This window comes from Eumetopias jubatus, unplaced genomic scaffold (assembly GCF_037043125.1).
Source record: "Eumetopias jubatus isolate StellerSeaLion01/CBP00866 unplaced genomic scaffold, mEumJub1_p1.0 scaffold_7, whole genome shotgun sequence".
Lineage (NCBI taxonomy): Eukaryota > Metazoa > Chordata > Mammalia > Carnivora > Otariidae > Eumetopias > Eumetopias jubatus.
In genome coordinates this window covers 31,917,064-32,026,653 of record NW_028274813.1, presented here as the reverse complement: position 1 = coordinate 32,026,653, position 109,590 = coordinate 31,917,064, and the positions used below count along the sequence as shown (strand labels likewise).

The following is a 109,590-nucleotide window of genomic DNA, read 5'->3' as shown; positions in this document are numbered from 1 at the left end:
AGGTCTCTCTGGTGTTACTTTCCACTTCCCCAGGGCTACTTTGGACCCCCACTTTCCACCCCTCCTGGGCCCCCATCTCTCCCTGACTCACTACTTCTGCTATTCTAAGGCGACTGGGCTCTGACTCAGCATGAGGGAAGGAGGTTTCTTGGCACCAGGAAGGGACACAGGGCTCAGGAGACAGTTTACAGATGGAATAAAGCTTGTTAGTTCCCTCTCTATTGGGACTGAGGAGAAGCAGCAGCTGGAGAGAAATGCCCAGACGTGGGCAGGAAGGGGCTAAGTGGGGGCCTGGTCATGAGAAAGCAGGGCCAACGCAGACGCCGCTTCTCAGTCTTGCCCTCTGACCCCACGTCCCCTGGAGCTCGCCCTTGAAGGAGGCAGACCGAACATCAGAAGCCGCCTGGGAAACCGGGCAACTGAGCCTGTCCTAGGCCTTGAAGTCACACTGGGGACCAAGAGGAAGAAAGTCGATGTGACTGTGGGGCTCAGCAGGTGTCACGGATTTGCGCTGGGCTCAAGTTTTCCCTCTGAATTCCCGCTTCCTCCCCACCGGCGATGCCATGACCTGGGCTCTCAGCCTGGCTGGCCATGGGGCTGGCTGGCCCCGTCAGGAAAGGGGAAAGGAAGGAAGACCGGGTAAGGGAATGGGCAGAGCTCTGGGGCAAGAGCCCACAGAGCACTTGGCATGGGAGCAGGGGGAGAATAAAGGAGCAGAACTGTGGGCCTCAAATGTCTCCCTTTCTGGACCTGGAGCTCCACCTGATGGAGCCTGCAGGACTGTGGTGTACAGCTGAGCAGGTAGCGCCCCCCAGAGCCCCGGGAGGGGCTATTCATACAGAGGGCAGCGAAGGGCAGCCCACAGGGATAGGCAGGAGCATAGGCAGGAGCATAGGCAGGAGCATAGGCAGGGTCTTGCCTTCCGGGTGCCTAGAAGATCGTCTTAAGAGGCTTCCCATCATTCCAGATCTTGAAGGTGGGCACCCTGGAGCTTGAGCACCACCCAGGAGTTAAAGAGGCTGTTACTTATCGTGGGGTCAGGTGTCCCCAGCAAGGACCTGGACAGAGATCCCTTTCCTTTTTTTTTTAAAGAATTTATTTTTAAGTAATCTCTCCACCCAGTGTGGGGCTTGAACGCACAAGCCCGAGATCAAGGGTTGCATGCTCTACCAACTGAGCCAGCCCGGTGCCCCCAGAGATCCCCTTCCTGACTGCCGAGGCCTTGTTCCTGGCCCCACGGGCACCCAAGGCTGATGTGGCAGAGTCTTTGATCTATTACTACATCAGCAATCACAAGAGCCAATCCCACTTAAAAACAAAATCTAAATGATCTTGCTGGACACAAACAAGCTGATTGTCTTGAAGGAAGACAGAGCTTGGCCTCCTGCGCCTGCTACCCCAACCACTCCAGTCTATCTCGTAAGTTTGACTTCTTTCTGAAGGAGACCCCAGAGGCACAGTCACCTCGGTCCTCTGCCTTTTCAGGCTCCCATCCATCCTCCTGATTCCCCCTTGCCCCTGTTGTCTAGTGCACCAACATCAGGATCAGCCCAGCCAACCCTTTTCCCTCCCTTCCAAGTGGAATCCAAGGACTTGCTTTTTCCTGAGTTCTTCATTTTACTCGTTAACATGAGGAATGAAGAGGTAAAAGCAGTGTAGGTGTTTAGCAGGCAGGGGGTCCAAAACCCACTCCTCACGGGTATCTCAAGCATACTTGCTGGTCTTAAGGGGAAGGATGGTTGCTGCCTGGACCCCGAATCAAGGGAGGAGAGGTAATTGAGTGAGGCTGATGTAGCTGCTGAGGGACTCAACTGGCCTCACAAGGAATACCCTAATTCAACAGGAGCCCACACCTGGGACATCCCCACGGGTCTCTCCACAGAAGCACAAGCTGGGGGAGCTGCAGGATTTGGGCACGACCTGAGCAGAAGGACAAGCTTGCGTTTATGCCATGCCTTGCCCCACAGTCAGACAGACTCGGAATGAGGCAGCGTCTCCACCAGCCCTTCCCAGGAAGGCAAAGCTTGGCAGCTCCTGCCCAGGGAGTTCCAATCTGATGCTTGGGGAACAAAATGCAGGAGTTTCCTTTGGGCAGGAAAGTTTAACACAGGAATAAAGATAAAGGGATCTGAGCTGTAAGCTGCTTCTCCCAGCTCCTTTCGGAAAAAGATCTCACCAGGATCTGACAGCTAAGAAGAGCACGGTGATTTGAACCAGTCTTCCTGGGCCTGCAACTGGGCAGATACCATTTAAAATTTGTTCCATCCTCTTCTGGTCCTGGAGTGCTTACAACTTGAAAGGGTCTGCTTCTATTCTTAAGTCCCTGCATACCTCAAACCTCACAACATCAGCTCCCACCCTCTGGTTCTTTTTATCTTTTCCTCCAGTCACCCAGCATGTTTATTGCTTCTCTCTGAAAGTCTTCCAAGGGATTTATTGACATCTCCAGAGGCTGAAATGTCAGGGCAGCATTCAGCAATCCGGGATGGGTCAGAGTTGCTGAATGGTGCAGGGATAGGTCGCGTCAGTCTGAGTTTAAGGGACCTTGTGTTCATTTTCTGGGGGTGAGGGTGGTCCGGGCTAAGCCGACCTGGCTTTTCCTTTGCACCAGGCCCTTCTCTCCTCACTGTGCCTCCTTGCCAGCCATTTTCAATGCCTGCTGTTGCTGCATATTGTAATCAGAGCCTGGAGTCACGCTGGGTGAGGGTGAGATCAAGGTAAGCTCCTCTGCCCAACCAAAAAAACCACTTTAGGAACAGCAAGATGTCAGGAGACTGCTAGCCTCAGAGGCCAGGCCAAGCCATTTTCTAATACGAGGAGACTGAAATGTATGATGCAGCTAACCACCCCCACCTCCTTCAGGACAAGGTCAAAAGGGCTAATTTAGGCCTGAACACTTCCATGCCCTCCCAGTCTCCCCCACCCTGGTTCTGGCTTCTCTTCTGGAGAATGTGTTCTATTTGAAAAGCTTTTTCCCCCAAGTATAATTCCATTGCCTCTTTCCACCAGCAATTCAAACCTCTCCCGTCTCATGTTTCTCTGCCTGTCCTCTCCAAGTGCCACGAGTATGCTCTTAGATCCCTATTCCAGATCTGTCCTGAGGGTTTAGTGGGCTGGGACCCAACTCTGACCCTTTCACCCCTTGGCCTAACCAGACCACTGTTGGCTTTGTTATGGCTTAGCTTCTTCTTGAATCAGATGTTACAGAATATTACACACACACACACACACACGCACGCACGAAACAATCCTGCATGGAAAACTCTGGTCAAAACTTTTCCTTGGCACACACACAGAGCATTTCCATGGCTTGCCACTTTCCTGATTCTCTAGGGCTGGTCCAATGCCAGATTGGGGAATTTCACCTCTGCAGTCTAGAGACAAGTTTGCTGTCCCAGCTCCTGAGGTCTGGGTCATCTCCAGTACCACCATACTAAGACTACAGTTTCATGAAACCTGCCACTACCCCCCTCCTCGCCTGCAGATTTATTGTCGTGAGCAAGGAGATGTGAGGCTCCAGTCAGCCAGGCCTGCCCTTTTTTTCAAGCTCCCAGCTCACAGGCATAGTCTTTAGATCACTGGCTTCCCAAATTGGAAGTGATGTCCAAGGCCCTAGATTCTGCTTTAGGCAGGTCCATTTTAATGGGGATAATGTACTCTTTTCCTACGGTTTCAGATTAAGGTTTGCTAATAAATAGTAAATTCCTTCTCTGAGAGAGAAACTTACTTTCTATATTCCTTGGCAGACCCCATTTTATTTTATTTATTTTTTAAAAAGATTTTATTTATTTATTTGAGAGAGAGAATGAGAGAGAGAGAGAGCACATGAGAGGAGGGAGGGTCAGAGGGAGAAGCAGACTCCCTGCTGAGCAGGGAGCCCGATGTGGGACTTGATCCTGGAACTCCAGGATCATGACCTGAGCCAAAAGCAGTCGCTTAACCAACTGAGCCACCCAGGTGCCCTGCAGACCCCATTTTAAAAAGTCTTCTACATGGTGTATACGTTGTTAGCAATAAGCAAGGCAAGCAAAAAAGAGAGGATGTATTCATGGTAGCAAACATTTTAGTGCTTTCTATGTATCTGGCACTGTTCTTTTTTTTTTTTTAAAGATTTATTTATTTATTTTGAGAGAGTGAGAATGAGAGAGAGAGCGAGCACATGAGGGGGGGGAGGGCCAGAGGGAGAAGCAGGTTCCTCGCTGAGCAGGGAGCCTGATGCGGGACTCGATCCCGGGACTCCAGGATCATGACCTGAGCCGAAAGGCAGTCGCTTAACCAACTGGGCCACCCAGGCACCCTATCTGGCACTGTTCTAAGCTATATTTATATTTGCTCATTTAATCCTCTAACGATATGCAGAGATAGGCACTCTCCCCTTTTTATAGGTGAGTGGCTTCAGGCCTGAGCAGTTGTACACCTGCTAAAGAACTCGGCTCACCGACTGGTTCTGGTAGACATGACAGGGATGTCTCAGGAATGGGAACGCCACAAGATGGGACCTAGAGAGGCCATGGAATTGAAGGAATCCAATTTTAGAGTTGTGAGGGGCCTCAAGAGTTTGAGTGACTTGCCCAAGGCTCATGTAGCTATTCCACTGAAGAATTAGTATAGAATCCACTTCTTTTGCTAGTTCAATGCCCTTTCCAGGCCAGGCACAGGTCACTCTTAGAAGGAAAAGAAGTTAGCCTTAACGATTTAAGGTAGGGTCTTGGAGAGGCTAGAAATGTTAGAAAACACTGACGTGAAAAGAAAGTAAGAGACGGTGGTAGGGATAGGTAGGCCCCAAATATCATCACTAACCAGTCTAGGCCTAGTCAAGATGTTTGTTGCCCTTTGAAAACCTATGCCATCTCCAACAGCCACACACTCACCTGTTTTTGGTACATGCGAGAGTATGCTGGTGTTCAGATCATTACTTCATGGAATTTATGCATTCTTGCAGAGAGAAGTTCTCTCAAACCAATCCTGCATGTTCACTGACTTCCATTATGTTTTTATTTTTTGAGATTTTTAAGTCATCTCTATGCCCAACAGGGGACTCGAACTGATGGTCCTGAGATCAAGAGTGGCACTCCACCGACTGAGCCAGCCAGGCGCCCCTTGACTTCCATTACAAATTAAGGATTTTACTTGGGGATTTTGGAGCATCTTGATGACCAAGTGTTTTACAGGCCAGTCCATGGCATGTTCGGTGCTAATTCTGTGGATCTGGAAAGCTGTTGAACTCACCTAGCATTTCATTTCTTCCATTGCAGCCTTCCCTCCCAGCTTCCCTAAGACCACAAAAACATCTCTCATGCCTAAGGATCCTAGGTTGGGATCCAGTTATCTCTCTGGTTTATTGCCTTTCTCCAGCCTTGGTGGGTGTACTAACAAAGCCAGAGAGAGGGAGACTTGCAAGCTAGCATTCTATACTTAAACTGGAATATTCCATTAGCTCATGGCTAATGAGCTCCAAAAAGGAGCTCATTTACCAACTTCAGTAATTTGAAATACTAGCTATCCCATTTCCCTACAGTGTGACTGTCTTGTCGACAAGCACTGCAGGACCCTTCTGCACAGCTCAGGTAAACCCTGTTGAGTGGAATAGAGCAACTCCTCCTGCTTGTCCCTGGCCACGTTAGCGCTGGCCCCAGGGAAGTTTCTCTTTGCCTCTGAGCCTCCGTTCTGAGATCCATCTTATCACCTTTGCACTAACAGTGAAATGCAATTAGTGTGTACATGGCTCAGATTTCTTTTCAGTTTTCTTCTGTTGCATGTGAAAAAATTCAAAATTACTTCCAAGCCACCTGAATTCATGTTCCTTCATTCCAGTATGAGCACTCACGCACAGGTGAGCACTTAGACTGAACTATCCCATCTGAGAGAACCGCACAGATTGTCCAAAGCCATCATCCTCTGTTGTAGGCAAGTCTGGACTCACTGAGCCTTACTTCACCTTAGTGCTTCAACCCTGGCCCACTGCCTTGCTTAGGTCATAAGGGGTGGATGGCCTTCCTCTGGAAGCATCTATTTTCCTCAAGAGTCTTGGTTGGCAAGAACTTTTCAGTTAATTGAAGGAGCTTTACAGGCAGGATATAAAAGATCTTTTCTTTCTTTTTTTTTTTTTTCTCAAAGGAACACGTCTGCAAAGCATGCTTGGTACAGGGCAGAAAACGCAACTTGATATTTGGAAACATCAAAAACTTTCTTTTGGGGCTGTTTGTAATGTCACTTCACTGTATCACTCCCTTAGCTCCAACTAATAAAAGGCTCAATTCCAGGATCTCACTATCCTGAGTCCACGTAAGCCTGGGAAAGGAGACCACGTAGATAACCCCCTCTGACCCTACGTTTCGTTGTCTAGATGTGACCTTTGTTCTATACCTAGAAGAGGCAATGACCACTGCCATGGATGTGGAATACCAGTTTTTCTTCTAGTCTTCAGAGTGGCTTTGAATCAAGTTTCAACTAGAAAGAATTAAAACAGGAAAGAAATTAAGGATCAGGTGTCTAAGCAACCAAGTCTTCCCTGGAAGAGAAGAGGAAGCCGTGAGAAGTGAGTAATAGGTTTATTTGCATATACACGAGAGAAGAGCTAGCATTGCTGGGAGTCACAAGAGGAGGGGCTTGGAGGAGATGAGGCTTCAGCAGAGGAAGGCACCTTGACAAACAAGGGACTCCTGGCTTAGTAAATCAAGCACAGTGGCAACCTTCTTTTGCCCCAAGCCAACCACTCTTTTAACTCATTTACTGCTGTCCTAGACACACAGGAATCACTTACAAAACCAGGCAGAAAATAAAGTGGAGAGAAACGGTTGTACCTTTCTGGACCAGCCACTTAAAAATTTATGTACAGGATGCAGGAAAAAAAAAAAAAAACAACCATAAGAGGCACTTTCGAATAGTTCTTAATCTAATCAGTGCCATCTGTCCTGCTAGTAAAAATACCAACATGGAAAAATTTGGGGATCAAATGTGCTTCCAAAGTTGGGGCCTCAATTCACAAGGATTTTGGCAAAGGGATTCTAGAAGTGGTTCCTGCCAGGTTTCCAGGCCCAGGATCACAAGACAGGGGATTTCTGGAAAGGAGAGCGGAGTGGCTAGAGAGACAAGCAGTTCTCAGCCTCCTCTAGTGAGTATCTTGTGGGCTTCTTTCCTGGCCAGTTGAACCTGGGGCGCTGGGAAGAGTCTCTCGTTGCTAAAAAACGATCCTTCTTGAACACTGAAATTGAACCAGAATGAACTTTGATTTCTCTTTGGAGTACCCAAATGGGATTAAGGCTTTTAACATGAAAAGAGCAAGTTCTGCATTTGGAAACTGTAACCACCAAGTGGCTAGTTCCCAAGGGAACTTCTTTTTCTCCAGGAAAAGTGGACTGTCCTTAGAGAAATCAGAAGAGGCTAGCTGATTAGATTAAATAAAATAGAACAAAAAGATTAGGTAGGCTGACTAGGAAGGGGAAGAGAAACACACACTGAGTGAATATATCTTTTTTCTGTATATAAAGGATTAAAAAATTCCAATTTAATAAATTTTGGAAAAGCAAATGTAAAATGACTTGGGCTTATAAAACCAGAATTTACAATTATCTGTGAATAGTCAAAGACAAATCATAGAACCATTTTGATTACAAATCCAAAGTAATTCTAATGGTTACAGAATCACTCTCCCACTCCCCCCGAGAGATTACAGTTGTTAAATCATAAGCATCCCCACTGCTACTCACACTCCCTCATCTCCTCCTAAGACAGTGTTTTCACACCCAAGTCACATCATGCATACCAGGCACGTCTTTCCTTTCACAAAGCTTAGCCAGATGATGCCTCCTTTTGGTTTAGATCAAGAACCTTCCTTTTACAGATGATCCCTCTCCCCCCAGCGCCTAAACCCATCCAAGTCTTCATCCTCCACACGGTCCCCGTCCCAGCAGGCCAAGTCCTCCTCTAAGGGAGCGCTGGACCGAGAGGCCGCACCAGTCCACGTTCGGTCCTCTCCAAGCCGAGGCTGGCTGCACCCCACGTGGCCTAGCACCTTTGCACCCAAGAAAGTTACAGTGTGCTTCTTTCTCTCTTCCTCGTTCTTGCCACTACTCTGCCTTTTCATGACATCTGTGACGACGAGGTATCTGGTCCTTCCTAGGTCTTCCTGTCTTGTGCAACCCTTCATGCATAACTAAGTGACCGGCAGGACCACTGTGATGCTGAAAGTCTCTTGGTCTTTCTCCCTCTCCGTGAAATGGAGTCTCTTCTAGCAGCCAGGAGTCTTAAACCAGAGACTCCTCTCTGCCTCCTAACCCACCAACTCAACAGTAATCTGTTTCTTTCGAGATGCCGACTGCTCTGCAAGATTTCTAGTCAGGACACCACAGCCTCTGCTACATGCAAGCCTGCGGGAAGATGCCAGTTCCTTCGATTCTGACCAATCATTTTGGGTTGAATTAAATGAATATAGTACCACACCCTGCTCTTCACAACACTTCTTCATTAACAGACCTAGAACATCTGCTTCAGTAGTCTGAGCACAAAGCTCTTGAGGCTGTCTTTCCCCCTCCTCTCATCACTTGGGGCCAGGGAAGCTCCCGTTGGCCTTTACAGTGCCTCTTAGGAACTAGCACCTCAGCAGTTCGAGCGTTCCCCACAACCAGTCATAGTTTACGGCCTCCATGCGGAGTGTGGTGCAGCACTGCTCAGTCGGCCATGGGTGAAATTTATCAGGGGTCTGTGTCCTCTGGAATCTGATCTTACAGGCTAACCTCTCATTTGCATTAAAACCGCTCCACTTTCAGTACGTCCACATTCAATGCTCAATGAAGAAGTGCTACTGAGAGAAAACATGGACGATTTCCCTAAGAAAGGACCCATACTTTTCATTCCAGCACAGCCAATGGGCTGAGGGCCTGTTCCCACTCTCCCCTTCATTCTTTCAGCATAGATCCATGACTCGGTGGCAGCACAGCTGGAGCCAGCAGGCCCTCACCGTTAAGACCAGAACACCTACAGCATGTATACAAGGTGAGATGGCAAAAGATACAGATCCACAGATCCTTTCTCAGGGAGAACGGAAAGCCTCTGAGACAATGAGCTCACACGTGCCGGTGAACACACACAAGAACAAGTCAAACGTCTCAACAAGGATTTACTTTAACAAAACGCACAGGTACGCGATGCTCGAGTCTTACTAGAAAGGAGTCACTTGGATTTTTTTTCCCTTTCCTTACACAGCACAAGCCAACGGCCAGCTAAACATTCAGACCCATTACTGACGAGAAGACAGCAGCATCAGACACAAAATTTCAGGCCCTGGTTTTATGTGCCTTTAATACTTTTTTCCTTTCCTCTGTGTTCACTAAACAGGATTAAAAAATTTTTTGTAAAGCTACATTTCATAGCTTTTTGTTTTCCCTTTGTATTTATCATGTTTTTAATTTCTTCTCTGAGGAGGAATTCTCTGAATCTGTATCTTCCAATTCGACTCGGTGCCTTTTCAGGCCGCTATGGCCATGAACAGCCCTGCTGCTGTCTGTGTCTGGGGGGCCAGTGGCGTCCTCTCTTGTTCCAGCACTGGGGGTCTCACAGGCCATTTCAGACCCACAACAATCTTTGTGTAGGAGTGTCCCTGTCAGGGACAAGCTATCATGGTCAGTGTCCGAATGTCCTGGAGAAGAGCACACCACTGCCTCCAGCTCTCCAAAGTTCTGCCCGTTGTTATGGGGGTGAGGGGGGCGGGGGTGTAAGCGTCCATTGTTGTGGTTGGCACAGATGGTTTCGAGGCTCCTCTCCTCACTGTCATCAGACTGGGTCCTGGGACAGCTGCCAGACCCGCTGCTCAGAGTGGAGCCAGATGCCTTGGGGACAGGAGGAGAGGGCGGCTCCTCAGGCCGGCTGCTTAGGGCCTTGCTCAGGGCCTTCCCATTGAGCTTCTTGGTTTCAAAAGAGTGTTCTACAGAGCCACCATTGTTAGTGTCCTGTGAGGGGTCCTCCGGGGCCTCTGCCCAAGGGTGGCTGCTGTGCTCCTGGCCTGGGCCATTGCTGGGATTTCTAGCAGAAGTCCCTTCTTTGGAAGCATCCTTGCTGCGACCTTCAGGGGTCAGGTCCTGGTTCCGCGGGCCTACGGTCGAGCCGAGACAGGCTTCCTTACTGGAAGAAGGGGCTGGGCTGTCCTTGTGGCTGGTGCCCGCTCGCCCTTCATCGGCCTCCCCAGACACGAGCGAGCTCTCTCCATCTTTGTTACTGGAGTAGGAGATATAGGAGTAGCGGAGCCACTTGTAAGCTTTATAAATCTTTCGCTCGACCGACTCGATGTCAGAAGTTGGCGAGGCCCGGCTGGGCTGAATCTCCAGCGTGGAAGTGCTCCGCTCAGGGGAGGAGGGGGGAGAGGAGGAGAGGTCGTCCACTTTGATCTGGGGGTAATCATAGTTGTCTTCTCCGATGTAGGTGCTGGCGGGCTTGCTGGGGGGGGCGGGCCTCTCCTCTCGGGGCGCCTTCTGCCGGCGCCGCAGGGTATTGCGCTGCCGCATGGCCGTCCGGCGCTCGTTCAGCTCCTCCTCATCCTCCGAGCTGCTGGAGCTGCTCGAGCTGCTGGACTCCTCTTCAGGGCTGGGAGACCGCGGCCGGGGGAAGAGGTCTGTGTCCAGCTCCACCTCACAGGCGTTCTCTTCGGAATCGGACTCGTTGGAAAGGGCCAGGAGGCGTTTGTCCTGGTAGCGCCGCAGAGCAGACAGGCGCTGCTGGCGAGACGCGGCCTCCTCGCACGTGGGCGGCGGCGGCGGCGACGCCCCTGAGTTGGCGGTGGTGACCCGGAGGGGCCCCAGGTGGAAGGCGCTGTCGGCATTCTCGTCCACTGTGGGCGGAGGGGAGCGGGGCAGCGAGGCCGAGGACTCGGAGTCGGTGTAGCCCGAGCGCTCGCTGACCCCTGCGTGCAGCTGGAGGATGGTGCTCTCGCTGAGGTCGCTGTCGGAGTCAGAGCTCCAGCCTTCGATCTCGCGGCGCACCAGGGAGTCAAAGAAGGCCATCATCCGGGGGTCTTCCTGCACGGACTGGTTGGCGTAGTCATGTGACAGGCCACTCCCACTGTTCAGCACCAGGCTGATATACTCTTCGTGGGTATAGAGGCAGCGGGAATCATCCTCAATCCGACCGTCTAGGTCTCCTGTACATCCTGGCTGCTTGTATGGGCTCCAGATCTGCACAGAAGGCAAAAACAAAACCAAGGAGGCCTGATTGGAAAGTACTCCAAAGCTGGTGGAGATAAAGAACACTAAGGCAGAGCTTCTCCAGGCCCTTTCTGTCATTCGGCCAGGACTTGCCAACCAGCTTTAAAAATACATTCTTTACCAGACTGGATTATGTGGGCCACATATGAAAACAGAGGCTTCGAGAGTCAGGTGTTGGAAAAAGCACCGTCTAGGCCATAGGATTAGCCTCGTGTCAGGAAACCTAAATCTTGTCTCTTGACCCAGGAGAGTCATACACCATCTCCCCTACGAGCCCCCTCCCCTTTAGCTACTCTGTGAGTAGCCTGGAAATTACAATGACCCCCTTCATAATCGTGAAGAATAGGGGATGACTTGAAGATTGGCCAATGTGTTCTAAACTCTCAGAAGACTGAAGCTGTGCACAGAGAGGTACCACTTTTCCAAAGTGAAAACAGACCCAGCAGTCAGTCCCCTGTGGTAGTTATCATTTCAGCCTATAACTCCACTTCTCCCCAACTGCAACATTTCTATTTTTAACTAATGGGAATTGCTTACTAGTGCTTGATAAGAATAGCCAACTGCCTACACTGCAGTTCCCTCTTGGACATGCAGGCAGTAGTTACCCAGGAAACTGGGTTCTCTTAACCAGGTTGCTGCTAACCTGCTCCCCAACTCTCCTGTTAGCTGCAGGGATAGGCAGGACACCTCCCCGCCCCCCCCAAGACCATGGCCCCATCCCTTAACGCTCCTCCACTCTATCATCAGAGACATGAGCTGAGAGCCAAAGGAACTAGGCAGAGCTAGGACTCAAACTCAGGTCGGCCTAACTGCTAAGGCCCAACTTTACAAGTGGAATAAGTTAGGCAAAAATCAAGTTCAAGGTAATTAAGCTGTCACTGCAGATGAGAACAATTAGCTTCACCTGACTACCAGACTGGTCCACAGAGCAGCACACAGATGCTCAGTTACATCAGCCGGTAGCCATGGCAACTCAGATGAAATTCCAGGCGATTTTCTTGCCTGACAGGCTGGTGTCTATCTTTAGATGGCACCCAACCCAGAAAACAGGGCTCCTCATTCTCTATCCTCTATCAAGACAATGGCTTTACTTCCCCAAAGCTATCCAAGGACAATTCACCTCCTTGTGAGCACTTATCTGAGGTCCCATCCTTCCCATGCTTTACTTGCAACTTCTGAGAGGTAGCACCTTTTTGGAGGATCTCCAGTTCAAAAGGGGCTGGAAAAACCTAGGTTAGCTCTCTTCATCAATTCCCAACTCAGATTCATTTCTCCTTCGACTTTCTTTGCCGCCCTCAACTCCTCAGGTGTTCTCCCCTCTCCATCCTCACTACCTGACCCAGTGGAGGTTTAAGGCAGTGGTTCTCACACTCAGGAGTGCACAGGGGTCACCTGGTGTTGACTCCTAAGCCCCACCCTTAGAGATTCTGATTCACTAAGTCACCAGCAGGTATTGGGGCTCTGCATTTTTAACAAGAGGGAGAGCAACTTTTTAAGAAACACTAGAATATAGTTAGAAAATAAGTAGCAGAAAATAAAGGATTTGTCTGAAGAGATTCTCAAATTCTATGTTTTGAGACATTTAGACATTGCCTTCAACAATAGGCTCAAGCTACAAATGACTATCTCTGCAAACAAATGTCCAAGGGAATAAAAGTTTGGTGGCTTAGAAAGGAAACTGAAGGGTCCCTCAGGAATTTTGGGGGGTCTTATCCTGTATTCCAGGCCAGATCTCTTACTCTCCCAGTTTAAAAATGGTAAAATTTTACTAACCATATCGTCTAATATGAAGATAAATCTATACGTGCTTCACAGAAACAAAGAATTTGCTAACAGAAGTACAAAATATTAATGGTGGGATGCTGGTCCAACTACGCAACAAGCCAGTTTCTAGGTTCTAATCTACCACCCAGCCCCTATGTCTTCACTTCAGGAATGAAAATCATTAACACTGAAGGTCAGCTTTTATTTGGGCTCTGGAATGTATTAAGCTGAAGGAGACATTCATTCCTGAAGCTTGGAGTAATGGAACAAAACGCTGGATCAGGAGGCAGGAGACTTGAGTGTGGGTTCCTACTCAGCTTGGGTTGACCTTGGATAAAGCTCAGCTCCCTGATCTAAACAGTGAATTAGATGGGTCTCATCCAATCCTAAGGTTCAGAGCAGAACAAAACCATCATCGCAGACAGCTGGTTTGCAGTCCTCCAGGGACTTGTGGCTCAGAGCTGCACGGGCAAGCAGAACAGGTAGGAACCCCAGCCCCACCGCTTCACAGGGCCCTGGGCAAATGACTTCACTCTTGAACACATCTTTTCTCATCTGTAGAAATGAGAATGATGAAAATACATAACCTATACCAAAGCACAGAAAAATGTGGTGCTTTCTCTTTCACTTGGCAGCTAAATACCTCAACCAGGAAGTTTTAGACCCATCCTCGAAGAGACTTTCGAACATCAGAAGTACTGACCGTCCCTATTATCTTAGTCCTCATCCTAAAAATAACAGTTTCGAAATATTTGTGAAAGTGTATTTCTTCGCACTGAAAGTCAACAACTCAGAAGTAAAGCACCAAAAACACAACCTCCTGTTGCTAACATGTTAAATGTGGCTAGGCAAGCCTCCTCTTGGGGCAACGTTCATGGGAAGAGGAGGAGGGATAAGCAGATTTCTCTCCAAGCCCAGTGAAAAGTTTAGCTCGGGGGGCGGGGGGGGGGGACGGGACGGGGGGGGGGGGGGACGGACTGCTGAGGGGAAAAGATGCGGTTCAATTCTTATTCAAACACTGTCAAAATGGAAAGCAATTAAGTAGCAAGTGTTCTGATCCACACAGGTGCCCATGACATGCCGGACATAGCAGCTCTAAGCCCCCTCCTCTTTGTGCTGTTGTACTAAATTAGGAAATCTGACTACCTACCAAGAAAATCTACACTGATAGGGACCTAAATATTTAGGCTATTTAAGGGTTCTCCGCCCTCTCTAATCTGGCTTCTGAGACCTTCTGGGCCGACCTCCTGCCCACCTTCCAGCCTTATATCTTAGTCCTCCCCCTTTATTTTTTTTAAGATTTTATTTATTTATTTGACAGAGAGAGACACAGTGAGAGAGGGAACACAAGCAGGGGCAGTGGGAGAGGGAGAAGCAGGCTTCCCGCTGAGCAGGGAGCCTGATGCGGGGCTCGATCCCAGGACCCTGGGATCATGACCTGAGCCGAAGGCAGACGCTTAATGACTGAGCCACCCAGGCGCCCCTTAGTCTTCCCTTCTTGTGCTCTTCCCTTTGGCCAAACATGATCATTTTCTGAACAGGTCCTACGCTTCACTGCTTCTGAGCAATTATTCGTTAAGTATAATGCCCGGAACACAGTAGGTGATCAATAAATATTTATTGATTCAACAAAATAACTATCCATTGCCTCCACTTAGAATATTCCTCAAATCTTACTCCTTCCTTTTGCAGTCCTTATTCTTCAAATTCTAGCTCAAATGTTACCTGCCCGAGATTATCCCAGATGGGAAAAGATCTCTCCCTCTCCCAGAGCATTCTGTTTCCATCTCTTGTGTAGCTATTGCGCTTTTCATTGTATTTATCTCTTGTCTCTCTTACTGGGTGACCTGCATTACCTTTTTTTGCCTTTATGTTCCCCAGAGGGCCTAGCACAAATGGCACACATTAAGTACATCACAAACATGTAAATAAATGAATACTGGTCTTTTGAGAAAAAAATGTCAGCATTTGCCCTATCGTGCCCCTCCAGGCTTAACTATAAGTAACAAACCCCCTCTTTTGCTAAGCATGGACATTCGGGGGCGAGAGACCTGTTATGGGTGAGAAGACGCTGGCCCCGACCCCTTGGGATTCTTCTCTGGACCAGGACGGCAGCAGTAAAGGACAAGGGAGAAGGTGGAGTGAAGTGGAGAGAAAAAAGGTCTCAGGCTGGGCTAGACCATTATGCTCTTTGAGTCATTGATCCTCCCAGAAATACAAGCAGGAAAGTGATGCTTATTACAATAGTCAGTTCAGGGGCACCTGGGTGGCTCAGTTGGTTAAGCGACTGCCTTCGGCTCAGGTCATGATCCTGGAGTCCCGGGATCGAGTCCCACATCGGGTTCCCTGCTCAGCGGGGAGTCTGCTTCTCCCTCTGACCCTCTTCCCTCTTGTGCTCTCTATCTCTCATTCTCTCTCTTTCTCAAATAAATAAATAAAATCTTTAAAAAAAAAAAAAAAAAACAATAGTCAGTTCAGGCACACGTAATTCACAAGGCACTCCAGGATGGCAAGTCCCTCTTAAGCATCCTCACTTGACAGCTGGGGCGCAGACTCAAAGAACTGTTTAAGGGTACCAGCTGTACTGACTTTAGGTTTCAAATGGCTAAATGAGCCTCCTGGTGGGGCAGGGTTGAGACACCACTAGAACCTGGAAGCAGTGAGCTCCATAGTTCAGTCTGGATAACCTCCCAGAGAAAATATTTTCTTCTCTTATTCCTCTGAGAACTTGGCTAGTTTCCACACTATGACCTTTAGGTTAAGGACTCCAGTTGACTAAACAATAATTGGGGAGACTAAGTACAGAAGCATCCCAGAGTACACGGCCAAGCAGGAATCTCTCTATTAAAGGAGATGCCCAAGCAGAGCTCTCTGAAAAATAGAATGACATCAACAGGCCTAGAGAGGACATGCTACTGTGCCAAGCCATTAGTCATAGGCCAAAGGAGAAGAGATGGCAATTCAAGGGATAGGGCCAATCCATGACTGTCCAGTGAAGGACAACTGAGATGACCACCTCCTGCAGAGACCTCTGGCTGCCTGCTGCCTTCTCACCAGCATGGGGAGGGTGAGAGGCCATTGGGAAGAACAAAGAACAGGGCTCTATCCTGACTTTACCACTAATTAGCTGTGTAATTAACCTCAGATGGGTAGTTTATAATTGAAATCTCACCATCTATTAAAAAAAAAAAAAAGTCAGTAAAAATGATCTAGAAGTCCTACTCCAGCTCTGTGGGAAAATGTGTGCAATCATGAAAGTCAGCCCTGATCCACAGGACCAATAAAACTTACATAAAGGAATTTGGAATGAGGACAAATAAAAATATTGACCCACCCTCCATCGTTACATTTCTGATAGCTTCCCTTGCCTCAGCTACAACTTGGTTTAACTCTAGACGGAGGGAGGGTGGGAGGGAGGGAGGAAATGAAAACCACCAAATCATCACAAACCAATTTTTACCTTTTTCCTGATACCTTCCCTCAGGTTTTCAGTATCATTTTAGGGAAAAAAAGAATAGGAGTTTTAACTTTTAGGGGTGATTATCATCTATCCTTACTTAAAAATCAAGTTATCAGAGAATCCTAAAGGATTCATCATTTGCCCCAAACCTTCATTTACACAGATGTGGAAAAGGGTCACTAGCAACTGCAATGTGAGTGACAGGCAGCGGGCTGTCCTCCTGTGGACACAGGCCAGGCGGGGTCTCTCGGTTGCAGGCTCCAGATACATTCCTTGACCGGGTGAAGTTCATTCAGTCGATGTGCAATTAATGCAAGCGTTTAGCCTCGACCACAGCCACATGCAATGGTTTTTGATATGTTCTGCAACAATTTAGCTATGGTTCTGGCAGTCACTTAGGGATGTCTGTGCCATATTAGTACAGCAATTAATGCAAAGTACACACCGAGTAACGGAGGGGATGGCGGCTTCCAGATGAGGTTTGGAAAGCAGAACGCATCAGACTCAAGATCAAAGGCCATTGGAAATGTAGTGGCATACAAGTGGTGTCTAGTTTCAAAGCCTAGTGACTATTTTAAAAGTGGTCCTGAAAGGAGGGTTTTAAACCACTCTTTTAATATCAATTTTTCAATATTTTATATGTTAAAATAACTGAAAAAAATTTTTAAGTAATCTCTATGTGCAACGTGGGACTTGAACTCACGACCCTAAGATCAAGAGTCACATGCTGTACTGACTGAACTAGCCAGGCGCCCCAAAATAATTGAGAATTTTGATAGACCTTTAGTATGTTTTGGTATGAGGTCCTATATATATGGATCTAGTTTCTTCCAAATGAATTGTAATAATTTGTCTAAAGAACAGAAGGGGAAGGTGCCTCACCTTGATAATCTTTTCTACACCAGAAGAGCAGATCATGTAGGTGTGAGGGTTAAATCGGACCTGGTTAACAATAGACCGATGCCCTTTCAGCACCATGAAGGCTCCGTTGACCACCCTACCAATGCCACCTGGGAAGACAGAAGGAAACAAAAATCAAATGATGAAATGGATAAAAGTAAATAGGTTCCAGTAATGGCAGACAAACAGCTCTGAAGCAGAGCCAAGATTTTTATTAACTATGCCACCAGGAGAATGCTTAATCTTACAGATAAAGTTGCTATGGAAAGAGGGAAGATGAAATATTCTCTCAGCATATGTGCTCTTACCAAGAGCCTTTATTTAGCCTTTAAGCATTGCCCACGCCCACCCACTGCAATTCCATTGTCAATGAAGCCCCAGCCACTTAAAACATTTCGCAAGTTTTTGATCCCCAAGATAGAACCCAAGTGTTACCTTAGAAAAGGCCAGTCATGAGCAAAATAAGACTGAACTACTTGGGAACAGTTAGGCATCTGAGCCAGGGACATGCAGAACCAGAAGCATACAATTACTTACACGCACAAAAAAACCTCTGATCCATTTGCCCTTAATTTCTATGATGAAGGTTGCAAACAAACCAACACACAAAAGCCACTGGGAAAATAATGGAGAAAATCCTTTTGTTACCCTGACAGGAGGGAGAGCTAGGGATAAAGAAAGATTTGGGCCACTTTCCTGACAGGGAGAGCCCAAGTACTGAGAATCTGAATTAGAATAAGGGACTTAAAGACTAATTAAAATCAAGAGGCCACTAATAAAAAGTTATATTTTAAGGACCATCCTGTAGGCTTTCTTCTTCAGTGACTAAGAAAAGCACCAGATGCCTGGAACTTATAACACAAATTAAGATGTCATCATTTATAAACTTGGAATAATCTCAAAGTTTCAACTTCACTGGAAAGGGCATCACACACAGAACACATGCACCCATGTTCTGAACAAGGTTGCTTCTGAGCAACCATCAACAGCTCAGTACACATAGGCCAGCCTGTGTCCCCAGCCAACTGGTAACCTATGATGCATTCAGGTACAAACAAATAAGTGTTCATTTATCTAAGCAGAGAACACCATCTTAGCCACTACCAGGAGCACGGCGCCACTGGGCACAAAGTATCAGTAGGCAGTTTCTGCTCCACATGCCTCCACCCTACTCCCAATGCCACCTTGTTCAAACCTTCATTCCAGACATTTCTCATCTCAGTGTCTAGAGGGACAATGACTACCACAACATCCCTTCTCTAGAAATAATCTGGTTCTGGAGAAGGTGTCTTCTGCTTTTGGCCTCCTGACACAACTCCCCTTTCGACTCATGGAAGATATCCCTCTTGATTGCCATGTACATACACATCTTTTTTGACACAAGAGCTTTCAGATCTGCCAACTAGCACTAGGTGCTTACACTACTTGGTCAGTGACAAAAATGTTCTTTGCCTAATTTTTCCATCATATTTGATGTTATTTTTTAAAAGGTTTTATTGACTGACTGACTGATTTGAAAGAGAGAGAGCGTGGGGGAGAAACAAAGGGAGATGGACAAGGAGACTCCACGCTGAGCACAGAGCCTGATGGGGGGGCTTGATCTCACGACCCTGAGATCATGACCTGAGCTGAAATCAAGAGTCGGAAGCTTAACTGACTGAGTCACTCAGGAGCCCCTGACATTATTAATATTTGAATTATCCAGGATGGATAACACACTTAAAGCTATTCATATCTCAACCTAGCATCATCAAGTTTGCTAATAAACCATGAAGGAGAATGACGAGGGCATAGAATTGATATGTTTTCATTGATCAGGAAAGGCTAGGGGCCCCTAGATGGTTCAGCAGGTTAAGCTTCTGGCTCTTGATTTTGGTTCAGGTCATGAACTCAGAGTCGTGAGATCGAGCCCTGTGCTGGTCTCTGCGCTGGGCATGGAGACTGCTTAAGAGTCTCTCTCTCTCCCTCTGCCTCTGCTCTTCCTCCTACCCCGCCTGCGCTCTCTCACTAAAAATAAAAAATTTAAAAAATAAAAATAAAAATAAAAGGAAAGGTTAAGCACCAAAGTAGGCTGCCGTGATGGGAAACCCTAGGAAGCCTGAGTGCACTGGGTTCCTAGAGTGGAGTGGGAGGAAGGGAAGGTAACCTGAGCCTAGTCAAAATAAAAATAAATGAGAAAATTAAGGAAAAGAGATCCATGGGAATTAAAACAGTTGTCTCCATACAGGGATCTTACCACCCTCCAAGGAGTTCCCTCGGGTATATATATTTTTTTCTATATAAGGTTGATTCAAAAAGTAGCATTCCCGGGGTGCCTGGGTGGCTCAGTCTGAGCCAAGCGACTGCCTTCGGCTCAGGTCATGATCCTGGAGTCCCGGGATCGAGTCCCGCAGCGGGCCCCCTGCTCGGCGGGGAGTCTACTTCTCCCTCTGACCCTCCCCCCTCTCATGTGCTCTCTCTCTCTCTCATTCTCACTCTCTCAAAATAAATAAATAAATCTTAAAAAAAAAAAAAAGCAGCATTCCCACTCATGGGTCCCTTCTGAGCTCCCCGTTTCCTACTCCTACCCATACCTGCACTGGGGTAGTCACTAGCAAAGAAACTTCGGGTTAAATCTAGTAAAATCTCTTCTTTAATCCTATTGCCTCCAAGAAAAGTAATTTATGTGACTCAAGAGAGTTTGAGTGTCTTTTTCTTAGTCAAGTAAATGGCAGAGTCAAGATTTGAACCAGTCTTTTTGGCTATAATGCCCAATATCCTTTCCACTGTAACAGCGGCCTTTAAGAGATGAAAGGATTTGAATAGGGATGGAGTCTGAAGCTCATAAAATATTTTTTTTTTTTAAGATTTTATTTATTTATTTGACAGAGAGAGACAGAGCGAGAGAGGGAACACAAGCAGGGGGAGTGGGAGAGGGAGAAGCAGGCTTCCCGCGGAGCGGAGAGCCCGATGCAGGGCTCGATCCCAGGACCCTGGGATCCTGACCTGAGCTGAAGGCAGACGCCTAATGCCTGAGCCACCCAGGCGCCCCGCTCATAAAATATTTTGAAATATTTCTCGCAGTTATCATATGAGTTGGTTTTCTTTTTAAGCTCTCAACTTAAAAATGGGAAGGGGGAGATTCTATCCAATGGTATCCTGAGCACAAGTTCCACAGTATCACCACAGGACGTTTCATCACATTGCCAACACGGAATAGTTCATGAGAGCAGAACTGGCTCTCTTGCATACCAGAACTGGGGGTGCAATGCCTGAACTAAAGCAGGTGCTCAGTAAGCACTTGTTGAATGGACAGTGTTTCAGGAGAGGGCAATTCTAGAGTAAGTATTACCAAAGGAGGACAGATGGAGGGTCTCATGTCTTAAAGAATCAACTACCATAGAACTTAAGTTTATCAACCAAACTGACCTTTCTGTCAAAGGTTATTTGGAATACAATTACAATAACTTTTGGACCTGAAGAATAATCGAAGGATCTTAACATCTGTAAATTCAGACCATGGGAAAACGTTCTATTCTTCCATGCAATGTGACCTCATCTGGCTTCTCTTCATGGCAGCAACTTTATTTATTTATTTACTTTTTCTTTCAAATCATTTTAATAACCTGGCAACGATTCAAACTATGGAAAGAAGATTCAAACTTGTTCCCTTAAGAGGGATGCTACCACAATTGCTTCACACAAGCACGATCAAAGGCAACAATGAAACCAGATTCCCAAGAGAAGGCTTCAAGGCTCAGTTTGAAGAGCCTGGTTTCAGAAAGTCTCTGAGGGGTAGCAAAAGAGACATGAAATTTAAGGGACCCTCAGAAAGTGCAGTTGCTGGGTCATGAGCACCTTGAAGCATTTCTTGACGGTGATTTGGTGTCGAGAGTATTTGTCATCTGGGGAGAACCGAGCAGGATGAGTAGAGCAACTCTGCTATCCCATAGGGTCAAGCTTCTTCAGCGTATAGACCCAGTCTCCCTGCTCGTTGAGGTAATACTGGAGAAACACAACCACACTGAAGCCAGAAGTTCCAATTCCGCCCACGGTAACAATTTTAATACAGGTCTTTCCTCCTTCTTCCCACCCAAACTGATACCTAGGAAATCTGAAAAAGATACCTAGAAATTCCACAGACCCAAGAGACTGATAGTGAAAACAGGTACAGGAAGAATCATGGCCGCCATTTGTTTAAGGCATCCAAGGCTGTGTACACAGAATCAGAATAATAAATGGGCTTCAGGGAGGTTCAATAGTCCCTCTCCTGGTTTCCAGGTTTCAAATGATTGAATACAGCTCCTAGTGTACAGTTTACATACATCAATTATTAGAGAATACATTTTTATCAGTCCTGGAGATTTGTATAAACCAGATTTCTTCAATCAGAAATGGCTAAAGTCAAGATGCCAGTATCAGTAAAAACTTAGGGTCTCCCCTCTCCACTACCTAGCCAGACTGTGCCCATCAACAGCAGGATCAAGTTGGCAGGAGTCAGCCAGGGAATATTTTTTTCGAAGAACTACATAGGCTACAAAATCTACCTTCAGGATCATCTCTAAGACTGTGGTGAGGGGCCTGATGAGGATCAACCTCAACCCATGGTTACCTAGCTGAGTCAAGACCTAATCACTAATAATGGATACCAATGACTAAGACAGCACATACCTGGAAAACAACACCTTATTCGTTCCTGAGCTGTCATTTGTTTATCCATTTCTGTACAAACCAATGCTCATTTCTCTGAGCCATCTGCTCTGGCTGGCCCACCACACATTGGCATCATTTTGTAGTTTTTTGGGGTTTTTTTGTAAGTCAAGGCCAAAATTCCTGTTTCTCCATCCTTCCTTTGGTTCAGATGGGATGCAAGGGAGGTGAAAAAGGCTATAAATCCCCTTACCTATTCTACTGCAAGACCTTAGAAAAGGAGTGGGCCATCTCTTAAGATTCCAGTATCAGTGACTGATTCACTACCTAGGGAAACACAAGGGACTCAAAATACATCTAGCCTTACTCAGAACCCCAATAAACACCATTCCAAGATGCCAAGGCCAAGTGTCCCTCCAGAGAAGACAAAGGGCTAAGTGTATAGTCCTCATTTCCCTCCCCTTTCCTACCTATGCTCCCTTTTCTACAACATTCAGCCAGAGATTTGTCCCCTCAGGACTTTCAAGGGACTGGACACCACTCCCATTTCTTGACAACTTTAGTTATTTTTTTTTTTAAAGATTTTATTTATTTATTTGAGAGAGAGAATGAGATAGAGAGAGAGAGAGAGCATGAGAGGGGGGAGGGTCAGGGGGAGAAGCAGACTCCCTGCTGAGCAAGGAGTCCGATGCGGGACTCGATCCCGGGACTTCAGGATCATGACCTGAGCTGAAGGCAGCCGCTTAACCAACTGAGCCACCCAGGCGCCCAACTTTAGTTACTTTTGTTCCTTGTCAATTTTATTTGCTTCAACAAAATCCTCCAAGAATGACTATGCTTTCAGCTCAAAAAGTAAAAACAGCCTGGTAAAGTTTTCTCGATACTTTAGTCTAAGAGCAACTTATCAATCATGTTGGGAAGAGGTCCTCAATGGCACTTGGGGCTATAGCATAGGACACTTAGGTATTTTGTAATGAAATCAATCCCAAATCAACCCCAAATCAATCAACTGTATAAAATACCAGTATTAATTTTCCTGTCAGAGTTTTTGGATTTCCCCCCCTTCCATTAATTAATGGGTAGGACAAACACGTTTGTGAGAATGGGATGGGGAAATGGTGAGTAACACTGAGATTAGGGAGGGTGAAGTGTGAAAGTGGTAGTGAGGGACCAGATGACTGGAAGGGGCTGATGGAAGATAAGAAATTAAGATGGCAGGAGATAAATTTGCATTTCCAAGCAACATAGTACTGGCCATTATGAAGAGGGTAAATATCCTTGATCTTCCAAGATTTATGCTGATGTATCCAAGATAGTAATAACAAAGTTGGGCATATAAGAACTTAACAAATGATTGTTAAATTGAAATTAGTGGAGAACATTGTTCATTTTTTAAAGTTTTTTTTTTTTTAAGATTTTATTTATTTGACAGAGAGAGACACAGCAAGAGAGGGAACACAAGCAGGGGGAGTGGGAGAGGGAGAAGCAGGCTCCCAGCTGAGAAGAGAGCCCGATGTGGGGCTCGATCCCAGGACCCTGGGATCATGACCTGAGCTGAAGGCAGACGCTTAACGACTGGGCCACCCAGGCGCTCCTGTTTTTTCTTAAAGTTTTAACTTCTTTTTTTAGTAATCTCTACACCCATCGTGGGGCTTGAACTCACGAACCTAGGATCAAGAGTTGCATGTTCTTCTGACTGAGCCAGCCAGGTGCCCCTAGAGAACATTGTTAATAGTATTTAAAACAAAACAAACGAAAAAAACCCCTTGGGTGCCCGGGTGGCTCAGTCAGTTAAGCGTCTGCCTGCGGCTCAGGTCATGATCTCAGGGTCCTGGATTTGAGCCCTACATCGGGCTCCCCCCTGCTCAGCGGGGAGCCTGCTTCTCCCTCTCCTCCCTGCTTGTGCTCTCTCACAATCACTCTCTCTCAAATAAATAAATAAAATCCTAAAAAACAAAACACAAAAACAAAAAAACCCTCAACACTCAGGTAAAAATGACAGATTATGGTAAAGGAAATGCTTTTAGCATTTCATGGGAGAACCTTATCTGGTAGGCTCTAGGTTGGAATATCAAACAAAATTATGCAGAATGTATTAATAGGGCAAGATGATGAGCAAATATATAAAGAAGCAGTACCACTCTGTAGGGGTGGTACCACTCTGTAGGTGTGGGGGTGCAGAGAAGTTGAAAAAGGCGACAGTGGTTACTCAAATGATACAATGGAAATCAAATCTCTGTAATTACTCAGTCCTTCCCTAAGCAGGAAGACTTGGGCTTGGTGATGCTCACCAAAGAATCAACGGTTAAACTCAGTCCTCACACTACTTATCTGACCTATCAGCAAGATCCAACAGAGTTGCCCCCCCTTTCTTCACTGCCTTCCTAGGCTCACCCTCTCACGGTTTTTCTGTTACCTCACTGGTCACTCCTTGCTTTCCTTTTTGGCTGCTCTCCCCCCCCCTTTTTTTTTAAGGTTTTATTTATTTATTTCACAGAGAGACAGACAGCGAGAGAGGGAACACAAGCAGAGGAAAGAGAGAGGCAGAGGGAGAAGCAGGCCTCCCGCGGAGCAGGGAGCCCCATGTGGGGCTTGATCCCAGGACCCTGGGACCATGACCTGAGCCCCCAGGCGCCCCTTTCCCTGACTCAACACTGGAATGACTTAGAGCTTAGTCTTTGCTTCCCTTCTCTTGACTAGTAATACTCACTTGCTTGGTGACCTCATCCAGCCTTGTGGCTTTAAATACTACCTATATGCAACCAAAACTCAAATTTTTATCTCTAGTCCAGAACTTCTCTTGAACTCCAGAATTTCATACCTCTATTATCCAAACTGTTCAACATCTATTTTCACCTGGATGTTTAAGAGACCTCTGAAACTCTACCTGCTCCTCCTCTGCCCCAGTCAAATCTATCAGGACATCCTGATCAGGATTTACCTTCAAAATACATCTAGCCTGAAACCTCTATTACCTCGGTTCAAGCCACCATCACCACTCGCCTGTAATACGGGAGACTCCTACTAGTTCTCCTCATTCCTATCTTTGGCAGCCCCACTCCCACCATCTATCCTCAACTCCGCAGCCAGAGTGATGCTGTTAAAATAAGTTAGATCATGTCCCTCCTCTGCTCAGAATTCTCTAATGGCTCCCCTGTTTCGCCCATGGTAACAGCCTACAAGAGACATCCCTTGGGCCCCACCTACCCCTATCCCCCCGCCCTTACTCTACTTGAACACGTTGATTTCCTTGTTATTTCTCAAACACGCAAGGCACATTCTCACTTCAGAACTTTGCACAGGTTCTACCTAAAATGTTCTTCCCCCAGATTTCTGCATGGCTAACTCCCTCACCACTCTGAAGTTTTGCTCAAATGTGGTCTTCACCGAACATCCTATCTAAAAAATGGCATTTCCCTGACCCCCTAATACTACTTCCTATCCCCTTATTCCACTCTATTTTTTCCTTCTCCATAGCACTTCTAACCTTTTAAATGTAATATAATTTATTGTGTTTATTGTTTATTGTATGCTTCTGTTGGTAGAATGTAAGCTCGATGATGGCAGGGTCTTTTGCTCCTTTGCTATACATCCAAGCCTCTAGAACACTGCCTCGCATGCAGCAGGTTTTCAATGAGTGTTTGACACATGAATGAAAAGATGTGAGTGTATTTGACTATAGAATAAGTATACCGGACAAAATTCAATCTCCATTAGTGTGCCCCATCATCCATCGTGTGGATTCCTTCTGTCAAATTTGGATGTTTCTTCCACAGCATTTTTACCATAGTAAGAGCAGAGAAATAAAGGGGCTAAAATCCTACCTCTATCCTTCACAGTCCTCTGAAATGCTAATTCCATGAAAACTTTACTGATCCCCAAAACCTCTTTTTAAGCCTCCCTTAATTACCTTTTCTATGGGCTCTGGAACCCACTTTTAAATTTAGCATATGCATACACACATCCCATTTTCTTGTATTTCTTAGACTGGAAGTTCTTTGAGGGCAAGAAAGTGTTTATTCTTTCAGTCACCCATAGGGCTTTGCATAATGTCTTACGTTAGGATACTCAGTAAGTGAACACATTGAAGTAAACCCCCTCATCAGTTTCTCTGGAACAAGGCTTGAAAGAGAAGGCTAAAGCTATTATCTACAAAATGAGGTTTGGCAGGTACCTGTTGAGGCAATTAATCTATTCCATTCCTGACACCACTGGTAGAATTAAAAGGTTACTGCTCTGAGGGGCAAGGGACTACTTCTTTTCCTTGCTATATCTAAAAGAGTTGTCCAAATAACCTCAGTAATTCCAAAAGTCCCATGTGAACATTCTCTGGGTCTCTAAGTCTCAAACCATAAGAATTAAATCAGGGTAGTGAGGGGCACCTGGGTGGCTCAGTTGGTTAAGCGTCTGCCTTCAGCTCAGGTCATGATCCCAGGGCCCTGGGATTGAGCCCCACATCGTGTTCTTCTCTGCTCAGTGGGGAGCCTGCTTCCCCCTCTCCCTCTGCCGCTCTGCCCAATTGTGCTCTCTGTCAAATAAATAAATAAATAATCTTAAAAAAATTAAATCAGGGTAGTGACAATACAAAGAGCAGCGGCTGCTTCCTGGGGATCACATAACCACCTAAGAGTTAGAAAAAAAAAAGTCAGATGGGGACAGCCAATGCTGTCAGTAAAGCTCAAAGAACTCCACAGACAGCAATGCTTAACCGCACAAAAAAGTCAATTATACTAGTTCTTCTTTCATCATCTGTACCTCACATGTGTTTGCAACCAACTACTTGTGACCAATTAGAAACAGTTGTTCTTCCAGTCACAAGGGAGGAAAAAAAGCAGATGCCTAGGCCTAACCCACTGAGAGTGAAGGCATGTCTAGAAAGAGGAGAGACAGAGCACACACACACACACATATGCAGGCCCGGGAACATGCATTTATTGCTGTCTCCCACCTACTCACTTGGCCTGCTGGCAGTGGGGGTGGTTGCGGGGCTCAATCCCAGGGCCCTGGGATCATGACCTGAGCTGAAGGCAGACGCTTAACCAACTGAGCCACCCAGGCTCCCCTCACTACCCTGATTTAATTTAATTTAATTTCACTGGGCAGTGAAAGTGTGTGTTTCCCCCTCTATTCAGGGAAACATCTGTCACCGAACATTCCCCCTCTTTAACTACTGATGAATCAAGAGCAGCTTTGATGTCACAACAACTCAAACAGCCATTCCTGAGGGCACCAGAGGAAGACAATGCCTTGGACTGTTAAGTTTTTCTGAGAAAAGTTAAAAGGGAGAAAGCTTTCTTCATGAGGAATAACAATCATTGTAGAGTAGCTACTGAATACCCTCAACAATATCCCTAAGAAAGTAGATATTATTACTATGGTTGTATTGTTTATATTGCTAATGTTCTTGTTTTACAGATGAAGAAATAAGTTTGGCAGATTAAACAATTTTTCCAAAGCCGAAACTAGAAGACAAATGGATCAGGAGTTTAAATGCAGGCCTCCCAACTCTATTACATTATGTTTCTTTCCATAAATAGTAAGGTCTTAGCATAGAAGTATATCTCAAGGGAAGCAAGTCTTATCTATAAAAACCCTAAAGTCCTTTCCAACAACAATTAGGGGAAAGGGAAGGAGAAGATTATATGAAGATTTTCCAGAGACACCCACCTCCACCACATGTTGCCAAATTCATTAGTTTCATACCTAAGTTACTAGGGAGCAAATGCTTTGCAAATTATGGCTCTGTGGACGCTGATCTTACTATACACAGCAGTAACAGTGTCTTACATTTGAAAACACACATTTTTTAGAAAGCTTCCGAGACTGTTAAGTCATTTCATGATATGAGGCACATTGGGAGGGGGAGAATTTTTACAGAAGAAACTAAAGCTCAGAGAACTGCTGTTACATAACCTGCCTAGAATCACTCAATCAGCTAGTCAGTGGCAGCACTGGACTTGAATCCAGGTATGATTTTAAGCCTAATGCTCTTTCCAATATACCACACTGGCTCTATACATAACTGCTGGTCTGTTTATCTTCAGAATCACCGCATTAAAACAGATGCTCTTCCTACATACTTCAGAGGTGTAAAACATTCTGATGGGCTTTTACTTTGCCACAGCAAAATTCCCAGTTCTATTCCTTTAATTTTTATTTTATTTTTTTTAAAGATTTTATTTATTTATTAGAGAGAGAGAGACACAGAGAGAGAGGGAACACAAGCAGGGGGAGTGGGAGAGGGAGAAGCAGGCTTCCCGCTGAGCAGGGAGCCGGATGTGAGGCTCGATCCCAGGACCCTGGGATCATGACCTGAGCCGAAGGCAGACACTTAACGACTGAGCCACCCAGGTGCCACTATTCCTTTAATTTTTAGAGAGGTTTTTAGAAAATGAGTTATTATTTGACACCAACTAAAAAACTGAGCCTAATCTTGCCTAATCTAGCAAGTTTTATGGTGGTTATTAGGTCTCACATCTCAAAATGATTTCCTCAGCCTACTGTAAAGCCCTACGCAAATTATTTAACCAATTTGCTAAGTCCATACTGTTTATATAATGAATGTATTCATTTGGAGTTTAGAACTGGAGTTCCCCTGTGACTTTTGGTCTTTCTGAACAGGAGAGTGGAGGAGAAAAGGCTATCCTTGCTTTTGGCTCACGTTCAGGACTGCTCTCCATGTAGTTCTTTCAGCATTTCGTATGTACTGTGAAGCACACAGCAGGTATGCAATAAATGCTGATGGCCCATCGGACCATGAAGGCATAGAACAGCAAGGCAGCTTCCCCACATTAGCCTGCCTTAGTATCTCTGTGCAACTGGCACGCAGGCATGCACTGAGAGAGCGAGCTCAGCCTCGTCCCATATTTTGTTTAAATCAAAGAGGCGGTAGATTAGAGTAGGAATTTCCCCACAGAGTTTTCATCATCTAAGCATTCAAAGCTAGAACCCAAGGGTCGCATCTAGTCCTCATATGTTTGGCTTGCCGAACATTGCTGATTTTTATTTTTAAAATTATGAATTAATAGCCAACATTTAAATATAGAGAAGTTACATATAAAGATGAGAGGTGCTAAATATCCCTGAAGCCAGGTTTAAGGGTAGGGCCAAAACCAGGAGGAGTTAAAAGCCTGTATAAAGAGCAGTCATGCCATTGTGCTCCTCCTCTGAGCACATATGGCCAGGAAGCTGCCCATTCCCCACACAGGCAGAGACCTAGGGGTTGCAGCTGAAGTTGACCTAAAGAGGTTCTAGACTGGAGACACCAGGTGCAGTGGAGGGTGGGATTAAACAAAAATCTGTGCCCAGATCTGTGAAATTCACACCTCTATTTGGCTCTTAGAATCATGGCTCAACTGCCAGGCAAATACCCTCCAGATACTAGATCAAACATTCCCATTCTGGAAAGGCAGCTGATTTCAAGAAAGTCAACAGAGAATGTCCAAAACTGAAAATTCAAAGATAGCCTGAATTACAGGAAGAGAAAGGAACTGTCGCATTTTTAAAAAATAAGTTTTGTAATATATTAATTTGATTTAAAAATTATGTACCTGTATTATTTTGGTAACAGGAAGTACTTAATTATAAAAATAGTGGAAGTTATAAAAAAGAATAAAAAGAACAGAAAGAAAAAGGAAAGATATATGAACAAGGGAAAAGAAAAGAATGTGGGTGGGTTGTCAGAAGAGTGGAAGGAAGGCTGAATTCCCCAAATGAACCAAGGTTTATGAAAAATAATCCAAAAAGGTGCTAGTTACATGCAGAACAAGATGATGATCAAAGAGACAGACTTATTGTGATAGGCTGATGATGTAATGTTGAAGGGTAATACAGAGCAAACAAACCCCTCAATTACCAGTTAGGGAATCTAACAAGAAAGATAATCATAAGGTCCTGTTCTTGTCTTGTGTACAAAGAAACCCAAGCATCAAGTAAAAGATGGGGATCTAGGACTAACCACAGCCCATGTGGAAACCATGGGGGCTCCTAGTCAACTCCAAGTATGAGCAGATCATGGGTTCTGTGGCCTCCAAGAACAGCTTATGTGATCCTGAGTATACTTCCTGAAACACCCTGTAGCACACTTAATATCAAGAAGCCAAGATCTTCTCTGGTCTAGCCAGGCTACATCTGATGAGCTTATTTAGTTAATCCTTAAACAAAGGTAGAACAAATCCGGAGGACAGAAATCAGTTCAGCAAAGAAACTAACACCATTTCTTTGAGGAATTGCTAAACTGAAGGTTTAGGGAGGAGGATGCTATCTCTGGAGAGGATCTAGAAGGGGACACTCTCAATAAGCCAGCACTCAACTACCGGGAAACAGAGTAAGACGTATGGAAGAACTTTCTAATCACTGGAGTTACCCTGGAGCAACAAGCACATCCTGGCATAGGTTTAAGTTATTCCTCAATAAAAGTGTACTTTAATATATGTAAGTTATAACTCAAGAAAAAAATTATTGTGGGGGTGAAGAGAAAATTTTATAGCCAAATACCCATGTAGTATCCATGGGATGAATGCCAGGATGTCATGTTTTCATCTTTATTTAGTTGAGAAAATTGTATTTCTATTGTGATTTATTCTTTGACCCATAATTATGTACTAATTTTTTTCTTCATTGAGGAATTTTAAAAAGATACAGAAAACAGCACAAAAAGTGGAGCTTAATAGTTTTTTAAGGTAAACACCCCTTAAAACCGACATCCAAGTCAAAAAATGGAATTTTTTTCTGGCCATTTTCATGTCCCATGTGCGTCATTCCAATTACAACCCTTTTCCTCCCCTGAAATCAACTATTATCCTGATCTCTATATTATCACCTCTCTGCATCTTTAATAATTTTATTTATCCAAGTGTACATTCCTAAACAGTTCTGCCTGGTTTTTATTTAATACGTCTTTTACATTTCTTGAACAATAGCCTTCCTCCTGTCCATCCTTTCCTTTTTTCATTAGAATGCATTTATTGGAGAAAATGGGCCCTTTGACCTATTGTTTCTGAAGTCTGGGTTTCGTGGACTGTATGCTCACAATGTAGTACAATATACTCCTCTGTCCTCTGTGCTTCCTGCAACTGAAAGATGGATCCTGAGGTTTTATTCAGAGTTGTTTTATTTGGCAAGCCTATCAGTAGTATTGTGTTCTTTTTATCAGGAGGCACATAATGTCTAATTGCCTTTCTTTTTAAGATGTTGGCACCTGTCACTACTCAGTATTTAGATGTATTAATTCATTGAGGGCTGCTGAGTGATTGCATTAAAATTCTATAATTTTTTTTAAAAGTGTCTTTATTAAACCTACATTTTTGGTAGATATTTTCGCTGGATATAGAATTCTAGGTTGGCAGGTTTTAATTTTCTAAGCACCTTAGAGATATCATTCTATTATATTCTGGCTTCCATAATTTGGCCATCTTATTGTTTGCTCATTATAGATGATTTGTGTATTTTCTCAGGCTGCTTTTGGGCTTTTTCTCATTATCTTTTGTCTCTAATAGTTTGACGTATGATGTGCCTAGGTGTATTATATTTATCCTGTTTGTGGTTACAGAGTTTCTTGAATCTGAGAATTAGTCTATTTCATTTGTTTTAGGAAATTCTTTTAGCTATTGTCTCCTCATATATTGCTTCTGCTTTATTTTCTCTTTCTTACCCTCCTGGGACTTCAATTTCATATATGCTAGATCATCTGCGCTCTACTTATCTCTTACACTGTTCTGCTCTTTCCATTCTCTGTTCACATTGTCCTTTGATAGCTTTTATTGACCTGCCTTCTATTCACCAAGCCTGTCCATTCACTGTAGGTTATACCCACCAAATAAATTTAGTTTTAGATATAGTTTTCAGTTTTAGAATGTCTACGTGATTGTTTTCTAAATAGATTCCAATTCTCCACTGAAATTCTCCATCTTTTTTTCTATTTTCTTTATTATATTTGTAATATTTGAAGTCCTTAGCTCTGTTAACTTCAATATATGGATAATATTGTGGGTTGGCTTCTATTGATTATTTTTTTCACTCTTGATTACTAGCCACATTTTCATGCCTCAGTATTTGTTATCATATGCTAGACACAGAATATAAAAGAACCATAGAGACCGCTATGGACTGAATTGTCTCCCCCAAAACATTCCTAATTCCCAATGTGACTGTATTTGGAGACAGGACCTTTAAGGAAGTAATTAAGGTTAAATGAAGTAATAATCCAATGAGACTGGTGTCCTCATAAGAAGAAGGGACACCAGTGATGTGTGTGCACAGAGAAAAGGTCATGTGAGCACACAGAGAGAAGAGGGTCATTTGCAAGCCAAGAGAGGCCTCAGGAGAAATCAAACTTGCCAGCACCTTGTTCTTGTATTTCTAAGCTCCAGAACTGTGAGAAGATACAATTTTGTTGTTTAAGTCACCCATTTTGTGGGATTTTGTTATTGCAGCCCTAGCTAACACAGAGACTAAAGCTGATTTCCTCCATATGGCATTTACCCATTCTACTCTTGAGAACATAAAGGGGTTGACCATCCTCAAACTAATCAGAAGGAACTAGGTCAGCGCTGGGTTGCTTCTTTAGTAGGAATATGTCTACTGGTTTCAGATGTCTCAAAGTTAAGACCTGGAGGGTGCTTGTTGCAGGTGCCTTTCTCTAAGTGGGGTCTGTGTCCTAAGCACCAGGAAATTACAGGATAGTTCACTCAGCCTTCCTGGTCCAGCCCATCCTTGACTGTAAGCCTCTTAGGCTTTTTTTTTTTTTTTTAATCAATCTCTATGCCCAATGTGGGGCTTGAACTCACAACCCTAAGATCAAGCATTGTGTGCTCTACAGACTGAGTCAGTCAGGCGTCCCACTTCTTGGGCTTTCAGTGGAGTCTGACAAGTCTCTGTTGTCCTCTGCTCTGAATGTTCTGTCCCTTGGAGATTTTAAGCTTAGTTCTTTATCCTTCTTCCCCTGGGCAGGTTCAAAATCTGGCAAAAGCTCCATGGAGCAGACCCCTCCCACGGGGGGGGGCGGGGGGGTTTTGTCTCCAAAACGCTGTGTTAACGTGGGACCTGCATTCTGCCTCTCCAGCCCAGTCCCATAGCTCCCAGGACAACCCCAGCACTTAGCAAATGTCCTACAGGGAAGACTGGTCATGTGGTTGGGGCACCTCTAGATTCTGCTCTGTCCAATCAACCCATGTGGCCACTGCAAATTCTGATTTCTTCTGACCCCAGCTGTGGCAACCCAATCTGCAGCCTCCATGCAGAAGCCCCTAGAACAGACGATGGTCTGCACCTCCGAGCGGGCTAGAGGGGCTCTTCCGTCTTCAGAACTTGAGTTCTTCTAGCACACTTTGTTACCACAGCTCTCTGACACCTTTATGGTTTTTGTGATGTAACCACATTGTAGTTACTGCAGTGGGAGCCACCCACTGCATCCTCTGTGGGATCTGAAGTCCTACAAGTCCTTTTTTAATAGAAATTTTACATCGTTCTTTTTTCCTCCTTGAAATAATATTTCCGCATTACCTATCCCCCCCCCAATTTTTTGGCACCTTGGAGGTTTTTATACCTCACAGCAATGCACCATATGCTAGGGTTCAAATGGTCAGAAATTTATGGAGTATTTTTGGTTTTCCGGGGGTTTTTTGTTTTTGTTTTCTAAAGTGGAAGAAAGGTAAAGGGGAAGTGGGAAAGGAGAATGGGTACTTTCTTAGGAACACTGATTTTATGAAAGAATACATACAGAATTTGAGAATCTAGAACTGGAGTTCCTTTAAAGCAGCTGTGCATAGAAAACCCTTGGAAAGTCTGGGTGTCCATTTCCCAGTTTTAATATTGGAATCCTAAGGGGTGCCTGGGTGGCTCAGTTGGTTAAGCGACTGCCTTCAGCTCAGGTCATGATCCCAGGGTCCTGGGACTGAGCCCTGCATTGGGCTCCCTGCTCGGCGGGAAGCCTGCTTCTCCCTTTCCCACTCCCCCTGCTTGTGTTCCCTTTCTCGCTGTCTCTCTCTCTCTGTCTGTCAATTAAATAAATAAATACAATCTTTAAAAAATTTTTAAAAAAATATTGGAATCCTAAATCAGCTATCAGCTCCCTGCCAACCCAAAGACTGCACAGTCATCTATACTTAAAAAGTCAGCCCACAGTGGGCCATACCTTAAATCAGTACAAAAATAAGCTGGGAGAGGAAAAAAATCTATAATACTATTGCTAATTCTTCCCTATTCTCTCTTTATACAAACATGAAAAAGATTCCAGAGAACAGCCCCAGGGGAAGGGGGTTATCCACTTTCTATTTTAAAAATCAAATTGACTTAATAATTAAAAGCTTTTTAAGATCAGGTAGAAGATAAAATTAAGCCCAAGGATTAATTCTCAGATAATCAGTCTATAAGATTAGGGGGTAGGAAACGTAATAGTCTAGTGCTAAAATACCACTTTTGTTCAGCTAGACCGCTGCTGTCCCATCTGGTTGGGCTTCATAGGTAAGCTGCTTCACTCATGCTTTCCAAATTCCAGAAGGGGAAAAAGGCCTTTTGAAAATTGTTTAGTAACCAGACCACAGAAATAGGATAGTTACATCAAAAGTGGGCCTCAACAAGTTTTGAAAGGCAGATGTTTGGTAACAAATATTGTTAATTCAGCAACAGGCAAGCCAACAACTTCCCTAAACACTGAGCACTAGACGAATTTTATGTAATACACTTGGCACAGTCCTCTATTACTTTCCTAATGGCCATTTTCCAGTTTGATGCCATGTATCACCTGGAGCAGATGGTATATTGAGCTGTCCTGAGAATAAAAAATAGACATTTTTCTACCAGTAGGAAGCAACCAGTGTGAGACTCTACTGAGCACGTGAAGACACTATTATCAAGAATGAAGAATGATCCACGCTGTTTGAAAGCTGATGGCCTAGATCCAAATTTATGGAAAGCTGCAGGCATTTTTCAGAATACATCTAGAGAAAATGCTGAACTATTTCTTCCTAATTTCTTTGGTATCTGGGGTCAGCCAAACCCCAAGGAGTAAACTTGTCCATCAATAAAGAAAGTTTCCCTTTAGTTAACATCATCAGGGAGGCCAAAGGAAAGGAAGAGACCCTAATAACTCTTTGTAGAAAAATAAACAAGAGGGGCGCCTGGGTGGCTCAGTCGTTCAGCGTCTGCCTTCGGCCCAGGTTATGATCCCAGGGTCCTGGGATCGAGCCCCACATCGGGCTCCCTGCTCGGCGGGAGGCCTGCTTCTCCCTCTCCCACTCCCCCTGCTTGTGTTCCCTCTCTCGCTGTGTCTCTCTCTGTCAAAGAAATAAATAAAATCTAATAAAAAAAAAAGAACCTTCAAATATATTTAAAAAAATAAAAATAAAAAAATAAACAAGAATCTGCAGATGGATAAAAAGGAAAAGCAAGATAAAAATATTCCAGGTATGAAACAGGAGAGAGGAAAATGGACATAATGGAGATCTATGAAGTCTAAAGAAAAATTCTTAGGAGAAAGAAATCTGAGCATCACTATATCAATAAGGGTCTGTATGAAGGTTACAGTGAAATCTGGCTTCTAATTTTTATGTTTAAATTTCCCTTGGTCATTTTTCTGATACACTTACTACATTAAAAGAGAAATATCATCCTCTATTTCTACAAATCAGTCCTTTCAGGGGTACAACATGCCAAAGGTCAATAGAGCCAACATTAGCAGTAGGTTCATACTACGGATATACTCACCTGCTTCTGGATCTGCAGGAATTCTCCACATGTACAGGTTAAAGTCATCAGAGCCTGAAAGGATATACTGTTGGGATAAAAAAAAATACATATTTATTATTTATATCTTGATAGATTGATAAAATATCTACATCTATCTTCCTATTATATAAAGATTTTTTAAAATAAATGAGACAAATGGACATATATTCATAAGGCACCATGCACAGAAAATACCCTCCTTTAAAGTATTTGCCAATTAAAAGGTCCATTGGCTAAAATTCAGCAACAAAAACCAAACAACCTAATTCAAAAATGGGTAAAGGACTTAGACATTTCTCTAAAGAAAATATATAAATGCCTAATAAGCACATGTAAAGATGCTCAGCATCACTAATCATTAGGGAAATGAAAATCAAAATCATGGGGCGCCTGGGTGGCTCAGTCGTTAAGCATCTGCCTTCGGCTCGGGTCATGATCCCAGGGTCCTGGGATTGAGTCCTGCATCAGAAGCCCTGCTCTACGGGAAGCCTGCTTCTCCCTCTCCCACTCCCCCTGCTTGTGTTCCCTCTCTCACTGTCTCTCTCTGTCAAATAAATAAAATCTTAAAAAAAAAAAATCAAAATCACAATGAGATAACATTTCACAGTCATTGGGATGGCTAATACCAAAAAAACAAAAACATAACAAAACAGAAAACAAGTGTTGGCAAGGATGTGGTGAAACTGAATCCCTGTGCATCACTGGTGAGAATATATAATGATGCAACCACTACGGAATACAGTATGGAGTTTCCTCAAAAAGTTAAACATAGAACTACCGTATAACCCAGCAATTCCACTCGTAGGTATATGTCAAAAAACTGCAAGCAGGAACTTGAGCTATCTGTACACCAATGTTCATAAAAGAATGCTTACAATAGCCAAATGTGGATATAATCTAAATGTCCATCAATGGATGAATGGATAAATAAAATGTGGTATATACATACAACGGACTATTATTCAGCCTTAAAAAGGAAATTCTGACCCGTGTTACAATATGGATGAATCCTGAATGCATTATGCTAAATGAAATAAGCCAGATACAAAAAGACAAATATTGTATGGTTCAACTTATATGAGGTGCCTAGGGTAGTCAAATTCATAGAGACAGAAGGCAGAATGGTACTTGCCAAGGACTGGGGCCGGGGCGGGGGGCGGAGAAGGACTGGGGAGCTGCTGCTTAATGGGTATGGAGTTTCAGTTTAGGAGGATGAAAAAGTTCTGTAAATGGATGGTGGTGATGGTTATACAACAATCTGAATGTAGTTAATGCCACAGAACAGCACACTTAAAAATGATTATAATGAAAAGTTTTGTTATGTGTATGTATGTGTATATACATATACTTAAGATTTTTATTTTTTTAAATTTTTTATTGTTATGTTAATCACCATACATTACATCATTAGTTCTTGATGTAGTGTTCCATGATTCATTGTTTGAAGATTTTTATTATTGAAGCATAGTTGACATACAATGCTACGTTAGTTTCAGGTGTACAACATAATGATTTGACATTTCTACACATTATTCAATGCTCACCCAATAAGTGTAGTTACCATCTGTCACCATACACCATCACAGTATTATTGACTATAATCCCTATGCTATGCTTTGCATCTCCGTGACTTATTTATAACTGGAAGTTTGTGCCTTTTAATCCCCTTCACCTATTTCACCCATCTCCCCAACCCCCTTCCCTCTGGCAACCACCAATTTGTTCTCTGTATTTATAAGTCCATATCTGGGTTTTGTTTGCTTTGGTATTTAGATTACATACATAAGTGAAACGATATGATATTTGTCTTTCTCTGACTTATTTCACTTAACATAATACCCTCTAGGTTCATCCACACTGTTGCAAATGGCAAGATCTCATTTTTTTTTTATGGCTGACTCATATTCCATATATATATATATACACCACATCTTCTTAATCCATTCACCTCTTGATGCACACTTGGGTTGCTTCCATAGCTTGGCTACCTCAGTAAACAATGCTGCAAAAACCACAGGCGTGCACATATCTTTTCAGATTAGTGTTTTCGTTTTCTTTGGGCAAATACCCAGTAATGGAATTACTGAATCATATGGTAGTTCTATTTTTAATTTTTCCAGGAGCCTCCATACAGTCTCCACAGTGATTGCTATGTTACATATATTTTATCTCAATTTTTCAAAAAAACCTTCTAATGCAGAACAAAAAATTAGGAGCTTCCCAGAGATCTTTTTTGCAAGTATAAGCATCCTGAATGTCTCTGCTATCAACCGACATCTTTGAACAGGAAGCCATCGCCAATCCAGCCATGAGTTAGTGCTAGGGACATAAGCAATCCCCTTTATGTGGCAGCTTCAAACTACTTGATCTCAAATAGAACACTGAGCCAGACTGATTCTAATTAGGACTTATAAAAGCATTGCCTAACACTGTCTAACAGCAACAAATCACCAACCCCGACAGCTCATTTATTTGCAAAGATTAACAAAAGTGTATTACTTTAAGTTGAAGTCAGCACTACTTCCTTTTGATGTTATCTCCTTATTTCCCTAGAAAAAGAAAGGTCTACAGTTTTCTTCTTTTTTTTTTTTGAGAGGCGAGGAAGGGAGGGGCAAACAGAGAGAGAATCTTAAGCAGGCCGCACGCCCAGCGCAGAGCCTAACGTGGGGCCCGATCTCACAACCCTGAGATCATGACTTGAGCCGAAATCAGGAGTTGGACACTTAACTGAGCCATCCAGACTACCAGGGCCTACAGTTTTCTAGAGAAAACTTTTTACTTAAAAATGTCACCGTGAACTATTCCAAAAACTGTTAAGTTCAACTTACACACAACTTCATGCCTAATGTAAATACTTTATAATAATTAAAAATCAATTCCCCAGTCTTCAAAATACTTGTAGGAACATGAGAGAGGAGGCAAAGAAAGACATATTTAAAGATAAAGAAAATGTTATCCACAGGGGTTAGGTGATTTAGCCCAGGGCACAGTGGAAAAAGAAATGGGTCCAATTTTCTCATCTGGTTGCTGTTATTGTCTGAATGTTTGTATTCCCCACCAAATATACATGTTGAAATCCTAATGCCCAATGTGATGGTATCAGGAGGTGGGGCCTTTGGGAGGTGATTAGGTCATAGGGTAGAGCCTTCATGAACAGAATTAGCAGTCTTAATAAGAGACTCAACAGAGGTCCCCAGGTGCCTTCCGCTCCGTGAGGACACAGAGAGAAGTCCACAGTCTGCAACTTGGAAGATGGCCTTCACCAGAACCCAACCATGCTGGTACCCTCATCTTGGACTTTCAGCTTCCAGAACTGTGAGAAAGAAATTATTGTAATTTATAAGATACCCAGTCTGCGCTATTTTGTTATAGCAGTCATAATAGACTAAGACACTCTCTGAAGCTCATTTAATTCTAAGATTCTATGCTTCCTCTGAAAAGGAATGGGGGAAATCAGATCAGAGCTAAAAGTCTCTAAGCTGCTGGCTCATGGTTACTTGACAAGTCACTACATAAATATGCTCAAGACAAGGAAACCCAAAGACTAATCCCATAAGACTTCAATTGAAAAGTTTCCTTAACAACATCAAAAAACAACTTGATTTTTAAAATGGGCAAATGACTTGAATAGACATTTCTCCAAAGAAAAAAATATGTAATGGTCATACACAAATGGCCAATAAACACATGAAAAGATGCTCAACATCACTAATCATTAGGGAAATGCATATCAAAACTACAATAAGATACTATCTCACACTTATTAGGATGGCTCATATCAAAAAAACCCAGCAAATAGTTCCTCAAAAAATTGAAAATAAAATTACCACATGATCCAGCAATTCCACTTCTAGGTAAATATCCAAAAGAATTGAAAAGAGGATCTGTAAGAGATATTTGTACACCTATGTTTATAGCAGCATTATCACACTAGTCAAGAGGTAGAAGCAACCCAAGTGTCTATCAACAGATGAATGTATTTAAAAAAATGTGGTATAGGGGCGCCTGGGTGGCTCAGATGGTTAAGCGTCTGCCTTCGGCTCAGGTCATGATCCCAGGGTCCTGGGATCAAGTCCCGCATCGGGCTCCCTGCTCAGTGGGGAGCCTGCTTCTCTCTCTCTCTCTCTCTCTCTCTCTCTCTCTCTCTCTGTCTCTCATGAATAAATAAATAAAATCTTTAAAAAAAAATGTGGTATATACATAAAATGAAATGTTAGTGAGCCTTTAAAAGGAAGGCAATTCTGACTTGTGCTACAACATGGATGAATCTTGAACATGCTAAGTGAAATAAGCCAATCACAAAAAGACAAATACTGTATGATTCCACTTATGAGGTATCTAGAGTAGTCACATTCATAGAGACAGAAAGTAGAATGGCAGTTGCCAAGGACTGGGAGGAGGGAGGAATGAGGAGGTGCTATTTAATGGGTATGGAGTTTCAGTTTGGGAAGATGAAAAACTTCTGGAGATGGATGGTGGAGATGGTTACATTATGATGTGAATATACTTAATACTACTAAAGTATACACCTTTTTAAAGTTTCCTTAAAACAAGAAGAAAAAAAGAAAAAGTGAATCCTCACTGCCCTGACTTTAGGATTCTTCCAGTAACGCCCTATAGTTTATGATACCTTCCTCATAGGAAGTTAGGAAGCTGGAATTCAGGAACCCAAGGGCTTTCCTCTACTAACCAAGCACTTATGTGCCAGGTACTCTGGGACTCACGAAGACATGTAAGGTAACACCTGGGGTCCCAAGGAGCTTAAGGTAGAAAAGACACATGTAGGTACACAACTACTGTGCCAGGAAGCAGAAATTGCTAGGTGCCATTATGACAAGATGCCTGGTGATTCACAAAGAGGCAAAGCAAGATAGAGTGGAGCACTGAGCTGACCTTGGGTAAAGACGTGGAAAAGGTGAAAGGAAGGGGCAAAGGGAAAGTAATGGATGCTGTTTCAGCAGAAACAGGAAGCATGGCATAGCTCAGTCCTTGATACCCTGCTCATATCCCTCAAGCCTTACTGCTTCATATACTCGACCTCGTTGCCAACTGCCAGTATCGAAACCAAAGCCTAGGAGACTGCAGGCTGCTCTGGTGAATGAACACTTCTTGGAAGCAGCATTCAGCCAATGACTGATGGCAGTTGGTGTATCAATATTCCAGCTTTCTTGTTCCCAGGTGGAATAACTCTGAAGTGTGTGCTCAATACTCTCTCCTCTCAGGATCAAGCTCCAATTGCCCGCAGTTGTTGCTAGCTCACTAAATCACCCTTCCTTTCCCTACTTACTCCCCCAATCCTCTAGTACTTCTTGCATTTCCAAATTAACCATGTGTACCTGAAACTTGAACCCAAAATAAGACACATGGGGAGACAGAACACAGAGAACTATCCACTAATTATTTGTATATATAATATATACTTTATTACTCAACATCTCATTTCATGCTCTATGTTTAAAAGAGGCTATAAAACTTCATATAGAATTCCTGCCATCCTGCCCCCCATACCTTTCACAAACTAAACAAACAAAAAATAAGTATTAAAAAAAAGTGGAAAAAAAAGTGAGACAGGCTTGGCTTATCAAAGGTTTACTATTTCATAGTGAAGGATCAGCACTTTCCTATTTGCTCAGCTCTTCAGCAGGGAAAGTCATGAAAAGGTAAAAGGGGACTCCCAGACAGAATGCTGACTCAGAAGACTGCCTTAGAAGGGAGAAAACTCCCACAGAGTAAAGGCCTTTGGAATTTAATATGACAGCTCCTAAAATATGTAGAAAATGCATATAATGTACAGGCTTCCCCTCAGGGATAAGGGCAATTCCTGACCCTCTCTTCCTCTTGGAACCATCACAAGGGAACAGCTTGGGATGATTTCCAAGGCGGGGGTCTTGACCCACTGCCGTCTAGTCAGACCGTTTAAGTGTTCACACACAATGGAATCACAAAACTGCCCTGGAATTCATTTATGGCATTTCATGGTTGTCTGCTGGGCCCCTTCCAGCGTTAAAAGTTGGCTGTCTGGGATACTGCTGACTGTGGGAGACTGAAATAAAAATGAGTTCATCCTTTATTCATTAAACAAATATTTATCCAATGTCTACTATGTGTTGGGCACTGTTCCAAGGAAAGAAATACAGAATTGATTAAAAAAAGATGCTGTCCCTGCCCTCATGAAGCTTCTTATATTTTACTGGGTGGGGAGAGAAAAAATTACATGCACTTGTAATGTGAGAGGACAGTGGGTAGAGGGAAAAAAGTTAAGAATATATATGTGTGTCTGAGGGTGATAAGTATTATAAAGAAAAAATAAATAAGAGATTAGGACATATATAGGGTGCTGGGGGTTGCCTGTTTCTGTTTTACATAGACTGATCACATAAGGCCTCTCTGATAACATGGCATTTTGAGCAGAGCTCAAATGAGGGAACAAGTTGTATGACTATCTGGGAAAAGAGTACTCCAGGAGAGGGGACAGAGTTCTGGGCTAATTTAAAATATAAGATAGCCAAAAGAGCTCTTTCTTTTTTTTTTTTTTTTTTTAAGCTTTGCAAAAACACAGATTATTTCAAGCAGGCTGAGTGCAGAGATACGTTTAACATCAGCAGAGCAGTTGTAAATGTTCCCCTCTTCTAAGGGTGTATTGGAAGGGCCCATCTCCTCCTAGAGTCAGGTTGGAGCCTCCGACTGAGCCCCTGCTAATAGATAGTGCTCAAGAGGACAATTGGGGCACTGCTAGTCTTGACCGGCCTTCTCACAGGTATTTAAATATTTGCTGTGGGATGCAAGGAAAAATGAGCAAGAGAACAAAGACCAATCACTACCAAAAGAAACCCAAACTGCATAACTATATCCAAATTTAGAAACACGGTAATTATTTAAATTAACCAGAAAATTGAACTTCACCTCAAGTGGTGAAACTGAAGGTACAGGTTTCTCTCTCTTTCTTTTCCCTTTTATGTTGAGATCTAATTTCAAATAGTCTCTGCATATTTTTACCCAGGGAATCTGGTGTTGAATCTGAGGCTGACCTGGAGTAAAGACTTCTGCCCTAGATAACAGAATGGTTCAGCAGCAGATAACCCTTTAAAAGTAAGTAAGCTATAGAAACGTAACAGAAAAAATGTTTGCCCCAAATTCCCACATTAACATTTTTACTCCCTTTTATGATAGAGGACTTCACAAGCAAAATTCATGTTTAAAACACCACCATGAAAAAAAAAAAGATTGCTGTTCAGTTCTAGAAAAGCCAAAACTAAACAAAGTGATATTAAGTTTATGGCCAACTGTGACATGAATATAAAGAATTACCTTCTCTTAGGTCTTTTCTTTGACTTTATTCTAAACAGTGTGGGGGGTAAATGACAAATTAAAAACTCACTTCATACGAATTTTTTATCTTCTATCCTGAGATGAATAGGGCAGGGCTCCAAAGAAGGAGAAAGATATTTTAGATAGTCTATTATCTAGGCAATTAAAGCCCCATTTCCCAAAATGCTCTAGATTGTTGGGGGGGAGGAGGGAGTGGGAGACCCACAGGCTAGTTCAGATCAGAGAGTGGGAGACGTACTTAATTTTAATTTGGCTTTGTGAGTAAGATGGGTGACACCACTGCAAAAATGAACATTAAGTTGTGTGGATTCATATCATCCACAATCCTTCCCAGCTGGCCACAAAGGTTAAAGGCTGGCCACACTCTGACCCATCTCACTGTTCATTCATTCTATAGTTACTCATCTTGATGCAGCATAGTTGTTCTAAGCAGAGTTAACCTGAGGCCAGTGCATTTTATTTAATCCACTGTCAGTATGGAATATTAACTTGGTCAAGCACAGAGACTCAACAGCTGTTCTTCTCAATAGATTTTAAGAAGGAACCACCCCATCAACATGAAAAAAGATGACTGCATTCGTACTCTGTCACTGTCTCATTTGCCCACATATCCTTGTCAATCCATTAACCTTTATGGAAAACAGCCATTCACCTAACACTTCCTACTCTCTGGTAGGCTGCTGCAGTGCCCAGCATCCCCTCCAGGAACTCCTGCCCCTTTCATCTCTTAGCATTCTCCAATTACACAAGCTCTGAGAAAGACCTTTTTCTATTTGCAAAGGCATTTTGTTAGCTGAATACCCAGAGAAGTCCATGCCTCTAAATATAGAGACCACCTTTATAAAAGTCACCCAAGTCACAAGAAATTTTCAATAACCTGAAGGTTCAAAGAGGAATCTAAGCATGGCCTGGCCTGCCACAGCAAAACTGCCTACTATTTAGAAGCTTCTTAGAAGAAAATAGAAGAAAAAAACAAGGAAGAAAAACACAAGCAAAAAAGAAACCAAACCCAAATTTATTAGCCATCTTCTAGCAAAGCAATTATTTTTCTTTCCCTAATACCTTTATTTAAACGTGTTACAGATAACCCTACCAACAATATTCCTAAGGCCTCACCAGGCTTAGAAACATAAACAGAAACTGCCCTCTTCTTCCCACCCAAAATCCATATTAAAAAGAGGAAAATGTTCTAGACAGCAGGAGGGACAGGCCATCACCTGATATGCTTCAAGAATAACCCATTAATGTCTTAACAGGCCTTTTGCTAACAGAGAAATCTCTTTCTGCTCCACTTCTAAGTGTATATATACTTATGTGTGTGTGCCTGTGTGTTTGCACAGCATGGCATATTTCCAAGCATTTGTTGATAAAGGGAACATATCAATCAGTTACTATTCATTGAGTACTGATCAACTTACAGTTTTCTCCAAGGCTCCTTCCATAGTAATTGATTAATTAGTCTCTAGTAAATGGCATGCCTGTCTAATTAACTGTATTGACTAGGATAGAAAAACCAGATGGCTCTTCTAGCCTAGATTAGTAACAGCAGAGAGACTGATATTTAAATCTTACTTCTCCCTGACCTTTTGCCAGAAAGGGGAAAAAAATGTAATTGAACAATTTCGTGATGTGCTCTTTCAAAGACCATTTCCAGAAAAAGGTTTGCAACTGGTATATAATATTCATATCATTTACACCCAGTACCTGCCACAAATGCCATCCAAAGCAATCAGGGCAATTTTGCTTTGGAAATGGCCAAAGCCATAGGTTTACTTTATCTTATTTGTGGTAGCAGAAATAGAATTCCCTTGGCTCCCAACAAAAAACCACAAATATGCATACCCATAAGACTACCACTATTTTCGCTCATGTGAAGTTATATGACTCTTGCTTCTTTGGACCACTTGCCATTTCAGCTCCATTAGGCTCCTGGAATTCTTTGGTTTATTAAAATAACCAAGCAGGAAAAATTCTATTAATAAAGAAACGTTCCATAAAGACAGCCAATAATAGTCAAATAATCAGTAGGGAAGAAATGTAAAAATGCTCTAAATCTCCAATAGCTCCTCGTAACAAAGTAGCCTGCATTACTTAAAGATAATTTTTATTTGGCAAAACTCTTTTGGAAAGCTGGGCAAGATGCCAGCAATCAACCCAATGGCCTTCAGCACTGATCTCTCCTCTGTGGCCCTCCGCTGCTGTATGTGGGGCCTGCGCAGGGGAGAGAGGGCATCACTCATTTCAGTCTGCATATGAGTATTTACACTCTTCATTCAAGCAGGGGTCTCCAACCACTCAGAGGAAGAAACATTACTTTCCTTTTGCTCCAAAGTTATAAGACACCCGAAAAAGAGGCAAATCTCTAAGGAAGATAGGGCAGGTAGAGCCGGAAAGGTTATACTTTGTTTCCTTCATGAATACCTACCGGCAATTTCCTAGTAGAGTCCAGCCTCCGAGCCAGGAACTATACATTAAAGGAAAAGTGTCATGTTGTGTCACCAGATCACATCAATTCCTTTTGTTCCTAAGAAGAAATCAGCTCACCTGTGTTCCTTTCTCAGCTAAACACTTATAAACCAGACCATATATAGCAGGCCTACTATACTCCAGAACCTTTTAAGCTTTCTAAGCTCTAAAACTGCATCAGTAAATGGACTAAAAGATCTAATCCATGGGTAAAATCTTTTTTTTTAAGATTTTATTTATTTATTTATTTATTAGAGAGAGTGAGAGAGAGAGAGAAACAGCATGAGAGGGGAGAGGGTCAGAGGGAGAAGCAGGTTCCCTGCTGAGCCGGGAGCCTGATGCGGGACTCGATCCCAGGACTCTGGGATCATGACCTGAGCCGAAGGCAGTCGCTTAACCAACTGAGCCACCCAGGTGCCCTCCATGTGTAAAATCTTAATTCAGGATTTCTAACACCCGAAACCTCTAGGTTTCAGGAATTCCACAAACTCTTCAATTTTATATGCAAAATGATGTGCATATGTACATTTTCCTGAAATAAGTGTTCATAGCTTTTAGATTTTCAAAAAGGTTCAGGATTCAAAGAGAGTTAGACATGGCTGATTTAATAAGTTATTTTCATGCTACATTCTCTCTATAAAATAAAAGCCTCTAAATAATTCACCTAAATAATATATACAACAAGGAATTCCTCTTCCTCATTAGCCCAGGGCAGATGCTACCGACACTTGCTCTGTAGAACCCAGCAGGCGGCATGTCTATGAGGAAGAGAAGAGAGCACGATCACAAGCCAGAGACTGAGTCTAGTCTTCCTTCTGTGACCGAAGACATCTGCGGTTTCAAACACTGTAGGCTTCAGCTTTGCATTGGGGTGAAATCTGTCACTGGGAGGATTCAACATGAAATGAAAGTGCTTCAGAAGCTAAAGGGCTAAAAATATACAAGACAGAAAAGAAAGATGAGGAGAAGAAAATATTAGCCTCAAGTCACAAAGCAAGTCAAAGGATGGACTCCAAGAGTGTGCCTTTATTTCAGATAAAGGAGAACATATGGCATGCCATGCCCCCAGGGAGCTTAAGCTGGGCTACATAGAGTTATAAAAAGAGCAAAGTTATAACTTTGCGTGCTTCACTGGCCCGGAGCACACTTACTGGTGAATGCCAGCACCTCTGCTATACCCATATAACGTCAGCACAGAAAGGCTGAGTGATGATGTAATGTCTGGGGCCAGGCCACGTATTCAAGGCCATTTTGTTGAACTCACAGGGAACAAGTCAGCTCTTCTCTCCAGGGGATAAGTTAGGATGATTTCATTCTCATGATTTTGGGGGCCCTGCCATCTACCAAGTTTAAAAGAAAGACCTGTGTAAGTGATCCCAGTACTCAGACACTCGAATGCTCAGCCCTTTCGAAAAAACGTTATCATACTTTCCCTTTCCTTCCCCATCCCATTTTCAGCAAGAGGTAGGAACTTACAAGGCCAGGCTTTAGGTAAGACTAAAGCAAAAGAAGATTTAAAAACTACCACACCAAGGACGCCTGGGTGGCTCAGTGGGTTAAGCATCTACCTTCGGCTCAGGTCATGATCCCGGGGTCCTGGGATCGAGCCTGCTTCTCCCTCTGCCTGTGTGCTTGCTCTCATGCGCGCACATGCGCTCTCTGACAAATAAATTAAAAAAATCTAAAAAAAAAAAAAAAAAACCACACTGTCCAATTTCCAGGCTACATATACCTGTTAGCCTGAAAGACTTACTTCCCAGAAGCCTGAGCTCTGCTGGACTGTCACAATCTAGGGCAAGAACCATTTAAGGAATTGTGAGAGAAAGGGAACAAAAGCTGAGTGCTGCCTTCCAAGTGTGTGCCAGAAGAGCAAGCAGGTGGAAAATTGGCCTTCTTTTTTAACCCTGTTAAGAGACTGGCTCACTGAGTATGCAGAGGGGAGTGTGAAACTTGGGAGACAGAATGTACCCAGTCAGGCTTCAGGGAGAAAAGGAAAAACAAAAAATCCAAGCATGATGGTGATAGCAAGGAGGAGAGCCCTTGGATTCAGGCAGCCTCCAGAGGAAGGAGTGCTATTTTACCGCAAGATTTTTTTTTTTTTAAGGTTTTATTTATTTCAGAGACAGAAAGCATAAGCGGAAGAGACAGGCGAAGGGAGAAGGAGCAGCAGACTCCCCACTGAGCAGGGAGCCCGATGCGGGGCTCAATCCCAGAACCCCAAGATCATGACCTGAGCTGAAGGCAGACGCTTAACTGACTGAGGCACCCAGGTGCCCCAACTGCAAGATTCCTTACCATAATTTAAGACTAGAAGGTAGGCTGGTTAAAAAAAAATAAAGTTCAAGGCTGTATTTGGCTTAATTGTTTCTGTTGCTATTCAGCCAATCTGATGTCACTTATGCCATTTTATCTGATGACATAAGTTATTAAACTTGAATAATAAAAAGATTATACTAAAAATAAACGATGTATTTTTGGCCAAAAATAGGGAAGAGAGATTGTACATAGGGCTTTCAATGAAAATCTTGGGGCCCCTGGCTGGCTCAGTCTGAAGAATGTGTGACTCTTGATCTCAGGGTCGGGAGTTCGAACTCCACGTTGGGTGTAGAGATTACTTTAAATAAACTAAAAAAAAAACCCTTAAGAAAAGAAGAAAATTTCAAAGAGGTTATTATCTAGCAGTCATGTGTCTTTTTTTTTAAAGATTTTATTCATTCATTTATGAGAGACAGAGAGAGAGAGAGAGAGGCAGAGGGAGAAGCAGGCTCCCAAGGAGCAGGGAGCCCGATGCGGGACCCGATCCCAGGACTCCGGGATCATGACCTGAGCCGAAGGCAGACGCCCAACCATCTGAGCCACCCAGGCACCCTCATGTGTCTTTTTTTTTTTTAAAAAAAAGATTTTATTTATTTGAATAAATAAAGACAGAGATAGAGAATGAGCATGAGCCGGGGGGGAGGAGCGGAAGGCAGAAGGAGAGGGAGAAGCAGACTCCCCACTGAGCACAGAGTGGCAGTCATATGTCCACCACAGCCTCTGGCACACAGTAGATGCTCAGTAAGTATCTGCTTTCTTATTTTAAAAGATGGGAGGAGAGGGAGGCATAAGTAAGGGTCCAGTAGGAGACAGGAAAAAGGAACTTGTCTCCAATCACCTATGAATTAGTGACAGACCAAGAAACTAAACATGAGAGAAAAATATCCTGCTGAAGCACGGAGGTTTCAAACTGGTGGCTCTTAATGCAGAATAGGTATGATGTACAGATTTATTTTATCCATACAATAAGGTATTAATTTGTTGTTATATTAAAAAAAAAATCAGGAGATTTTACACTAAAATCTTGATTTCTGGATTCCCTTGAAAAAACCCAGAGACCCTTATGGCAACAATGGCTGAAGCTGAGCCAAAGCTTCATTTAGATGTGATTCATTTATATTTAGATGGGGTGGGATCTCTATAGTTGGCCACAGTCACCACTATCCCCATTGATGATTTCTAACTCAGTTCACTCATTTTTGCTGCATGCCTTGCTTCTCCTGGCATCAAGCTGTAGAGTGAAAAGGGCTGTAATGTGACTCTTGATCTTGGGGCTGTGAGTTTGAGCCCCCCCCCCACCACTGTTGGGTATAGAGATTACTTAAAAATAAAATCTTAAAGGGACGCCTGGGTGGCTCAGTCGTTAAGAGTCTGCCTTCAGCTCAGGTCATGGTTCCAGGATCCTGGGATCGAGCCCCGCATAGGCTCCCTGCTCAGCGGGAAGCCTGCTTCTCCCTCTCCCACTCCCCCTGCTGGTGTTCCCTCTCTCGCTGTGTCTCTGTCAAATAAATAAATAAAAATTAAAAAAAAAACAAACAAACAATAATGCCTGCCCCCTTTCTTCCTCTTTAAAAAAAAAATCTTAAAAAGACAAAGAAAAGGCTCTACTGAGATCTCAAAAATCTGGGTTCCAGTCCTGGCTCAGCTACAAATATGTATATGTCTTGACTTATGTCCCCAACATCTCTGAGCCTAAGTTTTCTCATCTATAAAAGGAGGGTTATCCAAAATGATCTCTAATAGCTCTATAATTAGAATTCATCTACAGTGGTGGCGCTGAGCATAGGGGAGACACAAAGTAGGCTCAGCCTATTTCACACTCTATTCCCTGAGTCCAATTTCTTGAAATGTTAATTTCATTTTGAGGCTGAAGAAGTACCTAGTGAACCTAGGATAGTCTAAAAGGAAGTATAGGTTCTCTGGCACAGTATCTGGTCCATTTGTGTGAAAAGACTATCTCACTGTAATTAAAAGCCAGAAGACTGTCTCAGATAGATAGATCACTTAGTGTCTTTCTTGACCATGTTCATTCCTATTATGGAAATTCTCAGATTCCTCTCTGGGATGGTTATCCAGCCCATGACTAAATGAAGAGTTCCAGAGCACAGAGCCTGCAGCTGTGGGTGTTTTCAAAGTATACAAGAACAAGAGCAAATATAAAGACCAGTATAAGGAAAGAGTAGGCTTTGGAATTTGAAAGCAGCAAAAAAGATCCTGTCTGGACTAGTCAAAGACTATACATGTCAGTCGCGCAGATCATACTGTAACCATGGCACCCGCTGCTTTAGCTCTGAGTGTGGAAAGTCAGAGCCGGTAAGTCACCTCTTAGAGACATGTTCTAGCAATGAGACAGTAAGTTTGACCTCCTGTACAGCACTTACAAAGTATAAGCTCAGTATTATTCTCACTGAAAATCTATTACTTAATTCATCCTCATAAAGCCCCTGGAAGCTGAGCAGGAGAAAATGGTACTTATCAATTCTAATTTATAGTTAGAGAAGCCTTAGGCCTAAAAAGCTAAAAAACCACACATTGACCAAAGTATTCAAGATTTGCTTCAACAAATATTTACTGTGCTCTCACTGTGTGCCAGGTGTTAGAGACAAGCCAATGATGAATTCGCCACATTTCATTTCTTAGTCCCTAAGGAGTGAACAAAATAGCCTAACATAAATCTCTGTACTTCCTATTCCCTAGGTTATATACTTCTGATAATCTCTATGGGGACTATGAACAGACTTGAAAGACTTTTACCTCTGAAATCGATCCAAAGTTAGATTCAATGACTTTGCATCCTCCTTCACAGAAAACCATATATCCCAACCAAAAAACAATCTAGTTTGTCAGAGAGGATACAGTACCCACAGACTTTTCCCATACGATAAAAAATCACACACAAGGGGTGCCTGGCTGGTTCAGTTGGAAGAGCATATGACTCTTGATCTCAGCAGGGTCATGAGTTCAAGCCCCATGTTGCGTGTAAAGATTACTTAAATATTTTTTTTAAAAAGACACATAATAAATTAGTCAAATCTGAATAGAAAAAAATGAAGAGCTATTCAATGTTTTTATCACTATATATAACCTTAAAGACAAAAACAACTACATCTTGTCAATGTATATAACCAGGACAATCACAAAATACCTACTCAGGTTCTGCCTGTAGCAATACCTGTCCCAGTGTATCTGGGCAAAATGGGTATTATAATCCCAGTCAGAGGTTCTCAATCAGGGGCAATTTTCCCCCAGGGGACATTTGGCAATGTCTAGAGATTTTTGGTTGTCTGGGGGATGACAGGGGAGACATCACTGGCATCTAGTGGGGACAGGCCAAGGATGCTACTACCTTGTAATGTATAAGAGAACCCCACAAAACAAAGAATTATTCAACCAAAATGTCGATAGTACAGAGATTAAGAAACCATGGTCTGGGTGTTCGCTCCATGTAGACAGGTTCTGGCTGATAATATAGGAACTGAAAGAAAATTAACATCTATTCTCCTTTACATCTTTCACTGTTCCCTCAGCCCCTGTGTTTCTGGTGATAAAGCCTAATAAACCATTACATTTAGTGCCTGTTTTTTATTGGTCATTGAAATAAGAATCACATGCATAAGAGAGTGACAGAAGATAGAAAAATTAACTTAAAAGCAAGGAAGAAAGGCAAGAAGGAAGAAACGAAGGAGGAAAGGGAGGGAGAGGCTTAGTTGTCATTTCCACATCTAAGTGAAACTAAATCAACCAATCTAAAGAGTAGACAATGATCTGTTCTGTTGTGAGTCTGATCATATCTAGAAACTGCTTCTTCCCACCCAAGAAATAAACAGCCTGTAAAAACTAAGTTATTTCAGGCATTATGGCTTCTTCAAGGGGACATCGCTTATATAACTGAGGCCACCTAGTGGTTTCCAGTGTGGATCACAGCTAAGTAGGCCCTAGAACTCTGCCTTCAACATAAATTCTGAATTTAGATATACATTCTCTATTTACAAAAGGGACATCCCTAGCCTAGACAACTTAGAAGATATTTTCAGTTTCTTTAACATTTAACTCAATTCAACAAGCATTTATTGTGTTCCTACTGCATATACTAGTCTTTAAGCTCTGATGTTGGGGAGCATGTAGCAATTCCAGTCTAGGAAGAAAAACCCTAGGTTCTGCCTTCAAAGAGCAGGGTCTTCACAGGTTCCCCAAGAACTGTTTCTTTTATGTCCCTTGCCCACAAATAACTCTAAAAGAGGTGAGTACAGCATGTGAGAATTATGTTAAAGATGATGATGAGCCCAAAGAGAACACTAAGCATTAGCAAGAGACTAAGGTCTCTCTCTTTCCAATCTAGATGTGAAATAGCCTAATATTTGTTCTGTTTGAGAAGAAAAAAAAAAAAGCCTATGTGTTTATTTGATCAATGCTTCTTTGTATTTGTCTTTACTCAGCTTGATTACTAAGACCAGTCTAACTGGTTCACTCACTGACACCCACTTCAGAACTTCTATGGCCAAGACAGGTGCAAGAATGCCAAGCATGTTTTTAAACTGCCAGCTCTAAGTCAACATCAGTAGCTCAATTCCCAGTGAGACTGTGAAAAGGCTGGAAACACAGCTTGGGTTCTCCTTTCTAGTTGTGATGCTGGCAATAAAAAGTAAAAGAGTCAGCATCTGGCTTCCTCTCAAACAAAGCTGCTCAGCCCATCTCAACCAAGAAAAAGGTGCCATCCCAAGGGGCCATTCAGGATATATGTCTCTTGGATAGTACTTAGGGTGTTTCATTCATCATTGTGTTTTATTGATACACACACAAAAAAGTCTCTCTTTTTTTTTGGCAGGCTAATTTTCCATGGACTCCCTCCTTTCTTTTGAAATGACACATTCTTAGAACTTTAAAGTCTGTTCACAAACCTGGGAAAGTTAGGTTGCTCAGAACTATACACTGGCCAGCCTTGGTTCATGGTGTGTGCCTCATATCACTCAATGGAAACTCTGAGGAAGAAACTCAATATTATGCTAGAATGTCCAGAGACACTGTGTGCCTCAACTGTTTCTACCTGACATGATGCTAAAGAGAAATAAAGACCAGCACAGAAGGAGCAATCTGAGAGGAAAGCATGAGTGTGGGATGCAGGAGACAGAGGGCACCTACCTGGTCACGATCCCCTGCAAAGCAGCAACTTTTCATGGTGCAAGAGTTGAAGTAACCCTGATTGTCAAACTGGAACACAGGCAGGCGGGAGTGGATGTCATAGAGCACAGGGGGCAGGCGACGCCTCAGGGCCAGGAGCTGGGTGCCGTTGCTGTTGAATCGCACGCTCATGGCACTCTGGAGGGATAGATTGCCACCATAGCGCAGGAGAGAACTGGAAGGCAGGAAGCATAGGGATTGGGCATGAGGCAGGCTGGACAAGAGTCTGCAAAATGACCACATTTACTTCTTCCCAAAATGTGTCCAGAATCTCCTGCCAGGCTTCTACAGCTGAAAGGTATTTCAGAAGGTAACAATGGGATAAGAATGGCTCCTTGATTTCATTAGAGCAAGTTATCTAACCTATCAGTTCCTCTTTTCAATCTCCAAAAGGTGAATTACCAGTAAATTTACAGGAAATAGAGAACAAAAGCATCATGAAAGAAAGGACATATTAAAATGATTAGTTTTTATTTCATTTGCCTGAGCTAACTACATAATCAAGTAGATACTCACCAAGTCCCTGTGAGGTGAGTCATGTCCACTCTAACTGGCTAATCATGGATGACATTTAAGGGATATATTTATCCTTGTATTAGAGATACAAAGCACCTTAGCAAGAAAAGCAGATACTTTACTGTTTATTCTAGGTCTATTTTATTTTATTATTTTATTTATTTGAGAGAGAGAATGAGAGAGACAGAGCACAAGAGCGGGGAGGGTCAGAGGGAGAAGCAGACTCCCTGCCAAGAAGGGAGGCCCCGACACTCGATCCTGGGACTCCAGAATCATGACCTGAGCAGAAGGCAGGCACTTAACCGACTGAGCCACCCAGGTGCCCCAGTATTTTTTTTTTTTAACAATAATCATTTTATTACTGGGGCGCCTGGGTGGCTCAGTCAGTTAAGCATCTGACTTCAGCTCAGGCCATGATCCCAGGGTCCTGGGACTGAGGCCCTTGTCAGGCTCCCCGCTCAGCGAGAAGCCTGCTTCTCCCTCTGCCCCTCCCCCACCTCATGCTCCTGTGCACTCTCTCTCTCAAATGAATAAATAAAATCTTTTAAAAAATCATTTTATTACTTAAGCATTTAATTTTGAATTTTTAATCTGTTAACAGAAACTTACTATATGGCATAACTAGACAGTAAATATTAAACAAAAAATTTCAATTAAATGCAGGGCAAGTAGTGTAACAATTAGAAAAGCAAGATGACTTGTTTTCCTGTACAATTCCCAACAAGGTTATATGTACTTTGGTTAATATATTCATCTATCTTCACTAGGGAGAGTGATATGCTCTGGTTCACCTACTATTCTTCTGTAGTCTCATAATATTCCTAACATTAAAAAAAAAAAACCTCACACAGTATGATTCCAAATAATTTCTTTTGATGACTCAGAAGATACTTTCAATTTTACAGTGAACCAGGAGGGCCATGAACATTAACAATTATATAGTACTAAGTAAAAAAAGGGCGTGTATCTATGTGTATCTTTCAATAATTAGTACCCTTGATTAGATAGACTCTATTTTATTATGAAGGGATGAACTACTCACTGACCACATCATAACCACCTTCTTTTGTATTCTGGGTTCAATTCTTGGGGCACTGAATTACTGGTAGGAAAGTGAGGTTAAGTATATACATTGGGGGTGGTGCAGAAATTCATGTGACATCAAAACTACAAACACATTTTGCCTCACATAGACACTGTTGTCCTAATAATCCTAGTAGTTTTAGGAAAAAACAGTTTATAAATTCCAGGGAATCACAGAGCTGGAAAGGGCCTTGAGAGACCTAAATTAGAGCCTGGCAAATTTATCTGAACATTTTTACGGAAGAAGTTTTAATAGCATTTTACCAAGTGAAAACTTAAAAGAGCTATATACTACCACAAGAGATTTAATATTGAATGAAGACAACACATTTTCTTTTTTTGGCATGAGCGTGATGGGTAAGATTAAAAGGACAGGAAAGGAGATATCCCATGGGAAAAGGAGCCCCTGCAACCATGTACAAAGGCAGCTGCCAACCTGGCCTAGTCATCAAAACCATCTATACACCCACTAGCGCGGGTCAGTGCTGTGTCTTCCAGAGCAGTCTTCTCTCCAGAGGGAAGCAAGCTCTGGTACTGCAGCTCCACGCGGCAAGAAGGCTTGGGGCAAAACAGGCTTTAATCCTTTTAGGATTGAAAAGAGAGAAAAGACTTAGAAAACAGACCCTAGTACTCCAAACATCAAGGAGAAGGCTGGTAGCCCTGCAGGCCCCAAGTAATAATCTCTGCAAAGAAATGTTCTTATAATGGTCCTAAACAGAGGCCATGCTCACTCACATACAAAGAATGAATGATCGGGCTGTTAGAGTCCAGGCATTTCCTTTACAGGGTGCTCTAGCTGCCACAGGCATGTGGTGTTATCTAAACACTGAGCTCGAAAACAATGAGAGGCTTTCAATCCAACATCAGCATGACATGTACAAATAAACCACCATCTGTAGGACTGGAGAGGAGCTGGGGGTGGAAACAAGACTCAACAAAAAGAAACTTGGCCAGCCCCACCAGTAACAGCAGCAGGGATTTGCATCAGCTCCAGCATCCCTGACAGGAAGGCTGGGGCCTCTGGCCAACGCCTGTTCTATCAGTTAACAGGAACTTCCTCTGCTGATTCTAGTCAGACCTGTAGAAGTCTATCCAGGACAGGCATCGAGCCCATCCCACCCCCACCAGAGCTCCCTGACCCATGTCTGCATTCTAGCCACTCTACAGAGGCCTGTTTGTGTGCTCTAGGAGAGTCACTAACTTCTCTTGCCTGTGCTTCTGGGCAGGGAACTCCTTTCTCTCACACAGAGGGTAGGTATGTAGAACTCGCTCCTGGAGTGTTTAGGGGTGCTAGCTAAAGAGCAGCAGCTGCTAAAATGGAATACTTCATGTTTGGGCACAAAATTCAATTCCTTCCAGAGGGCAGAATGATACCCGAAATCCAGAAAGTGAATTATGTTAACCATGATTTCTCAGCAGGGGTTCTACAGCTGGCTCTTCCTGATGCAAATGGTAAGGATGATCTAGTTCATTAGGAAGAAAAAGCTTAGAAGCAGTTTGCCCTCACAGTCAAGATATAAAGACTATGTCAAAGATGCTATAGTTTAAGATTCCAAATGTAATGTGCCTGAGAAATCATCTGGGACTCTTTAAAAATGTAGATCCACCCCCAGATATTCTAATTCAATCTGGGAAGTGGGCCCAGGAATCTGAATTTAACAACCCCAATTAATTCTGATGCATGTGACTTTTCTAACCACTTTGAGAAACATGGTTCCATTTTGGGATTTTGGGGGAGAGGAAGCAGGAAGAGAAGGGAGAGTGGGGCCAGGGGGAAAACAAGGTGGAGAGAAGGCGGATTATGAGAGGTTCAAAAAAAAACAACACAATACAGCACTTTTTACAGCCCCGTGTCTATTAGCAGAAAGGACTCTAATTCCTTTTAAAAAATCAGAGTTCCTCTCTACCAACAATGCCTGAAATGTCTTTTTCCTGTCATCAGTACATTCCCCAAAGGAGAAGTTTCTCACTTCCTCTTGGAGAACTGAGGGAAGACTGCCTCAGTGTTTTGGAGATGATGGAGATTGAGGTCACTATCCCCACTCTTCAGAGAAATGGCCACTATTCGCACCCAGACAAGATGAGCAGTATTTTGAAAGAATGAGCAACAAGTTGAGTTCAACTCAAAATATCCCTATTTAGAAAAAGAAAAGCAATATATCTATTCCCAACCTATCTTCAACAAATGATTTGTCATAAAATGCAACAAGAATGGGGCAGGAGGTAATCCAAGGGTCAGCATGTAAAAGATCCAGGACGAAAAGCAAGAGAACCACAGAACAGGAAAATATTTCTCACTAGTGTGGTCTCCTGGATTTTTCCTTTTTTGCTCCCTCCCACCCCCAGTATTCAAATGGATTTCTTTATTGCTCTGGCAGAGTAAAAAGAACAATTTTAAAAGTACTTGGCCAAGGCTAAGGCCTTGGAATAGAAGAGAAACAGGCTAAGGCTGTTTCCAAGGAAAGTAACTGGGAGTATCATGTTCAACACAAGACAGGGCATTGATAATGTTTCCAAGATTAGATTCCACGAACCTAGATTTCCATAAATCCATGACTAAGTAATTCATCTGATGGTACCAACATGATTTACCAATGCCCACCAGCATACACTTCCTTACAGTTTCTAAGTGAAAGCTTCAATAACACCCATGAAATGCATGGTTATTCCAAATCACGGACATCAGACCTGGTATTGTACAACCAGAGTGGCAAAATCAAGGTCCTATATAGGTAGGGAGAAATTTCTTCCTCCCCTCCAGTTTCTGCTTTAGAATGGGATGACCTATAGGAATAAAGGACATTTTGTATTTGCACAACCCATAGACTATGACAAATCCTAGAGAACACTAGAATTAGGTAGAGAGCAAACAGGTTCAGGGAGTCACAGCCCACACCAATCCTATTTAAGTGTGTTCAGCATCCCAATAATCCCTTAACCATTTCTTTTATGTGAGTTGGCAGAAGAACCTGGGCTTTCTCTTTTGTTTTTTCTACACAATCCTCAGTTCCAAGATTGAGACTTCTTTAGAGGAAGCCAGAACTATTAGACCACTAGTATGAGAAAGATACATTGTGATCTGTGTCTAAACAAACTCACTTTCCTCAGAACATGATTTGCTGCCAAACCTCTCTGGCTTGAAATATAGATATAGGTTCAGTGTACCTGGTAAAATTTCCTTCCCTTCTTGAACATCCAGAAATTTAAGTTTGACTGAAGTTGGCAAAAGGGCTTGATAAATTTCTGATAAAGAGATCTTTGGATAGGGCCGCCTGGCTGGCTCAGTCAGTAGAGCAAGCAACTCTTGATCTTGTGGTTGTGGGTTTGAGCCCCACAGTGGGTATAGAGATTACTTCAAAATAAAATCTTTTAAAAAAGAAAGAGAAATCTTTATAGATGATCAAATGGCATATCTAGTCCTCCCACAAAGCAAGCGTGGATGGCAGGCATTGCAGTGTTTCTCATCATCTTCTTCCAGAACAGGGACATACCCAAAGTTGAAGTGATCTGGAATCTAAATTTTTGCAATTGGTCCAGAGATCCCGAAAGCCACACAGAACCAAACAAGATCTCAAAATAAATTAAGAGGCACTGTTATAACCATAAGATTTGTTCTAGGACACTCATGAATTTCCCTTAGAACTAAGGACTCAACATTTAGTCATCTCAATTCATCAAATGGCCTGGCTTACTCAGAATCCCCCTTCATCTCAAGCTGCAGAAAATAGAGAGGGGTTTCATAAGCAGCCATTTAATCTTCACCTTACAACTACTCCTGGTCCTACCTTCTGACAGATTTAACATTAGCATCAGCCCAGACCTCACAGTATATAAAACTGGAGAGGAAGAGTTTAATGAACAGTGGTTGGCAAGAGGGAGGAAAAGGCAAGGGGAAGAGGGAGACTGGGATGGCAGTTGCTACAGCAACGGTAACAGTGCTGCAGGAGAGGGTGGCAATATATGCAGGTAAACAGGCAGTCCCTGATGACAGGAGAGGAAACTTGGGTCGGTGCACTAACTGTTAGGGTGCAAGACCACAAAGCTGGAGGAATATTAAAGAGGAAAAAGGCAAAGTCTGGAAAAAATCCTAAGCCAAAGAGGGTCTGAAAACAAAAATCACAATTTGTTACCTTCTAGGAAGAACTCCTATGCAAACAGTTGAAAACAAGAGATGAGAGGGGTGCAAAGGAAAGGGAGAGAAGGCCAACCTGCTGACTGATGAGACACGAAACAGGAAGCCAGCCTGTTTCTCATAGGAGCCGCTCGCTGAGAGGTATCCAAACACCAAAGTCCCTTCTAGTTGGCAGTAACAGGAGTGTCTTAGAATAATGGCTTTGAAACTTTTTTTATAGCAACCCTTTGTAAAGTACAATTTATACTGCATCCCAGTACACCCACATTTTTAACATAAATTCATTAAACAATACTTACCACCTACTACAATGCTATGCACTGATTTTCTATTCTGTATTTTTTTATTTAATAAATACTTGTAACCATCTAAATTGATTTCATGGCCTACAGAATTATTGAAAGAGCTTCCTACCTTAGCCTCCTTGCTTCCACTCTTGGCCCATGCTTCATTTATCCTGAATAACACAGCCAGAGGGATACTGAACCATGAGTCAGAACGCATCATTCCTTTGCTAAAGATCCTCCAGTGGCTCCCCATTTACTTCAAAGTAAAAACCAAATTCCTTAGGACACCAATAAAGCCCTAGACAACCACCTCCCCATCCCTGTATCTCTGACCCCACCTCTTAGCACTGTTCCTACCTTACTCTACCTTCAACCACATGATGCCTCCTTACTGATCCCAGAACAAGTCAAGCATGCTTCTGCTTGCTTGGGTTTGCATTTGCAGATCCTGCAGTCCAGAATGTTCCTCTCCAGATATGTCCATGACTCATTCACTTACCTCTTTATTCAAGTATCCTCCTCAATCAGGCCCTTTCTGATACCCTGTGCAAAAATGCAAGCTCCCCAACTGCCTGCTTTATTTTTCCCTAGTACATCAATCACCATCTTACCTACCATATATTTTTATGTATTTACTCTGTTTCTTATTTGTCTTTTCCCACTAGACTACTAGCATTTATATCTCTTCCCCATATATCCCAAGTGCTTAAATAGTGCCAGACACTTCATAGTCATTCAATAAATAGTTGCTGAATGAATGATCTAATGGATCATGAGAAGCAGTTTGAAAAACACTGACTTTGCGGCGCCTGGGTGGCTCAGTTGCTTGGGCGACTGCCTTCGGCTCAGGTCATGATCCTGGAGTCCGGGGATCGAGTCCCGCATTGGGCTCCCTGCTCAGTGGGGAGTCTGCTTCTCCCTCTTCCGCTCCCCCCTCTTGTGCTCTCTCTCTCAAATAAATAAAATCTTTAAAAAAAAAAAAAATGAAAGAAAAACCTTGACTTTGAACATTAAAAAAGAAAATGGGCTCCACCACCCAATCTGAGAGGCAAGCCTCAAGGCAGCATAAAATTGGAGAAATAGCAAGAGGCAGAGCGCCTGGGGGCTCAATTGGTTAATCGTCTGCCTTCAGCTCAGGTTATGATCCCAGACACTGGGATCAAGTCCCACATCTGCTCCCTGCTCAGTGGAGTCTGCTTCTCCTGCCCCTTCCCCCTGCTTGTGTGTCCTCTCTCTCTCGATCTCAAATAAATAAAATATTTTAATAATTAATTAGTTAATTAATTAAAATAGCAAGAGGCTTGGAGATCATCTAAGTTGAAGTCCTCCTGGACAGGCAAAGAACCGACCCAACTTGCCAATGACCACCCAGGTTACCCTGTTTTTGTGTGACAACACCACACATTCTTCAAGTAAGTTAAATTCATCTACCTGCCAATAAGTGGCCAAAAGAAGGAAGAGTTTAGCGGTTAGGAAGGTATCTTAATTATATCTTGTACTTTAAAGCGAGGTTCTAATATTTGCTGAACAAAAAGAAAATTAATAATTACATTTGGGGAAGTCAAGTTAAAGAAAACTCATCTGTCAGGTTTCAGAAAGTGGTGAATTCTACAGGTTTTGAATCTATGCCCTATGCTATTATATTTATGAATAGATAGTGATAACATTCAGACTGATGGATGTACGAAGACCAACAAGAAGATATATAAATTAGACTATAGGATTTAGGTAATTTTTATTTTTTATGCCTTTCATTTTATTTTTCTAAGTTTTTCTACAATAAACATGAATTTTTCCTGTAATCAGTAGAAAACGTTATTTTAAAATACCATCTCATACACAGATACTTTTATCTTTATTTTTTTTTAAGATTTTATTTATTTATTTGAGAGAGTGAGAGCGCACAAGCAAGGGGAGTGGCAGAGGGAGAGGGAGAAGCAGGGTCCCCGCTGAGAAGGGAGCCTGATGCGGGGCTTGATTCTAGGACCCCGAGATCTGGTAGATGCTTAACTGACTGAGCCACCCAGGTGCCCATACACAGATCCTTTTTAACTAGGGGACAGTTTGAGACAGCTTTTAACTAGGAAGACAGCTTTGAGAAAAGTACAAGAGTAGGGAATTTAAAGAGCCTCTTAATGAAAACTTCAAATAATATGCTGCCCCATAGCATTCTGGTACAGATGCTAAGTCTGAAATTAAATCATTACTTTAAGTTCAATGATAGTCCAACAAAAATTTTCAGAGTCCTCTGAAAACTGCAGTGTCCCTTACCATCTTTCTCAATGAGAGCAAATACCCCTCCTTTGATAGGTTTCTAAGTACTAAACAGCCTACCTTGGTTAGCACTGAACACAGTCATCAAGTTAGGTCTGAAACTACACTCAGTTTGGTTTCTTTCTACAGATCCACCATCCCACTTCCAAAGCACCCATAAATAAATGGCAAGGTCATATTATTAGAATAAAAAACAGATTCAAAACAAACTATTTTATGCAGAATCCAGAAACATTTGCAATGTCCTGGGAAGGTCTTCCACACATGGGTAAATTCATGAGTAAATGAAGCCAAAATGATTAGAGTGTACTGAGAAGTCTCTATCTAAAATATGTGACTCACAACAGATAAAATATAAGTGGTCAAACCTGTTATCACAAAATAAAAAGTTCAAACTATGAAGAACTCACTGAAGGAATTATATCACAATAGATAACCTTGAAGGACCAACAAGCTCATTAAATTTAGTTTACAAAATGTTTGTGTGTAACACTGTATCATCTAATCCTTACAATAATTCTATGAGGTGGACAGTGGGGATAACATTATTCTCATTTGGAGGAAACCAAGGGCCTGAGCAGTTACATGATTTGGTCCTGAGCACACAATAGAAAAGCAGCAGATACAGGACCAGCCAAGTTTTTCTGCTTCTTAGCTCAACAAGATTTCACAGAGGGGTGCCTGGGTGGTGCAGTTGGTTAAGTGTCAGACTCTTGGTTTCGGCTCAGGTCATGATATCAGAATCGTGAGCTCGAGCCCCATGTGGGGCTCCGCGCTCAGCGCAGAGTCTGCCTGAGTTTCTCTCTCCCTCTCCCTCCGCGCCTCCCACCTCTCTCTCAAATAAATAAATAAATCTTAAAAATAAATAAATTGCAAGCATCATACAAGCCGGCCATATTAGAGAGATGGAAATAAAGCTTCCTTAATGTTGTAAAAAATAAATAAATAATAAATAAATAAATAAATTGCAAAACAAAAAACAAGATTTCACAGAATACATGGTGGAGATGGATTATTCCACCCAACCAAGAGAATAGCATCAGATGACAATGCATCAGGACCAGAAGGATTCATCTAAGTCATTCACTTCACATACTTTCCTATAGTTCATTAACTCATTTATTCATGCATGCATTTACTGAATAAACACTTACTGAATACCTGCTATTTTAGTACTGTACTAGGCCCATAGATTCAAAAATGAAATAAGATAAAGGAGACACCCTCAAGAACCAATTAGGGACAAGGAAACCAAAAGTTTCCTTCTATAACATGAATAGTGTGGTAATAAGGGGAACGTGTGCAATGAGAGACATAGGAAGAATATCTACCCTCCACTGGAGAAACAGGGGTGGGAATGGTTACAAACGACTTCCTACAAGAAAAATCTAAGCTAACTCAACAGAATGAGTCAGAGAGTTGACTCAAATTCTTAACTGGCAAAAGAAATGGGATAAATCCAGGTATATTAATATATGGGTAAATTTCCAACACATACTTACGAATGAAAAACATACATGCATACAGAGACAATGCCATATGTTTTCTACGGGTACATATATAAGCATATAAAAGCAAAAAAAAGGGGGGTTCTGGAAGCATATACTACAAACTCCTAATACTCCTTACCCCCAGGGGAGGGGGCAGGGGACCAGGACTGCAAGAAGTAGTAGTCAGACGGGACTTCAGCTTTATTGAAAGTTTTAAAAGGAGAACGTTATTAAGACGGAGTTCGTATTTTTTTAACTTTTAATTTTGAAGTAATTACAGATTCAGAGGAAGTTGCAAAGAAACATACAAGAAGGTCCTTTGCACCCTTTATCCAGCCTCTCCCAGTGTTACCATCTTACATAACAACAGTATAATATTGGAAACAGGAAATTTACATTGGTACAATCTACAGAGCTTATTCAGATTTTGTCAGTTATACATGCACTCATTTGTGTGTGTGCATGTGTTTGTAGCTCTATGCAATTATATCACATGCACAGCTTCGTGTAACCACTACAATTAAAATACTTACGTGTACCATCATCACAAGACTCCCTCATGCTACCCTTGTATAGCCACATTCATCCCCACTTTATCCGCATTGCTAACACCCAGCAACCACGAATCTGTTTTCCATCTTTTCAAATATATTAGTTTGTGAATGTTATGTACATGGAATCATGCAGTATGTATCCTTTGAGACTGGTAAGTTCGTTTTTAATTAATAAAGGAACTACCGAACTATGTTCCAGAGTGGCTGTACTATTATACATTCCCACCAGCAATGTAGGAGTGATCCAATTTCTCCACATCTTCACTAGCACTACTTGTATTTTAAAAAGCCAAACTAAGAAGTCGGTCAATGTATTTTAAAACAAAAGGAGAGATAAAACTAGACATTTTTAGCTTCCTTATTGATATACCTAACACCATCTATGAAAACTTTTGTAACCGAAAAAAAAAACCAAAAAAACAAAACCACCCACAAAACCCTGAATCAGTTCAAGCCCCTAAATCTAAAACCAATTTATAGGAAAAAATGGGTCAGAAGGAACATGCTAAATGACAGTATAAAAATGCAATCACTATAATCTAAAATGTGAGAAATTCCATAAGATAAATAATACAGTTTCTTTAACAAATAGATTTGCAAGGAAAAAAAGTGAGAGGCAGGAATACTTACAGATTAAAAGAGACTCAGAAGCCATATTAACTAATTGCTTTGTATGAACCCTATCTAAACCCTGATTCATTTGTAGCATTCATGAATCAATTAAGAAGATTTTTTTTTTTAAAGATTTTATTTATTTATTTGAGAGAGAGAATGAGAGATAGAAAGCACGAGAAGGAAGAGGGTCAGAGGGAGAAGCAGACCCCCTGCTGAGCAGGGAGCCCGATGCGGGACTCGATCCCGGGACTCCAGGATCATGACCTGAGCCGAAGGCAGTCGCTTAACCAACTGAGCCACCCAGGCGCCCAATTAAGAAGATTTTTTTAAGATTTTATTTTTAAGTAATCGCCACACCCAACGTGGGGCTCAAACTCATAATCCCAAAACCAAGAGTTACACGTTCTACCAAATGAACCAGCCACGCGCCCCAACAATTAAGGAAATTTAAATACTAATTAAATAGATGCAGTGATATTAAGAAGTTATTGGTATTTTTTAGGTGTGATAATATTGGGATTATGTTTTTTAAAAGAATTATCTTTTTATGGAAAGTAATTTGGCAGTTCCTCAAAAAGTTTGACATAGGATTACCATAAGATCCAGCAATTCACTCCTAGGTATACACCTGAAAGAACTGAAAACAGGTACTCCAAACAAATACTTATTCATGAATGTTAATAGTAGCACTATTCATAATACCAAAAAGTTTATACAACTCAAATGTGTGTCAATAGGTGATTAACAAAATGTGGTATATCCATACAATAGAATATTACCCAGCCATAAAAAGGAATGAAGTACTGATACACGCTACAATGTGGATGAATCTCAACAAACATGATGGTAAGTAAAATAAGCCAGACCAAAGGTCACATAATGTATGAAATATCTGGAACAGGTAAATCCATAGAGACAGAAAGCAGATCGATGGTAGCCAGAAGCTACCAAGAGAAAAGTATTCTGGGGAGTCATGGCATAAAGGGTATGAATTTTACTTTAGGATGATGAAAATGTTTTGGAACTAGATAGAGGTGGTGGTTGTAAAACATTGTGAATGTGCTACATGCTGCTGACTTTTTCACTTTAAAATGGTTAATTTTATGTGAATTTTACCTCAATTTAAAAAAGAATTATCTTTCAGAGATACATATTATTTACAGAGAAATGATATAATGTTATGGAAATCGATTCAAAATAATTGGGAAGGGAGGTCACAGATGAGGAATAAATGAAACAAGATTGTCCATGGGTTAATTACTGAAGCTGAGTGATAGGTATATTAGAATTCATTTTATTATTATTTAGATCTAAGATTTTTTTACCATAAAAAGTTTTTTTTTTTAAAAAGAGGAAAGTCAAGATTTGATTTTACAACAAGAAAGTCCACTTGATTTAGGGATCTGATATCACCTCCTTCTGAATAGCAAGACTTGAGGAATATTAAAGGAAGGAAATGGACTGGTACATGCTTCCAGAACTCCCATCCATTCACGAGACATTCCCCAGATGTTCTGAAGTCTCTTGTTATAAAAGGCACATTTGTGCTTTGTGCAAAGGAATGGACATGGGGAAGCTCTGATCTAAAGTCCAAGTCCAAAGACCATGGATCAGAATGAACACAAATAAATTCAACACGGACCTTTTAATAACCACAGCTCCCATCTTGCAGGATATGCAAAGTTGCTAAACCATCTGGAATATCTGTTGCAAATGGCAGATTCACAGGTCCTGCCTCAGGTCTTAACAATTCAATCTTTGGCTCTGTGCTACTGGAAGGAGCATTTTAACAAGACTCCCAGGTGATTCTGCTGCCCTCTAAAGTTTGAGAACCTCTGGGTTAGGATACCAGGGCCCTGGTGTCTTCCAACGGACAAAGCTGATTCTAGAGCTCCACCTCCTGGCCTAGACAGCAACTTCACCAGAATCCCTGGTTTCCCCCACAGAACTCTGACAGGCAGTCAAAACCCAGCAAGAACCCTTCCAACCTTCCCTAGGAATTTATTCCTACAACATTTTGATCCATGACATTACACTCAAGGAATTAACAGGTCCAGAAAACATTACAGAAAGCTTGCTTTGAAAATACAGACTATTTGGGGATAAGTATAAAACTGCATTCATTCAATATTTACTGAAGGTACACAACAGTCTAAGTGCTGCGCTAGGCTCTGGAGATTAGAGATAAATAAAACATGGCCCTGTCCTTAAAAATCCATAGGAAAACATGACAGGTAATAATACAGATCAGGACAAGCACTTCATTTCCGAGAAGCAATTCCCAGGTACTGGGAAGGAAATAAAAAATATAATACTGGTCTAGCTGGAGATAAACCCTCATATTAAAAGATCACTAATGACGGCAAAAGCAGCAACTGAGCCAAGGAACATGCATGCCACAGACCGTAAGTACTTTACAGAGGCTCTGAATAGAGAGATCCCTTCCTGTAGAAGAGAAAGCTTCATTCATTGGCACATATTCTGTGCCCAAACTGCTAGGTGCTAGGGACACAGTAAGTAAAGGAAGTTTTTTTTTTCCCTTCTTTTCAGAGTTACCATTCATTCATTCATTTATGTGTGTATGTATGTATTTATTATGTTCAATTAGCCAGCATATAGTATATCATTAGTTTTTTTTATGTTCAGTTATCATTAGTTTTTGACATAGTGTTCAACGATTCATTAGTTGCGCATAACACCCGGTGCTTAAGAATACGTAACAGGGGGCACCTGGGTGGCTCAGTCGTTAAGCGTCTGCCTTCGGCTCAGGTCATGATCTCAGAGTCCTGGGATTGAGCCCTGAGTCGGGTTCCCTGCTCAGTGGGGAGTGCTTCTCCTTCTCCCTCTGCCCCTCTCCCCTGCTCGTTCGCGTGCACGCTCTTTCACTCTCTCTCAAATAAATAAAATCTTTAAAAAAAAAGTATGTAACAGGGAACAAGGATGCTTTTCCTGAAGAGTTACCATTTGACTGTGGACCTTGAAAGTAACTAAAACAACAACAACAAAAAACAAACAAACAAACAAAAAAAAAGAAGGGCGCCTGGGTGGCTCAGATGGTTAAGCATCTGCCTTCGGCTCAGGTCATGATCCCAGGGTCCTGGGATCGAGTCCCGCATCAGGCTCCCTGCTAGGCGGGGAGCCTGCTTCTCCCTCTGCCTCTGCCTCTCTCTCTCTCTCTCTCTCTCTGACTTTCATGAATAAATAAATAAAACAAAACAAAACAAAACAAAAAAAAGAAAGTAACTAAAATTTGGATAGACAAAGAGAAGCAAGAAAATAAGAGAAATCCTCCTCTATGTCTGTTTGTATTTAGAAGAGAGTATAAGGGGAGAGAGTACAAGGGGAGAGAGAAGGGACACTGGCACCAGAGAAGGAGCAGATTGCTTGCTGAAAGAGTTATTTTATCCAGTAAAGTGGGTCATATATTCATTCTAAAAAATATTTTCTTAGAGCATCCGACATACAGGTTCTGGGGATATGGCCATGAACAAAGATAACAAGAATCCACTAAAGCTCCCAGGTAGGGAAATAGCAAGAGTGATGTTTAAGGATATGTGCTATATGGCAGAAGCAAGAGGCAAATTAAGAAGCCAGTGTAGCCAGCCCCTTCTGGAAATAGTGCTATGGGCCTGAGATGGAGCCAGGGCTTTCAGATCTGAAAACAGTGTCCAGGCACTAACACGTAGCAAGGCTGGGTATGACAGAGGGACAGAGACAGAAGAGGAAAATGGGACTCTGGGATTGGGCCAGGATGACTGTGGGAGTGACAGTGACATTGATAAAAACAAACAAGAAAAGAATACAGTTCTAGGGAGAAAACATGCGTTTATTACAGGTTTTGGTGGTTGGAACATTTATCTGAGTATGGTATATGTATGTAAAGATGGGTGAGTGGAGGAAGAAAGAAAAAAAAAAAAAGGAGTGGCTGACCATAAAGCATGTCCCGCAATTAGAGCTAATCATTTTGACAACTAAACTCCATGGTCCCCAGCTTTTCTCTTATAGTTTTCTACAATACTGTCCAAACTACTGGGTCCTCCTGACTCTTCTCTCCCCCTCTTTTGTCCCTTCAAATCATTCCCTAAAGAAATGGTAATATTGCTACAACCACTGGAATCACAGGCAAGGCAAATACCCATGTGAAGATAATAGTGACCTTGGATTTTTTTTTAAAGATTTTATTTATTTATTTGAGAGAGAGAATGAGATAGAGAGAGAGAGAGAGAGCATGAGACGGGGAAGGGTCAGAGGGAGAAGCAGACTCCCCGCTGAGCAGGGAGCCCGACGCGGGACTCAATCCCAGGACTCCAGGATCATGACCTGAGCCGAAGGCAGTCGCTTAACCGACTGAGCCACCCAGGCGCCCCTATGACCTTGGACTTTTTAAATGTATTTTAAATACATTAAATAGGGACGCCTGGGTGGCTCAGTCGGTTAAACGTCTGCCTTCCACTCAGGTCATGATCCCGGATTCCTGGGATCGAGTCCCGCATCAGGTGCCCTGCTCAGCGGGGAGCCTGCTTCTCCCTCTGCCTGCCACTCCCCCTTCTTGTGTGCCCTTGCTCTTGCTCTGACAAATAGATTTAATTTAAATAAATACATTATATATACTTTAAATAATAAAGTGCACTAATTCTAAGTATATAGCTCAATAATTTTTTTACTCAAGTATATATCCATGAAACTACCACCCAGATATAAAACCCTGGAAGCTTCACTCATGCCTCCCTAAGTCAATACCCTTCTCAAATGTCACCACTATTCTGACTTCTACAACCTGCCTGTTCCTGAACATCATACACTTTTGCATCTATCTGGCTGCTTTCATTCAACATTACAACTGAGATTCAGCCACATCCAAGTGTGTACCTATAGTTCATTCTTTTTATGTCTATGTGCTATTCCACTGTATGGCTATTCTGCAGTTTATTTATCCATTCTCCTTCGATGGTCATTCAGGTTGTTTCCAGCTCTTGGCTATTATGAATAAAGCATCTGTGAATATTACTGTACACATCTTTGGTGGAAGTCCGTACTCATTTCTCTTAGATATACCTAAGGGTCAGATTGCTGGGTCACGGAGTCACATGTTGAGTTTTAGCAGATGTTGACAAAGAGTTTTCCCAAGTGGTTGTAGCAATTTACCCTCACCTAAAATGTATGAGAATTTCAGTTGCTCCACACCCTTGTCAACACTTGGTACTATCAGTCTCTTTAATTTGAACCATTCAGGATGTATAGTGATAACTTATTGTGGTTTTAATTTGCACTGCCCTCAGGAGTAATGAAACTCAATACCTTTCAAATGTTTATTAGCTATTTGGTATATCTTCTTTTCAACATTTCTGCTTATTTTAAAAGTTTTCTTTTACTTACTGATTCATAGTTCTATTAGGATATTCTGTAGATGGGAATTTTTGTTCAATACATGTAGGATGAATAATTTTTTCCCAGATCATGGCTTGTCTTTTGGCTCGTCTTTTCACTTCACAGTGTCTTTGATGAACCAAAGTTCTTAATGTGAATGAAATCTAATTTATCATCTTTTTTCTTTCATGTAGAGTGCATTTTGGGTCATGTTTAAGAAATCTTTGTCTAGGGGCGCCTGGGTGGCTCAGTTGTTAAGCGTCTGCCTTGGGCTCAGGTCATGATCCCAGCATCCTGGGATCGAGCCCCACATCAGGCTCCCTGCTCAGTGGGAAGCCTGTTTCTCTCTCTCCCACTCTCCCTGCTTGTGTTCCCTCTCTCACTGTCTCTCTCTGTCAAATAAATAAATAAAATCTTTAAAAAAAAAGAAAGAAAGAAATCTTTGTCTACCCTAATGGCCTTGCATTCTGGTCTGGACAGCCTCATTCTTTAAAGTTTCAACAAGCATCAGAGCATGAGCAACTTTTCCAGCCTCTGAAGCTGTACCCTGAGCTCCATAATAGTATAAGCAACCCTCAAAATGCAATGCGGTGGAGATGGTCTGGTTTGCTCAGAAGGCAAGGATTTACACTTAATTTGGTCTCTACAGAAGAAGGATTGACAGAGGCCCTGCAAAACAGACATCTAACCTAGAGGCCCCCAAAGCCAGGTGAGGTCCTGAGAGCAATTCCTTTTTGATAGTAGGAATTTGCACTCATTGCCCATTTTCCGATGTGTCATTTACACACCATGTGAAAGCACCATCTTATAAGGTAAGTCTTTACAGAATTCCTGGCTTGCCCTAGTTTGATTGTTGAGTGGGAAAGAATCACTCTATTATCCTTGTCAAAGCAAGACACTATTACCTGTCACAGAACTAACAGTTTCTGACAGAAAGTGACAGAAATTAAAGATATGAGAAGGGAGAGAGGTGGTGAGTGAGCAGTCAGCTGAAACAGGGAATGAAAAGGGTGAGACAAGCTGAGTAACAGCAGGGGAATCTTTACTTTTTCTGAACTCCCTCGATGTTAGAGGATGGCAGATCTGAAACCTGTTCAGAGGCCACTGCACCAGTCCAAGCAAGACATTAACTGGGATGTTGGCAGTGACAAAGAACAGGATGGTTGTAAAAAGACATCGGGAGAAATAACCCGCATGAAAGGAATGGCACCTTATCCAAACATGCAATGTCTATTTGTGTATGTGAAGTTTTTTCTCTTACCCAGTTCACCCTATGGCCCACTCATTACCACTCTGATCCCTAAAGCAGACCTTTCAAACTCCAATGTCTATAGGGCCAGGCAAGTAATGGAAATGAAGGAAGCACCCCTGGATTAAGACATCAAGGAGTGGTGGAACACGTCTGGAAGGTATGAGGAGGAACTCATGACATCTTCAGCTGACTGTTGCCATATGAGAAGAAAGATCCAATGATACCAGACCTTTTGACTTTTTCAAGAGGTGCTAGAAATTATGATTTTTCTGTGTAATTTCCCAAACACTATTAATGATGTAGGCCAAGCAAAATGTCTCTGTGGGTTGAATTTGACCTATGGGCAGCTAGTTTACAACCTCGGCTCTAAAGCTTTGGAGCAAAATAAATAGTATGTGCAGGTTTCCAGGATTAGAAGAGCAAGAAACTTGGAAAGCCAGCATGTAGACAGGGGCTGGACCAGGAGACATTGAAAAGGGGTTTAACTTTCAGAGGCAGAATGTCTAAAGGACTCAGACTTCAGAGTTGGACATACCTGCAATGGAAAAATTGGAGGAATTCTGACAAAGTTCTATTGCAAGGAAGCACAAATGAAAGAAAACTAGAATGTATAGGGGCCTGATCTGCTTTAAAAGAGGGGGTGGACATGATACACTCATACACACACAAGCTATTTCAACTCTCTGTGCCTTGATATCCTTATCATTAAAATAAAAATAGTAGAACCTACTTCATAGGGCTGTCATAAGGACCAAATAAGGAACTGTTCATATAATTGTCATTATCCCTTGCAAGTAATGCTTAATAAATGTTAGCTATTATTTATTATCATGAGGCACTGAGAGGTGAAGTGACTTACTTAAGATCACACGGCTATTAAGGTATACCGTGTAGCCAGTATGGATGTGTGTAGCCAGTATGATGGCTTTAGATCCTGCGCTCTAAACCACCACGCTCTTCTGCCTCCCCTTACCTTGCTGGGATAGTTTCTTCAGCTGTACAATGAGGAAGTCAGATCAGATGATAACTAAAATCCCCTCTAGGGCTGACATTTTATTCTGCCAGCCAGCCCTCTAATCAACTTATTTCAGGGAAGGAGTGGGGCACACATGACCCACTCACACTCCTACAGACTACCAACCTAAAGTAGAGAGGTACAACTTAGGCTTGGGGTAGGCTCAAGAAACCATTTCAGCATGGAACAATCCATAGGTTAAGCCAGGAAGAAAAAAATGTTCCGTGTGAGGCCCCCTTATTGATCTATGAAGATTATATTTGTTTCTAGGACACCAGTAGGCCTCCTGAGTAGGCCCAGAATTCACTCATATGCCCAAGCTATTACAGGCTGAAAATTGCTTATAAGCCTGCTAAGGTACCACAGTAGGTTCTAAATCTAGAATCGTTAGTACATTGAACAATTTTTTCCTCTTGGGGGCCAAAGGTATCTACAAGAACCTAGTAAAAACTCTCTCCCAATCCCTAGAAAAAACTGACATCCGTGCTCAGTCGAATACACAAACACACAATTTTACCTGCAATTTCAAGGGGTTCACAAATTTCCTAAAATATTTCTGTAGACTTTAAGTATCCCTTGGAACAGATCTACCTTGTTCCAGGGTTATCCTCCCAGGGGATTCAGAATTGCCCCAAGATCTAGATTGAGGTTTCTAGGTAGCCGTGTTCAGGAGACAAATCACCTATTGCAACTCAGCATAATCAATCCTGCATGGAAAAGACAAAGGGCCCCCTCTTCCTCTCCCACACCAGTTTATACTGAGAGAATTCCAACAGGAAAGATCTGTAATTTAATCCCCAAATGCCAACAGATGAAGAACAGGACCCCAAGAAGGTTTCATGCCCCTTGTCGGCTTCACTCCCATAGAACCACAAAGAACCTTAGAAGAGCTGAAGGAAACAGGTAAAAACATCCTAGTTCACTAAGCTCCTCCTTTCAGTCCAAGAAAGGAATCAGTCAGGATTATCAATTAACCTTATCAGATGACTTTTCTCCCATAGGGGCTTTGAAAACTACAGGTTACCAAAGAAACCATATAACCTCACCCATAATTAAAGACATCATCAAAACAGGAAGATAGGGCGCCTGGTGGCTCAGTGGGTTGAGCGAATGCCTTGGGCTCAGGTCATGGTCCCAGGGTCCCGGGATCGAGTCCCGAGTCCCACGTCGGGCTCCCAGCTCAGCAGGGGGCCTGCTTCTCCCTCTGACCCTCTCCCCTCTCATGCTGTTTCTCCCTCGCTCGATCTCTAATAAATAAATAAAATCTTAAAAAAAAAAAAACCCAAAAAACAGGAAGATAATATTTCCCCCACAAGACAGTATAAGTGTAGGCAAGGGTCTGGACAAATGTGTAGTCTCATGCATAGTTGGTAGGTTTGTAAATCAGTGTAGCCTTTTGTGGTGGCAAGACAATGTGACAATTTTTATCAAAAACATAAAAGCATACACCCTTTGATGCAATTTCCTACAGATATTTTTGCAAAGGTAGGCCAAGTGCTATGCAACCAAGCTCAGGATAGCACTGTTTATAATGCCCACTGGAAACAAGAAGTCCTGGCTATTGGATACACCATATAAATGGAATATCATGTAGCCATTAAAAGGATGTGCTAGAGGGGGCACCTGGCTGGCTCAGTCAGTGGGGCATATGACTCTTGATCTCAGGGTTTTGAGTTCAGGCCCCATGTGGGATGAAGAGATTACTCAAAAATGAAATCTTAAAAAAAAAGAAAAAAGAACATGCTAGATCTGTAAGTACTGATAGGAATAAAACTCCAATACATATTAATAAATAAATGGGGCGCCTGGGTGGCTCAGTTGGTTAGGCGACTGCCTTCGGCTCGGGTCATGGTCCTGGAGTCCCGGGATCGGGTCCCGCATTGGGCTCCCTGCTCGGCGGGGAGCCTGCTTCTCCCTCTGACCCTCCCCCCTCTCATGTGCTCTTTTTCTCTCTCTCATTCTCAGTCTCTCAAAATAAATAAATAAACCTTTTAAAAAAAAATAATTAAAAAAAGTAGTTGAAAATGGTGGGTATTAATCCATGGTTCCTTTAGCCTGAAGTTTTAAAGGATAGATATACATGCTAGTATGTGCATTAAATTATGTTCCAATACATAAGAAACTGTTCATTATAGTTACCTTTGGAGAGTGACTAGAGACCAAGAAGAAGAACCATACTGATGTACAAACATGTAAAAAATATAAGTAACATATAATCTGGAGATGATATTTTTTTTTCTTTTTTCTTTCTTTTTTTTTTGGTTTGTTTCATTATACTTCTCTGGATATAAACCTTAAATCTGCATGGAGCACTGGGTGTTATATGCAAACAATGAAATCACGGAACATTACATCAAAAACTAATGATGTACTGTATGGAGACTAATATAATAAAAAATAAAATAAACCTTAAATCTAATAAATGTTACTTTAAAAATAAAACAATAGGGCACCAGGGCGGCTCAGTCGTTAAACGTCTGCCTTCGGCTCAGGTCATGATCCCAGGGTCTTGGGATCGAGCCCCGCGTCGGGCTCCCTGCTCCGCGGGAAGCCTGCTTCTCCCTCTCCCACTCCCCCTGCTTGTGTTCCCTCTCTCGCTATGTCTCTCCCTGTCAAATAAATAAAATCTTTAAAAATAATTAAATAAAAATAAAACAATCATCTCACTTAGATTTTTTTTTTTTTTTTAAAGAAGCTATGTTTAGTGAGGAGATAAGTAGAAAGGGAAGGAAAGCCCAAATACAATACCCAGCAGGAAACTGCTGGGGGTAAATTAGGAGGAGAATTAAAACACTCACCCTCTCCTCTACTCTCAAGACACTGCTGACAGCATGCACTACTCAAGCTTTCCATTGGAAATGAGTAATAGCTCAGGGCTCCACTCCAGTCACTAGCTATTCACTACAATTTTAAGTATGGAAGGTAGTAGGTTGGGAGAAGGCTGGCATAGTTAGTCCAGTTCCTGCCCTTTGTAAAACAAATGAGGCAGAACAGCTGTTCTTAAAGAGTCTCGAGTGGCAGAGCATGTTAGAGCTGAACATTGGGAAACACAGGCAGGGAATGAGCCCCCTAAGCACACAGTACAAAGGCACAATAGGGATCCTGCCACTGTATACATTTCAGTAGGTTGGAAAAGCAAGGGCTGGGTGTATATGCACCAAAGGGCAGGAGAAATCTCTGCTGCCCTACAGAGCCTCAGGGGGCCCTGCTCAACAACAGGAGCACCCCTCTGGCCTATACAGATCTGCTGCAATAGTTCTAGATCCCTCTGACAGCCCCATGGAGAGAATTAGCTAGAACTAAAAATCACCAAGGAAGATAGCCTCTGTACCTAATTGCCCCTTTCATCTGAGACCCATGAAATAAATCATAACCTCGCTTACTTTCTATGATATACTTCTGCAATATTGCTTTACAAAGTAGGAAGTTACCTCCATGCAGAATATCCAGAACAGCCGACAATGCATGCAAGTCTTTTATAAAGCAAAGCTAGCTTTAAGTACAGGTGCCATAAAAAGTTGTCCCCCCACCATGGTATTTAGAGAACATGAAAAAGCCTCCTACTCAGCCCCATCCACACATTTCCTTTAATGATGCCTGAAATTCTCCCATTAGTGACTTGTACCATCAAAGATTGTCCTAAGTGTACTCTTTTAATAATGCAAACAGAAGGGAAAACATGTTAGGTCCCTAACACTGTATTTTTTTTTAAAGATTTTATTTATTTATTTGAGAGAGAGACAATGAGAGATGGAGAGCACAAGAGGGAAGAGGGTCAGAGGGAGAAGCAGACTCCCTGCCAAGCAGGGAGCCCGATGCGGGACTCGATCCCGGGACTCCAGGATCATGACCTGAGCCGAAAGCAGTCGCTTAACCAAATGAGTCACCCAGGCGCCCAGGTCCCTAACACTATAGTGCAGTGGCTCTTAACTTTTATTGTCTTAGCCACTGGTCTCTTTGAGAAACTGAAAAAAGCAAATAAACTCGCTTCATAGAAAAATGCACTTAGATGGGTACATAATATAATTTCCACACAATCTGGGGGATTCCCAGTTCTCCTGAAGCCACGCAGAAAACCCCTCCTGCCTGGAGTTAAGAATCAATGGTTCAGTGGCCACAAGTTTGACAAATTCTCCCCCTCCATCTCTTCCATCCCCCCTGCAAGAGCTCCCAGGCATCTGGGGAACCCTGGGTCTAAAGATAGAAGGCAGTACTGACGGGAGCCTCTCATCTATTTGCCTAGAACTGACTTATCTAGAGTCAGATTACAATTTATGACTCCCTCAGCAAGGAGTGTGGATTTTTCACACTGCCTGTCCCTTGGGGACAGGGCTCCCCTGGCTTCACAGGCACCAATATATGTTAGGAGATGGCCAATTGAGAGCAACAGCCAAACAGGTTCTCACAACCCTTGCTGGCTGATCACATTACCTGAGAGTTGAGGCAGGGGCAAGTTTTAACACCATATGAATAAAGGGGGCTCACCTCTGAGGTTTTCGAATATCCCAGAGTCCCACTCCTTCCTTTGAATTGGCTGTGGCCAATAACCTGGGCTCCACAGGGTTAAACATGACACTGTGAAAAGCTGATGGATAGTTTGCCAGGCAGAAGGGCTCTGTGAATAGAGAAATGACAATCAGCCCCATAGCTCATTCAGCGCCTCTGGGCCAGAGGCAGGCAAAGCAGGAATGTGACCCTGTAGAAACCATCCCTAGTAGCTGAAGCCCCAAAGCAGTGCATCATCCCATCAGTCAACCCTGCTCACAAGGACTAGCACACACTCTGTACACACCAAGTCTGAAAACAGCAACTCTAACACATATAAGCAAACTGGAAGCTATAATACTCAGAAACACGGAGTATTCTACCTCTTCAGATCCTGTGACAAAACGGAAATGGTCACAGGAACTAAGAAGGTAAGCTGTTTTACAGTAAGTAAGATTGAATTCCACATGAGCTGAAAAAATTCACAACCAATTACTGGTAGGATTATTGTACCTGAATCCAAATTTATTAGTTTTAGAAATTAGAAGTTTTAAAACTACACAAAGATTTAATGAAGACAAAGCAAAACAATGAGAAAATTGAAGGCAAGGAAAAACAACAGCACAGTCTTCCCTTCTCCTAAATTGCTCCTAAACTGAAGAGAAAATAGCCTCAGTCTAGAATTTTATGATTTCATTCCCCGTATTGGAATATTACCAAAAAAAAAAAAAAAAAAAAAAAAAACGGGCACCTAACACTTGAACTCTTACATCCAGCCAGCTCCCAATCAACTTCACTTAGAAACCCTGCATCCCTCAGCCTATGTTAGCGGGCTCCAGGCAAGGAAGGAATCACTCTGCTACCCAGAAGGACATACTCTTGTGGAAAGTGTTTAGAAGCAACAGACAGAAAGCACACTCCCCAGTCTAGGATTTCCACGCGGGACACTGCACAGGCCTCTAGGCAGTCCAGACAGAGGAGGCTCTCACCTCCCCAGCACATGGTGACTCAACCACAGCTGCTCCTTGCAGCTACCTTACCTGCCTAACCCCAAGAACAAGCTTTTCTTATAGCCTGAGTTTCTATGATGAGGCACAGGCCAGCACGTTAAATGCTCAGAATACAGAATAATAAAAAGATCCAGATCCTGTCAGACAAGACAGGCAGGAAAGTAATTCTGTGTACACGGGTATGATCGTGACAAAGCTGCACCAGAGGTGGGGGCCGGGAAGGCACTGAGGGTAATGCTGGAGAAAAGAGTCTTTGAACACAGGCAGAGTTACAGAGTAAACGCTCTATTCAGGAAACAAGCTGAAAAGATGCGTTTCCTGAAAAACTTCAGAGAAATTCAACAAAACAACTCTTCATTTTTACACTTCAGAAGCCCAAAGAGCACATCTGGAGGAGGAACTCACCTGGACAATCCCTCTTAAACAAAGCGTATCTGCCATCATTTTCAGTTTCTATACACATACCTAAAATTAGGACAGGAGCACAGAACGCCCCCGTTCTCCGTAAATAACCAAGAACTGTGCGTGTCAGCACCATACAGAGCTGACCCCTGGTAGCTACCCTCTACAATGAAGTACTGCATCTTCTATTCCTTGGGGCCGCTAAACACCATGGTACTGTGGTGTTTCCGACAAGTCCAGGGGTTTGTGGAGGGCTCACAAGCGGCTAGAGAAGGCCTGAGAAAGGTGCCTCACTTCTGGCTTAGGCGTAGGATGGGATGTCTAGAGACACACATCTATGCCCCACCGTGAGAGCTGCCTCTCCCTTTACATGTCTCCCACTCACATTAGTCACCCAGGTCATAAACGCCTCTGCAATGAGCCTGACATCAAACTCTCCAACACAGTCCAACAGCCCTTTGACCCTACCTCCATGGGGAGACTCCCGGATGTCCCAGATGAGAACCCGGCCATCATCTGAGGAGCTGGCAAAAATGTTGTCATTCACTGGGCTCACCGACAAGCCATATACCGCATCTTCATGAGCAAACACATCCAAGGTCTCACTGCTGAGAGAGAGAGAGCAGAAAGAGGCACACAGGCACACACATGCACACAAAGAGTGCAGAGTCCCAGCCCCAGAGTTCCTCACGTAGGACTCTCCCTCATTTCCAGTGCAAAGTCAATCGAGCAAAACCCAGAGGATATTGTATTTCCTTAAAAAGTAGGTACTCAACTTTCAGGTAAAAAATAAAAATTCTATTAGAAAAACTTTTTATAGATTTCATGGTGAGTTTGTTTTTTGCACTAAATGAGCACAGTTGAAAGTGACTTGATAGATGAGTTTAGTGTTTTCACTTCCTGCAGAATGTATCTGCTTCTGTAGATCTGGGGGTGGTGCCTGATTTCCAAAAACAAGGGAGCACTTCAAAGTAACCAGATCTGATTATCAGCAGGGGAAGAAGAGGGTCGATGTGGCTGTCTGGTATGTGAGCAAGAGCATGGCTCTAGAACCAGGTGGCCATGTTCAGATCCCAGCACCACCTGACCTTAAGTTACCTAACATCCCTAACACCTCAGCTTCCTCATCCACAATGAGACCAGAATAGTACTGCTTCATAAAATCATTGTGAGGGTGAAACTGATGAACACATGCAAAGCACTTAAAATAGTACCTGGCACACAAAGATTAGTTATTATTATGTTGTTGTTTCCTTCTCTTCCAACCTCTCCCTTTAAATTTTCACCTAAAAAGTGTGTAAGTTCATTCCAACTTTACAAATCCTTTTCTTTTTTTTTAAGCAAAACTTCATTTCAAAATTATTACAGAAATCTGTTTCAGAAAAGGACAGCGGGTTTCATGTTATTTCCTTCAAAAAACAACGACTACTTTGGTCTAAAGAGATATTTGCCTCTCTTCATATGAAAACCAGAGTCAGTCACCTTCACATACCAACAATCTATTTACCTTTCGACATCATGGAGGATAACTTGCTCATCATTTCCTGTAAGGGAGAAAAGTAGACATTTGATAATTCCTGCCAAGTGCTACCTGCTCATAGCATATGAAATCTTAAAGTTTTCAGAAAGCATATGAGCAAAGTCAATGTTAATATAAATTAGGAGTGTTAATTAGAAAAAGTTTTATAAAAATAATTTCAGAAGGATATAAAGAATTTTTGAAAGCCTAGTAGCAAACTAGATATAACATAAGTTTCCAAAATGAATTATTCGATGGAATATATATATAATATAAAAACAACAAAAACCTGTGGCCATTGAGAAAAAGAATAAAAAGAGTAAATGATCATGGGCGAATTAATTCATTCATCCAAGCTAGCTTTTTTTTTTTTTAAGCAAAACACTCAACTGTGAGACTCAGAATACAGATAATCTATGCCTCAGTTATTTTAACTATAAAATAGGGATAATAATTGTACCTACTTCGTAGGTCATTGAGAAGATAAGAGTACATTTGTAAAACCATTCAGATTAGGGCTGAGCACTTAGTAAGTCCCCAATAAATGTTTGCTACTAATCATATCCTTATCATCTCATAACATTAAAATCTGATGATTTTGTGATTATAAGTGATGGGAAACTTTTTTCTCTTGCATTTTTCTTTATTCCATCAAAGAATCTAAAAATACATTCACAATATGTATAGTCCTGCTTTCAAAGGGTTTATGTAACCAAACATAAAAACCTGAATATGAAAAGACAAAAGTAAAAAAATTCCCACTCTACACTGAAAGCACAACCAACAGTCACTTAAAGAGAAAGTAATAGTAGCGGTAGAGACGTGGCCTGGGACATCTTAAACCCCTGGCTACAAACTCTATTGTGGGTGCGTAACAAGCAATTCAAACCCATACTAATGCCTTCTAGAAACAGGCACAGCGGAGGTGCTAGGGATACAAGAAGAGGAAGAAGATTCTGCCCGGCCCTCAAGGAACTCCCAGTTCATCTGCACCAACAACTAATAATGACAAAACGGGTTATCTTGTTGTAGCGAAATGCTCTATAATGGGGACACAGATAAAGGAGCAATTGTTTCCTTCAGGAGCAGGTTGAAAGTACATGGCAGAAAAGGAGAATGTTTTTATGGGGAAGAAGACATCTGAACAGAAACTCCAATAACTCAAAACTCTTACCAATGGAAGACTTAGGGGAACTGGTGGGGACTGGACAATTAATCATGACCCATGAAGGAACAGCAAGAGCAAACGATACGAGGACACCTGAGACGGCAAGTGGTTTAGTGGGCTAGGGTGCAAAATGCTGCGGAGGGAGATGAGGCTAGAGAGGCACACAGAGGTTCACGCTTTATCCTGTGGACACTGTGGGGCCAGAGGTTCACACAGGAAAACTTTATTTTTAAAAGAAAACTTGTGATAAATAAGGAGGAGGGTTAGAGACTGGTTGCAGAAATCACAAAGGCCACTGCAAAGATCAAAGATAAGGACCTGAACCAGGGCAGTGGGTATAGAAAGAGCGCAGAAACTAAAGGATGAACGAGGCTTTCAAGTCTGGTTGGTGAGTGACAAGATAGGTAAATGAAATAAAGGAAGGTTTGAGGATGACTTCAAGATTTCTGCTAGGCTGACCATGTGGAACTGCCATTCTTATAGTTAAACGTGCTTCAATATTAGCAGTTTCTTAAAGTTAAACCTAATAGCTTAAATCATTAGGTGGAATGCTGATAATAACTGAGAAAAATCCAGGGAACAGGAGGAGATATTTGTGCGGGGGAGAAAGACTAATAATTTTGGTTTTAGATCTGCTGCACTTAAGTTGCTTTTAGAACACATAGGAAGATATTCCATGGGAAAATCTGCAGTGCAGAAGAGACGTCAGGGCTAGAAATGTGGTGGTCAGAAAGGAGTCTGGCTGGTAGAAGACATCACCAAGAGGCCGGCTTGAGCATAAGCCATTCCAATTGTACCCTAACACAACATTTTTCAAACAGGAGCCATCCACGGATCAGGACATCAATTTGAATCACAACCTTTAAGATCTTTAAAAATGAAATAGAATTTTTTAAAAATCAGAATGTACCACACATAGTAATGTTAAGTACTATTTTAAATATGTGTGTGTTTCTGCATGCCGGATTGCAATGTAAAAAGTTTTCTACCGAAAAAGAAACGATGAGAGTGAAGGATCAAAAGAACAGAAGGAAGGAGGGGAGGAAGGACAGAGGAAGGAGGGGACGAAGGACAGAGGAAGGAGGGGAGGAAGGACAGAGGAAGGAGGGGACGAAGGACAGAGGAAGGAGGGAAGGACAGAGGAAGGAGGGGACGAAGGACAGAGGAAGGAGGGAAGGACAGAGGAAGGAGGGGAGGAAGGAGGGGACGAAGGACAGAGGAAGGAGGGAAGGACAGAGGAAGGAGGGGACGAAGGACAGAGGAAGGAGGGAAGGACAGAGGAAGGAGGGGAGGAAGGAGGGAAGGACAGAGGAAGGAGGGGACGAAGGAGGGGAGGAAGGACAGAGGAAGGAGGGAAGGACAGAGGAAGGAGGGGACGAAGGAGGGGAGGAAGGACAGAGGAAGGAGGGGAGGAAGGACAGAGGAAGGAGGGGAGGAAGGACAGAAGGAAGGAGGGAGGGAGGGAGGAACTGCTCTCATATACCTGTTCATATTTCTGCTGTAATGCAGAAAAGACAAGCTATGGGAAACCAGTAATTCTACAGCTCAGTGAAATAAAGGAAGAAAAACAAGGAGTTATTTTAGCACTCCTTTATCTAAAATCTCAGCCACAGTGAATTGCCCAAGGTAGAAATCTCCCTTCTTCTCACCTCCAGAGAATACTTTGGTGTTCCCACTGTTGAAAGCCAGGCAAAAAATGTTGGAATGGTGCTCTCCTTTCAGCTGTATGGGCTTGACTCTGGAGTGGATAGCTTGTTCCATGTGCCATAGCAGAACCCGGCGGTCATCTCCTCCTTGAGAGGGGAGTAAGAATCTAGGGTTAAGATGGCTGACACTTCAAGGCTGACACTCAGTTTTGCCAGCCTTGAATCCCATCCTTTCCAAAACTGCAACTCCCCAACACCGTACGATTCTGATGGTAAACCCAGGACTCTACCCCCTTAACCATCAGTAGACATGGTCTCTAAGCCACTCACTTTTCCCCAGGAAAACTTGAACAGACATATAGAAATGGAAAGGGATAAACACCGATATTGAAACCCTCAAAGCCACCCTATTCCTGACTTTCCAGATACTCTGTTGTTTAAACATTTCTTCACTTTGGGTGCCTGGGTGGCTCAGTCCATTAAGCGTCTGCCTTTGGCTCAGGGTCCTGGGATCAAGCCCTGCCCTGGGCTCCCTGCTCAGCAGAAAGCCTGCTTCTCTCTCTCCCTCTGCTGCTCCCCCTGTTGTGCTCTCTCTCTCTCTCCTCTCTCTCTGTCAAATAAATAAATAAAATTTTTTTAAATAAATATTTCTTTGCTTGCTACCTAAAATCCTTCTATAATACCCCCCTCACCATTTTTTGTCTAACAGAAGCTGAGTTGGGTTTCTAATGCTTGCAACCAAAGAACTCTATAGTAGTATTTCTAGCACACTAGATTTCTCTCCTTGAGGTGACCTCATTGACTAGGGAACAGCATGCAAATGACAACTAAGGAACTGCCTGCCACATCACCATCTACACAGGGCCTTGCTCTCCTGAAGCCCAGTCCAGCTCTTTCCTCTGCATAACTCACAACAGTCTGAATTAAATGAGCAGACCGTATATACCTATATATACCTAATGGCATTGTACTGCATGAGCCAGCTCCTAAAGAATGAGAGTATGTATATTCTATGTATTTTTTATATTTGCAGTTGTATTAAAAATGTCTGGAAGGAGGAATAACTTTTAATGTTAACAATGATTAACAGTGGTTACTATTTTCAGGGAATAGGATTAAAAGAGGGGGAAAGAACTTTTATTTGATATATTTGGCACTGGGGCGCCTCGGTGGCTCAGTCGTTAAGCGTCTGCCTTCGGCTCAGGTCATGATCCCGGCATCCTGGGATCGAGCCCCACATCAGGCTCCCTGCTCTGCGGGAAGCCTGCTTCTCCCTCTCCCGCTCCCCCTGCTTGTGTTCCCTCTCTCGCTATGTCTCTCTGTGTCAAATAAATAAAATCTTAAAAAAAAAACTGATATATTTGGCACTGATTTTTTTATAACACTGATTTTTTTATATTATTCTCCTAATAAAAATTTAAGTTACAAAAGGGGCAAAGGGGCGCCTGGGTGGCTCAGTCGTTAAGTGTCTGCCTTCGGCTCAGGTCATGATCCCAGTGTCCTGGGATTGAGCCCCGCATTGGGCTCCCAGCTCGGCCGGAAGCCTGCTTCTCCCTCTCCCACTCCCCCTGCTTGTGTTCCCTCTCTCGCTGTGTCTCTCTCTCTCTAATAAATAAATAATTTAAAAAAGGGGGGGCAAACACGAGCAGCAAACCACAGCAATCTCTATACCTCTTCTTCCCCTTGTCCATTCAACAGCCACAAATTATAGCACATCCATATGAGGGCATACCATGCAGCCATGAAATCAGTAAATCTCTAAGAACTAATTTGGAAAGATGCCCAAAGGTCTTTGTTAAGGGGAAATGTAAGGTGTAAAACAATATGTGTACCAAAATCCATTTTGTGTAAAACAAAATTTTAAAAAGCTCTATGACCAAAGGAACCTTGTCAATTTTGTATACTGCGGAGTCCCCAGCACCTAAATGAGTGCCCTCAAAGAGCAGACTTTGAATTAACATGTTCATATTTGCATATCTATGCTTATATTTGCCTATCTATATGGTTATAAAAGAAACTGTTTATAGTGGACACCACCTCCAGGTTAGAGTTGGGAAACTTTTTTTACTGTGGTAAAATACATATAACATGAAATTTACCATTCTAACCATTTTTAAGTATACAATTCAGTGGCATTCAGTATATTTGCACTGTCGTGCAACCATCACCACCATCCATCCCCAGAATCTTTACATCATCCCAAACTGAAACTCCGTACCCAATAAACAACAACTTCTCCCATCCCCAGTAACCACCACTCTACTTTCTGCCTAAATGAATTTAACTGTTCTAGGTAACTCATATAAGTGGAACCATACAATAGTTGTCTTTTTTATTCACTTCACATATCATCATCAAAGATCATCCATATTGTAGCATGTTATCAGAATTCCATTCTTTCTTGAGGCTAAATAATATTCCACTATACACACACACCATATTTTGTTTATCCATTTATCAACTGATGGACACCTGGGTTGTTTCCACCTTTGGGCTATTGTGAATAATGTTGCTAACAACATGGATGTACAAGTATCTGTTCAAGTCCCTGCTTTTAATTCTTTTGGGTTTATACTACTGGGAAACTTTTATATTTTAATTTTTACTTTATACCTTCCTATAGTACTTTCCATAAACATATTTCCTTTTGTAATAATAAAAAAAAAAAATCAAAGAAGATAGAGCGACTAAGTCAAACTTACTCTCCCTCCCCTAGAAAGAAGTTGCCTTTGCTTCTTCAGTTTCTTCTTTCTTTCATTGTAGGTCAAAATCAAGTTCTATGTTCTCCTCCCCCTTCATTGTCTACGAAGCTGAACCCTTAAGTGTGGTCTAGTGTTCTGTGTTTATGATTTGCTTATTTCAACTATGAGTTCTCTGGCCTGGGATGGTTATCTAAATTCTGTATCTTGGGGCGCCTCGCTGGTTTAGTCAGTGGAGCACGTAACTCTTGATTTCAGGGTTGTGAGTTCAGGCCCCATGTTGGGTGTAGAGATTACTTAAAAATAAAATCTTAAGAAAAATTCTATATCTCTTTTAAGTTAAAGTCATAAAAATAAAGGTGTGGGTTTTTGTTGTTTTATTTTAATGAATAAGGACACAAAGGAATTTTTTAACCTATTAATAGATTTATACAGGCAGTGGGTACTTTAGTTCTGCATAGTTCTACTCTTACTGTTTTTCCCTCACACTGAGGCCTCAAGTCAGGGACCTATCATGGCTTTTGCTACTGTGTATCCTATATTACAGAAATATTTCTCTGTACCCATGTCTCTATCAAAAGTGTAAAATTAAAAAAAAAAAAGGCCCACGTTTCTTCTACTTACTCATGTTTCTAATCTAATCTCTCTGAGCCTGAGTTTCATCAAATATAAAATGGGGATCATAACAGTTCTACCCTCATGAGTTTTATAGATTATAAAGCCAAGTACAAGGGTTAGTAACTTACCATGGTCACACACAGTAAGTAATGTGGCTGAGCTAAGATTCAAAAGCAAGCAGTTAATACTCTATCGCCTCCATTCTTAACCACTATTCTAGGTTGCCTGCCTTACAGAACCAAAAATAAACCATAAATGACAAAGCAGTTCATCTAATGGACAATTGAAGGGATTCCCCACCTTGGTAACATAACTCAAAAATGTGTAGGTTAGAATAAAACAAGGGAGCCTAGGAATAAAAATAGAAGCTGAGTAAACTGAGAGACCAGGAACAGGGAGGGACCAGGAAAAGACTGCCTGAATAATTGAAAGATTCTAGCAATACACAAAACTTACAATGGCTTGGTATCCAAAATATATAAAGAATTCCTACAAATCAATTTTTAAAACCATTAGGAAAAAAGGCAAATATGACAATTCACAGAAGAGGAAATCCGAATAGCCACAAATATTACAGGGGATCTCAACCTCTAAATTAATCAGGGGAATGCATGTTATAATTTAAATACATTCTTACAAAGTGGCACAAAGAAATGTACAAGAATGTTCACTGCAACACTGTTTATAATAGCAAAAAGCAAACAAAGCTATAGACAACATAAATATTCACAAATATATAAATTAACAGTTCCACTGGAATACTAATACAAATTAAAACTAAACCAGAGAGAACACCATACAGCAGTTAAAATGAACCAGAAATATGTGTAACAACATGAATAAATCTTGAAAACCTAATGGTAAGTAATAAAGTTTCAGAAGGATATGTAAAAACCATTAAGTATATATTTTTAAATATACAAAGTAATAACATATATTGTTTGTAGATAAGCACATCTAGTAATGTTTATCTTCGATTAACTTCGATTGTATCTGTAAAGTTTTGTTTCTTTAAAAAAAGACTACAAGCAAATTTAACAAATTGTCAACATTTTGTCAAATCCAATTACTTTTTTGCTTTTTAATTAATTTTTTAAATTTCAGTAGATTTAACATACAGTATTATATTAGTTTCAGGTGTACAATATAGTGATTCAACAATTCTATACGTTATTCAGTGCTCATCTCTCTTTTATGTTTTATGATATCAAGGAAATATTGTTACTTCTCTCTTATTTTAAGTAGGCTCTGGACTCAACTTAGGGCTTGATTTCACAATCCTAAGACCAAGAGTCACAGCCTCTATTAGCTGAGCCAGCCAGGTGCCCCAGTATTGTTATGTCTCTTAAGTATAATAATGGCATTGTGGTGCTGTTAAAAGGAAAAAAAAAGTGCTTATCAATGAGGGATGCATACTGAAATAGGTGAAATAGTATGTCTGGAATTCCCTTTAAAATATTCCAGAAAAAGGGGGTGCCTGGGTGGCTCAGTCGTTAAGTGTCCGCCTTTGGCTCAGGTCATGATCCTGAGGTCCTGGGATCGAGCCCCGCATCAGGCTGCCTGCTCGGCGGGAAGCCTGCTTCCCCCACTCCCAGTGCTTGTGTTCCTGCTCTCGCTATCTCTCTCTCTGTCAAATAAATAAATAAATCTTTAAAAAAAATAAAGAAAAAAAAAGGTAGGGGGAATAGGTAATCAATAAAATGTTGGTAATTATTATAGATGGGTATACTATACTTCTGTGAATGTTTGAACATTTCCATAAAACATTTTGGATTTTTAGAATGTTCATGATAGAGGGGTGCCTGGCTGGCTCAGTCAGAAGAGCATGTGACTCTTGATCGGGGTTGTGAGTTTGAGCCCCACATTGGATGTAGAGATTACTTAAATAAAACTCTTTAAAAAATGTTCTTGACAGAAAAAGAAAAATGAAAACAAGGCTCCCCAGGATGGGCTGGGATACTCATGGCAAGAAATATAGAACTGATGGCACTTCTATTTATTCACTCAGACCTATGCCAGGTAGCACAACCTCTCCTGAATTGAAGCAGCTTAAAAAAAAAAAAGTTTAATAAAAAAGAAAATATTATCTACACGTGTGCACTTAAAGACATAACCATTCTCAGCTAAGGGTCTTCCCCCATCATCCAGACAGCATTATCTTTAGTGTTCACTGTAGACATTCATAGGATGATTTAATTTTGCCAAATAATGCTTAGTAATTTAAAATACATGGTTATTTGTAGAATGCCTCGGGATCATTTAAAATGATGTGTCCTTAGTATCTAACATGATGATGACAGCCCAAGCCCATAGGAGACTGGAATCACTGAGGCAGAAATTAGGCAATGGCAGGGCCTGCTTCTTCTACTTTGCCCTCGAGGTTAGTGTCAGAAGATGTAAGGTGCACCCCCCCATACACACACACTCACACACACATTTCCTTAGGCAAGGTATTAAGAGTTCTGTGCAAAGACAACACTTTTCAACCATGTGTTGGCAAAAACCACAGTGGGTGCAAACTAGGTCATCACCTGAAATTGCTGAGCTGCTTTTAAGCCAGTAGAGGGAGCATAACAGCTGTGGCCAAATCTGACCCCACAAAGCAAAGAAGGGCTGGTGAAACAAGGATAAATCAATTCAGAACCTCAAAAAAACTGGATAGTTCTCTCTCTCTGTGAATCATCTAGTCAAATTCAAAAGAGCAGAGATGTATTGTATGCCTCCATGCAGCGAGATTGTCGGACCTACAACTAGTCCAAGTGAAGAGTTTGATCCTTTAAGCCGGCTCTGCAGGCCTGTCAGTTGGATGCGTCCATGGGGTTGGCCCCAGTCTCTCTAGGGCTCCTCTGGGGTAGCACAGGGACCTCATAGGAAAGAAGGCCTTTCTGCTTGGCACCAGGACCATACAAGGAACAAGCAGAGGACAAGGCTTGTAAGCCTGGTTTCCTCATGAACGAGTGCTCAAGCTTTAATTCATCTGAGACCTCCAAAGGAACATAGTTACTCTGATGCTGGTCATTTTGGGTTGATTTAATTCTGCACTAAACTCACCAACTCATCCCAAAATGTACTATAATCACACTGTGGCAGCAGTATTGTAGTTACAAAAAAAACTTTATATTTAAAAGAGTACTCTTAGGGCACCTGGGTGGCTCAGTCTGTTAAATGTCACCCTTCAGCTCAGGTCATGATCCCAGGGTCCTGAGATCAAGCCCCGTGTTGGGCTCCCTGCTCAGTGGAGAGCCTGCTTCTCCCTCACCCTCTGCCTGCCTCTCTGCCTACTTGTGCTATCTCCCTGTCAAATAAATAAATAAAATCTTTTAAATAAATAAATAAGTACTCTTTCAGGGTGCCTTGGGTGGCTCAGTCAGTTTAAGCATCTGACTCTATCTCAGCTCAGATCTTGATCTCAGGGTCATGAGTTCGAGCCCTGTGTTGAGTTCTACACTGGCATGGAGCCTACTTTAAAAAAAATAAATAAAAAAGAATACTCTTTTCAAAGACTCCTGAGCTATAATATAAGCAAAAACTATACAAGCCCTCATAGCATACTGTAACAAAAGTAATTATTTAAAATTCTTCTTATTTTATAGCCCAGAAAAGCTGAGGCCCAGAAGGAAAAGAATTTGTTTTGGGCTTCCTCAGAAATTCAGCCAAACAAGAGGACGGGACTGAGAGAGCATTCCGAAACTCAGGACCAAATACACCTTCAGCACATTGTTTGAAGAGCAAGAGACAAAACCATTTAAAAGTCCATCGGTAGAAGTCGGGTTAAAATTACTGTTCAGTGAAATAAGCCAAACACAAAAGGACAAATACTGTATGATTCCACTTATATGAGGCATCTAGAAGTAGTCAAATTCATAGTGACATAAAGTAGATGGTGACTGCGAGGAGGGGCAATGGAGAGTTGTTGTTTAATGGGAAAAGAGTTTCAGTTTTGCAAGATGAAAAAGTCCTGGAAATGAATGGTGATGATGGTTGCATAACAATGTGAATGTACTTTATGCAACTGAACTGTATAGTTAAAAATAGTAAAAATGGTAAATTTTATATTTATGTTATGTATATTGTATATATATGTTATGTATATTTTACCACAATAAAAATGCAAAAAAGCTTATTGTTCATGTATGTACCATGTATTATGATACCAGGAAAAAAAAAGCATGAGGCACTTCTGTCTGTACTGACATGGAATAATCACAAAAACAAAAAAGCATTAAAAAAAGTTTTCTTCTTTTTTTCTACTTTCTTTTTAAAAATGGCAGAATGGGATTAGATCCAGGATTTTGGGTCCTACCAAAGGTGGTACTATAGAAGGCTACATGAAGTACAAGCTTTTGAAGAAAAGTCCCTAGATATCCTTGGGGTGAGTTATTCTACTTCTCGAACCTCAGTTTTATGATTCTAAGATGAAGAAAACACCAACTATCTTGCAGGGTTGTTGCGTGTATTGAGATACTACATGTAAAAACACTTACCCAGTGCATCATATATTAGGTATACATACCCCTCAAAATGTTCTAGTTTCTTGTACATATCATTCAGGAATTTGTCCTAATGTTTCCAACTCGTTTTAGGTAGCATAAGAGTATAAATAGCATGATACATTTTTTTAAGATTTTATTTTTAAGTAATCTCTACACCCAATATGGGGCTTGAACTCACAACCCCAAGATCAAGAGTCACATGCTCTACTGAGTCAGTCAGCACTCTGATACATTTTAATAAAAAAATACACAAATTCGTACATGGAAGGGTACAATCAAAATGTCTAACAGAGGTTACCTCTTGGGAATAGCAATTTTAGTTAATACCCTTTTATATTTTAGGGACGGACTCCTGGGTGGCTCAGTCGTTAAATGTCTGCCTTGGGCTCAGGTCATGATCTCAGGGTCCTGGGATGGAGTCCTGCATCGGGCTCCTTGCTCAGCAGGGAGTCTGCTTCTCCCTCTCCCTCTGCCACACCCCCTGCTCATGCTCTCTCTCTCAAATGAATATATAAAATCTTTTTTTAAAAAATACCCTTTCATATTGCTGCAGTTGTTTGGTTTTTTTTTTTTTTTTTAACTTACAAAGACTAAAGGAAAATTATTCAGCCTGGCTTAAATCTTTTTAGCCTATTTACTTCTTCTTTGCAGTGTATATAATCACCACTTTGTGAAGCCAAACTTTTTGTGTGGCCCATACCTCTCCTGAGTTCTAAGAGGCAGCATGAAGATATAGAGGCAGAGCCTGGGGGCCACACAGCCAGCCACTTCAGTGAATAGGAAATAAAGTCTATTTTGCTATTTTCCCAAAGATGAAAATAACTAGCATTATTATTAGTACAGAAATTCATTCACATACATCTTTGCTTGTGAGGTAAGGATTATATAAACCCTTTTTCCAGATGAGGATCAGAGAGACATAATGACTTGCTAATAACCCAAGGAGCTAGGCCTGGGGCCTAAAACCAAGTTGTATCCCTCTTACCAAAGTGGGGAGGCCAAAACACTCCTTAGAATTTTAAGTGACTCTGCCCTACCGCATTACACAGGAAAGAAAAGCATTTTCCATTTTGTCTCCAATTTATTTTTCCTAGACATGCCTAACATTTTGCTGGGGTTTTTTCTTAAGTCATTTTCAAGTGTAGAGCTTTGTGGCATTAAATACATTCACATTTTCACATTGTTATGCAACTATCACCACAACCCATCTCCAAAATTTTTCATCTTCACAAAATGAAATTCTGCACCCACTAAATAATAAATCTCCATTCCTGCCTCCCCCTGTCCTTGGCAAGCATGATTCTAACTCTAGAGACCCTATTTCTGTCTCTATGAGTTCAACTACTCTAAGTACTTCATATAAAGGGACTCATACAAAATTTGTCTATGATTAGCTTATTTCATCACAATGTCTTCAAGGTTCATCCATATTGTGGCATGTGACAGAATATCCTTTTTAAGGCTGAATAATATTTTTTCTTCCCCCAAAGATTTTATTTATTTGACAGAGACACAGCGAGAGAGGGAACACAAGCAGGCAGAGTGGGAGAGGGAGAAGCAGGCTTACCGTGGAGCAGGGAGCCCGATGTGGGGCACGAGGTCAAAAGCAGCTGCTTAACAACCGAGCCACCCAGGCGCCCCAAGGCTGAATAATATTCTACTTTATGTATATGCCACATTTTGTTTGTCCATTCATGCTCCCACCCTTTGGCTATAGTGAGTAATGCTATTATGAACATGAGTGTACAAATTATCTGCTCAATTCCCTGTCTTCAATTCTTTGGGGTTTATACCCAGAAATGAAATTCCTGGATTATATGGTAATTCTGTTTACTATTCTGAGGAACTGCCATACTGTCTTCCACAGTGGCTGTGCCATCTTACATTCCCACCAACAGTGCACTTGAGACTTGCAATTTCTCCACATCCTCACCAACACCTGTTATTTTGTTTGTTTTGTCTTGTTTTTAAGTAACAGCTATCCTAATGGGCTTGAAATGTTTGTGGGTTTTTTTTTTAAGCTTTTATTTATTTGACAGAGAGAGAGAGGGAGAGCGAGAGCAGGAACACAAGCAGGGGAGTGGAAGAGGGAGAAGCGGGCTTCCTGCCGAGCAAGGAGCCCGATCTGGGACTCGATCCCAGGACCCCAGGATCATGACCTGAACCGAAGGCAGACACTTAATGACTGAGCCACCCAGGCGTCCCTGGGCTTGAAATGTTTGCTGGCCTTTTTGACCTTCAAATAATAGACCAAAATGACTCTCAAGTCCTTACTGATTATCTTGAAGCACATCATGCAATCTATTATTTTTCTTACTTTATTTTACATTTACCTACTCTGAAAGTCAGTACTTATCAGGGGCACCTGGGCGGCTCAGTCGGTTAAGTGTCGGACTCTCGGTTTCGGCTCAGGTCATTATCTCGGGGGTCATAAGACTGAGCCTTGGTTAGGCTCTGCTGGGTGTGGAGCCTGCTTGAGATTCTCTCTCTTCCTCTCCCTCTGCCCCTCCCCTCCCATGCGCTCACTCTCAAAAAAAAAAAAGTCAGTAGTCACTCTTCAGCTCACTCACTCCACCCAATGAGCTGCCTACAGTTTATCCTTACTGGTTTGGTGTTTCACCACCTGAATGAAATGATGTCATATATAAATTTGAGATATTTATATGCATACTCTCCTCAAATCGCTTACAAAACATTAAGAGCACTAATCTCCATTTACCCAAGCCTGCCACTTCTGTAATCAGACCTATTTTAGAGGTAGATGTAGCGTGAGGCAGCACAGCATTCAAAAACCACAGGTTTAGAATTCAAGTGCATCGGTTCAACTCTCAATGTTGATACCACTTACTAGCTGAGTGCCTTCAGGCAGGTTACTTAACCTCTCTCAATTGTATCCTCTCATCTGCAAAATTGAGAAAATAACTCTACCTGTTTTATAGTATTATGTTAGGATTAATGAGATAGATCTGTGTGGAGGGCTTGGCCTATTGCCTGATACATAGTATGAGCTACAGAAATGTTAGCCAATTATATGCTGTTTGAACTCCAAAAACAGCTAACTTAGCTAAATTTACTCTGGGCCAGGAGCTATCCTAAGGGTTTTACATTTAGTGGCTCTTCTAATCCTTTTAACAATCTTATGAAGTAGGTATTGTTGCTATCCTTATTATCCAGATAAAACTACAGAAAAGCTAAATATCCTCAAGGTACACGGCAATCAAGAGTAGGAGTTGGGACCTGAATCCCAGCTCCTTACCAAGATACAGTTCAGCCTCTCGAATACAACAGGGGCCAGGCCACAAAGCAAATGAGTGAAACCTGTCAAAGCAAAAGGCCGACTGGAGAAGAGACAACCCTTTTAAAAGAACAAGCCGCTACTCAGCTCCAGCCAGTTACTGCCACAGAGAAACGCAGCCTCAAGGTTGCCTGATCTTTGAATTTTTCAAGAAAAGCCAGCAACCTAAGCGGAAGGCTTTTTTCTTAAAGTTTTTATTTATTTAGAGCAAGAGAGAGAGTGTGTGCACATGTGTGCGTACAGGGGTGAGGAGGGGCAGAGGGTGAGAGGGAGAGAAAATCTCAAGCGTGACTCCCCTACTCATGACCCTGAGATCATGACCTGAGCCTAAACCAAGAGCCGGTTGTTTAACTGACTGCACCACCCAGGAGCTCCTACAGACTAAAGGATTTTAATGTAACATACTGAAAACTTCTCTGATAATGGTTTCAGATTCTACATTGCAACTAATCTTTAAGAAACTTCCACTTGTCGAGTTTTGATATAATCTCAAAGAATATGCACGGTTATCTGATAAGGCATTAAAATACTCTTCCCTTTTCTAATTATATACCTGTGTAAGGCTGAATTTTCTTCATCTTTGTCAGCTAAACCAATTATTTCACAACAGATTAAATGCAAATGCCTTCGTAATGTCTATTACGACACTGAAGAGTTGGAAGAGGTAATGTTACTTCTCTATTTTTTATTTTGGAAAATAGTTACTTTTTGTTAAGACATTATGTTAATATACGGTTTATTATTTCTATTCTTAAATGAATTTTTTAAGCTTTATCAGTTTTAAATTCTAATACAATAAAAACCGATAAAAATGACCTACATAAACTGAAGTTCTTTGAGGTCTTCAATGACTTTTAAGAGGTCCTGAGACCAAAGAGTCTAAGAATTTTTTATTTAAGACAGTGGTTCTCAGGGCTCCTGGGCGGTTCAGTCGTTAAGCGTCTGCCTTCAGCTCAGGTCATGATCCCAGGGTTCTGGGATCTAGCCCCGCATTGGGCTCCCTGCTCAGCGGGAAGCCTGCTTCTCCCTCTCCCACTCCCCCTGCCTGTGTTCCCTCTCTCGCTGTGTCTCTGTCAAATAAATAAATAAAATCTTAATAAAATCTTAAAAAAAAAAAAAAAAGACAGTGGTTCTCACCCAGAGTGATCTCCTGCCTGGACCATTTGGCAGTATCTAGAGACATTTTTGGTCATCACAACAGGGAAGGTGCTACTGGCATATACTGGTTAGAGGCCATGGATGCTGCTAAACATGCTACAATGCACAGGAGAGCTCCTCATAACAAAGAATTACCCAGCCCCAAATGTCAATACTGTTGAGGTTGAGAAACCCTGCTTTTGAGAAATAGTCAATGGCATACCAAAAAAATGTTAATATTAAGAAAACAGCTACGGACGCCTGGGTGGCTCAGTTGGTTAAGCGACTGCCTTCGGCTCAGGTCATGATCCTGGAGTCCCGGGATCAAGTCCCACATCGGGCTCCCTGCTCAGCGGGGGGTCTGCTTCTCCCTCTGACCCTCTTCCCTCTCAGGCTCTGTCTCTCATTCTCTCTCTCACAAATAAATAAATAAAATCTTTTAAAAAAAATAAGAAAACAGCTACAAAACAGCAGAGATGACCTAATTCCAATTTCTTAAATTTTTTAAAAAAGATTTATTTGAGAGAGAGAGGGAGAGAGCGAGAGAACACAGCAGGAGGAGGGGCCGAGGGAGAGAATCTCAAGCAGACTCCCCAATGAGCAAGAAGCCTGACCTGGGGCTCCATCCCAGACCCTGAGATCATGATCTGAGCTGAAATCAAGAGGCAGACACTTAACTGATGGAGCCACCCAGGCACCCCCCAATTTTATTTTTAAACTATGTACACATGCATACAAAAAAAGGCTAAAATATGTCCCACGTGTCAAAAATGGTCATCCTGAGTACGTGGTATACTTCCTTTCTTTAAATATCTATTTTCTGAATTTCCTATAATTAATACATGATCTTTTTAAAAACTTATGAATAAGTAGGAAGCCTGTCTTCTAAGTGTCCTATTCTATTGACTTGCATGATTCAACAGGAAATTCTCAATAGTAAAGTATGGAATTAGTGAAATGTCAAAGAACAAAAGCTCTTCAAATAGAGCTAAGGGAACACTAAAAACAGATTCTTGGTTCTCAACAACAGTAAGGATTTACAAGGAAATTATTAAGATAGTATGATGCACTGTAAGATACTCCCAGACCACAGATCATGTCCAGTCTCACCTCTGCCATACAGAACGAACCTGGACAATATGCTCTCGTGATATCACAGGCACTCTCTTCATTTATTGAGTAGTTTCCGATTTTTTTGTTTTTTAAATAAGAACACTGCCTGCCTGACTTTTGTAAATTCCTTGCATAAGCAACATTAACAACATAACAAAGCTTTCTTTTCTCTTCTTGAGAAATTCTAAGAAGGTTGAACCAATGCAGGCCCAATGCTTTAGTTCTTTTAGGAAGGCACACAATACCCACCCACAAGCAGATATAAACAGAGATGTCAACCCTGAGACTCAAGGGCTGCTTGAAGCTGGTTGCCAAACATGTAAATTTCAGTTGTTTCTTGCCAGTATGTGGAAGGCAAAAACACATGCTTCAGTCATCTATGGCAGCTAGTGATATCTGTATAAACCATCAAACTTGGTTAAGACACCGATAAAAAGGGATGCCTGGGTGGCTCTGTCACCTTCAGCTCAGGTCCTGATCCCAGGGTCCTGGAATTGCGTCCTACATCAGGCTCCTTGCTCAACGGGGAGCCTGCTTCTCCCTCTGCCCTGCCGCTCCCCCTGCTTGTGCTCTCTCTCTCTCTCTCTGACAAATGAATAAAATCTTTAAAAAAAAAAAATACCTATTAAAAAAATACACACAACAATCCTCAGAGGTTCCAATTATTCATTTGGCCTTAAGTAGTAACACAAAAGATACAATTGAAATTTAGATACAAGACTTGAATGGAAATTCAGAATGAGCAAAGTTGTGTAACAAGATTTTGACAGGCACCTAGGTTTGCAGAAAATTCCTCCTCCTGAGTAATGTTCTTGGAAGGAAACAGACTTTCCAAAGTAAGGGAAGTATAGTCAGACTAAGAATTAAAACTGGAGACAGCCAGAGTGACAGTCTGCCTCCAACCTGGAAAATCGCTACTGACTCATCTCTAAAATAATGGGCACTGCCAACTTAATCAAAACCACCATGTTCAGGGACAATGAAACTGCAGATAGAATGTAGTAGCAGAGGGGTGCCTGTAGCAGAGGGGTGCCTGAGTGGCTCAGTCAGTTAAGTGTCTGACTCTTGATTTCAGCTCAGGTCATGATCTCAGGGTCTTGGGATTAAGCCCTGCGTTGGGTGGGCTCTGCACTCAGGAGGGAGTCAGCTTGAGGATTCTCTCTCTCCCTCTCTCTCTGCCTGCTCATGCATACAAACTCTAAAATAAATCTAAAAAAATAAATAAGGAAAGAATGTAGGGCAGAGGAAGCCAATGAAACTTTAACACTTTACTTGAGAGTAAAGTCCTTTAGAAACACAGAATCTCATGACTTTCCCTATTGAGAGACCAGATCAGAAGACCCCTGAGATTCAGATTTTAATCCTGACTGTACTACTTACTAGTTGTAAACTACTGAGCAAATCACTTTACTTCTTTGTTCCTCTGCGTCCCTATATGTAAAATTAAAAGCTTCAATTAGATGACCATTAGTCTTTTCCAGCAATAAAATTCTGATTCTACAGAGACAGAACGTTAATAGTGAACAGATCATAGTGACAATGGTGAAATCAGGACTCTAACCCAGATCTCTTAAACTTCCTTATTGATGTCATTTCACAACATGAAAGACATTCTAGAGGCTCATATACCTGAAAAACTACAATTCCTGAAAATCCTTCCCAGGGCCAATCTATACATTTGAGGGGCTAACTTTTACTCCAAATGTATTCTGGTACTGGACAGATACTCCATAACATGGAGTTTTAATAACATGGTTTTAGTATCAGTATCACACCCACATTTTGGATAAAAACACCTCAGGAAAAAAAATCCCAACTCAGTGGGGAATCATTCCCCAAAACACCTTTCCTTAAAATCACCTGCAAAAAAACAACCCACAGGAAGACTTTTTAAAAAGGGGGAAGAATGTACAAGTGAACAGTAGAATAACTATAAGATGAAGTATATACAAAGGAAGGGGTAACTTACTAGGCTCTGGATGTAGCATTTTCTTAATGGTTTTAGCTGCCTCTCCTCCTTTCTAATAAGAAACAAAGGGACAAATGACTAGCCATTCTGCCTCTCAGACTCAATCCAGTACCTTAAAAGTGGCAGCTGAAAGACCTGACAGCAGAATGGAGACTTGGAGCGTTTCTCACCAGAGGCATTCAATGGTGAATAGGCGAGCTAAGAGAGTAGGGCTTTGGTTTTAGTTGAGTACTGGCCAGCTCAGGTGATTATGAGTAGGTGGCCATATAACTTATCATTCAAACTAGGACTTCTTTTTAAGAATGAAAGGAGTGTTAATAATTGTACTGGGACAATGGGGAAATTAGGATAGTCCCAAGCAAACCAGGATATACGGTGGCCTTGTTATAAAGAACCCCAGCCAGCAGCAAGGTAGGCAGGGGACCTACAGAGTGACCTTTTCAACCACGTAAGGTAATCTTACCTCGATGTATCAAGGGGTAGGAGCCCAGCAGAGGCAAAACAGAAGATGGGAATCAGTCTTTCCACCAACATCTCTCCTACTAGGATCTGTTATAAACCTATCAATTTCCTCAGATGCCATTTTCTCATCGATTCCTATATCCCCAGCCCTCCAGAGTATAACTTCCATTTTAAAATTGGTCCTAATAAGACAATAATACTCAGAGCACATGGACTTGACCTCCAGTGTATATCAACTCTGCATCCTGAGAGGTACATGATAGAATCTTGGGTATCAACACTGCTAAAGTGCAATGAGTGAGTAAGGTAGCAAGGAAAGTGTGACCCGTCAAGGTATGGGAAGAGCAGATAACAAAAGTGACAAACTGCTGTTGTCAAGTCTTTCCCTGAATTCCTGACTTAGGATAACTGACGTGAAGAGCAAGTGGAATCTAACCCTCCTTGTTAACCTAATCTGTGAATAACCTTGGAAAGGGAATGACTTCTTTTTCACAGAAACAGAGTGAAGTTGCTGGTGACAGAAGTAAATTTTATTTGTAAGAACACTATAATTCAAGCTCATTAAGGATTAAACAGGCTTATCATCTGGTCTAGGAGTCATACCTGCCTTTATGATATTGTGTCTGTGGCGAAGTACTTCCAAATGACTTATCAGCGCTTTCTGGGCGAATTATCCCGTGTTACATTGTTTAAACCTTCCAAAAAACACTTTATCATTATTCATCTATGTCCTTACAAGGAGACACCTACTTCTTTTGGCTGAAATCAGGCAAATGTACTCAACCAGCATGCTTTTAGCAGATATCAAACTCAAATTATAGGCTCAGTAAATAGTACGAGTCATGTATGTTGTTTGTACTTTTGGTTGGGCTAATGGAGAAAAGGAACCAAACTGGTAACCAGAATATACCCACTCCTAATTATACCTCACTAAAGCAGGTGAGTTCAACCCAGTGTGAAGTTACATGGTTTATATAAGCAAGTGTGGAACACGCAAAGTGTAAGGAAGAAGGAGACTTTAGATGACTCCCAAGACCAACATCCAGGTGATTTCTAGCACCAAGAGAGATCTGCTGGAGGGGTGAGTATGGTAGCTATGACCAGAACTATGCTTATTGGCTCAAAACCCACTGATCCATCCCCACAGCTATACCCCCTCCCTTCATTTACACAAAGCGGGTGGGGGAAGCAGGCAGCAAAGTATCAGAGTGATACCAGCAAGAGAAGAGAATGTAGGGGAAAGTCAGGTCCTACAAAATAGTCTAAAAATTTCAGAGCAGTCAGCAGCATGTCTCAGCTGCTCCAGCAGACCCAGGCTGCAAATCCAGCTCCATCGCAAACTACAGGAGCCTTGGAGGTCATTTAACTTCTCTAAGCCTCAGTTTCTTCATATATAAAATAAGGATAACAGCACTAACCCTACCTTAGGAAAGTTTCTTGTAAGTATTAAAAGTGGTCACATATATAAATGTGCCTGACATATTAAACACCCCCAAATAATATGTGATAAATGAATGACGTGCTCAAAAATTAGCTATTTTTATTGTTTAACATTTATCTTTGTGAACAGCAATGTCTCAGTTGAACGTCAGGTGAGGCATTCCTATTTAATTTGGTGACCCTGGGGAGCACTGTAGATTTTTTGAGGGATCAGCTGCAAATGTGTGATCATGAGAGTTAAGTTTAGGAAACTTATGTTGGCAGTAATGACTAATAAGTATTAAAGCTGAAAAGAACAAAAATCTGGGAAGCAGCTACTGGAACCAAATTTTCTACAACGGCCAAGGTAATAATCTTTTTTCATCCCTAGAATTATATTTCACTTCATCTGAACCAGAAACAGTGAATTCCAATATCTATTCTTCCACCAATGCCCTACCTGTTCTCTGCATTTCAGAACCCTCAGCAGTCACTGATCAATGTCCTTTCTTGATTTTTTTAGCACTTAGTTATGACAATTAATACAAAACCTTCAAATGCCTGTGTCTTTCCCAACTCTCGGTAACACTGGCTATTTTCCAAGTGGCAAATAAGACATATGTAAAGTGCTTAGCAGAGAGCCTGGCACACATTATAAGCTAAATAAATGATTAAACAAAATTCTTGCAGTTATTAAGATTAAAGAGGCACACATAGTATGTTCCTATTAAATATTTTTAATCAATAAATAAACATAAGATACTTTTGTGGAACAACTTAACTTTATTTACAGCAAAACACAAATATAATTTATCATCTAAGAGGAGCAACTAGAGTTGCACATGTGCTCAGAAATTGCTAATTTTTCCAGCTTTCAATTTTTAAAAAAGGAGATCCAGAAAAGGTGAATTACCCTATAAGAAAAGGGAAAGAAAAATATAAAAAGGCAACTTAGAAACAGAACATGCCTGGGAGCAATGGGCCCTACTTGGCCTGCTGACTGCCAAGGACTAACAAGGCAGCTCTGGGCAAGTCATCTTTCTACTTTTCCACTCCCTCATCCATAAAATGAAGATCTTCCCTTCTCTCTGATTCAATGAGGAAGAAAGAAGATACAAAAAAGACTACGTAATGGAAGTATTTCCCAAGCTCAGTCAATCTCAATCAACTTTAGATTTCTGCCATATCCATGTAAACACATTTACCATTATTTTTCTTTAAATTGACTTTTAAAAATTTTAACCTCACCTTAAGCAATAAATTCATTAAAAATATTTTATACATGCTGGTTAACTTTTCCATATATAAAAATAAGTGTACTATTAAAATTTAAATATTTATTCAAAAATCACCTAAAATCAGCTTACATATCCACAGGCAAATAGTAACCTCACCCTTATAACTTAAAATCAAAATTTTAAACAGAGAATCAAGTAAAAAAGAAATGTAATTTCACATTCTCACAATAATCTGAGGTTAATCCTTACAGATTACTATTCAGTTCTTTAATTGTAAGAGACAATACTTAAAGTGTGGGGCACCAAAAATTGAAAACAGAATCGAATCTTCTTAACCTACGTCATCTTCATTTGAATTAGGATTTTAGTTCCTTTAATTTTAAAAGGCTTTAATTCTACTCTTGAGTATCTAAATTCAGACTAAAACAGTAATAAAAACAATTACTTCTTTCTAGAACCCATAAAAAAAAATTAATATTAGGGCGCCTGGGTGGCTCAGATGGTTAAGCGTCTGCCTTCGGCTCAGGTCATGATCCCAGGGTCCTGGGATCGAGTCCCGCATCGGGCTCCCTGCTCCTTGGGAGCCTGCTTCTCCCTCTGCTTCTCTCTCTCTCTCTCTCCCTCTCTCTCTCCCTCTCTCATGAATAAATAAATAAAAATCTTAAAAACACATAAATAAATAAATAAATAATATCTTTAAAAAAATTAAAATTAAGTACTGTTTATTAACAAATGGAAGTGCTCTTCACCTGGCTCAATGCATAAGATAAACTCATCTACTTCTTCTATTAAGTTACTTCTTAACTCACAATTCAGAAGACAGCATCCATCTGTGTTTCAAGTTTTACTGGTCAATAAAGTTTCGCTGATCTAAATGATTCCAACTGCACTTTACAACCAAATCTAACAATCATCAGTGAAAGAGCACACACTTTTGGTCACCAGGATCCATAACTGAGGGCCACTGCTTCTCTTAGGAACTCTTAGTAATGAAAAACACACTGGCATAAGTTAAGTCAGTGATGATCCTTTGAACAATACGGACAACTTTTTGCTGTGCTAATAATGTCTAATAAGACTGGCGGTCATCAGTTCTACCTCACAAGCTTATTCTAAAGTAGAAGTGACAAACCTGGGCATAATTCTAAATTTGCCAATCTTTGATAGGTATCAATTAGCTGACTGAAGAACAAGTGGGAAAAATAATGTGCATCTATAAATATCCATGTTACCTTATCCTTATGACACGATCTCTATAATTTATCATAGCAATGTCCTCCAAGGCCATCTCTATGAGCCTTCTTTCTTTCCCACTAAAACTCGTAAGCAAGAGGATTATTTGCTATAATAAGTACTGCAAACCCGAGAAAAATCAGGTATCTGTTAAAGTATCATAAAGCAGAGGGGAAACATTTTTTAAAGGGTCATATGCACTATTACAGACGATAAGTAAATGTTCCTAAAATGCAAGCTTGGGGGCGTGGTTTATACCTGATAATATCATTTCTGTTCCTCTAATTGCCTCTGCTTTATAAACTATGCACTCAAAAACTATTTGTTGAACTAATTAACAGACCAAAGGATAAAATTTAACACCTTCACAGCAATGGATTATCAGTAAATAGAAAGGCCCAGAAGAAAATCCAATAACTGATTCCCTAATCACCTTATTGAAATGTATGTACTATGAAAGCTTTTTCAAGTCACAAAACTGCCCTACCACTAGCCATATTTTTCCTGATAAACTAACCACTGGACCAACAAATTCATTCCAATTAAACACCTGAGAAGTGCTAATGAGTTTAAGACTTTATTCCACTGGCTAAAGCCAAACACTTTATCTGTAGATAACATGCTCTTAGATGAATTTATTTACAAAAAAACTGATTCCAGGGCGCCTGGGTGGCTCAGTCGTTAAGGGTCTGCCTTCGGCTCGGGTCATGGTCCCCGGGTCCTGGGATGGAGCCCCACATCGGGCGCCCTGCTCAGCGGGAAGCCTGCTTCTCCCTCTCCCACTCCCCCTGCTTGTGTTCCCTCTCTCTCTGTGTCTCTTCGTCAAATAAATAAATAAAATCTTTAAAAAAAAAAAAAACTGATTCCATAAAATTGATAGAACTAATGACTGGGAAACAGGAAATGATCATTATTAATAGGTTCAAGTTGAGAATATGGTTATTATCACAGCTATTATCTGATGCTTAAAAATACATCTTGATGACAATACTGGGGTTAAGCTTATTTACATAGCATTTTTAACAGTTCATCTAATTGAGAGCTTTCTCAATTTTTCACATTGTACTGTGCTATGTGCAAATAAATGTTAGATATTGAAAGTGTCAATCTCCTAAAAGCTTTTGGTGAGGTTCAACCTAAATAACAATACAAAGAGTTGCAGCAGTGGCAACCAGAGCAAAAGCAGGGGATAGGCCCTGGTGCTAAGAATTTGACAAGTGTTATTTCATGCAGTCCTCACCACAACCCTATGGGGTATTACTGCTTTTATTACATAGCTGAGGAAGTGGAGAGTGAGTGACTTAACAAAGGTAACCCAGTTATCAAGTAGTTGATATTCACCCCCAGGCAGCCTGACTCCAGAATTCATGCTATTAATCTCTACCTAACTTATGATAATCAATAAAGTCAAAGACTCACATGAAATAGAAATAGAACTAAACAGCTATCTCACTTATAAATATTATGACCAAGTAAATATAGTTAAATGCTTCTCCCCATTCACAACTCCTATTAACTAACACTTTGAAACAGTACAGTTACCGACACTATTTGAAAAGCTTTTGGGGGCGCCTGGGTGGCTCAGTCGATAAGCGTCTGCATTCGGCTCAGGTCATGTTCCCAGGGTCCTGGGATCGAGCCCCCTGCATTGAGCCCCCACATCTGGCTTCCTGCTCAGCGGGAAGCCTGGTGTCTCTCTCTGTCAAATAAATAAAGTCTTAAAAAAAAAAAAACCTTAAAAAAAAAAAAAGCTTCTGAAGGTGCTTTTCCTACATTTAGTCATAAGCATCAAGAAAGAGATCATAATCTCTCAGTGAAACTCAAAACTTCGTACTAATGGGCTATTAATCTGCTAGCTCTACAGGTTCTAATATCAATTAGTCTTAAATATCAATTCAGGGAAAATATTATTAGATGCAACCAAAGACTTAAAGGGTAAACCCAGGATATACCCCAATATGTGTTCTAGCATACGTTCCTTGACGTTGGTAGAGCTCTTATGAGCAGTACTTCAACACACATTGTGCCTTCTCATTCCACATCAAAAAGTCACAAAACTATCCTGGCTGTCCCATTTGCACAGGTCTGTTACCAATACTGTAAGAACAAGTGTCGGCTAATAATATCACAAGTTATAAGTACCAAAGGGAAGGAAAACAAGCTCAGCTTTTCTCTGAGACCTGGCATTCTGTTCAGCACACAATCTAAACTTTACCTAATGTAGTTCTTTAAAAAAAAAAAAAGATTTTATTTATTTGTCAGAGAAAGAGAGCGCACACGCGAGAGGGAACACAAGCAGGGGGAGTGGCAGGCAGAGGGAGAAGCAGGCTCCCGACTTAGCAAGGAGCCTGATGTGGGACGCGATCCCAGGACCCTGGGATCATGACCTGAGCCGGGGGCAGACGCTTAACTTACTGAGCCACCCAGGCGCCCCCTTAATTTAGTTCTCACAAGAGCCCTTCAGGTAAGTCCTGGTACATCAGGAAACAGACCCAGAGAGTAACCTGACTACAAGGTCACACATTAAATGACACAGCAGTGACCATGTGTGTATGCTGTACCACATTGCCTTACAGAATAGCACAGTAATGCCCTTTTCCGATCAACAATAAAGAAAAATACTTTTTAAGTTAAAAGTATTTTAATGTTTTAAAAAAAAATCCTCCCACTTGTTACTGTCACAGTCTCACTGCCCAGCAGAACACCTTTCTCCTTCCTATTTTCTCTGGCTTACTCTTAGTATCTGCTGGCCTCATTGTGCCCTGGAAAAGGGGCCAGCTGTTAGAATGAAACAGCAATGATGTATTCTTAACAAATCCCATTTTATAAGGCCACAGGAATCATGCAAATATTTTTGCCCTAGGTATAAGGTAATTCTACCAGCTTTGTGTCCGTTACAAGAAATGTGAGCCTGCCCAAACATTTAGGAAATGAAAACAGTGAACAAACTATGAATACACTATCATTTTAATCACCGCTTTCTAAAGTCTTTAACCAACCCAGACAAGATACAAGAACAACAGCAAAATGCATAAAGGTAATCTCAGTACCATCCCAGAATCTGGCCTCCCACCACATTTTTGTGAAACATTAGGGATAGACAGCATTAGCCTCAAAACCCTAAGAGCCTCTCCCCTCAGGTGTTAACTGCTAAAGAAGGACAATGATAGATAAGATGTAAACCTGACATTTTAAATAGTTTTAAATTGGGGAAGATTATTGAAGGACTTCCCAGAACAGTAATCAGCTTTAACAAGTTAAGGTGTATTTATGACTCCCAGAGGGGGCTTCCTTATCTGAAGCAAACAGGAGGAACTTTCTGTTAGCATAAGTTGTACTGATAATGGAAGGTGAATAGCTAGAAAAGCTTTTAACCAAAAGTCTCTATGTTCAGGAAATAAGTAAGAAAAGCTAAGTATATCTGAGCTAAACTGGGGGTGGGGGGGTAGGGTCCTGCTGCACGGACTAGGAACAAGGACAGGAGTAGATAAAAAGGAAACAGGAAGGACTGAACTAGAGGAAGTGTGAGGGGAGGAAGGAGGAGGAAGGAGCAAAGAAGACTGAAACCCAGAAAGTAATGATGGAGATGGGCAACTCAGGCCTAGAAAAATAAGGAAATAAATGCCTAAAACCAGGAGGTTTGCTAGAGCCTGCCCTGTGGAAAGGACTCTCCTCTTCTACAGACTACAATTAAGTAAATTAACTGGCCAAGACTAGAGAAAATGGGGTTCATCTGAGACACAGGGGAAGGTCCTGCACAAGGACACCTTATTGAGTATGGAGGCAACATTTTAGTGTTTTTTTTTTAAGTGTTAACTTAAAATGGGTGAATTGTATGGCATGTGAATTATATATTAATAAATCTGGTATTTTTAAAAAGCGTTAAGCTGGGCAATGTATGACTGTACTCATGATTTAATTACCATGATTAGTTCAGGAATACCCCCTAAATTCCTTCACCCAGTAGGGAGAATTTCCTTGTGCCTGGGGACATCTCTGTTGGAAAACATCAGTCTGGAAAGGAGACTAGGGTATAATGAATACAGAAGAAAAAAAACGGTGAGTTCTTTAAAGAGATCTTCCCCATTTTTGCCCTTGGAATTTTTGGCAGTGTTGGGGAAGGAAGCTTTTGTTTGGGGTATGCCTTGAAGTAGAATATCAGATTTCTTCAGGGGATGATCTAGGGCCAAAATCTACCTAGTCAAAGAGAAAACGATCTAGGGTGGAAAAGTCAAGTCAGTTCTGGAGAAACCCCAGAAGGTTTATCGTGAAATGATCACACAAGTCTTATCTCTGCTACCCCTAAATTGGACTGTACGCCCGTGCCACTTCCGACTGTTACTCGCCAAGAAGAGGGATGCTTTGCCATGATCCCAGAAGTTTCTGGCCAGCTGCCCACTGACGTAAATTAGAAAACCATTCGGGGACCGGCCTGGGTGAAGCGAAGCGCCACGTCCAGCGCTGGGCTCCCGCTTCCTCCCTCTCGATGCAGGAAAAGGGACGGAGCGGGGTAGAAGGCGAGCGGTAACGCCAGATCAGCCGTCTTCGCCCTCCTCCCCTTAGCTCGCTTCCGGGGAGGCGCCCCCAGCGGACCCCATCCCCACTCGCCCGCCTGGGGCCCGAGACCCCCGGGAGAAGGGCGGCGGCGGCGAGCACCCCCACGGGCAGCAGGCGCACCTCCCCCGGGGCAGCTGTCGCCGCGGCCCGCCCGGCCCGGGCCTCCCCGGGAGCAATAGGCTATCGATTCAGCTGCCTGTCGCTAGGAGCCCCGGGAGAGCGAGGCCTACACCGCCCGGCCGGAGCCCCGGCCTCGATTTCGCCACTTTCCCCACACCAGAGGGGGAGCCCGGGGGCAGTCGAGCCCAGCTAGGCGGGAGGGAGGAGGAGGGGAGACCACCTGCAACGGCAGCGGCCGGCAAAGGGGGTAAGGCCGCGGGGCTGCAACCGACAAGTCTCCGGGGGTCGCCCACCCACCACCCCCCGCCTCACAAGTTACGCATTCAAGTTCAGGCCGGTGCCCCTTAGCCTCCAGAGTCCCCGGCACTGCCCACACCGTAAGAAAAACACGACGCGGAAGAGGCCACTACAGAGAAGGGAGATGGAGCTGGGCCCCTCAGGGCGCCGACGGGGGCGGCCAACAGCCACCCGCCCGGCTCCTCTCCTCGCTCACCCAGCCAGCCCCCCGAGTCGCGGGCCCCGACCCCTCGGCGGCCCGCCCTGTCACCGCCCGGCCCCCAGCCCCAAGGCCCCTTCTCCCGGACGCCGGCGCCAGGGACTCGAGCTCCCCCTGGCCTCCGGCGCGCCTCGGCCTCCTCCCCCTCCGAATCCCCAAAATGCCCTCCGCACCTTTTTAAAGTACATGGAGGAAGAGTTTCCCATCAAACTTTGTCAGGCGGTAATCTCGCCCCCCCCCCGACCCACACTTCCAGGGCAGTCATCAGGAGAGATCACTTTGTACTTGGGATAAAGCGAATTAAGGACCTGTCAACCATTTTAGGTCGTTTTTTACAGAAGACATCCTCTCCTTCCCCTCCCAACCCCTGCAAGGGTTTGAATTTGACACCAAACCTTCCCACCGCAGAAGGGGGGTTGAGGGGGGGGGCGGAGGGCAGAAGGAGGGTGGCGAGGGAGAGCGAAGGGGGAGGTTGGAAGGGGACCGGGAGGCGCGGGGCGGGGAAGGGGGTTGATTTACCTGAGACCAGCCACTGGCCTCCATTGTTGGAGAATTCAATGGCATTGACACAGCCGAAGTGGCCGAGGAGGTCCTTCTTGTAGAGGTTTCTGCAGCCCCGCAGGCGTCTCCTCTGAAAGTCCTGAGTGAGCAGGGGGTCCCCATGCAAGCCCCGCTGGGACAAGAAGCCCACCACTGACCTCATGCTGCCCCCCAGGCCAGCTCTCCTCTTCATGCTGGAACCGCCGCCGCCGCCGTTCGCGCCGCCGCCCCTCCCTCGGCCTCACGCGCGGCCGCCGCTCTCCCCCCACCCAGCCCTCCCCCCGCGCTGCGATCCGGATGGTTCTTTAACCAGCCATGGCAGACGGAGCGAGGTGTGCAGACACTCGGTGGCGTTCGCGGCTTCCTGAGGGTCCGCTCCCTCCCTTTCCCCCCTAGGCTCCTCCCTCTCCTTCTCCGCCTCCTCCAGCAGCTGATTCTCAGCTGCGGCCGCGCTTCCGCGACGCGCGGCCCTTCCGCCGGCCGCCGGTGCCGGGAGAACGCGGGCGGCGGCTGCCCCTCCCCCGCCGCGGGCTGCTGGCCGGAAGAACGCGGGCGGCTGGCCTGGAGACCACGGGCGGCGGCGCGCCTTTCCCGCCGCAGCTCCTCCCGGCGGTGCGGCCCTGGAGCACCGCACTCTGTGAAGTTGAGGGCTCGTAACAATCGGAGCGGTAGCGGGTCTGCGGTCTCGCCTTCCTCCCCCGGCGGCCGGCTCTAGGTCGACTACCCGCTCTTTTTTTTTTTTTTTTTTTTTTCCGGTGGGGAAAATGCAACCCCGGGGTGGCAGAGGGGTGGAGGACACGCTGTGGTCGCCCTCCCTCATCCCGGTTCGTCTCATCCTGGGGCCGCCCGAGCCCTGTCCAAGGGAAGGGAACCAGCAGTTAGGGCTGGACATAGGGCAAGGCCGCTTGGGGGTTTTATGAGTGCACCCGTCCCTACCCCCGCTAAGTAAATTTTTAATACTACTTCCTACACACACACACACCCCAGTTCAGTTCTCTCTCTCTCTCTCTCTCTCTCTCACACACACACACACACACACACCCCAGTTCAGTTCTCCCTTCCTACAGCCATTCAGTAAAAAGGCTAAACTGTTCCGTCTGGTAGATAATAAGAGTGGTATATGGGAAGGGGGGGGGGTCTTCATAAGTAGTACGAAAATGACCCAAACTGAGTTGAGAAAGCTCTGAGAAAACAAAGTACTTCTGTCCATTATTTCCAGGTACATGCGCAAGATGCAAGAAGCTTTATCCGAAAATAGCAATATACGTTATTTAATTGGGTGCAGTGAGCTCCTCTTCAAGGTCTTGAGTGTGGAGTTCTGAGGCTGTACAGCTGTTAACCAGCAGCTGCGTTCCAGGCCAGAAGTATCTGCACTTCAGCAGGCGGGGAGCCTCCGTGTTGTCGACCCCAGCGAGGAGACTGGGTGTTAAGTGCTTTGGAATTCTACCAGATACAGTAAAAGTCCCCCTGTCAGTGTGTTGCATTTTTCCTGGAAGCTATGCTCTGTCGTTGAAATAAACCATGGTCAGCTACTAAAATAAGCAGGTGTCAGTTTCACCTTTTCAATTTAGCAGGAATTCCATCCTCTGTATCAGAGATAGCAAATGGGCAGTTGAGTATACACCCGTGAAAGGTGGGCTGAACATGGAAGAGGACACCCATCAGACAAAATCACCTACTTCTACTTTTTGCAATAAAGTTAATTATACCAATAACATATGCAAGTAAGTGTTTAAAAGTCAACATTATAACAAATGTTGCTGAACGTATTCACCAAATTTCAGAAATTATGGTTTTAATGGAATATTGTTTTCCTAAACAGGAAAATGTGTAGTGCCGTCTTTTTAAAAACTTATGTTCTCAGGATGCTTCATGGTGTTTATTCATTATAATAGCCCCATAGGGCACCTGGGTGGCTCGGTCGTTAAGTGTCTGCCTTTGGCTCAGGTCATGATCCCGCGGTCCTGGGATCGAGTCCCGCATCGGGCTCCCTGCTCAGTGGGAAGCCTGCTTCTCCTTCTCCCACTCCTCCTGCTTGTGTTCCCTCTCTCACTGTCTCTCTCTCTGTCAAATAAATAAATAAAGTCTTTAAAAATATATATATATAATAGCCCCATAAAGGGCACCTGGGTGGCTCAGTTGGTTAAGCAACTGCTTTCGGCTCAGGTCATGATCCTGGAGTCCCAGAATCGAGTCCCGCATCGGGCTCCCTGCTCAGCAGGGAGCCTGCTTCTCCCTCTGACCCTCCCCCTCTCCTGTGCTCTCTCTCTCTCTCACTCTCTCTCAAATAAATAAATAAAATCTTTTAAAAAAAAGTTTTAAAAAAATAGCCCCATAAAGGTCAGTAGTAGTATACCAGATTATTAAGTGATTTTTTAGCACCCAACATCTTTTTTTTTTAAGATTTTATTTATTTATTTTAGA

General features: G+C 42.4%; 1 protein-coding gene across 4 annotated transcripts; it reads right to left on the bottom strand.

Moving 5' to 3' along the window:
- Positions 1–6,535: 6,535 nt before the first annotated feature.
- On the bottom strand, positions 6,536–107,429 carry DCAF5 (DDB1 and CUL4 associated factor 5). Of its 4 annotated transcripts, none has more exons than XM_028124241.2 (9): positions 107,325–107,429; positions 81,781–81,924; positions 78,952–78,988; positions 77,913–78,052; positions 76,033–76,162; positions 52,924–53,137; positions 35,653–35,719; positions 17,302–17,429; positions 6,536–11,165 (listed from the first exon to the last, which is right to left on the bottom strand). In XM_028124241.2, exons 2-9 carry the CDS (start codon positions 81,890–81,892, stop codon positions 9,396–9,398), a joined length of 2,598 nt encoding a protein of 865 aa, XP_027980042.2. In that variant the 5' UTR covers positions 81,893–81,924; positions 107,325–107,429; the 3' UTR covers positions 6,536–9,395. The 4 variants fall into 4 exon arrangements, with proteins under 4 accessions (XP_027980042.2, XP_027979916.2, XP_027979985.2 ...); XM_028124115.2 differs by having other exon boundaries at positions 107,146–107,420; XM_028124184.2 differs by having other exon boundaries at positions 77,913–78,049; positions 107,146–107,420.
- Positions 107,430–109,590: the final 2,161 nt, after the last annotated feature.

Bases quoted from the DNA above. Each gene is read 5' to 3' on its own strand.
- DCAF5 (XM_028124115.2), bottom strand. From the start codon at position 107,359: ATGAAGAGGAGAGCTGGCCTGGGGGGCAGCATGAGGTCAGTGGTGGGC. The intron at 78,053-78,951 runs GTAAATAGATTG...TCTCTCTCTCAG, and splicing joins ATCCTCCATGATGTCGAAAG to CAGTGAGACCTTGGATGTGT. The intron at 17,430-35,652 runs GTGAGTATATCC...CTGTCTTCCCAG, and splicing joins TCCTGCAGATCCAGAAGCAG to GTGGCATTGGTAGGGTGGTC.